The sequence below is a fragment of the Lytechinus pictus genome, chromosome 11, assembly GCF_037042905.1.
Source record: "Lytechinus pictus isolate F3 Inbred chromosome 11, Lp3.0, whole genome shotgun sequence".
Classification (NCBI taxonomy): domain Eukaryota; kingdom Metazoa; phylum Echinodermata; class Echinoidea; order Temnopleuroida; family Toxopneustidae; genus Lytechinus; species Lytechinus pictus.
Window position 1 is genome coordinate 28,852,051 of NC_087255.1, and position 144,179 is coordinate 28,996,229.

Below are 144,179 nucleotides of genomic sequence, written 5' to 3' on the forward strand. Positions count from 1 at the left end.
CAACATTTATCGTAATTTCAGTCATATTAACTTTTAGTAATATTAAGGCTTTTTTAAATGATTGTAAAGCTTTGTATCTATGGTACATTCCAAATTTCCAAATCAATTAATTTCCATTTTCTTGTAATTCATCTTGCAAACAGGTAGCATTTAAAGCCTGTAATTAGATTTGGTTAATCGAATGATTATTTTCAGACATAATGAAAGATAATGAATCACATGTGATCTAAATGAATTATAAAGGGGTTAATTGAAATGTGGACATTGAAAAATTGAGGTCCTTTTTTGAATATTTTTATCATTTTGGATACATTGTCCCAAGCAAGCTCTCCAAATGTAGGATACAATCTTTTAATACATAGTTTAGCTTCCTGATCTAATCATGTACAGAGCAACAAATAACAAAGTAATATAATGTTCCCATTTATTTTTTATAGATATACACAGTATGTTAAGTGCAAAAATAGGACAATTTGAATCAAAATATTTTGGTATCTTGTTTCATTTAATTTTTTATTTATTTATATAACAACAGTTCTTAAAGATTTATTTAAACTTAAGAACTTTAGATCAAGTATTATAGTATGCCTTTTCCAAATGGCTGATCATACAATTCACATAGGCTTGCTTAATCTTTAACACTTCACTGTAAAAAACCTAAAATAAGCCTGCACAGGGCATGTTCACACCAACCCAATTATGAGAATGTTAGTGAATAATAAGTACTTGTGATATTTATTGTAGTTATGAACAATAATAAGCAATAATATTAAAGCTAGTTTTGGTAAATCCACCCAAAAGTCTATTTCACTATTTCAATTAATTAGTAGATTAGATGAATGTAAACTGTTAAGTGTGAAGGATGTAAAATAAAAATGTGCTTTATTGGATAAATTTACTGATTTTACGTCAAAAAATTTTATTCGAGATTGGAGAAGTGACTGCAAACATTCTTGAAATTTTCATGACAAATATACTAAATTGGGAATATTTCTTATTGGCATATCACAAATATTTTCACATTGGCAAATGCCTATGCTTTTTCTGATTGGGTGGAATTCCTGAGCAGTAAATATTAGCAAATTTTAGCAATTTTTCCTCATTTGGTGGGTGTAAATGCATTCATTCTTGAAATGGTGTGAAGTGCCTTATACAGCATGAGCATGCTATTTCTAAATTTATCATGATTTAAGTTTGATCTGCTACTAATCCGACACCTATACTTCGTAATCATAATCCTCTTTAAGGTTGATTCTACACCTTTTCGACTGAATTCCAAAAGAAGATTTTATTTAAAGCGGATAGATATATTTTGGATTAACTGGTGAAGACAAACTGTATTTAAGGTGTTGAAAGTTTGTTTATTGCTAAATATATTGAGGGTTTTTTAATAGTCTGGGAATTAAAACCTTATATACCCCAACCCCAAGTAACCTCTCATAATAATGCATAGCTATGTGCCTTTAAAGCTACTGTATACATTTGGTAGTTACACAAATTTAGAAGGTTCAATATATTTTTCGGTTAGTTTTGCTAGTGAATTCTGACCTATTAACATATATTCTATGTCTCTGGGAAACTTTCCAATAAAACACAACATAATAACTACTTGGGGCACAAGGCCTAAAGGAAGATTTCTCCCTGGGCCCTAAAAACAATGAATAAAGAAGAAAAAATATGACCCTCAAATAAATATTAGAACAGAATTTCCCTTGTTAGATTAAACATAAATGAACTTCAGAATAAAACTAGCCCCCTGATGCATGGAAAATGTAATTTTGGACCCTGTTCACAAGAGGTCTGACTTCATAGACCATGTCAATCCCTTTAACCAACACCTGTATCAAACTGCAAACAGGAGCCAAAGAGATTCCTGATGGGGGCGGGGAACAGGCGGGCGGCAAGTCCTTTGATCAGGGCGCCGAAAGCCACTGGTATTGTCTTCCACCAAAATACCTCTTATATTCCCGAACAACTCATCACTGTTGCATTTTGGGATTTACCAACGGTGGCGCTGCTTATGATAACGATTGATTCGTTGACTGGTCCGGAGTGACAGGTCTCAGGTACAGCCGATTGTAGAGGTCATGGGAAAAGACACTATTACCTGCATCGCTAGTGTAGCGGCTTCCAATGCTGTTTTATGCTCTTGTCATTTTGAATCAATTGAGAACCTCTTCATTCGAAACAAAAGGGACAAAAAAATACACTATGTGGTTTGTGCTTCTATCCTTTCATCCAAACATGCAAAAACTTAATTAATTTACATTTTCATCCCTGAAGATGGATAGAGCTGCAGTTTGTTGTCTAAAATAAGGACAAGACACATTGATGTGTGATGAGAACAAAAAAAATTGGAAAAAAAAATTGGTACCAATTTGAACTTCTCTAGTTACTGCAAACAATCTAGTGTTAAATCTTACGACACTATGCAACGGTTAATTTGTTTGGTGTTACACTAACACCCTTGCAATAGTGTACAATTTTAAAGTGCTATAACCTGATTATGTATTTTATGATTAGTTACTACAAGTAGAAAATCATAAATGTCCTAGTTACAAGCTAGCAACTTTAAAGGATGGTCCATTTTTGTTGGAAAAAGATCAAAAACAAATTTTCATTCTAAAATGTCCATTCCCCCCCCCCCCCCCACTGCATCTTATGCCAAAAGTAATGATATACCAAGCATTTGTATAGCACTCTCCTCACTTTACTGAAATGTATACTTTTATTTGGACATATACACAATACAAAATGTCGTACAGAATACAAAAGTATATGAATATAATTTAGGAAGGTTTGGTCTTTAGACTTAACTGATGCAAGAAGTTCAGAAATTCCTCTTTTTAATTTTCTGAATTCCTTGTCCATTTATCTTTTGCTTGTAGTATGGAAATTGTTAACTTGCTGAGATCTGAACTTCACAGTGAGTGGTGCGCAACCCCTTTGCTTACAGTCATACTTTGATATAAAGTTCACAAGATTGTGGTGCTCGGTAGGGATGTTCCTATAAAACCTCTCCGATGACAAGATTTAGAGGGGTTATAAGAGGTCATGGCTGCGTGATGTCATACTCAAAGGGGGCCTTGGGCTTCAACATGGATACATTGTTATATCTAGATGATTTGATGATGATCAGTAGAATATCCTCTGATTCCAACGGATAAATCAAATCCAGGAGAATTGCAAAAGGCATCCATCAAGTCCGGACCACCGAACAAAGATTCCGATCTCGGATGATGAATTCATGTCTTATTCAGCGCAAAGTCGTAGATCATGCCATTTGCTTGCATTTAGCTGCCATCGATTTAAAGAGCATTTAAACAAGGTAGATTTATGGATCATTTCTATTATCCTTGCAAATAAAAACTCACAAAAGCTCCATTTTGATACTTTAAATCATTACCTCTAAAGGAGATGGCATTAAATGGATTTAATTGTGTTACCAAGATGAACATACAGTGGCTTTAAAGAGTGCCGACTTGAGACGGTTACTTTGAAAAAAGTAAACTAAACGATGAATAGCCTATGAGGGACGAGCCCTAAAGCTTCCAGCAACAAATGGAACTATGTCCCTCTTTTTTTGATTTTTTAAAAAGATTTATCGAGGCATCTTTTCAGAGTGGAACGATTGTCATTAGGCTTAACAGAATGAAAGAAGGCTAAAGTGAGATACATTTCTTCATCGTAATCCTCTTATGGTGATATCCCACTATCTGTGCGGAGATCTGTTTGTGAAATATATATAACTGTGATTAAATTGGCAACATCTTGCTACCAGGATTCGGAGGTCAACCAACGACAACAAACTCTATTTTTGTGTAAATGCAGAGGTGATACTCGGAGATAGGATTGAAAGCATCGGTCGATACAAGAGGGTGGTGGAGGAGAGGGTAATGGGGAGGGGTGCATGGAGGGGAAGGGAGATGGAACAGGGAGGGGGTGTGGAGGTGTTACAAGGGAGATTTCCCTAATCTAAAGACAAGCTTTATTCGATTGGGAGATGATCGGGGGGGGGGGGGGGTTGGTGGAAAAGAAAAATGTGGAATGGACCATCTGATGTATGCAAATGATTGTTGGATTATGAATATGAATTTTGATGAGGCCAAATCAAGTAGGCAAAATCTAGCCATCTTGAAGTAGCTAAAAATATGTAAGAGAGAAATTAAGGAATAGACCTTGGAAAGATATAAACCTTATTGCCGAATGTTTCAAAAGAACCTTTCACAGAAGAAACAATCTTTACCGATTGCATTATATTTTAGATGTGAAGAGGACGCTGATATGATGCGAACGGGGCGGGACCATTTGGGATGCCATTAGACTGCTTTGGGTGGGCTCAATTTAGCTGATGCACAACAAAAGTGACACAAATTGCCCAATAAAACCAGGTTAATCCACCCATGAAAGTGATATAGCCCATAATAAGCCAGCCAAGGACCAAGGCTCTTTTCATCACCTTGTACTTTTAGAAAGAAAATTATGAGTTCAAATCTAGAGAAAAATTACAATGGTATAGTTTAGAAAATAGTTAGGAATTTTTATGTTGTTGTAATCCCAATTGATATATTTGATATGGCATCATTTGATGTCCTATTTTTGTTTAGAAAACAGAAACTAATAAAATAATGAAATAGCCTACCATACAATACAGAGGTCTTGAAATAATTCCACAAAGAAATGATAGTACAAATAATTCAAGATATGAATTTGTAAAGGGCTTTTAACGATATGTATATTCTACTGTGCTACATGGGCTGTGAGTTTCTATACATGACTAGGCATTTATTTAATGCAGACCTTGTTAATTCCTAATTTAGATGAATTATGATTGTTTTGATTGGATAGTCATTGGTGAATGTCTTTGATAACTATTATTTGTTATTAATATGAAACAAGAACAATAAGGCCTACTCGTCAAAGGGCAGAGAGGTCTCCTAAAGTTTCTTGAAGCAAGCATTTAATTGCGTCACATTATTGTTCTTTGGTGTTTTTTTGTAAGTAATTAACCTTTGGTAATGAGGGACATATACACTCTATTTAACATTTATGTAAAATGATAATCCCAGAAGCATCGATTTCCTGTCGTAAGGAAACAACAACTTTGTAAATCATGTTCATTTAGTGCTAGTCCTATCAAACGTCCAGTCATTACTGCAGTATTTTGGTGCAATTTGTTCATTTGTGGTTTTAATGGGTTCACAGCGGTGGCTTGTTGGGTCCACAACAGCAGAGGCATGGTATACACCAGGCCCACCAAGTTTCTTGGAAGATGGAAGGTAGGGGTGCTTTACCCAATATCCTGGTTATTTACATCCATTTGGTCTAACACCAGTTGGTCTAACACCAGTTGGTCTATCACCAGTTGGTCTACATCTCAGATAGTCTAATACCAAATGTGCTAATTTGGTCTAATTGCTGTTTGGTTTATGCGCCACGTGGTCTAATACCCATTTTGTCTAATGAACAGTTGGTCTTATTTCCACAAAACAGTAGACCTAAATGGGGTAGATGACATTTAGATCACAATTTGGTTGTAGATGTCATTGGACATAATGCAATAGATTTGGTTGGTCTGAAGACGGTGTGGGATGAGGCCAAACAGAAAGTAGACAAAGTGGGTGTAGACCAAGTGGCTTTTCCTCAACATCCTTGGTAGAAAGATAGAACCAATGTTACAAAGTGGTCCTCTTCCCTGCACTGTATGCTCTCCCACTGCCACACACCATGTTAACTCATGAGTTTGAACTTGGCAAAGATGAAGAACTGTAGGGAGCCCCGTCGCGGCACCAATTATAATTCCAGGTGCAAGATTTTAGCCCCATCGATACCATGTTGTCTTGATGTGATAGTCAAGTCAAGTATCCCCATGATAGAGCATTGATTTCAACCATTAGGGTCATTGTGAATGTTCAAATACTCCAGTCTCCTTCATTGCACTTTAATTTGATACATGCTGGGGTGTTGCCAGTCACAGGAGTGGAAGGGATGGGGGTAAGGGTGAGAGGGGCGGGGCCTGGGATGGGATGGGATGGGGGGAGATTGTGGGCAGGATGGGTGTGGTGGTTGAAAGGAGGGGGCAAACATGGGCTAAGATGGAGAGAGGAGGGTGATGTATAGGTTTGGAATGGAATAGTTTGAAGGGAACATTTAAAAAGGAGCCAGAAAACCAAAGGTGTTCAGGGTTTGTTGTTGAGGTAGGGCATGACTGGAAATGAGACAAGTAGATTAGAAGACAAAGGCAATGGAAAGATGGTGTAAAGAGAGGAGAAGAAATAAAAAGATCTAGGGTGGGTGACAAGTCCTTTGGGTTAGATAAGCCACAGACAACTCATGCTCATCAATGATCAAGTGCTTTTTTGTGGCATGAGGTAAACACTGAGAACTTAAGTCCAATGAATCTTGTATTTATAATGTCTACCTTAAGTCCTTAACCAATCTTTTTTTTATCAGAGCTTATGTACTTCCATGAAGAAAACACTCTCTTGTTTATGCATCTTTTGCATTGATGAAATAGTTGTGATGAAATATTTATAACATATTCAACTACTTCAAGATGGATATATGCACACACTGAACATTGAAGGAATCCTGAACGCAAGATATTTCAAGAATCTGTTCTGCCAACCCGGATGAACCCGTCAGTCCGTCTTCCGTCATGTCATCTGTTGAAAATGGAATAAGGAATTGTTATTTTCATTCAATTTAGGGATAACCTTAGACAAGCAACGGACAAATCAATATTTTCACAAATGCTTGTTTCTTGGATTCTTCTCTGAAGATTACTTGATCTCGTTGATCTCCCTGATCTGCGCTCGTTTTGTGGTCTTTGGGAGATATCCATTTTGGGCTTGACACCCTTGAATGTGGAGTTATCATCACTTGAAATGATAACGAAATAAGATATAACAGCTGGTGTAAACATGAGGTATTATCTTCCCCTAGGCTAAGGTGAACTTGAAGGCCAGTTTACACACTGCAGAGATTACGGTTAGAACAGCGTTTGACCTGCCGCAAGTTGTTGAATTTCGGTGCAGATGACTCTAAACTTTGAACTTGTCTTGATTTTTTCTTTCAAATTTGAAAACATCCAAATATGCCTTTATATGAAAAAAAAATTCCTATAATAAATTGACATATCTGGTACTTTTTCTCCATTGCTATATTTATATTCGCATTGGCAAAATCATCTCCGAACCAACCAATCTGTTGCATTATGTCCAATGACATATTATACATGTAGGTTGGTTAGGAATCGGTGTGAGTATAGCATTCACTTGAGATATGCCAAACATGAAGAGTAAGACCTTGCCCTACCTGGCAGGATAAATGTGATTGTTTGCTATTTGCATTCTGAGTATGATATTTATGTACCATGCTTATCACATTATATGCTATTATTCATATCTTGTGCTACTTACATTTTGAGGTTTATACACAACTTGAATCGCATCATTGATAATAATTATTGCCACTTGGCAAAGACCTGTTCATTACCATATGTGCAACCATGGTAAAATTCTAACTACAATTAAGCCAATGATTGCAGCCATTAATAAGTAAATGGAATCATGCAATTGACTGTACAATTTAATGGCCATTATTATTTAATCCTTCTTTTAAATTTTATTTTCCAGGTCACTTTCTAGGCAATCATACAGTGTTTGACTTCTTACGGAAAGCAGGGGTTGAGGTCTTCAATGTACCAACAGATACACCACTTAATAGGTAGGCCATTTATTTCTTTGTCTTAAAATATTATCTATTTTGTTTGTGTTTTTCATGATACATGCACATAAGTTTCCCCCTCCATGTGACGTCACTCATTAGCGCTAATTCTGTGAGCTTGGTCGACCACAGTAAACTCAACACTATGCATTTGTCACTCTGTTTCTCTTTCAAAAGGTATTACAACCCTCAAGTTTTCAGGGATATCATTTATAGTTCTATTGATTTATTCTTATTCTTCCCCGCGATTGGGATCCTTCGTTCAATTAAATATTTCTTTAATTTTTCAATTCTCGTTCATGGACATGCTATCTTGTATTAGAGTGGTTGATCCAAAGCCTCAGTTCCAGCCGCACAGAAACGTTGTTAGCGCTAACAGCAGGCCATGCAGTCACATCTTTTGGATTGTGATGTCAAACGTTGATCCAAGATGTAAATAGCATGTTGTTGTAACATGGGGCACCGCTGCGACATTACCGGGTTGCAACTGAGGTCTCTGTTAGCGCATTGTTAGCGCCAACAACGTTTCTGTGCTGCCAGTACTCAATGGCCATTGATGGCACTGTGTGAAATTGTATGCTTGTCCCATCCCCTTCAGGTCACAAAATCAGAATTTCAAACACTCATAATTCTGTTATTCTTTGACAAAATTTTGTTACAATTGCATCATTTTCATCAAAATTTTCCTCTTTATTATTTTGTTCTTTAAACCCACTTTACATCAGGGTGAATTTCTTTCTCCTCAAAATATATATGGATGGTCATTGATAATGGTTAGCACACGCCGGTGCTGATACACAGCTGTATTCGAAAAAGAATCCTTTCCAGAGCTTCATTTGTGCGCTTTCCATGAGTATTTCTTTGTCCTTTCTCATTATTGTTGTTTATAAAATGTTATGGATTCCTATTCCTTTGCTAGTTTTCAAGATGTTTTTAACCAGAATACATTCTAAATTCAAACCGCTTTGAAATCTAGCTGCTGGAGTTGAATGATCTTTTTTCTTGTGTGAGATGGAACCTCTTAAAATAACCTTTTACAGTTAAAGCTGTATCATCTCCACAGCCCTTTATACCCCTTTCTTCTCCCCATTTACGCACACAATACAAGGGATTATCATAAATTCCAATCACCTTTTTAGCTTAATGGTAGTAGACAATGTTTAGGTCTCTATTTTGTTTCAGAAAAGAAAGAGGGGGGAAGGGCAGGGGTATTTAGAGCCATGTAGCTTCTTGGCTTCTTTGTCAGATGCTGGTGTCCCGATTTTGCGTTAGAGTGGTGCGACATCTTTATGGTTGCACTTAAAAGCTCTCATTGTGTCGTCGTTTAGTTGCGCCTGGTTAGGCCCATTCAGAAGCTATCCGTTCTACTCGCTCCGGTTGCATTCAGCCAATTGTCGGGGCTTTGTTTGTGGTGCCAAGCCCTGGCGCGCTCGGTGCTAGGCGCGGGGCTATCTCTAAGCCAATGTCTGGTGCTAGCAGCACTGCCACTCGGTTGAAAAATTTGGACCGGAAGCCTTACATCAATAAATGAATAAAAATGCAATAACTAAAACAAGGTTAGCTGCCAGGCAAAGGCGGGGGGGGGGGGGATGGGGGGAGTCAATGGATTGCAAAGAGAAATGTCATTTTTTAAGCAGAATTATTAATAAGATGGGAATATGAGTATATTTATATTTTTCCCACATCCAAACTATTTTTAAAATGTTCTTCTTAAAAACAGGTTCATACATTCAAATCAAGTATAATTATACATGATATTTTTTTAATATATCACTAATATTAAGGTATATCATACAGAATATGTTATTTATATATTCTAAATGTAACACACAATTAAAATAAGGAATTTTATAGATGAATTGCACAGAATTCACTATTCATATTTTACAGATCATTAATATATACATATATATATAATTAACAAGAGCATGGAAAGATGATGGGCGAAATGTTAAAGTACAATAGAGGATTATAATTTGCCAAAACTTTGCATGTTAGCCCATCTTTAAATGTATTAATGGTGTACTGATAGTTTGTCTGAAGATTTCCAAAAGTTTTCCCCACTTGAATTGAAACATGTAATCCTGTCTTTGCTATCATGCAGAATCATTCTCTTACAATATAAATAAATTTCTGTTTGTTGGAAATGTTGTTTATGCAAGACACGGTAGGACTTATTTAGTGAAGACTCAAAAGTTAACACCGGCTATATTCTAACTGATAATTTCACAAAAGATTTCAAATGGAATCATGAAAATCCAGTTTTACACATATCAACCCACGAACAACGGCAGGAAATCCTATTATATTCTCAAGAAAGCTTCTCAAGAAAGCTTTCTAAGAAAGTTTTCCCTTTAATTTGAAGAGAGGAATGTGGGAAATACTTAAGAGGATGAGGGGTTTGATATAGACCACAGAAAAACCAAGATACTTCCACCTTTTCCTCTGAATTTGTTTGTACAAAGAGAATAATGTGGTTACATATGCTCATGAATAAATCAAGAGGAATACAAATATTGGACTTCTGTTTCTTATGCATGCTTTTGTATGATTTTGAAAAAAAAAACAAGACGAGAAAATTCACTATTTGATTCTTAAATGTTTTTAATGTGTGTGTGTGTGTCTGGGTATGTGGAGTATCCATGTTGGAAGAAATATATTACAAGGTTGTGTAATTATTGATTGTAATTATCGTAACGTTAGTAATTCTAACAGTGTTCTTATACACTGCTCCGGATTTATCGCATATAACTATCAACTGTTGCAATAGGTATATAACTGTTAATTTTTTTTTACATCTTGCTGTTACATGTCTATTGTTGTATGGTTTAAACCTCGGTCACATTTGCTCTACGGCGGCCGTACGGCGAGTCGAAAACAGCCATTTTATTCATTTTTATTCAAACCACCTATATGTAGCTGGTACAAAAAATGTTGAAACGTCTGTTTTCAACTCGCCGTAGAACAAATGTGACCGAGGTATTATTTGGCTTTTTGTAAATCAATGGCAGTAAAAAAAAATGATCATAAAAAATGATCATGATTATATATACATGTAATGACGGTCCCTCCATGATAATAATCTTTTTATTCATTCCCTTTTCTTGATTTTCTTTCATTTTACTCCAGTTCTAAAAGCTCGCACAGTTCAGCGGACGGTGGGGAGGGTGAGGAAACAAGCGAGGGCAGCAGTCGCAAGCATAGAAAGCGGGACAGGAGACGGAAAAAGAAGAGGCAACGACTAGGAGAGCCAGAGATTGGTCATGTTATCTCTGTACCTGTTCCGGTTAGGGCGGAAAATAATAGACAGTTCAATGAACTTTGGATTCCTTTAGAAAGGATAAGGTAAATAATCACTTAAGCATTTCTTTAGTAATTCCCCATGGCAATAAAAAAAAAAAAAACTATTGTAACTATATATAATTGTCATAGATATGGTGGCTCAATGGTTAGTGTCTGCCTCATAAACTGTAATTGAAGTTGTTACCCTGGGAAATTAGATGGTAATCAATAAATTTTCAAAATCAGAAAAGAATAGAAACAGGAATATTTATATTTGGTTAAGTAGCAAAGTTAGACAATATTTAATTGCAGAATTTATTACTTCAAGTAATTATACTACATTTTTTACATGTTTTACATTTTTCTTTCTCCTTCTTTATCATCCAGTGAAGTCCCATCAAGTAGAAGTCCTCAAAAAGACAACAGTCACGTCACGGCGAGGCCAACGCAAATATACGCAGCCCACAACCTTCCCAGCGTCTCAGCGGGCAGTGGGGGCAGCAGACAGTCTGTCTCTTCTATTCTCTACCTCTCACTTGCATTACACATAGTATTGTATATTTTAAGTCGAGTAGATAGATAGTGTTAAACCATGGTGTTCATAGTGTATGGTGTTCTGCTTCAGAACCAATAGGTCATAAATCCTTGATTAGACTTAATGCCTTTTGCCCCTAATATGCAATGTTCACAACCGGGAGTATTACATGAAACACATAGTTAGTTTCACTGGCTTTTGTTAAAAGCTACCGAAATCCTTGCATTTGATTGGCAATTTGCTAGTGAAAATTACTATTTCATGAAACACTCCCCATATCATTTCATCTGCCAAGTGTCAAAAGGACATTCTGGAATACAGAACGTCCTTGTGCCACTAAAGAAATGATACGTGTATTGGTAACTTGGCTATTGTCAGGGGATAATAGATAGAGAGATATATATATTACTAAGGGATATATTAAGAATCATACATATATATATTTATATTTTTCGCTAAAGTACGGCTCTATGAGTTGTATTTGATTATGCTATGGTGCAAGAATGATGTGATTTTTTAACTTGTATGTTCATTTATGAAGCCTGGGGTCTGTTTCATGAAAAGTTAAATGTAGCAGGCATCCTCTAATCAATGTAGAGATATGTTATATACCATACACAACTTAAAAATTAACTCTTTGTGAAACTTTTCCCAGAAATAGCTTCTGGGGCTAAAACAAAAAAGAGTAGATTGCATTTTCACATTGTAAATTTGTTTTCTTAAAGTCTTGTTCAGACAAAGCTCAATAACGTTTACTGCTGTGTTTACACAGTGTATCATATAGCATGTTGTGCCGTTCCTGAATAAAACCTATTTTCTAAAGCTAATCATCATATACTCTCTAAATTGGCAATGTGATGAAAGTTAAAATGTTTAAAACTCAAATAGGTAACTTATCATTATAATTATGCCTTTTTTCATTCATTTTGATTGTTTTATCCATATTTATTATTTTTCAAACATATCAAAATGAATAGAAAAGTATTGATTAATGCCAATTTAAGGAGCAAAGAAAAGGTTATCCTGGACAGTATGAAAATTATATTCTCTCTCTAGCTCTCTTGGTTGATAAACATGCACTATACACGTTGTCATTACCATTTGTCCAAGTTGAGAAAACAAACCCATGAGACTTCATATTTTGTGCTATCTTTCTAACAAATTTGATGACTCCATTGATTTTTTGCATCCACACGGCAAAAAACACATCTTATGCTGTGGCCGCATTTGTTTCCTTGCAGCATATCCCATTCGCCATGGAAACGAAATGTTGCAAAGCATTATTGCTGAGCCCGTCTGTTCTTGTCTGAACAAGATTTTATTTGAGAACAAGAAGGGCATTAGTATGTACTATTACACAGTACTAATGCCCTCTTGGCTCTAAGCAGAATATTGTTCTTTAAACTGTGCCCAATGTATGTAAGAGTACTATTTATTGCAACACTGTAAATAAAACAGCACTGATGATTGCAACGATGCACAAGGCAGTATTGCTTATCATTTAGTTATTTAAAAAAAATGTTTATGCATGAAGGCAACTTTGACATGGGACTAAGATGAAATTAATTTAGAGGACAGTACAAGAAGAAACAACTTCACTTTGTGTTTATCATGTGCTAAATTCCACACATTGCCAACCTATTAAACTGTGCTAAATTCTACACTTAAACTCACAGACATTATTGTTATTCTTTCTGTTTTGATATTTTTTCGCCGATTGATAAGTCTAATTTGTTTTTGAGCTATGATGTATTTGGTATTTTCTCAGTTGTATATCCCATATGGAAAATTATCCATATTGTGCTGCACTCAACCCAGGGGATGTGAATGGGTACCTTACAAGATTGATATTTTCAATGCATTGAGTTGGGAGCAGCAGCTCGAGCTAAAGCCCGGGTAATAATAATAATAGCTAGCATGTGGTGCCAATCCTGGTATTTTACTGACTCAACGCCGGGGGGGGCCACTTACATTGACGAGTGGATACCATGCGCGACCAAAAAAACACGTAAAAAGGATGTCTTTTTCACGATAGGGCACGTTACGTACGTAACGTGATAAGGGTGTCAAAAACACAAAAATAATGAAAAAAGGGTATCTATTTCGCTAGGACAATTACGTGTTTAGGGTCGAATTTGCGGGGATGATAAAACAAAATTAAAATGTTTTAGAAAGGATGTCCTTTTTGCCCTAACACTTCGTGTTTAGAGTCCAATTTGCGCGAGGTGTAGAAGGTGGGGTCGTACTAAACAAAACAAGGTAAAGCCGACGACCGAAGGACCCGTAACAATAAAACATTCCTGTACTTGTTTAGGGGTTCATTTCAGGGAATATTTGCCAACAGTATCGTTTTGTTTCCAATACTTGTTAAGGGTAGGGTTTCACACGCCAATACTTGTTAAGGGGTGCATTTTCAGAATATGGAAATTACGTGTTTAGGGTGCTTTTCGAGACCCCATGGTCGCGCATGGTATCCATTCGTGAATGGAAGTGCCCCCCCCCCCCCCGGGACTCTACGATACAGATACAGATCCAGCTGTCCATTGTATCCTTGAATAGGCGTTATATGAATCCAGTCATTATTATCATTATTTATCATATCGACAATTCTCTGAGATTAGCTTTGAAAATAAAGACAATTCTTCTGTCATATTTTAATGTCACATGTTGAGTCTTCATGAAAATATTGTTTTTTTCTAGAGGATATTCGTTCTATTTTTTTGTGTCATGACGTTGACATCTCTGGACAGGTCTTATTCTTTCTTGGTTATATTTACACAATTTATCTTGTATACATTATGAAGTTAGTTTCTCTACTTAACACCACCATAAAAACTCTATAATCCTGGCCAAGTATCAATACCTCTTCTCAATTTTTGACATTCATTGTTTAGCGTTGTCAATCAATATCAGCATTAAAGCACATCATCTTTTTCTCTTTCTCATTTAACTGTTTGTGCATGCAGTGTATTCATGGAAGTATAATAGTATGCTATGTTTTGTCATCCATTTCTACAAATTAATGTAAATGCAGTGATGTCATTTAGACTCCCTTTATATTCATGGTGCTATGGTCGGAAAGGAATGTGTCTAAAATAAAACAAATAGTTGCCAAATGAACTCTTTAGTTGAACATTATTCAGGGACTTACTTTTTTTCTATCTGAAAATGAAATTATACTCTGTATGCTATGTATTTTTTTCTCTCCATTCATAAATTTCTGAGGATATATACTTATGCACCTCATACCAATATTACATGTTTTTCCACTATAGATTTTGTACCCTTGAAAATTAACAGGTAAATCATTATCACTTGATAGCTCTCATGCTTTAATAGGTGAAATATTATCCTTGACAAATAAATATCTCTGGATATTTTGATTGTTAAATGATATTCGGAATTTGACAGATATATACATTTTATATCTTAACAGATATGTTATTTCTGGAAAATTAAAGAGGACATATAACTAAATCCTATAAATTGACACCAAAATTTAGAATATGTAGACCTATTATTAGTACTTGTATTCAACAAATTCAAATATATCTTTGAAGTTTAACAGGTAAAGTTAATTTTTTTTAATCAAATTAATATATATTTTTGTTATTATACCTTGATACATTTAACAGAAAAGTTATTTAGTTTTGAATTTGTCAGATTAAACTATATCTCCTGAAATTTTTACAGATGAAAATGTTATCTCTTGAAATATAGCAGATAAAATGTAATTCTGTGAAATTTATTAAGCAAATGATATTTCTAAATCTACAAGGCAATTTTTTGTCTCTTGACACTTCGTAGATATATTGGATTATCATGGTAGTGTACTGACAATTTTCAGTGGTAAAATGACTGAAATGTAACAAGAGCTCCAGGTCTTAGGTAACCTGTTCATATTACTTCTTTGTGGGTTTAGAACAGACAACCACGGGTATCTTCCCCAAGGCGTTTATTACAAGAATATAAACAGGGTTTTCAGTGATTATGCAAGTATACATTATTCATCTCATAAGTTGCATAAGTTGGTCCTGTTATATTCTTCTTGAATCAACTTTATCTCAATACATATTCTGCCAAATATCTGACATTGTCAAAGAATTTGTTTTGCTATTAATCTTGAACTGAACAGATTTTTTTTTTCATTTTGGTATGAAAATCTTCCAAGGATCCATTTAAAACTTTCCATGATTTCGATTGGCTTAAATGCAAAGATACTTTGAGAGCACGGGGCTCAGACATAAACGTTCAAGTTGATTTATTATGTTGTCTTTGGATTTCAATAGTTGAGATATTTTTTTAAAGGTTAGTTTTCCCAGTATCCCCGTTGGTATGATTTAACTGTGAGTGCATATTCGCTATGCATAGAAATCTCTTGTGTTAAGGATATCTGAATGAAAAATAGCCATTTTCTTTTGCTTAGATTGTACTTTCTTTTGAGAGTTGCTCCTAAGTTTAGGCGTGACAATTACCGCAAATTTAGTTCAGAAATATCTCAACTTCAAAACAAAAGTGTAAGTGCCAATTGTATGAGATGTAGTTGATATGGACAGTATTATGAGACATGCATTACTTATATTTTTGTAAGAAATTATTTGTACATATACCCAAATGAAGATAGATTCTGTAAAAAAAAAAAGAAGAGAGAGAAAGGAGAGAAAATATCGGAATAAAAATATTGAAATATTTAATATATCTGACCCATCTTTGTGCTTCTTGTTTTTAACAGTGTAGCTATATGCTTTCAGTGGAAGGGTTGGATATAACTTGCAATAGTAATTAGTATGTTTGAGAGACAGATGTGTTGTGGCACAACGTTGTTTGCTTTTAAGGTGGTGGATTATGAAGTTCATGACATAATTGCCATGATATATTTGATAATGATCATGATGATGGTTTAGTGGTGGTGATGACTGTGATGATATCAATGTTGATAGTGATGGTGGAGATGATAATAATGGTTATAACAAATGAAAGTGATGATGATGATGATGATGGTGGTGGTAGTGGTGTTGGTGGTTAAGGTGATGATGATGATGGTGATGATGAAGATGATGGTGATGATGAAGATGATGACAGTGGTGATGATGGTGGTGATGATGATGGTGATGACGATGACAATGGTGATGATGATGATGGTGATGATGGTGATGATGATGGTGATGATGATGGTGATGATGGTGATGATGATGACAATGGTGATGATGATGGTGATGATGATGATGATGATGATGGTGATGATGATGGTGATGATGATGATGAAGATGATGGTGATGATGATGAAAATGATGGTGATGATGATGGTGATGATGATGATGGTGGTGTTGTTGGTGGTGCTGATGATAATGATCATTATCATGATCATGCTTGCTCATTAGCATTATTTTTGCATTCTTCATTTTTTCACTTCTTTCACTTGCAAGTTTCTGGGTAAAATGTTTCTAATATTCCCCCAAAACACAATAGTAATGATGATAATGATAATAGATAAATTATTTTTGAGTAAATAACATCAAATAGAATAAATAAATAAATCAAGAAATTAAAAAAAAGGTTGCACAAACATGATTGGTGCAGGGTAATTTTTCCCTGGAATTTTTTTTTTTTTGGTTTACCAATAAAAGTTGTAAAAACACTTTTAAGAGGTTGGGAAAAAATGTTGCATTAACTTTCTGGCTATTTCAACCAAGGCTCTCTAAAAATTGTAACTTTTTTTCAAAATCATTTATGGGAAGCATGTGTTTCAAGAAAGAGGTTACAACTTGAAACACATCCTTCTCAAATAATCCTCGGTGGACCTTATATTGAATGTAAGTTTGACGTTCCCTTAATAAAACATAATATATGGTAACTGGTGCATTCAAGTACAAATGAATAAAATGGCAGTTAAAAAGAAATAATCCCCATCGCATCTTCCTTCAGCTGCTCCAGTGACATTTCAGATGGGGTGGAGGTGTGTGTGTGTGTGTGTGAGGGGGGATGAAGGAGGCAAGGTATTGCAGTTTATGTCACACTCTTGTGCTATATGCTATAATGTACTAGTATATCTGATATCTTACATGATTATGACAAGGGGGGGGGGTATTTGTAGGGGTAGGGATTGTTCATGTTAAACTCTTGGACTATTCTGACATCTTATATGAATATAACAAAGATGGGAAACGAAAAGGGAGGAAAATGTATTTGGGGTATTTACCATGGCAAAAACTAAACAAATCGGAAAAATAATTTTTATAAAAAAAAGTATGATGAATTTCATTTTCTTTCCTACTACGATTTCAATATCATTCTTCTATTTACTCTTACAAAGAAGATACGATTATGACAGGTGAAATTTAGGAAAAGAGGTTTGACCATAAAATCGTATCCATCGATTGATTCTTTTGCGAAAATTATAATTTGACGTTGTTAGCTTAGTTTAGCGCCCTCTTACTTCCTTGACACACTCAACTTGTAAATGTACAGTAGATGCAGATGTTGAATATCAGAAAAAACACTATTGTAACTTAAATTTCTTTTTCACTCCCTACTCGAGACTGGCATTTATACACAAAATATAATGAATGAGCAAATTAAAGAGGGTTCAATCTTTCAATGGAGATACTTCTTTACTAGATTACCTGTTTCACACATGATACAATGTCTCATTTTTATCTGAAAAAAAAAAATCAAACTTTGAAAATGATAAATCCTCAGACTTATATGCTAACATTCTGAGGAATTTTAATCTCAACATCATTTATAGGAAATTTCAAATGCATTTTCACTTTGAAAGTGTCATGACAACAATGTATTTTTTAAATTCATAACCTAAACAAGACAATTGTGATCATTAATTTAGTTGAATTTTAGGTAGCATTTAATTAGTTTTACTCTGCTTTTATTCCAATCAAGTTAAATGAAATACTACTAAATTTTATATACAACAACAATAAGATCTATATTTATTGTCATGTATGTCCCGATTAAGCAGTTATGAGCAATAGCCTGGACTTTTCTTATCATTATGATGTGAACGTATAATATTCTGTTCCTTCTTTGCATGGAGATTGACAATAAAATGATACAAACAATAATCATTACAATGAATTATTTTTATATAAAAAGTATAGAGCATCTATCCAGCCGCTAACTAAAAATAAAAGGCTTCAATAAATAAATGGAAACATATGTAATTTTTGACGGTTTCTGTATGTTCTAACTGATATAGGACATGTTGAACAGATGTACAAGTAGTAAAAGACACATGTGTTGAAATATATTACAAAATGATAGCCTCCTGGGGAATTATGGGAAATATTTAATGGCATGTAAGACAATTTACAAAATAAGCAAAACCAAGAAAATGTCTCCTTGGATTTGGATTGTTCTGTTGAAATGTGTCAGGAATAAAATGTGAAAGAAAAAAGGCTGTGGATGGGTGTGGGAAGGGGTGCTGTTTGATAAAAAAGGTTTTGATTCAATGCTAGAAATTAATGAGAAAATGCTATTAGCAATGAAATCTGCTTGATTACTTTAGCTTGTGAAATAGCTGGTAACTTGATTTTAAATAAAAGAAAGAACCCCCCCCCAAAAAAGGAAGAATGTAGATAAATTGTAAATAATTTGGAAAAGAAAGAAAAAAGTAATATTAAGGAGAATACCTTAACTTCAATATAGAATTAGACTCGTCAGACCGGATTCCATTTCTCACAAGCTGTGTTTCTCGGGTGTCTTTGTTAATATTACTGCACATCTTATTCTTTCCTCCAGTTCATCATTCATCCCTCCTCTCATTATCCATTTACTCATTCATTCTTCATTCATCCATCCATCCATCCATTCATATATTCATCATTTGTTCCTTTATTCATTATAATTCATTTACATGTTACTTTTACTGTTTTACATCAATGGAGTCATGCAGATAAAATATGAAGAAAATGATTTTACTTTAATAAACTTACTTTCATAATCTGATATCATATAATTTAAGAATTAACATAATATGAACAATTATTTCATTATTTTTAACTCAAGTGCAGACATTGAATGAAGTGCTTTCCATAAAAAATAAAAATAAACTAAAATTTTGCTTTCCATTTAAATTGACAATACTCCAAAGGCCTTTCAGTTGCTGAGCAGTAGAGGGCATATTTCTAAAAACCCATAGAAGTCAATTTCCATCTCTATATTTTGCCAATAATTATGTAGTCCAGATGCTGGCCTTATTGAGATTTTTCCCCTCCACTTACCCACTGGAGGGGTAAATTTGAGGGTCACATGATCAGTGGGTAAGGGCAGTGTGGAGGAAAAGCGTGCAGTGGATGGAGTGCAGTGAGAATGGAGGGGAAAAAATCTCAAAGGGCCAGCATCTGGACTAGCCAATATGTAGTCGGGCTATGTCCCTAATAACCTCAGATATCATAAAATTTGGAGAAGAATTTTTTTGTGCACTTAGATCTGAAACTCACAAAGTAACATATGTGCCTCATGAATAATTTTTAATTTCCTTTAGAAAAGCGAACATCTATACTTCACAACCAAATTATTTATAATGATTTAGTAACTGTAAATGGTATAAACATCATTTTATGAGCCATATTTCAACCCAAATAGTACTGGGTATAAAGGGGTGCATTATGTCCCTATAAGAAAAGGACAAATTTTATTGTCAAATCTTAATTTTTAATATCAGTTTGAAGTATATGTATATTCAAATAGTGAAAATCTTAGCCAATAATGAAAATTTTATCTTAAGATACCAACAATAATTGTTTTCTCTACTCCCGTGGTTGTTTTAACTTTTGGTGAGAATGTATTCTCAAATCTCTGTAACCTATCTAACAAAATTCATTCCATCTTTTGTCAGTTTCAGAGATTTTGAGTCATTATAATGCTATTGATACATAGATGAATCCTGACTTGAATAGTTATCAAAGTACATGTATATTTTGTTTACAGCATTTATTGCACAATCTGAAAATTCACTTGTAACATTCACAATCATTGCACAAGTCCAAACAGTGCCACTAATATATCAATAAAATTATATCACTTTATACACATAAATATTTGTAATTCACATTATGGAATGCTGTAGACTAGATCTATCTGGATAACAATGCATGGAGAGCATTAGATTTGCAACCAAACTTACGTGACATGATTATTGGCTCTTAGTGTTGCAATAGGTGGTTTCAGACCGCCTCAAAGTTTTCAGTTCCAGGTATTCTCTGATCGGGAAATTTACCCCGATCAGAAAATACCAGGTATTTTGGTAATGTGAAAGCAAACTACGCGTAATTTCCCCGAAAGAAAATACCCGCTAAATAGTAGGTACTTGGCGAAATTACGAGAACTTTCTTGGGGATTTTTCCAAGGTCGCAGGTATTTTGGCGATGTGAAAGCAAATTACGGGAACTTTTAGCTCAGCGTGTCGTTGGGTGCGGCGCCGTGGGTGGCTGCTGGGCTAGTGATTTTGAATCTCGCGCCTTGCCTGCTTATCAGACCATACTGCGCATGCTCGTAACTTCAGGAACTTATCCCGAAGGGTATGTTTCAGGGCGGTGTGAATGCATGAATAATTAATGGGTATTTTTCAGCCTAAAAAAGTTCTCGTAATTTAACGGGGATTCTTGTGATCGAGGCGGTTTGAAACCACCTAATGAGCATGTGCAAGACGTCTATTTTCAATTCTTTCGCGTCGCCTCATTTCTGAACAACAGATTTCTGCAAATTCACAGTCCTCTAAAGATTCTTGAATCTACAATGCCTTCCCCTAATTTGCAGATGCTGGATGATTGTTACATCATAAAACTGGGAAGCGTACTGTGTGCATCTCAGAAAGTGCATCCGCACTTTTAACACAATGATTACAGACTGTTTCCCTCCAACATGAATTTACATTGCTGAAAAGATCACAGCCTCACACAATGTCCTTACAGTGTGTTAAAATAGTGGGTTATGTAAGGATGTGATTTACACTGTTAAAATGCTCAAATTTAACACTGTGAGGATAATTTCACACTGTGGAAGCCACAACAGTGTGAGTGATCACTGTGTGTTCACATGGTGGATAAAGATCATTTCATTCACATTGTTAAAATGCTCCAATCAATAGTCTAAGGGTCATAGTACCTTGGGTGATTTCAAGTTTGGTGTCCGGTGTTGGTTTTTGAGAGTGTGTAAAGGCTGCTGAACCGAGCTCCAGCACCGAGCTGGGTTCAGAGGAACGATACCTATCGTTATCGATAGCCTATGATGTCACGCTTCTGCGCTGCTCATCAGCTCAACTTAACACGAGAATTTCTTGACGACGAAAGTGAAAACGGGGAGAAATTACTGTAAAATCTTATCATACAGAATGCAAAGGCTAAAATCAATCACTTCAAGAATCCGAAAGAATAAACATTGTTGTCCATTAATTGTTTAGGGCTTTAATGATTTGCACTTATCGTAACTGTAAAAATTTAATTTCTTACAGGGATGTTTCATCCTGCTCGCTGCCTGTTCATGGGCTTCAAATCGCCAACACCAACACCAAACTTGAAATCACAATTTTCCCAATCCCTGCATGGAGTTTGGTGTTAGTCAAATGGGAAAATTACAAGCAGACCGTCAACACCAGCTGTGATGCTCGGTGCAACAGACAACATCTAACACCAGCGCTTAACACGAACTACCAGAAATACATCACATTTTCCAAGGTCAATCCCAACACCAGCATCATTAAAGTACGGTGTTGTGGCTGACACCAGATTTCAACACAGTAATTGAAGTCACCTATTGTCTTCAACACTGAACACACACATATACAGTGGTATGCTGTGTACTTTTTCCCCTATATGGCAGTGTTATTCAAAATTCCATCTGCACAAGACCAAAAGTGAGTTTGCAAACACAATGCAAGATAAAAGGAGAACACCCATCCTCTCTGTCACACAAGTCTCTCTGTCACGGAAGTAGCGTCACAAATCTAAGTCTACCTTATAGCACACATTAATATGTATTATCAATGATAAGGCACATTACTAGATCATTATATATCAATCAGCTATTTGGCACTAATAATAATAATATATGGAAAGTTACATAAAAAAGAATAAATAATAAAGAATAAATGTGATTAGATACATATTTCAGAAGGTAACATGTTGTTTCATTAATATTTGAAGTACGAAAACAATGGAATATTATTAATCTGATCAAGAAAAAATACAAGTTGTTTTTTTAATGGTAAAATCCAGAAAGGGAAACAGTCAAGGTTTTATTATTTCCTTTATAACTGGTGGTGTTTTTTCACAATTTGATGCTAAATTCAGTCATTCTTAATTTACTAGAAAATTACAGAAAGTCACATGTTACTATTTTCGGAACAGTATGGAACTTAGGTAAAGAAGATATTATTTTTAAAAGATCTATTGGTTATCACAGTTCTTAATATCTAAATTTCTGAATTTATTATTACAATTTTTTTTTAAGTTAGTACTCCTTTGAATTTCATTTTTTTTAAATTAAGTACTCTTACTGTAATTATAGAACCAAAGTAAAGAAGATATTACTTTACAATGATTTTATCAGTTTTTAATGAGAAAATACAATTAGGGGAGCATTTCATGAAAAAACAAATAGTGATTTTCACTGAAAACTGTTATAAGCTACTGAAATCCTTGCATCTGATTGGCTCAGAGGGAATCAGTCAGTGAAAAATCACTTTTTATGAAACACTCCCCATCATGCTCATGCTCCATACTCATGCAGCACAGGATCTGATCTGAGGAATGTACTTACTCTGAACATAGATGGCAGTATATCAAATTATTGTCAATGCTCACTGGGTACCAACTTCATTTGTGATACTTCTCCTGTTAATATGGTTAAAAAGCTAGCAGAGGCATACTTCCCTTCAAAGATTTTTCATGTTTGTAAACATAGCATAAGCTAACTATGAGATTAAATTGACTGATAAAAAATGAACTTTAATTCCATATACTTCAATTTTGATTCACTTAGGCAAGCATTAAAAAAACATTTTCTCTTGTCTATTTCCCAAAAAGTTGGGAATTTCCGCCCTTTGTTTTAACTCGGGTAGTTGCTTTAATAGTGATGTGATTAAAATATACATATTCAAATGCTAAGATCTAAGAGGCGAAAGGAGGCAAATTATACCCATGGCAACCGAGTCATTGGGTTCCAGTAGGCGAGGGGTTAACCTGTTAAAAGCTGAATTGTGGAATACCCAAAGGCTTTGAACAGGGACTACCCAGTTCCAGTTGGAATTAGGTAATTGGTTCACAAGAACCTTAAGTAAACTTAATGGCCCGTATTCTGCAGTCAGGTTTAACTTAGACCATGGTCTAACTCTGTGCTAAAATTATGGGAAGCCAAACGTGTCAAAATTTCTATTAAGCTGTATGTTTCTTATGTTTACTGTGCTCTTTTCTGATTCATCTGATTCATATTTATACTTCCTAGACAATTATTAATGGTTTTGAGAGCCAAATGATCTAAAATTTGGTAACTTTACTGTTGGCGATTTATGTAACAATTGGCCATCCATACATAAACCACAACTTTAAACCTGAGTTTAAGTTAAACCCAACTTCAGAATACGGGCCAATGAGTTAACTTGTTGACTTCTGAATTCTGTAATTCCCTTGCCTTTGTAGGCTACAGAGACCACTCCCTTCCAGTAGGCAATGGGTACAACCTTTTGAATCTTGAATTCTGTATTTCCCATAGGCGTTGTACAGTCACTACCCGGTTCCCGTAGGCAGTGGGTTAAGATAGATCTACCTCCCTGTCATTGCTAGCACAGATCCATCTATTCATGATCCATTTCTCCCCCTTCATGACCGGACAACCCCCGTGCCAGGTGAAGTTATCGACGTCCCCGAACCAGCCCGTCTCCTCGTTCAGGAAGTGGTTGTACCAAATGACGGCCTTGCCTCTCTCCGGTCTGACGTGAAGCTTTGATTCCTTGCAGTGGTTGTTCAGGTTTATGTTGCCACTGTTGCGAAGTTTCTTAGATTTTGAATGGATAGAATAGTAGTGGTAATGATGATTAAAGGTAAAAGACAGTAGGCAGACAATTATTTCACGGGAGAGTGTATCAAATCACGGTTAAATTGTCAAAATTTTACCATACATGTACATCTATATCTAGTACATCGATGTAAACTTATCTTTGTATAATCATGAAATCTTACCTCAAAATCGATAATTCTGATGATCACTAACACGGAAAAGGATATGTGGGACAGTGTATTAATATTGCTTCGAAAAATACCCGACATTTAAAGGAATTCCAGGCTTATTTTGCTAATTTCTCAGCAATTGCGCATTTTCTTCCAGAGCTATTTGGCACATATTTTTTTATTTATACATACAAACACTTTGGTGGTAATATCCCTTCCCTTAAGACATACCTTTTTCCTCAATAATTAATTTCCCTTTTTATCTTGAATATTGTAGTTGTTAAATTATTATTCATACATTGTACGCGCTATGGTACTTTTTGTTTTTAGCGCCTCTAAATATCCATTTTTATTATTATTATTATTAATATCATTGGATTCTGCTCGAACTCATTTTGAGATCGTCACCACAACTGGTATTTATCTTTAAATCCTGATATTTGATGGATATGTGCTAAGTTCCATCTGTTCATTCTAACTCACATGTTTGATCAAACACAGTATCCATTGGGAATTTACCATTGCAAAGCATAGGCGTTGAAACAACACTATTCAGTGTCGTGCGAGAATCCCACCATGCATTTTACACCAATGTTAAATATATGGTTTATTTCAACAACCACATGATATTGACATTGTTTGGTGTTATATTTAAACTATGGTTTAAACTCCAAGATCACACCAAGCATTTTACACCAGTGTTTAATAGGGCATATTGTGTTATTTCAACAACCATGTTATACTGACATTGTTTGGTGTTGTACATGTATATTTAAAGGGGTATATCTTAACACCTTAGGACGTGGTCCTCTATCTGGTGTTGGTATTAACAAAATAGTTTTTATGGTGAGTTTTAACAAGAGTTAAATTCTAAGAGGGGATCAGGGGACCCTAATTGTTTTGTCCAGATAGTTGATCTTTCAATAAATTGCCAAGAAGCATTGAAGGCTGACCTTGAGGCAACATTTAGCCAGTCCTGTTCTTGGCCTTTATTTGCTCAAAGAGCTAAGTCTTGAGATGATGCCTTTCAACTAACAGTCTCATCACCTACTAGAACACAGAGCGTTTACTCCATTCTTTACAAATTGACAAGAGCTAGTAACTTACATGATCATCATAAGTGTCGTTGTTGGCCACAACAAACGCTGTTTCACCTCCTTCTTCAACATCATTCAAGTAAACCATGATAGTCATGTATCTAACAAGTGAAATGGAGATGAAAAACAATAAAAGTCAAACATATCCAAGGTGGTACATTACGTCAAACCCCCGTTTGGAGAAAGACCGCAGTTCAGATTGCAAACTGCGGTGTTATACCCCATTTTCCATTTGGATCTCCCGAAAATCATTTCCAAGCCCTTATCAACCGTGCTTGGCCAGGTAATCCAGGGGTAATCCCCGCTGTCTCAATTTCACCTCCACAGGCCAGTATATGAGCGTTGAGCAAAGGACGAAAAGATAAACAACAGCTGTGCTATTACGTAAGACTTCTCTGCCTGTAGTAGGACCTTCGGAATGAAATTATTGTATTCGATATTTAATCACGTTTTCAAAGGCATATTGTATTCAGTAATCCAATGTTAGTCCATTTTTAATTTCGAACGAAGAAAATCGACCTCGAAATAAGGAAAGTAAGCGAATAAAAATGACGGCATGCTTTGCAGGGACCGTGCTCAGCGCTGCGCATGTATCCCATCATGTGTGGCCCCCTGCTGTGACTGTACATGCCGGGCTGTTGTGTTATCTTCGGACCGACGTCAAGAAACAGGTGTTTTGATACTTAAATTGCTTGCTTGGGGCAGTTAGGGTTTGTCGTACTTGGAGAAGAGAATTGATGAGAAGGGAAACTGGGGTATAGTGTTCTCAAATGGAAGTTTTTCGTCATGTATTTTCATAGCACAATCCCTTCAGTTAACAATTCTATGGAGTTTTATTTGCCATCCCCTCCACCGAAAACTATCAATTTTAATTCTACAATGAAAAGTTGCTAAAATATTAATTTTAATAAGAAAGGAGAAGGAAAGACAGAGTCAATTTTGATGAATCCTACATCTCAGTATAAAAATCCAAGTACTACAGGAGTAATCAAGGTCTATAGCTGGCGCTGTTCAAAATAGCTGTGACATCCGGTCCAATCTAATAGTCAATTGATATAGTGCTTTTTCCTTTCGGTTAGAAAGTGCGGCACACACACTACTTCATGTTTGAGTCACTGAAACAATAATTCAACACTTCAGAATGATCAGCTTAGTCCATGCAATTCATTGTCCTTGTAGCAAAATAGATTTAATGGCTTTCGTCAACTGTTCAGCAGAAGCCGGCCATCTTCCCAATAGTAGGTAGGGGATTCCATAGCTTTGTAGCAACCTCTGGGAAGAACATTTCACCTGTATGTCTCTCGGGATGGTTCTGAATATAAATTTACTTTAATCACTTTTTATAGACTGTAGGACTACCATTCACTTTCCAAATAATCCTAAGCCTTCCAAGGGGGAGAAATCAAAATCAAGATTTCTTCTGACTTACCTACAGATGCGGCATTTCTTGGTACTGACCAGATGGCAGCATGGAAGCCCTTGGGTGTCTCCGGCCGAGTCCAAGTGAGCATTGTAGTGACCGTGGGGGCCATACTTGACAACCTGAAAGAAGCTGTATTTGTTGATGAGCTGCTCTGGAAGCCTAGTCAATCGCAGTAACCTAGAAACATGAAAATAGGAATGGTTAGCTTATCTGCTTCTTGAAAAAAAATGATTGATTTATTTCAGTCAAAGTTTACGGTTGATATTCTAGCACAGCGCTTCTCAACCGGTGAAGCTCTTTCAGGCGGGCCGCGAAAAGCTCCATAGGGGGAAAAAATTATAGTATATTGCACAGACCTGTCAGAACATGTTATGTCCTATCAGTCTACGTGGGTCAAACGAAACTAAAGCACACTATAAGGTATCTACATGTTGCAAAGCATGCACATGTACACTATGTTGGTTTCGATCTAACTTTGATGTGAACTTCATGTGCATGCATATTGTGTATTTGATGTAGTTATTGTCGCCCATTTACCGGACGTTTGCAAATTGTTTCGAAAGTAATTCGGAGCTTTGTGTTCAAATTTCACGAAACACTTTTTCATCAAAATGCATGTTTTCTTAAAATTTTGGTAGGTGGGCCTTGAGAAAAATCTGAGAGTCAAAGTGGTCCTCAAGTAAACAAAGGTTGAGAAGCGCTGTTCTAGCGCAATGACCTCAGTGAACTAGAGAAAAGGAAATTATTTGAAGTAAATGATAGATGTTCTGGTGGTAGTAGTATGAATATTAGCAGTCTTGACATAATTAGAAGTAATCATCTTTGAATTAGTAGATGTAGGCCTAGAAGTCATACAGAATGGTAGCAGTAGTAGTCAACAGAGTGGAAGTTGTAAGAGGAGGAAGAATAGATATGAAATTATTAATTCATTTTTGAAAATTATTATTATCATAATTACTATTATTACTATTATTATTATTATTATGATCATTATTATTATTATTATCATCATTATTATCATTATTATTATCATTATTATTTTTTCTATTATTATCATTATCATTAATAGTAGAAGTAGTAGTAGTAGTAGTAGTAGTAGTAGTATTAGTAGTAGTAGTAGTAGTAGTAGCAGCAGCAGTAGTAGTTGTAGTAGTAGTAGTAGTAGTAGTAGTAGTAGTAGCAGCAGCAACAGTAGTATTAGTAGTAGTGGTAGTAGTAGTAGTGGTAGTAGTAGTATTAGTAGTAGTAGTAGCAGTAGTAGTAGTAGTAGTAGTAGTAGTAGTAGTAGTAGTAGTAGTAGTAGCAGTGGTAGTATTAGTAGTGATAATGATAGAAGCTGTAACAGTATATTTAGTTTGTAATAGCAGCATTATTTGTATTCATAGTAGTAGTATCAATCAGGAATAGCAGCAACATGAATTCTGTTACGTAAAAATAACATTCTTATCTACTGAAGATGTGTACACATTATGCTTCAAGACTGTACCTCTATAATGAAATCATCAGGAAAGGTTTATCCATGATTTATTGTTTCCATATAGGGGAAAGGGAGAGGAGAAAGGAGAAGAGAACTAAGAGGAAAAAGAGGCGCGGGGAAAATAGAGACAGTACATTAGGAGAAGATGGTAGAAAGAGGAAAAATGGAAGATACAGAGGCAGGGGAAAAATTGAGACAGTACATTAGGAGAAGATGGTAGAAAGAGGAAAAAGTGGAATATACAGAGGCAGGGGGGGAAAATAGAGACAGTACATTAGGAGAAGATGGGGAGAAGCAACAGGGAGAGAGGGAGAAAGAGAGAGGAAAAGAGTGAATATAAGCAAGAGAAAAGAAAGAGACAGAGAGAGACAGATGAGGGGAAGGGTAGAGGAATGGGGGTAGGTAAGGTGGGAGGGAGAGGAAGTGATAGAACAAGCGGGATTAAAGGAAGAGAGAGAGAGGGAGAGAAACAGAGAGATAATAAACAGAGAGGGCGAGAGAGAGAAAGACGGAGAATGACAGAATGCTACCCAAACTGCTCCCCCAATCCCACATTAAATAAAGAACAACATGGTCTCATGACGCTCAAACTAGTCCCTATACAGTGCGTCCCAGAAAAAACGAAACCGAGATTAAGCGATGATTTATCATAACTTAATCAAAAATACAATAGACAAATGACCTACCAATGTAAAGCTTAGAATCTCCTCTTTCATCTGATATTACTTAGAGTATTCCTCATTCACGCATGAGTGAGCAAAAACAATTTGAACAAAGGATACCAAAAAGTTACTCATTTGGCGGGGGGTATCCGAATTTCAAAAAGAAAATCACATGCCTGAAAAGTTCAATATCTGCTCTTTTATTTGATACCTTAATCACAAAACATGGTCAAGAAGTAAAAAAGTTATGTTACCTCGAAACAATGCTTGTATTTCCATAATTTCATTAAATAAACGTGTTTTCACCGGTTTCCCACAGAAGCTATCGCATGGTTAACAAAAGACTATATGCATGGCTGATCGTCAACAAAACGGAGTGTCAAGTGAGTTTGAACGCTTGCCTGTAGAACCTCTTCATTTTATGAAATTATTGAAATTCAAGCCTTATTTCAAATAACCAGAACTTTGTTATTTCTAGACCATTTTCTGTAATTGAGGTATCAAATTAAAGAGCAGATATTGAACTTTTTGACAATGTGGTTTTCTTTTTGAAACCCAGATACAGCCCGCCAAATGACTTTTTGGTATCCCCTCTTCAAATTGTTGTTGCTCACTCATGCGTGAATTAGAAATAATCTAAGTAACTCCAGATGAAAGGGGAGATTCTAATCTTTACAATGGTAGGTCATTTGTCTATTGTATTTGTGATTAAGTTATGATAAATCATCGCTTAATCTCGGTTTCGTTTTTTCTTGGACGCACTGTACAGCTTTCAACAAAATTGATGAGTCACTCAGGTAAAAGTCCACTCAATCATACAACTGGTTTCATCTTCATATTCTCAAAATTAACATTGGCTTAGTGCTAGAAGGGCATTAACTGTGCATCACAATGTAAACTATGTGAGTTAATGCCTTTTGGGCTTTCAGACAGAGCAGATAGCGACTGTAGGTTATCAATTTAAGGCACAGGATCAGCAGCACTGCCATGAGAAATGCTACAGCTATTACACATATTTTTTTCTTGGTTGGGTTTTTGCTCAAAATTGTAGGCACTTTATTGACACCAGTGTTGAATTTAAGGTGCTCGTTCAATACCAAATTGTATTATGTTTGTTGTACCTATAATAATAATAAAACAGTTCTTGTATAGCACATATCACATTATGATATAAAGTCCCTATGTGCTTCCAAAGCAATTGATTACCCTGGCTTTAGCCTCGCAGCCTTTTACAGCATGGAGGCATTTCAAGGAATAAATTCCTGCGGGGTACCCATTTACCTCACCTGGGTTGAAGTGCATCACAATGCGGATCAATTTATTGCTGAAAGAAATCATGCCATGGCTAAGATTCGAACCCCCGGCCTTCTTTTTAAAAGTCAGAAGACTAATCCACTGAGTCACATTGCTCCAACAGTATTTGGTATGTTTGCTACATTAAAACTCTACACTGTATTTCTAACACCCGGGGAAGCAGCCCTCTCACAACAATGACTGGTGTTATTATTTGTGTTGTGTTCTTTTTAACACCATAATTTCTATAGTGTATATCGGATTATTTCTACCTTCTTAGTTATTTACACCAGTGATGAATGTATGGTTTCTTAGTTCAAAACCCATTAGTGTTATCATGTTTGGCGTTATATTCAAACTAAATCGTGCATTCAAAGCACCAACTGGTATTGTGATGTTTTTAAAGGTCAAGTCTACGGTGCCCCAGAAAAATGTTGATTTGAATAGAAAGAGAAAAAAAGCAATTACACTGAAAATTTCAGCAAAATCTGATGTAAAACAAGAAAGTTATGACACAAAACAGTTATATGCACAACTCAATTACATGCAAATGAGAGAGTCGATGATGCCCCTCACTCACTATTTCTTTTATTTTTTTAATTGTTGAATAATACAACATTCAAATTTTACCAATTTGACAAAAAGAACCAACATGTCTGAACCATAAAATGTTAAAACATTGGTAACTCCACATGTTAAGGTAGGAACGAATAATTGTTTCACAGGAAAATGATGAGAAAATTAGAATATTTAATATTTTTTAATAACTAAATACAAAAGAAAAAAGTGAGTGGGTGATGTCATCAGTCCCCTCCTTTGCATATCGACCAGAGAGTGCATACAACTGTTACTTTAAAATGTCATAACCTTCTTAATTTACATCCGATTTTGATTAATTTTCTTTTTAGTCATATGCTTGTTGGATTTTCCTCTTTTTTTCAATTCAACCTTTTGTTGGGGTGGACTTGTCCTTTAACACCATAATGTTTTAAGTGTATTGGACTATTTCCTACCTTCTTTGGAACTCAGCGACCAGGTCATCCTTGGTCCTCTCTGGATAGATCCAGGTCTGTTCACTGTACCTGGACTTCTTGATGGGGTTCTTACTGACAAAGGTCTTGATGTACGCAGCCAGCTGATGTACATTAAGACCGGATGATTCCGACCGACTGATGAAATCTGATAGTGAGAAGGATTTGATACAATGGTTTATGATACAGTCACACCAACGAAGGAGACTCCAAACTGACCATTGGTATGTTAGTGGAAATAAAATCAAAAAATTCTAGCTTGGGTATTCAAATGGCGATAAAGGTAAATTATTGAATATGTAATACCCTCCAAGGAAATTGCATCAATATTCTATTACTTAATTTATTGCAAATTAAATACAATATCATTATGGCCCCTCGGAGGAAAGGAAATAGCTAAAAGGAGGAGGAAATGAAGAATAAAATACTGACTTATAAATGTAAAAGGAGTGGGGTAGGAACGGAAGAGGGGAGAAGATGGGAGAGAGCAGAGGTCATTAAAGAGAAACGAAGAGAGAAAGAGAGAGAGAGAGAAAGATATGGCAAAGTGAAGTAGAAACAAGGAGATGGTTGGAAAAACTTGAATATATTGGTAATTTGTCACATATTTGAAATGATGATTGTATATTGCAGATGAATTTTAAAGAAGTAGTATAGTACTCCTACATTTTCATTGTTTCAATACTTTGTTATTCAATGTCATGCCCCATTTCATCATAACATTTTCTACCTACATTCCTAGTACAGTATGTATCTATCAAACCATCATACTTATCTTATGTAATTCCTGATCTATAATTTTTTTTATAGCTAAACATGAAATATGGGCTGTAATAATTTCATAATGCTCCTAAAATTCCAAATAAATATTCAATTTGTACATCAACCAGTTATCAATATAGTATACACCTCATTTCTAATATTTTTGAGACAGTATATAGAAGTCTAAAACTGTAAAGTACAGACGTTGACTTTGCTGACTTGTCGCTTTCTTTATTTTCATAATCGCAAAACATTTCTGAATATAATCATATCCATTATTTCTTACTATTTTGAGACACCATATAGAAGACTAAAACCGTAAAGTACAGGCATTGACTTTGTTGCTTCCCTTTTTCATTATTGATACATAAGTCGACAGGTGGATTTTTCACTGGTGGATTTTAGAACCAGACTTTATTACAGCAGTATTATCTTTGTATTCTGCCGTCAATAAAGGTCAAGGAAACAGAAGAACAGGATTCAAACAGCTCATCAACAATCATAACATTTTTGTTATGATCTTTAAAAAAAATTCACTAGATATCAAAGAATAAAAATATGTTGCTGATTTTAGATTTTTTTATATTGGAAGAGAAAAAATGAATAGACCATCTAATCAATGCTTTGTGACAATGATAAATTCTTAGATTTACTCAAAATCAATTAAGTTTGTCTTATCTCTTAATAAGCTTGGGTAAAGGTTCACTAAAGTGAATTACATCACTATTAGTTTACATTCCGTATTACATTCATCTTATAAATGTCTTATGATTGTTATATCCCTTCTCATTGACTGGTTCAGTATGAAAATATTTTTTTCTGTCAATTACACTTAGTGCCCAGCCTCTCTTGGTAAAGTGTACACTTACCCAGCTTACAAATTTATTGATTGCAAATCAACAAATTAGTGATTCTATTGCTTTTAGCAAACATTAGTTCTTAAGGTGCAATATACCCACCCATTTTCAATAAGATATATTTTCCCTGTATTGTTATTTATTGTGTTGTATTTATCTTCACTCTCTTTTCTTATTATTCTTGATCTTGTTATAACTATGGAAAAGACGCTATATAAATCATATGTATTATTATTATTTCATACTCTCTATTGCCTTATTGGAATTGAAAAAATTGAATTGAATTTAGTTGAATTCAACTGAAGTGAATTCAATTCAATTCAATATAGCAAGCCTTTCACAACCTCTTCCATACAAGACTCTCCATTGTTAAAATTCACAACCAGAACTAAATCTTCAATATTACCTGCAAGGATTTGCAGTTATATGATCCTAACAGCATAAATGCAATCAATTTTGATATGAGCATAGTTATTTGATTAATCTGGCTAGACTTTAATCATCTGAAAATGAAATTTCAGTTACTTCAGTCTGCCTTGTCTGTTCATTAGGTTGATGTAACATGATAACCTTCTGTTTGAACATATTAGTAAAGCCTGTTTATACAGAGCAGTGATTTATAATAAATTTCACATTCTGTTCAAATCATTTAGCAATAATATCATAGCAAAAAGCCAACTCTAAAGAAAATTTGGTTCCCAATATTGTATGACAAAAACATATGGCAAGAAGTATATGAAAACTTGGGTTGAATAGTCATACATTACTACTGATTTTGTGCATATGCCAGATACATGGCTCAATCAACAACATAATATATAAATCTAGGTTCAATATGGCACATTTGCAGCTCTTATAACATGTATAAACTTCAAAGTGCAAAATATAATGTCTATATGATATTATTGTGTCCATAATCCAAGATCTAAAATAGAGGGTGCAAACGGTGTGCTGAATATCTGATGATCCTGCTTAAAAAAAAACACTCTCAAATGATGCAATAATCAAGAAAAGTTCCTTTTCACTTAAAAGAGGGTTACTTACTTCTACAATAAGGGGGAGATACAGTGCATAATTTTGAAAAAAAAAAGAGGGAGGGAGGCACATATTCCCTGTCCTGTCCCCCTTCTTTGTCAAACAGGTGTTAATCTGATAACCAGAATCACTGCAATGAAAGACAATCCACAGGCTTGCATATGTATATTACTATAATGTTAAAGAGAAAAATGAAGGTTTAATATTTGTGAAGTCTGAAAATGATGATACCAAAGTTCTGGAACTTCAAGCCTTCATACATTATGGAATGGTGGGGGGGGGGGGGGGGCGCTGAGATGATAGTGAAGAGGTTGACCATGCAAAATCATCACAATCATTTTTTATATATTTGTACACGTTTAGTGAAAAGGTGAGGGTGGGTCGTAGCCCCTGTTAATATCATGTTGATGTAGGTATGAATACAAAGCAAATCAGTTTATGAGAACTTAGTTATTCTATTATAAGAATTAAGTGTATATAAGGAAGGCATATAAAAGAAGATATGTCACAAACTTCAAAGGTGGTAGCAAAATATACAAAAATTAACTTATTTGGTAAAAATAGGTGATTTCCTCTAATATAATACACCAAATACACAATTTTTTTCCCGTTTAAACTTAGAGAAAATATGATTTTTTTTAATGGTCACTACTGCCTAGTAACAAGCAATCAGATTCATGCAGTTGTTATGTTAGGAAAACACACACAGTTTTAAAAGGCAAACACTGTGAATATTTCATGTAATTGACAACACAGGCATCGCAGCAATTCATTCCCCTCTAAGAGGCATATCGAAAGCTTTGCTTTACTAATTTCATGCTTCAAGGTACATTTTAATTGCTTTATATGCTACAAAAAGATTTATCTCTTCATCGAAGGCTGAATATATTGTATTCCAACACTATGAAATGATTGTTGTAATAATGATGACATATCAGTGAACACATCAACTACCCAGCACTAAGTGCACACTCCTCCATGCTATACAAGAGCTTCAGATATGGTTATGATTAATTGAACTTGTGCTTTGAGCTTTGCTTTTGAAAACATTCACACATGGACATTTTCCGATCAATAACAATATCTGGGTATTTCTTCTTGTTCATTTCTGACTACTTCTCCAGGGTAGAATGGGTTGGAAATTTAATGATTTAATCCTTTTTCTGTATCATTCTGATATCCAATGACCAACATTTTAAGACTGTGCTCAAAGGGTCAATTTTAAAGAAAAATAAACCTTTTTTTAAATCAAAATGCAATAAAAAATAAATCAGCGGATGGAAAAAGAAAAATAATGGTCAAAGCACTTTCTGCTTTAATTGGATAAATTAGATGACATTCAATGTAATTCACATTTAAGCTTTTCCTCTGATCAGAAGTGTGCATTTTGTACTTGCAATTAATTGCTTTAGTTGTGTTCAAATGCAACCCGTGCAATCGATTGCAAGCCTTACAGCATTTTGCGATTAATTGTAAACTTTACAGCCAAGATGATAATGCTGCATTATAATAGAGCACTTAGAGGTGTCCAGGCTGGAGATATTTCTATCCCAATAGATAGAGGAAATTCACAAAGCAAAATGATGAAAAATTTGATCAAAATCGGATAACAAATAACGAAGTTATTGAATTTTAAAGATTTGCATTATTCCGGTGAAACAGTTCTGTATCATTCTGATATCCAATGACCAACATTTTAAGATTGTGCTCAAAGGGTCCATTTTAAAGAAAAATAAACCTTTTTTTCAATCAAAATGCAATCAAAAATAAATCAGCGGATGGAAAAAGAAAAATAATGGTCAAAGCACTTCCTGCATTAATTGAATAAATTAGATGACATTCAATGTAATTCACATTTAAGCTTTTCCTCTGATCAGAAGTGCGCATTTTGTACTTGCAATTAATTGCTTTAGTTGTGTTCAAACGCAACCCGTGCAATTGATTGCAAGCCTTACAGCATTTTGCGATTAATTGTAAACTTTACAGCCAAGATCATAATGCTGCGTTATTATAGAGCACTTAGAGGTGTCCAGGCTGTAGATATTTCTATCCCAATAGATAGAGTAAAATTCACTAAGCAAAATGATGAAAATTTGATCAAAATCGGATAACAAATAACGAAGTTATTGAATTTTTAAGATTTGCATTATTCCGGTGGAACAGTTATAGGCATGTCTTTATGAATTAGGTGGGCTGATGATGTCATATCCCCACTTGTTATTTTGTATTTTATTATATGAAATAAGATTTATTCAAAATTTTTCTACCAAGAACTAAAACAATTGGATTAACAACTGATTAAGTGCATTAGCTATTTATTGCCGCAACTTATTTCATCATAATGGAACACATCATTTACACATGTATGTATGAAAAAATGAAGCATTTATGATTTCATGTAATAACATAAGAAAAAGGAAAGTGGGGATGTGACATCATCAGCCCAACTAATGAATATTCATGACGATGTGCATATAACCGATTTCACAAAATATTGAGAAACTTTAAAATGCAATAACTTTGTTATTTGTTATCCGATTTTGATGAAATTTTTTGATCTGTGAATTTTACTTTATTTATCTAGATATATATTTTTTCAGCCCGGACCATCCCACACTATACAAGTGATAAGAATAACTTTATTATTGACTTGCTATTAATCGCAAGGTTCATGTGAAAATGCCCCCTTTAGTCACCCTCTCCAAAGTCAAGCACGACCTGCCATGACCTGGTGAATGGTTGATGAATTTTCCTTGAGATGGAGGTAGGTTTCCATCTTAATAATGCAATGGGTGTGTCACAAAGGGGCTTCCCCCTTGGGCTCCACAGATTACCCCAACCAGAACATGCCAGCCAGCCAACCAACAACCAAGGCCAGTTCGCACTCAAACAAATTAGAGCATGCATGCTGAACTGAAGGTCTTTGAGACTTTCACATAGAATTGAAATATTGTATTAAGAATCATGGTTGGGTGATATTATTGTGAAAAGGGTTGTCGTCTGAAGGTTTATCTTCTTGAAGCAGCAGCTACCCTTAGAGAAATTTGCAATCTGTGTGCGAATGACCCCCCCCCCAAAAAAAAAAAAAAATCAAATTTGATATAAAAGATATATAGGGATAGTTTTATAGCTTTGCTAAAACTCTAAAAATGATATCAGCAACTTTCATAATGACTCACTCTTGACAGGCTACAAACAGAGAAATGACCTTTACAAGTACTGTTATTTGGAAATGTTCTTTAATTATTTTCTCATGAAGAGGCAGATCAAGGATTTTGAAATAGAGGGGACACAAAAAATGGATAAAGGGGCACATATGATGATTTCCTTCTATTTACCTATTTTAGAGGGGATGCCCCTTGACCCACTGCGCCTGCCTGGATATGCAAGTGTCATGTTCTCATCACTTAAGTGGGGGGGAAGGTGCAAAACCTATTGGTTTAACTATCATTATATTTGTTATGGTTTTATTTATTATGGTTTGGTAAATTAAGTTTATATCATTGTTTTGTGAGTGTGAATGGACTTTGAGAAAACTATATCACCCTCAATACATCTCCTATGTACACCAAGGGAACCTCATTGCAACTTAGGCATTCACATGGGTCATTTTAATAAAATAAACTAGATCTCCTGGCTACTTGGAATAATTCTTGTCATGCTCACTGTATTGGGTAACTGCCTCATTACATACAACAACAATATATCAATGTGATTAATCTCTGAGGTCCAAAGTTGAATTTGAATTCACCATGAATACAAGATTGGTAAAGTCTTATGAATGGGCAGTCATATAGATCTGAAGTTGTTCATCAAGAACGCATGAATAATAACCTCCAAAAGAATAATAGTTCCTTAAGAAGTTGTTTAGAGTCTTGGATTTTACATATTTTCTCCTGAAATGAATATCTTGCATTAATAATTTACCAATATTGGTTAATTCATTGTTCAATATGCAAGCCAAGTACAACCGATCTGTTAAACATACTAAAACTAGTAGGGGAAGTGCTGCTGTAGTTTGCTCTTGTGTTAAATATTGTTATTGTATTGTATCAACAATTATTTTGCAAAATGTATTGCCCATTGTTTCTGTATTGATCATTGACATTGAATTTTCCTGGAAATGGAATAAAATACAAAAGAATTACAAAAGTTACTTGGGAACAAATAGAAGCAGTATCTTACTGTAATTACTCTCCTTTCAGTTTTTTTTTAAACAAGAGATGGGCAGAGTAATTTATTGTGATCATGAATTAATAGGCCGTTTCTAATAACAACCCATTCATTGGGAAATTATCTTTACAAAGTGGAAACGTGCTGTGAATTTACTAACAGATACAGACTGTGCACTCCAAAATATCACACCAGTCCAACACCTGTTCTAGCGCTCACTTGATTAATCAATTTTTCTTCCTTTCACTGGGCAGGTTGAAATACAGTACATCAAGCGTACTTGATTACAATTCCAAATAACATTGTACTCCCCAGTTCCAAGCAAAGTGTGAGCGCTATCACTTTCCTCTATAATTCGTTTGGAAAATTAAAGGTAATATTATTCAGTGAAGGAAGACATTATTAACTATTGGATATTTTGCCGATATCACTGTAAACTCGAGTATATACTTGGCAATTTTTCATGTGTGTGCCAAGTAATTATATTGGATTAAGGGTGCGTTTATCGGCCACTTTTTTACCCTAGAATCATGATTTGAATCATGATTCAAATCATGATTCTGCAGAATCACGATTGCGTTTAGTCGAAATTGAATATAATCATGATTAGAATCACAAACATGAAACACGAAAAAAGGGGCGTTTGGAAAGACGTTTCTGCAGAATCACGTACGAAAATGTTCGAATAAACGATATCGTGATTACAATCATGATTATATGACCTCACTGTTGTGTCGGGCTACTTTCGGTTTGACTCTTGCCAAGCTCAAGGCGCTCTATATGTTCATTGTATGTACATGACTATGTACTATGAATTCATTTCTTGTCATGTTCAAGTTCTGTGTTGGTCATCGCATCGTCCACTACTTTTCATTTTTTGGTCATGTCTTCAACTTCAAGTTCTAGTAAATGAATTAACTGGACAGACAATGATCTCAGTTGTTGTTGAGTATACAGTATCAATATCAAATTGGATCTACGCTGAAATTCACTTCCGAACACCATTTTGGATAAACTAACAAGATGAATAGAAGCATATGGACCCTTTATGATAGAAGTAAACAAAATGAGGTATAGACTGAATTCTGATGGAAGCAAAAGAATTTTCGAGAGCCGAAACACGTGCGAAAAACTTCCTCTGTCAAACTGCGCACTAGTGATGCGCACTGGATTGGCCCGAATCTGAGGAGAAACAGCATTGGAATGAAGGTCGTCTAAACGCTGATTCTGTGATATTGTGATTCATGTTTGTGTTTTGAATCATGATTCAAATCATGATTCAAATCATGATTCTGGCTTGAGGTCGCATAAACGCAGCCTTATATTTATAAGATCACTATCTCAATATCTCTAAAAATTCCCAATGTGCAAACATAAAACAATAGCTTTTCTTTGCCAAGGGTAGCACTTTAGTTATTTAGTTGATCCTCTAGTAGGCCCTGCATATCATTTATTTTTACGCTTCTCCATTCCTTTATACATGACAGAAGGTCCCATTTTAAAGTCTTTGGTATGATTTGAATCAGGGGCAGATCCAGGATTTTCCAAAAGGGGGAGGGGCACATTTTTCGGAGGAAAAAATTTGACAAGCAAAAAAAAGGTCTACACTTTCAAAAGTAGGGGCACACCTCTGTTTTAATGGCATTTTTACATTACAAATTTTGCTTCTCAAAGGGGGGGGGGGCAAGAGTCAGCTGTGCCCCCTGGATCCACCAGTGATTTGAATCTGTGGCCTCCTGTACAATGAGGCAGTTGCACAGCCACCTAGCCTGTCTGTCTGTATCAAGATACTCAGATTTCCATTGCTTTAAACATGGGATTGTCTAAATGTAATCTACATCTTTAAAGGAGGCATATATCGTGGAGAAATTCTATAAAAATTCAAGCACGATCCCATTGCATAAACATCCAAAATGAGAAAGAATGAGAAAAGCAATAGAAGGGGCTGAATGGTAAGGTCTAGCAAATGGAGCATGGATGTAAATGACACCCCAAATATAGGTAAGATGTAGTCATTCTTTTTCCAATCAGGCTGAAAATCCGCTAGAGACATGGGACAGCGCGGTCTCAGTAAACAGTTGTATATGACAGTCACATAATACTAAATTTCATGAGACTAAAGTTAGCAATAATACCTTAATATATATGAGCATAAGCAAACAATGCATTAATAAATTCAAATCAAGATCAGACTTCAGTCATAATTACTAAATATAACAGACCTCCCTTATTATCATTAATTCAATATTTCATTGCTCCTTATTATTTAAATAATGATATCATGTGATATTATCATTATTGAAAAACCATGATGATCTTAATTGACAACCCATAGTTACAAGTAAAAAACATCATTCTTTTAATGGATTCAAAATAAAGAACAGGAGAGATCTGTTTACTTTTTTTTCTTGTCAAATATTTGATGGCTGGTATTTCTGATTTCTCTCCCTCTAAATCCACCTACCTACCTTTCTATCTCCTCTCATTCATTCATCCTTCTCTCTCTCTTTCTATCTTATCCCTTTATCTATCTATCTGTCTATCTATTGTGATCAACACTTGATTCCTTGTGGGATGGAGGATGTGAGGGGGGTGGCTACAACCCCCAAAGTTAAAAAAAAATATGGCACTTGTGTCAAATTGTTGTTCTGCTTTTCAAATATTACAATCATTATTAAATTACCTCAGGGAAGGGTCTTCAAACTTGCCCAATCCAATCACACAAAACATAATTAGTTTCAATACAATACTTTATCCATATTATTTATTTTGTAATTATCTATGTTACTGTTTGAATATATATTTTTTATCATTATTACCTTGTAATACATCGCAATTCGGCCTTAGCCGCGATGATGTCTTGATTTTTAATAAACCATTTATCTATCTATCTACCAAAAAAAAGAAGAATACTTTTCTATAAATTGCCATACAGAAAATATTTGGTTACAGATTCAGCTAGAGTTATATTCTTACAGTGTGTTGATGTCAATCGTACTCTCACTGCTGAAGGGAAACCATCAAATGGATTGATTAATTACTGAACAGGCATGCAGGGTAATTTAGCTTGTTCAGAGGAGCATCCAATGGACAGCTTTTGATTAACTAAGGAATTGTACACATCCTACTGGGTATCACATTTGATTATCCTTCAATCAACAAAAAGTTCATTTGCTGATATGGCAAGCTACATGTAGCTAAAGGCTAGGGGGCAGGGTGGTCAAAGAGCTAGTTGAAGATGTGGGGAAGGGGAAAGGGGAAGGGGAAAGGGGAAGGGGGAGTGGATCAAGGGGAGGGTAAGGAGGAGAAGGAGAGGGGGAAGGTGAGGTTATAGGCAAAATGTGCCCCCATAACCAACAGATTGTTTGAAATTTTTGGTTATCACATTGAGGGGCTGGGGGTAGATTACATAAAATTAAAGGAACAATGTCAGTTTTTTGCAAAAAAGGGGGCACTTTCCCATGACCCATATGGATCCAAACACACACGCTCCAGCGAACCAAACCAGAATCATTAATATCTGATGAATGAAGAAGCTCCTCTTAATTGGGCATTAATTTCAGGAGAACGCTCCCAGCAAATATAAAACTTGTACCCCAGTCAGCAACTGAATCCTCGCACCATACAGAAGGGAGATTAATTGATCTGCAAATAATACCTACCTTGCTACATATATACTCAAGGCCATATTGACATGATATATATATATATATAGTATTAATCATGGAGCAGAATATGTTTTTTAGCAGGGGCAGAAAAAATATTTCGAAGATGGGGGGGGGGGCTGAGCCAGTGGTGGTGGGGGGGGGATGGTCACATTGCAAAAATCAAAAGATGTTCCTTCAACCTTTTCATACAGGTTTACTGAAAAAAGTGGGGGGGGGGTGGCCATGGGGGTGAAGCATCCAGAGCCATCACAGTTCGTTTCATGGCCCAAGTTTGGATTAAGCTGAGAGCTTCATCAAGGTGGCCTGACATAGCAACATGGATTGTTCAGCATCGTATTCAATATATTTAAGGTTTTCAATAATGTCCCATTAACTCCTCACAAAGCCCATAAGAAAATATATAGTTAAAATGAATGAATGGATGATTGATTGAATGAATGAATGAATGAATGAATGAATGAATAAATGAATGAATGGGATTGATGGATAAACAGATGAATGAATCATTCAATTAATGAATAAATAGAGAGATAGAAAAAAATATATAAATAAATGAATAATTAAATAAATGAATATAAATAAATAAATGAATTAATGAATGACCGGATGAAAGAATGGATTGACCAATGGTTTGATGAATGAATAAATGAAACAATAATATTTATTTTTGTGGAAGTAAACCAGTCTATTCAACAAAGACATAGAGAGAATTCTTACCATCTTGATTCAAATCTAACTTGAGATGCGAGTACCTGAGTTGGGGGAAAGCAATGTTTCAAAATGGATAATTTGATTTAAGGCTTGACAATATAGTTCACCCCAGAAAAAAAAATCATACTGGATTACGATTATTATAGATAAATTATCCATCCTCAGGCTTAAAACCATCTTCCATAAGTATGACCAATTCTTTCTGTTCGATAACATAGCACAATCTCTCCTTTTTTATATTCTTCTTTCTTATTTCTACTTTTTCTCTCTGTTTTTTTTTTTACTGTTGTTCACCTTTTGATATATCATAGAGTGGGGCAGCTGGCCCATGCATCCCTGCCCCACCCCCCTGGGATGCCATCATTCTTGATTTGAAATCTAATCTTTCACACATGTGTGTTGTTATACACTCTATCATGTTACACTATAATGAGTTAGCATTTTTTCTTTTAATGAATGATCTTTACTTTTACCAAATCTAATTTGAACTTTGTATTTACAAATATTGTAAATTGCAGAAAGATAATTAAACACAATCTTACATTTCTCTAATGTCCTCATCATTAAAGTAGATATCATATCCATCCTCTATAGTTCTCCTCATCTAAATGTAAAATAAAAATAAAAGAATCATTGTCAATTAAATTTGCCACAGCTCTTCTTATTTCAAAACTTTTGAAAAAACGCAAATAAAATTATTCTTATTGTCATTCTTTATGCATCAATTGTAAGCAATGTGATCAAAGGCAACACAGAAGAGTTGTAAATTATCTTCATCTGCATTTGATAAAAAAATAATTCATTTTCATCAGAAACGCAAACAATTTTGCAGACTACAAAGCATTTATTTTGTTGACCATGTCTGATATATCAGGGGCCCGTTTCATAAAGGACTTGCAACTGTTGTAACTTTGCCATTATGGCAACTACCATGGTAACAGGGCTCAGCAGCCAATCAGAATCAAGGTTACCATGGTAGTTGCCATAATGGCAAAGATAAAACAGTTGCAAGTCCTTTATGAAACGGGCCCCAGGCCTGATATTAAGGTAACTTTGTTATTATGGTTTGCTGCTGGGCCCTATATTACCAGTTACTGCCATGGAAACCGTAAATACTTGTATGAAATGGGCCATATAGCACAAAAGTTATACTGTTATTGTAACTTTGCTATCCAATGGTAATTTAGAACTATAAACTCTTTGATTTTCCATGGCTGTTGAGCATTGATACCATTGGATGACGGAATTACCATTATAACAAAAATTACACCCACGAGGTTCGTTTGAAACAATTGGACTGTTTCAAAGTATGTGGGTAATAGAATGCCTTAGAAGCAAAATGAAGTGTATTATATGTTTTGTAAGGTAGTAATGTGGATCTTTGTTATTTTATAAGCCATCTGCATCTCCAAACCATGAACGGTAAATAAACTCGTCGTTAATACCAGTCATTACATTTGCCTGTTAGCTATGACTGGTTACATGTACATGATAGATTTCAGCCATTCATTTTAATAGGATCCATACAACCATTTTATAATAACTTTTACACACTTCATCCCAGATATGTACCTTTCCCATCACGTGTATGTCAAAGCAAATATCGAATATAACATCATAATCATTATCAATTACTAGTACTTTTCAACCATTTTTTAAAGCATTTGGCATGAGAAACACAGAAAGAGGGACAAACCGGGTTAAACTTTCTTGACTTTGATTGATAACATTCACGCTTGCACCCCACGCTTATGCAATATTGACTTCCATAATGCCGGAGTGTGAACTCTCTGGGGTGCCATCGTTTAAATACTGCGTGGCAATCACAGCTCACGCCCATGAATAATTCCCCATTGCTGCCTCTGTCTATGTAGCAGACTTAGGAAGATGGCTACAACATCAACTGTCACGGCGGAATGAGCATGGCTGAGATTGTGCCTCCAGAAAAACCTAGCCACTTAGTGTGGTGGGTTAATGGTCGTTTTGTCAATCCTATTATTTATTGACATCTATTTCTGGAGGGCACGTACTGTCACCTACACCATGGTAGGCTGTGTTCCTACTAACAAATTTACTCTTCTAGAATGCTGTAGCTTTAAAAACAAAAACAAATCTATATGTTGGACTTGTGGCCTGAACGCAAACTTATGAACATCAGATAAAAAAATATCAAATGATATAAAAATGATGACAATGATCAGGATGATGATGATGGTGATGACAATGATGATGATGGTGACAATGGTGATGGTGATGAATAATTAAAAAAGTAATAACAACAACAATAATAACAATAATGATAAATAGACGATACTAATAAAGATATGAAATATAACATTATATTACATAAAAGTTGCCAATATTAGATCTACATTTTGTTTTATCTGTAGGGGTGTTATGGCTCAGAGGGTAAGTCTCCAGACTTTGAACCACAAGGTTCAGGGTTCAGATCCCACTGCAGCACTCGTGTCCTTTGGCAAGGCATTTATCTACATTTTCCACTCTCACCCAGGTGTAATAAATGGGTACCCAGCAGGAAGGAATTCCTTAAATGCTTGAGCATCTGATAAGGATAGCCGTGCTAAAGCCAGGGAAATAGTATGCAGCGCATAGAAACATTTGTATTGAGCGTTATATAAATGTTGCATATTATTATTATTATTATTCAAAAGATTTTTGTATTACTACAGAAGAGGGGAGATTTTGGTAAATGTGGGATTTTTTTTTTCGGGGGGGGGGGGGGGGCCTACATTCCCCAAGACTAAACCATTTTCAATGTTTATTTGGGTGGGATATACCTATTATGGTTTTAGAAAATAATTTTTTTATTCACATTGGCAATGAAAAGGGGATAAATATCTAGAATAGGCAGCACAATCACAAATTATACTCACCTTACAAGGATTTTTTTTGTCCCGTGAAAAGTCATAAAATGAATGAGAAAAGAACATTAGGAACACTTTCACAGGGACTGTGGAATGGTTTTGAAAGTGGGGGGCGGGGGCTGAGCCAAAAGAGGGGGGGGGGTGCATGACCATGCCAAAAATCTCAATCAGATGGTCATTTTTACATTTGTATATGGTGTTGGAAAAAAGTGGGGGGCTGTGTGGACCCACACAGCCCCCCCCCATTTCCGCAGCCCCTGTTCCATATATCTGACTTGGCGACCCCCTTCTCCGGTTAGAAAGTGATATACTGCATGATACCGTGGAAATATTTACAAAACAAAATAAAAATATGGTATACAATACCTCTTGTAGACTCAGTCTTTGGTCTCCGTTGGTATCTAGGAGGCGGAGAGTGTTGTCCGCGGTGATTTGATGGGTGGAGCTTACTTCTAATCCCTGCTCCATTGCTAGCTCTATGATGTGCTGGCATTCTTCCTCAGAAAAGAAGTCTGGAATTTCTGTCATTACACAAGGAACAGGAATGATCATGGTTATCAGATATCAGAATATTCAAATTCATTGTGCCTTGAAATTTTATTTTTTGAGTATCATATCTATTACCATATGCATCACCCACATAATTTTATTTTCTCAATATCACACCATCTTCACCATCGTCATCATCATCAATATTCTGTTTCTGTTCTGTTTCTGTTTGTGGTAACTCCCGTAGAAACTCGGCAGGACAGCATTTTGCTGGTAAACGCCAAGCTGGTATATAACCAATTACCTTGGAAACATTTTACGTCTAGATTAATCAGTCATAGTGGCTGACGTAATAGACGACAGATATCACTCTTGGGCCTTTTTATCAAAGTGGAGACAATGGCAGAGTTGGGATTCGAACTCACAACCTTGCGATTATGAGTCCAATGCTCTAACCACTGGACCACACGACCCGATTTTTATTAGTATCATTATTACAATATTATCAATATTTTTATTAGTATCATTATTACAATATTATCAATTTTGTTGTTTTTGTTGTTATTACTAGTATCCTTATTAACTTCTTTAAAATAAAAAAAATATATGGAATTGACTCTGGGCAGAATGAGACAGTGGACTCAGTTACAAAGTACCTCACATGGTAACTTTGCAATTAATGGCAATTTACCATGGCTACCACGTCAAACATCCAAGGCAAGAGTTTCCATAAGCAGAAATTCTTATCCAATGGGACCATATAAAATCACGTCATATTTATGCTTTTGCTAAACATTTGCAATTTAACTAATTTCTGAAAGTAAGTTTTCCAAACATTTATTTTCCTGTTAGTGGATGTGTTATTTAAAAAATAATCCCTTTCTTTCTAAATTCTTACCAAAGATCAATGGTTTCATGTTGATAGTATGTAGATAATGAGATCTACTGGGAGTCAGGTTGACTTCCTGAACATGACCAACCTATAGAGATAGAAGACAAAATATCACTTTTCAAACAAATATTTTTAAACATTCATGGAATTAAAAACATAATATCAATGACCACATTAGCACTTATTGAAAATATCGTCACATGCTGATGATGTGACCGGTAGTAACGATGGGGAAGATAATAATCATAAGAATAATAATAACTAATAATAGATGTAGTGATGAACAAATAAATGAATGAATTACTAAATAGATATATATATAATAATACTAACAATCATCACAATCATAGTCATAATCACAATAAATAATGATAATAATAGTAATAATACTAATCATAATATTAATAATAATAATAATAATAATGGTAATAATAATCATAATATTAATATTAATAATTCTACTACTACTACAATAAAATAAATAATAATAGCAATAATAATAACATATAAGCATAAGCATAAGAATGATAATTAATATTTATAAATTCTGATGTCACTCTGACATTGCAACTATAACACTTCCAGATTATTACTAAACAAACAAAAAAGTACTTGTAGTAGTGTATATTACTAGGCCTCAAATAGTAGGCTACTACTAGCACTAGCAGGCTATCACAAACTTACTTAGTTAAATCAATTAACAAATTTCTAATCTTACAGAAACCCCCGAACCTGTATCAAACAAAATGATGATGATCACTGCCACAAATGGTGCTTAATGTTGTATTTTGTTTGCCTATCAATCATTGGCAAACAACGGGGAAAAGGCAATAGGATTCATATGCTGTATACAATACACCGTGGTGTCATTTCAGTGAAAATAACCAGCCTCCTATCGGAGGGCTGTATCATTTACCTGCACACCGTCAAGCCTCGTCAACTTGACTGCAACTGGTGCTGTTGGCTGAACTTCCTCCTCTTTTTCCAGCGTATCGGACCGACCAGATATTCCATTTCTTCCCTCCGATTCTTGGCAATCACCATCTTGGTTAGATCCATAGAAATGTTCAGCATGTTCTTTTAATCCAGGTATCTCATCGTTCGCCACTGTAAAGTGAAATTTGAGGAGGATAGTAATAATTAGTACCACAGAGCAGACGACATCTCTTGAGCAACCTGCGCCTCCCATGGTGATCGCATGTACTACGACTAGTCGGTGAATCGACCAGCGGGCGCAGGTGCACTGCTGTATACAGAGATGTGCAGTGGGATCTTGTTTGGGGGCGTTGCCCCTGAAATGCTGGCAGACCACTAGCGTACCTAAGGGGGGCAGACTGGCCCCCTGACGAGTCACAACTCATGCAGGGGACGTACCCCTGCCCCCCTGACGAGTCACAACTGATCCAGGGGACGTACCCCCCCCCCCTTTTGAGAAGCAAAATTAATAATTTGTAATGTAAATATGCAAAGAAAACCGACGTGTGCCCCCTCTTTTGAACTTGAAGACCTTTTTTTTTTGCTTGTCAATTTTTTTTTCTGGTACGAAATGTCCTTTATTTGTGTGGTTGAAGACCTTTTACGAAATGTCCCTTATTTGCGGTTGAAGACCTTTTTTTTTTTTTGCTTGTCAAATTTTTTCGCGGAGAAATATCCTCCAAAAAATTTGCCCCCCTTTTGGAAAATCCTGGGTACCCCGCTGTGGCAGACTCCCAAACCAGCATGACAAGGGAGGGGAAAAGAAGTGTATTCCAGTAGACACGGGTCCCAATTAAAAGGGGTTTTCATAGTTCAGGGTCATTTCTCAGGGTGAAAAAAATCTCGTTAATAAAGTGTATTATTATGATATAGATAAAGTTCTTTAGTATTTTATATAGGTTATGCAGGATCAGGGGCGGATCCAGGATTTTCCAAAGGGGGGGGGGCACATCCTTCAAAAGGGGGGCAAACTTCTGTTTTAACGGCATTTTACATTACAAATTTTAATTGTGCCTCTGGAAGGGGGGATGAGGGCCGGCTTTGCCCCCTCCCCCTGGACCAGTCAGTGTGCAGGTTATACACCGACATGTTTACTAGCTCCTTGCAATGTCCTGTATTTATTCCCCATTGGGGCCTACCACATAAAATAATTAACATCATTATTTTAATACGTATCCTGGAGATGTGACTGTTGCGATTTATGCTGCTGGCATCTCGGCAAAATGAAGTTTAGCAATGGCGTATTGAGCAATAAGAATTGAGGGGTGCAATATGACATTTCAGAAAAACTGTCTAAATTGCGAACGAACACAAATTTGATTTACTTTTCCCATATCTATTCCACCCTCCTCGGTCATGGAACTTTAGGGGTTCAGTCTTCAGTCTTGCCGCACCCCCCCCCCCCCCCCCCGTGCAGTCAAAGCAAATAGGCTTGTTGATAAGGTGGCCTATGGGTGTTTTGATAATGAATTGTTCTAATGATCATTAGAGAAGAGCGCCATCTTTCTTCACTGTTAAGTCAACTTGCTGAAACTGACCATAAGTTTATACGTGTACTTTCTTATTTGTTTCCATCTTCTATCGGAGGTAAATGTTTCTTTTCAAAAGAACTTCAAGCGAAGCTGGCATCAATATCGTACCGGGGTTTACCTGAATCGATCTGTACACCCCCAAAAAAAAAATCGGGGAAGGGGTTACCATCATCTTTACTTTTTTGGGATAGTATTTCTTTACCTCTTAGTGGCAAAAGCATTGTGAAAAATGTTATTCTATTACATTCGCTCATGTGACAATTGTCCTATACTGTAAAGATGCACTCATTAAACCAAACATATGAAAACTTGAGCTTCGAAGTTTATATTAACCCTAGCCCCGATCCTCACACTGTTCTGAACCAAAAAACAATTTCACATCCATAACCCTCACCTAAGAGAAATTAGCGGAGGAGCAATTGTCGTAGAATATGTCCTGTTACCAACAAACGAGGCAAGCAATTTGGTCTCCTGAACTTTATCAGTGGTAAAGGACGCACACCACGGGTAGGTTCCGGTCATATCGGGGAGTTCCCCTGACCCGTGCCTAAAATTTGTTTGTTTTGTTTGCTTTATTTTTATTTCTGCGTTCACAATACATTATGAAAAATATTTACATTGTTTACGATATACAAAATAATCCATTATGTATAGAATATAAACATAATACATAATTGAAGTCATATATTGAAATAAATAAATCTTTGAGAACTTTCTATCAAATGAACTGGGACTATCACTGCTTCATATTAGTCCAGTTAAGTAGTATCATTATTTGATCCTTTTGGTATTTTATGATGACTTTATTTGTTGCCCAAGAAATCATTACTGTTGCTGCAGCTGCAGCTACGTTTGAGAGTATTCTTGGTTTCAGACCCTCTACCGAGAAAAAGAGCTAAAAACATATCATCATATTCTCAGAAAATCAAGGATATTTGATGAACTCTTATAATGACAAAGGTATGAATTGACAGAATTGTGTCATTATTAAGACTTTTTTTAGTGATTTTATCAATTCTCATTTTAAATAGATTAGCCTATGGAGGAATGTGTATTGGTATGTTGTCAAGTGGTTGTGTACCCAGTCTATATAGGAATAGAGGGAGAGTTCTTTGAATTTGTCTTAAACATGTTAACAAGCTCAAATCTTTTGAACATGTAATGCTAATTAGCTACTTCTTAGGTATTTATCAAAATTTCTTGCTGCGTATAAGCATATAATTACACTTGCTACCTACGTGCAGTTCAATTGGATTCAATTAAGAGGTGTGTCTGTCTATATCTAAGTTTACCCCCCCTCCTTCCCCCCTCTCTCCAACCCCTTCTTCCTATTATCAAACCCTATTTCTCCTCTTCTTATGACTCAATCCCCCCCTCTCTTGCTGAAATAAATGAGTTGATTCCTACTGGATTTGATTGTTGGATGTTCTATGTCAGTAGTATTTGCATGGTGAAGGGGTGATTTGATGCCACTTTTACCACAGAAGGGGGTCAGGAATGAATTGTAAAACTTGGTGCTATGTAGGTAATATCTCTAGATTAGATTGACATTGAAATTTTAAAATTATTGTGAAAACGCTATATCTGAATAAAGCCCCCAAGTCATATACTGCCATCTATCGACATCGTCTAACTATCATCTGCACAATCATATTTATTTTTAGTCGGGTTCAAAAGGATTTTGCATCCATCTAAAATCATCTCCGTCTAATACTTCCGTCAGACGGCTGCAAAATAATTTTGAACCTGAACAAAAGAAATTAGATATAGGGTTCGATTATAATTTCGATAGTAATAATCCCATAATTTTAAGCATGCAGTTAACGAGTTACGTTAGTTTGTCGATTGGTCTACAATCATGTCGTCCACTGCTGACTGTTGTCTAGTCTCATCCCAGATGGTCCAATCCCATTTCGTCGACAAGTATTTCGTCTAATAATATTTGGGATTTTAATTACCATTTAGTACTTACTATTAATTTACTTGGTCTAACACCACTCAGTCTATAGGACGATGGCTGGATAGACGGGAACAAATTTCCATTCGACTATGTTAAAAATAAAAAAAATATATATATAAAGGAAGAAGTGGTAATAAGACCAACTGGGCATTGTCATTGGACTAGATGAGAATTAGACTTAGTGGGTATTCTAAAGACCAAGTGTAGTGTAGACCAAATGTCGAGACCAAATGTCAATTAGACCACATTTATAGGAGACCAAAAGAGTTTAGCCGATGTTAGGCTATCTGAGAAGGAGACAAACTCCTTGTAAACCAAGTAGACCATTGGGATGTCGTCAGACTCGCTGGAGGCTTAATTATGATCATGTAGCAATAGAGTCTACACACGTTGTCGGTAATTATCGATCTTTTATCAAAGAAAAGATCGTGAACTTTACAAAGAAATCTAATTCCAAGGAGCGAGGTTTTGACAAAGAGCGTACCATGGTCGGTTGCACCATTGAACGCGTCATGCTCTGAAAAAGACTAAACTCATTAAATGAGAGCACTGCCGAAATAAACTAAATTAACTAAAACAGTGATACTAGGAGAAACAATGTAAGCTGGAAGAGCTGCCATTTCTTTTGAATTCAAAGCTGCATGTGAATACCTTTTTGAAGTCGTGTATTTGCCATGTTTCCATATACTGACGTCTATTTCTATGGTTTCCCACAATGAACATGATTTCAAATCTGAAATCGATCAATGAACGGCGTAAATAATGGGCTTGTATTTGCTGTCAAATGATGTAAACACAGACTTCAATTTTTATCACTTTTTCCTTTGAACCCAAGTAACCATCACATGAGGATGGATAAACATCCTTTATGCCCATTGATTTCGTAGAACCACAAACGAAAACTCTTACGTAAGCCCTTTGCACCTATGTCATCTGGCATCAAAGAATATGAAGTTAATATCGATTTTCCTAAGTAAAGTGATAAGTCGACTAAAAGAACCAGCGGTTATGGATACCACCTCAGGATGAATAAAATAGGTTCAGATCAAAAGGTTCGATGATGCCTTTCAAAACACAAACCTGTTCGGTTTAACGCAGTTCGATGAGTAGACGACCATACGAAATTGTGACGTCACGAGCGCGCGCTATTGTTAGTGGATTATTTTCCTTCCAATTTCGCTGAACAAAAAAGTGATGCACAATCATTTGAAGTGGAGACCCCGGCTGCAGACCGGTAGGAGAAAACATCGCGCTTTATACGTGCATCTATTAAATAAAATACAGTATATTTATGTTAGAATCGTGATGTATATAACTGCTTGTGATCAATTTATCATTGGTTATTCTGGAAAAAAAAAGGTAACAGAAATATCTGCCGCACTTCATACAGTTTACTCAGATCGTGGTTTGATGACTAAACAAATTTGCATAGATCGATGTCGTGGGTAATTTAACAACTTGGAAACGAGATAAGTGCCCAGTTCACCTGAACTCTGGAACCATTACCATGTCCGATTCTCGAGAGCATGTTTACTAACTCCTGACCTAAGGATTCTTTCTCCGGACTTGAAGCCCTTGTTTTTATCTGGCTGAAATTCTATTTCTTTGCTTTTCTGTTTATTGCATTGACGTAACATGTACTGCATTTAAATCCATGAGTATTGTATTTCTAGCAAAGGAGAGGTCACAAACGCCTCGCAACACTTCACACTTTTATGACCAGCCATACTAATACCAATTGACAACCAGTTAGGACATCGTCGCGTCTTCGATAAGCCTCTTAAGCATTGTCACTCTTTGGTTGGTTTCTGGTCGACCCCTAAAGGCTTCTTTCGTTTGGAATCGTTGCCTGGCAGTTTTGGGAATGAGTTGATAGTCTAAATGGAGGAAAACAACGGATCACTTTCACCAAGCGTTTGTCAAGTTGATTGGAAATCTTAGAGTTTGGGGTTTTAAAAGAAGAATCTGCAGATCTCATCGGCAGCGTGCACCCTGCCGACATGGGGGTGACGGTGAGTAAAAATGAAGAAACACGGACAAGTAAACCACTCCAGGATTTTAAGAAAGTGTCAACAAGGGTGGGAAAGATCGGGGTCCTAGCCCGACAAGCCCGGCTCAAGTCGGAAACGAAAAATGGAGACTCCATCCCAAAGGATTCCTCGGTGTCGAGTGGACACCAAGTGGATTCCTTTCTCAAGCCCAGGGAAGAACTGACTCCATATCGAAGACCGTCCGTCGCGCAGTTCTACGACGGGGACGACACGGGACATACGCTTGTATATAAGGACACCAGCGATGCTTGGGCGGCGCTCAGGGCGGGGACGGTCGTGGACAATATTGAGGAGATACCGGAAACTGAAATAAGCGTGGTTGAAAGTACGCTCGGAGGGTACAAAACTGTGGAGAAAACCAGAGGAGCTATGGGGAGTCACCATTTTACGAGCGATGGGGAATTCGACAGCGGGACTGATTCGACGTATCTAGGGAGTGTAAGAGAACAGTCGTTATCATCGACCAAGGACGATGATTTCACCATCCCTTTCTCAGACGGTATCGAACCGAAAGGTTGGAAAGAAAAGGTATACTATAAACTCTTACATGGTCTTACAAAGTAGTTGATATGAACAACTGATTCAGGTGATGTATTATTGCCTGGCAGATGTGTAAAAGCAATCGTTTTCGTCATTTTTTGTAATCTATATAATTATTATTAAGAAAAAAATGATCGAGTACTTGATCTGCATTAGGAAAAAGAAATATTCACCTTTGTGCATCCGTAAAACAACATCAGAAAAACACCAACATCAACACTATTTTTTTTCATAGGATTTACATTAAATCTGTATCTTACATTATTTTACAATGAAATACTGTTTGCTGATCATTATGAGTCCTCAAGACTTAACTTTTCTTTGTTTTTTTTTGTAGAAAACAGTAGCTAGCGATTTTGTGCTATGATGATTTGATGTAAAAGCAACAAAACAGAATAACTGCTTCTATCTAGTTCTCTTTCTGAACACTTCCATTTGTGGCTGTAACCACTCTCCAAAATATATGAAAGCAGTGATTAAAGATCAATTCATTCCAATTCCGCTTACTTTCACAAAATATACTATTCAATATCATTGGTAATGTGCAAAATATGAGCCGATGATGTCACTTACTCACTCACTCACTATCCTTTTTTTTTTGTAACTAAATGTAAAAATATGTCAAATTGTGTAAAACTGTATGGTTTTCATGAACAGTTAATGTTATAAATCATCATCATTCTGAATCTGAATCCTGAATAACATCTTTATCATGTTTATCACTAAAGCTATATAAAGAGAACCCCCAAATATTTGATATTGAATACAAAATGCAAAAGAAATAGTGAAGGTATGATATCATCGTTTTCATCGTTCGCATATATACCGGTCGGGATGTTCATAATTTTTTTGTTTTGTTTACATCCCTATTTTGCTAATGTTAACAGTTAGGTTTGTTTTGCTCTATTTATTCAAATAGACTTGTTGAAGGGGTGGACTGGACCTGAATTTATGCTGCAAAATACGTCACATTATATTTGTCAAATTTGAATTGTTTGCTGGTACAGAAGTTTTCCCTCTTTTGTTTGGGTCACAGTTCGTCAACACTTTCCAAAGTCGAATTTCTTCTCCTCCCGTTGTCTTTTTTTTTCAAATCAAATTCGTTTTTAAGTAGGGATTTGCAAAAATATATTTATCTATTCTTCTTCTTTTTCTTATTGATATTATCATTATTCAATTTCTATTTTATTTTATTTTAATTCTATTTTGTTTAATTTGTTTATTTATTCTATTTATTTATTTTTTTTTTTGGGGGGGGGGGGGGGAAGGGGTGCTAGTTAATTTAAAATGACGTCATTTTTTCCTCATAAGAGGGGTAGAATGAATCGACCCAGAACTCGCCTTTCATTCTTTCTCCCTCTTTTCCGCTTATCCTCCCTTTTTTCACTACGTGGAGGGCAGTCACCCCTGTCCCTTTATTTGACTCTGCCCCCGTTTATATATAGACATCGTCGAGTTTAAAGGTGATAAAATTATCCCAAGTAAATTAGCATAATAAATTTTAAGCGTGTTCATCAACTAATAATTTCCCCCGCATTACCTTAATTCATCTATGCGGTTATTGTCCTACTTTATCATCTCATATATATCTCGATTGTCTAGAGTTAATGCATTTATTAGTATTACCACGCACAGTAAGTGGATAGCATGTAAGTTGTATATTATTGAGTTGTGGAGTGCGTGGCACTTCGCCAGTCGCTCGCCATTAAACAAATTACAATTATTGTTCGTGGTCGGTAGAATAGATGGGAACAAGTGCATAATCTCGCAAATAATTGACTTGAATTTCAGCCAAACCATGATAATGGCATGATCTTTTTTATTCCTCAATACCAGTGGGGAATTTCTGTGTATCATACAATTCGACGGTGAGATGAAAATAATCACTCTAGACTCGCTTAGCGGTAGATGAATCCAATATCAGAGCGCTGTAACTCACGGCAGCCACAGAATGATGGTTTCCAAAGAACAACAAAAGCATTATTAATTGATTATGCAATGAGCCAGGTTCGTTTCTATGCCAGAGTATTAATGATCTTCAAATCTTAATTCGTATACATATTAATTTTCAACAGAAGAAAAGCAAACATGATACGAAAATGTTTACATCTTAATTGTATTCGATAGTATAACCATGTAGATAGTATAGTACACTGTTAAAAAAAAAACCTGGTTTGACAGAAAAAAAAAAGATTTTGCAGAAAGCAATAACAGAATCATTCTGTAAATTCATAAAACAGGATTTTTTTCTGCAATTTAAGAGAACAGGTCTGTTTAAAAAGGGGAAAACGGTGTTTTATTTAAGGAAATTTGTAAGGTTCCAAACACCAAATACCAATTTCCTGTAATTTTACATGATATAATGTAAGATTACGCAATCTGGTAAGATTACAGGTGTTCTCGAGACTCTACTGCAGGAACTTCTTTTATTTTAAGGATAGATTTTTTAACAGTGTAGGCCCTATAGCATAGTAGTATAGTATTTATTTTTTTTCTGTATAAAAACAACAAAAATATACAAAACAGATGGATAACCCATATTCAGTTTTGTCAACATGACAATACTGGGCATATAATGTACAATAAAAAGGAAACACATACGAAAATGAAGCAAACCTATTCATTAAATAAAACAAAATAACAAAAATTATATATAATACACAATAATCCACATATCTCCATGGTAACTGAAACATTGTTATGAACCTCTGGAGCCCACCCCCAAGTTACAAATTACCATAAACCAGCATCTCGGCCGAAAGAGACCCTTTCTAACCCATTATATATCCTGAATATGTTATCAACATATTTTGGGGGCCCTAATTTTATCCATGCTACACGAAAATTTCAGAGGCTTAGTCCCACATGGTCCCCCTTTCCTAGGCAAGTGTCCAGGGGTCAAGGGGGGGGGGGTAAAATTGGAACTTTACACAGAAAAAAAGATATACCAAAAAGAGCCAAACCTGATAGCTTCTTTCTTTTCTTTTTGCTTTTCAATTTTTTCTGGAGATCAAAGACCCTGCATTTGGGAGTGATGATCACTCCCCTTTGTTTTTGTTTTCTGGACGGAAATCACAAATAATCCTGGATCCGCGTTGACAGAGAAGGAGAGTTAGAGAGAAAAGGAGGAGGGGTGGTGGGGGAGGAGAGGCTGATATCTATGTTAAAGTTGATTTTTGTTTAAGCACTTATTTTGTAACAAAAATCAACTTCTGATATTTGTTTATTTTCAAAGATAGTTTGCAACCGGGTAATTTTTTTTCTATTTTTAGAAATGACCGGCAATAACTCCATCACACAATAAAAAAGAAAAAGAAAAAAATCCGATACAATCGATATTAATCGACACCTACGATACCGACACAAAGCAGCTTCGCTGCCAGATGAACAATCGTCTGGAAGTAACTCATGCTATATTTAGAAATGTTTCATGATGCCATCTCGAAATGTAGCCACTTGAAGATGTTTAAGGTGAGATAGTGCAAACATGGATCCATGAGAGCTTTGAGTTGGGCGGCAAAGAGACATCGGGGCTGGGCGAAGAATGGGACAAAGAAAATCATAAGTGACAGCGTTTGTTTGCTAATTTGTCGATATAAACATTCAACATAACGATTTAACATTTCTTTTAATACTTACATAATACGTTCGATGTCTGTGTACATGATGTAGAAAAGATGAGGCGAATGGAGATGCGTATGTATGGGACGTGTTTACAAACTGATGTTGTTTTTTTTGGGGGGGTGGGTCCGGGGGCGGTAGCGGGATTTGAGAACCCAAATGATGATGCAAAATTTAATGATAATATCTCTGATGATTAATTTGCTTCAAAATTAGTTGAATATCCGACAGTTTTAACCTTTTAACATGCCACAACTCCCACAGAATTTTTTACTTACTAATGATAGTAATGATGATGATGACAATAATAATAATGATAATTATAATGATAATAATAATAATAATAACGGTATTTTTACCCAGGGTAGCCACTTCTTCAGTTCCGACAATTGTTCTCCCAGCGGGCCCTGCTATTATATTATTACCCTGGCTTTATATCGGCTACCTATATGGGCGCTCAAGCATTAGAAGAATTTCTACCGGGTACCCATTCACCTCACCTTGGTTGAGTGCAGCACAATGTGGGTAAATTTCTTGCTTAAAGAAAACACGCCATGGCTAGGAATCGAACCCACGTCCCTCAGATTGAAAGACAAGAGTCTTAACCATTAGATCACGACTTATTGATCCTTTGGGGATCCTTGGAATTTAGAACGTAGGGTAAAGCTTTGAGCAAGTTGGCCTCTCAGATTCTTCTTCTTCTTTTAATTTTTCATTCCAAAAGATATTCCATTCCAAAAGAAATATTCAAATAGTCACGAATGGATATGTCTGTAACAAGATGGTATTGGCATAGTGTAACTTTTAGGATTTTAGGTAAATTTGTAGAATTTTTTTACATTTGTAGCTTGTTTATAAGTCAATAGATCTGTAATAAACTAACGCAATTCTTCCTCTTCTTCTTTTTCCTTCTTCTTCTTCTTCTCCTCCTCCTCCTCCCCCTCTTCCTCCTCCTCCTTATCATCATCATCATCATCATCACCATCATCATCATCATCATCATTATCAGCATTATGATTGGTGTTATTATCATCATCATTATTTAATAGGCAGGTATGGATTGTATGATGAACATGCTTTTGGATTGCTTACAATAACCACGATAACAGAGAATAAAAAAAACCAAATGGTATTAGGTACCAAACATTTTTCTTCAGTTTAACGCAATATAATGAATATAAACCCAATCCCATGTATCAGCTTCTGGATCGAATTTTCAAAAAGTAGGCACATGTGATTTTACACTGTAAAAATGAAGTGCTAATTTAGCCCTTACAGTGCTCGTATAGTGACTGTAGAAAAATCAGCACTCGTAGTGCAGTCACTATATACAAGCACTGCTAAATTAGCAATTCATTTTTTTTACAGTGTAGGACAATCTTTCATCTCATGGCAATTGATTCAATCTTTTAAAATGAATATGCTTTATAATTTACCAAATCTAATTGTTTTATAGGCTTAAAAGAACCCACGGCATTGTAATTTTTTCGCATTTGCCGTCTGGCGTCATTCCCGTCGTGTAACGCCACCAGTATCACGCGTCAGTAACAGACGTGTCTATTTGAATTACATAATATGAGTAAATAACATATTTCATTCAGGACACCTCATAAGAAAGCTTACAAAGGCCCGCTGAGCCCAAAGGCAGATTAACGGCTACAAACAACCGGATAAACAAATAGAGAATTTGAGTCAAGGAAACCGTACAAACATTTGGAGACTGACTGACGATGATGAACGCGTACTCCCTCGGATGGTGCCCCCAAATTACTAGTGCTTCCATAAACATGAATCTTGACTAGTTATATAAAAAAGATTTAATTCTTCCGATTTTTCGTATATTTTGTCTCACCTGCAAAGCAGAGCGAGACTACAGTGCGTATAAAAAAAGTTTACACTTAGAAAAAAATCCTGTAAAATCATGCATTATTTTGTAATATCTTGAAGATTTTTCCACATTTTAACATTGGTACAGATCCATTTAAGCAAATGACGATATAACTGTCGAAAAAATATTACCGCTTGAGTGAGCACCACTAACTTTTGAAAAGTTAGTGAAAAATGATTTGAATAAAAGTAGACCTTAATCATGAAGAACACGTGGAATTTAGCTAGTAAAATTGATTTGAAGATATCTTGTACCTTTTTTAACTTGTTTTCTTCGAAGAGTGCATTGCACCCCACCCCACTCCCCCATACACCGAGGCCATCGTGACAATATTTGCTTTACACCGAGCTGTAATTTACATGAAATGGCTTAGGCTTGATTTTCATTTTGTTAATCATTGTCAAGCTTGGGAAAAGTGTGGAGAAACAAGTATTAAATGAAAAATGAAATGTAAACCCACTTAAATGATAGAAAACTTAGTGAAAAAATGCTGGAGATGTCTGATATAAACTTTTGTTCAGATTCAGTTGTCCTCAGATCAAGCTGGCACAAAAGGGTAAAGGTTGTGCTTACTAAGTGTTGAAATTTCAATTTGGGTGGCAAAATTGTTACAAAATGCTTGAATGTATCCGTTTTATTTCAATTGACTAAAAGTGCAAGGGATATGTATAGGAAATGTTTCGCAGGGTAAGTTTGATTTCGCCCTTTCCCCTTGCCACAGCGTGAAAACGAGCATTTCTGCGAGCTTTGCAAAAATGGACAATGCTCACTCAAGTGTAACAATCTGTCAAAACGTTTACTTTCATGTGATGAGACCCAAACCCAAGATTATATGTGAAAAAAATTACCCACATGTTGTATATTTTTTAATTCCCAGGGCGTTTTCAAAGTGTAAACTTTTTTTTTATACGCACTGTATAGGCTTTCCGGCGGCGAGGGCGGCGGCGGCGTCGTCAACACTGAAATCTTAAAGGACAAGTCCACTCCAACAAAAAGTCGATTTGAACGAAAAGAGAAAAATCCAACACGCATAACACTGGAAATTTCATCAAAATCGGATGAAAAATGAGAAAATTATGACATTCTAAATTTTCGCTTAATTTCACAAAACCATTAAATGCACATCCTAATCGGTGTGCAAATGAGGAGACTGATGACGTCACCCACTCACTATTTCTTTTGTATTTTATTATCTGAAATATGAAATATTCAAATTTTCTCCTCATTGTCAAGTGAAACAATGATTAATTCCTCCCTGAACATGTGGAATTAGCATTGTTTGATAATAAATGGTTCAGTGAAGTTGGTCCTTGTTGTCAAATCTGTAAAAAATGAAATATTGTATAATTCAGACAATAAAAAAAAAAGAAATAGTGAGTGAGGGACATCGACTGTCTCATTTGCATGTCACTGAGTTGTGCGTAATCACTGTTATATGAAAAATAAGCGAAACTCTATGTCATAACTTTCTTATTTTACATCCGATTTTGATGAAATATTCAGCGGTATGCTAGTATGATATTTCTCGTTTTATTAAAATCAACATTTTCTGGGGTGGACTTGATTTTTAACCAAGGTTAAGTATTTAAAATGTCATCATAAAATGGAAAGTGTATGGACCTAATTCATGAAACAGTGTGTTTCAGGTCACATGACCAAGGTCAATGTTATTTAGGGTCAATGGACTTAGACCATATTAGGGGAATCAATATTGAAATCTTAAACAAGGTTAAGTTTTTGAAATGTCGTCATAACTTAGAGAGTATATAGTTCATAAAACTTAGACAACTTAGACATATATGAGTAATGGTGTATCACTGAAAATCCTGCCCGACTTTCAGGTCACATGACCAAGGTGAATGAATGGTCAATTAGGGTCAACGAACTTTGACCATGTTGGTGTTATTTGTAGAATTGTCATCATAACATTGACATTTATGAATCTAATTCATGAAACTTGAACATAAGAGCAATGAAGTATCCCTGAACATCCTGTGCGAGCTTCAGGTCACTTGACCAAGGTCACAGGTCTTTTAGGGTCAACGAACTTTGGTTATGTTGGGGGTATTTGTGGAATTGTCATCTAAATTTAAAAAGTTTGTGAATTCAGTTCATTAAAGTTGGACATATTAACAGCAACCATGTATTCCTGAATATCCTGTGCGCGTTTCATGTCACATGCATGACCAAATTCAAAGGTCATTTAAGGACGTTCCACAGTTAAAGTGAAATCCATGTCATTTTCACCAAACTTTGCACATAGATACTTTAGAACCTGAATATTCGAAATATGCAAAAATTAACATAGGTCCATGTGCTTGATTTTTTGCTATAGAGCTTCAAAGTTCACCTAAATGGATGTTCTTAAGAATTGCGCATTCAAAAGAATTTGGCATTTTAGACCTCGCAATATCACTACAATGAGTTTAAACCTATAATACTCAGTCAAGATACATGAAAAAGTCATCAAATTTTGCAAGAGAGTTAATCATTGTATTGTTAGAATGGAGAATCTATTTATAGTGCTATTTGTTTGCAATTTTAAGTCTAACAGCACTGTCAGTTCTTAAAAATGGCGTAAGAGATAACAAAAACCAAATCTCAAAAATGTGAAATTACAATAACAAACTACAAAAGTACAAAAAATGTTGCACTTTATTCAAAATCCATGTCATATTCACCAAAATTTGCAAAGTTGTAGAGGAAGGTATACATAAGAGGTGCAAACATTAAAAAATAGGGGTTCATGTGCTTGTTTTCAAACTATCAGTATTTTTATTAGAGCAAATGTGCTTTCTAAAACACCAAAAATGCGCCAAATGCTTTGTATCTATGTGAAGACAAAAAACAAAGCCACTCTACCATTTATTCAAACTCGGGGTCATATTCGTGATTCTTGGCAGCATTACAAAGTAAAGTATTTCAAAATTGTAGACATATTTTTAAAAATGGTCCATGGAATAATTCCATTTTTTAGCTTCATAAAATAACGCATCGGATCTGTAGTTAGCATGCAGATGATGAGAAAAATCAGCTCATAACCACAGCTAATTAATCGCCTGTTCATCCATTGTGACGTCAGCGCGCAGAGTGTAAAATATGCGCAGATCATAATGCGCACAAACATAACTGTGGAACGTCCTTAAGGTCAATGAAATTTGGTCGTGTTGGGGGTATTTATTGAATTGGCATCATAACTTTGATAGTTTACAGATCTAGTTCATGAAACACATAGACGGAAGGGTAAACACGTATGAATGATTGTTTTTGCACCCGTCTTAGGTCACATGATCATGGTCAAAGGTCCTTGTGGTCAATGGGCATATTATCTTTTGTGAATAATTATTCAATACCTGTTTCCAAAGTCAGCACTGCTGCTATATTTAAAAGCGTAGTACAGGCAAGACTACCAGAAGCGTTCCAATTGTATCAGGTATAAATCGATTTATTATTTTTATTATGTCTGTTTTGACAATTATAAGGAGTAGGATGATCAAATTTAATTTATAATGATGATGATGATAAATATAACGATGATAAGAATAATGATAATAATGATAATAGTAGTACTACTATTATTAATAATAACAATAATATCATTATTAATATTAATGATGATGATAATAATAATAATAATAATAACTACTACTACTACTACTACTACTACTACTACTACTACTACTACTACTACTACTACTACTACTACTAATGTACTACTACTAATGTACTACTACTACTACAACAACAACATCATCAACAACAAAAACTACTACTACTACTATTACTATTACTTCTATTACTATACTACTTCTACTATTACTACTACTACTACTACTACTACTACTACTACTACTACTACTACTTCTACTAATACTACTACTACTACTACTATTACTACTTCTACTACTACTACTACTACTACTACTACTACTTCTACTGTACTACTACTCCAACTACTACTTCTACTACGAATAGGCAAGTAGTAATAATGATGATAAAAATAACATGAGTTTGATTTATAAAAATTATTGGGTTCGAAAGAAATTGATGCGTATATAACACAACAAAGCAAGAAGCACTAGTAATCGAAAAGTAATTTTCTGCATGTATGACGGATTGATTGAATAATAATATTCCTGTGTTGTAGTACTACTGAGTGTAATTTCGTATCCAGCATTCGATTGATCATATAACGTTCCCAATTTTCATTTATATAATTGACTTCATCCCTATCAGCCTCATATGATTATCAGTGGTGTAATGGGCAAAAAAAAATTAGGGGGCCAGACGTGGTATGTTGGACCACAGTTCTAAAAAAAAATGCGAGTGAGCGAAACGAGCGAGAAAAATATGATTTTGTGATAGATTTGACATAGTATTCTGAAAATATTTTCATATTCCACCCTTTAACCTTTCATTTTCCCTCATTTTATCGTTTTTTTTCTTAGTCGTGGGAATTTTTTTTGGATCCATGGACCCACAACCCCTATCTGTGAAACAGTCATATAACAGTCGTTTGTGTTTGAAGCACACTATCAAATTAAAAAGATTCTGTATTTTTATGTTTATGATTTTTTTACGCGAATGTTAGTTATACATATTATTGTTGAACTGCTTTTATGGGGAGATATCTCTATACAGACTCATCTTTTTGGGGGGTTTATGGCACCCTTTTCCTTTACTGTTTAACGTTAAACACGTATGCAATTTTTCTCTTAAAAATGTATGTTGTATAATATGTTGAATTGTTACACTCTTAAAAATGTTGGGCAACATACTGTCCACACAACAGTTGGTTAAAACTTTATCCAATTCTGGAAAGTTTTAAACCATTAATGTGTTTTGGGTAAAAACTACACAGTATTGGTTGAAAACTACCAAGAGTTGGATACAGTTTTTAACCAATTGTTGTGTGGACAGTATGTTACCCAACATTTTAAGAGTGTGCAAAGTAACCTACAATGTAACAATATGATTTTTAGATGAAATAAGGTAATTTGAGCTCAACTGAATTTCAGTAAATAATAAATAGTGATTTCAAGGCCAAGTATTTTTCCTCTGCATCCAATCAGATGCAAGTACAGTCTAACAAGATGTCTGTGAAAATAACTGAATATTATTTCATAAAATCATAATCATTAATGCTTCCCAGGAGTAGATGGCACTATATATGCATGTATAGATGAAAGATAATCTTCGAATCAGAGTCCTTAGAGATGTTTACATCTAGAAACAATGTCTTCATTAATACTAATTCCATTCGTTAAACCCCTCGGTTACATCATAGTATAGACAATTGTCATAATAAAATTGTGACATTTATCAGGATGTCATATTTAATTGCTGATGACCAGTGCGACCGACAGAAACAAGTAGCAATTAGATACACAGGTCTATTAAAATAATCGCCATACATTGCCTCTGCACTGTGTATCTAAACCCTCCGAGAAAATGATACATGCACGCGTGGAACTTTGGCTTCCTGTTGCTTGGTAACGGGAGACAACAAACTCCGAATGGGGCAATGGCTGGATTAGCATAAAATGATGGCGCGCGAGGAGATGTTGTCTGCTTCGAGACTAAACCTAGGAGCAAAGGTCGATGATCCTATCAAAATTGTGAAAATGGAGAATTTGATATTTTTATATATAAATAGATAGGTGGGTTCTAATACAGGAAGAAATGATGCTGTTAGCAAGCAGTTTGTTGACGTATAAGGATTTTATGACAATGTCTTTGAGTGGGTCTTTGAATCTAGAATGGTTGTCATATCCGTAAAATCTATGGTAATTATATTACAAACGAAATAAATAAAGAAATATGCATCCCGATTGAAAAATAATAATAATAATTATAAACAAAACAACCAACCCCCCCCCCCCCAAGAAAAAACAACGAAACGATTCAGAATACCATTCACACTTTGATTCAGATTTTTGAAACACTTTTTTGCTTCTCCACTTTAATGACCAGTGTTGCCGTGGAAAAACTATAGGCCCATGTTATTACCATTGAAATTACAAAAGCTATTCAACTAATGATTTTGTACATTGCGAAGGACCATATTATTAGAAGACCTTCTTTTTTTGTAAGTGGTACCGTGAGAGATGGGAACTGGGACGGTAAGGGGGGGGGGCTATATTTGTTCATCTTTACTTGCGCCTCAGACCCAGGAAGTCGCATTACGGGGGGTATTCAATTTTCGATTAAATTTCATGTTCATTTAATAGATGTTACATGAAATAATAGTGTTACTATCCTTGTCACCCAACAACAACAGCAACATAGATGCAAATACATGTATCCAAACATAACCATTTTCAGAATTCGATGTAAAATGTCTCTTTACATGTTTTAAATTGGTTTGGTGTAGGTTATTTGTTACACGTATTTTTGTAGCTTCTATTAGACCACATCGAATACTGGAAGAGGTCAATGCATTCTCGTAGTAATCTCTAGGGATGTATACGACTGAGTGTGTTTAATTAAGTGATAGCAATTAGCATGGACGATACCAAGAGACACGGAGATAAAAGGTATAGTCTATATAAGTGGATGTACAGTATATTGGAGACATGAAGATATAGTGAATGGTTAGAGGAGGGGTGGGGTATACAATGAAATAAATGAATATTAGAAGAGAATACTGCTAGTAAAAATGTTACAGTGTATACGAATGAAGGAAAGAAAGAGAGAAAGGGATATTACAAGAGAAAGAATGAAATTTGCAGAGCGCAACAAAAAAAAGAACAAAGAGAAGGGGGGGGGGGGGGGTAACTCTCTGAGAAGGAGAAGAAGGGGAGAGAGAAAGAGGGGGTAAGGGTATGTAGCATTATAAAGTAACTTAGCTATATTGAAGAAAGTAGCTCCGTATATAAGAAAATAAAACTGGAAAAATACACAAATTATTAATGACATTAGCAAATCTAGACTATAAAAAGACAACACCCCCAACAAAAAAAAGGTCTGGATGCGGGGATGAGGAAAAGCGGTACAAGGGAAAATAATGAACGATCGATGATCGAAATTAGAAAAGAAAAATGTAGCTAGATTGAAGAAACGACAGAAAACATTATAAATGTAGATAGAGAAATACATTTATATTACTCGAAAGATCACACAGAAAATATGTAGAGAGCAAAGGAAGAGAAAAGGGGAGAAAAGGAGAGAAAAGAAGGGGAAGAGAGGGAGGGGGGTGGGTGGTCTGAAAATAGTTGCATCGTTTTTATCGCTATAAACGTTTAAAGGTTAACATGGTTAACTGTTTTGTGAACTTAAACGAAGCTTAGAAAATGACACAATTTTTATCTAAAGTCCGATTTTGATGAAATTTTCAGCGTTACGCTTTAAAAAAAATTATTCAAAACATATTTTTTGTTTGGGGTGGTCTTGTCCTTTAACGATCGATTGATTGGCATCACGAGTCGGATAAAAACTGGCTATTTCATTACGGTAATGGATGTCATTACCAGAGCGTTTATGAAAATGAACTGAAAAACAGGGGTATAGTTTGCTACCCAGCAACGGTGCCGCGTGTTCAATGAAGATTATTTTGATGTTGATGATTGCATGGTCGATTTTAATTATTAGCAATTTAAGCCAGAAAAATAGAGAATCCCCTCGTCCAATATTGACAAGCACAACAACAACAACAAACGTGACGCTTATCACTTACATCCGCAATATCGACTACAGTATATTACACTACTCAACAATAGTTCATTATGTTCATGAATGCCATGTAATTGTATCTTTTTATCTAGTATGGACAATCGAATCGTTAAACTTAAACTAAGAAGGGCAATTTTAGCCAAATTCATCTAGAAATTCTAATAGAAATGGACATGTACTTTCATTTTACTGTCTATATACGGATATCTTTAAAAAAAATTCTTTCTATTTTGTGACAAGATCAATTTATTTTAATTGACGATAAATGAGTAAGTTTTTAATGAATCATCATTATCTAGTCCCTCTTTTGTCTCCTCCGTTTTACTGTAATACAATTTCTGCTCATAAATTCTACATCATTTGATTATGTGTATGATTTAATAAAACACATAATAAATTTTGAATCGTCTGTTTATTGACCGTCTGTTTTATCAGTTCTTTAGTCACGTTAGCTTGTATCAATATCTGATTTATACAAGCATCGATATAGCCTAACTTATCCACTGGGTTAAATGAAAATTATTAGAATTCTTAATATTTTAAATTACAAAGCAACATATTAATCTTTAATTTCATATGGATTATTTGAAGTTGCAAAGCGTTTATTGAAATTCATCAATGTTTAAAGTCTAAAAATCAGCGATCGTATCTTCTCACAGGCGTAAGACATCGATTTAAAATTATTTTATTGTTTGTTATTTAGTTGTTATATGATTTTTCGATTCCAACGTTACACACTTAGGAAGCACTTGGAACTCTCGCTTGAATCGCTTATTGATTCGACGCGAACACGAGCTGATGTCAAGTTTATAATCAATCAAGCTTTAGTGATGCAAGAACTCGTAGCCCTGGTTTGTGTGGTGGAGGGGTGGAGTATTGTGTGTGTTTGGGGGTGGGGGTCGTCGTTGACACCGGTTTGTGGCAAAGGTACCTTGGACTCATCACACCAGCATCATCATTAGCATCACTACCACCACCACCAACAACACCATCACCACAACCACCATCACCAACACCATCCCACCACCACAACCACCACATCATCATTTATCATTCATCATCATCATCATCATCATCATCATCGTTATCATCATCATCGTCATCATCATCATTGTTATCATCATCATCATCATCATCACCACCGTCATCTACATCATCATCATCATCATCTGTTCATCATCATCACCACCGTCATCATCATTGTTATCATCATCATCATCATCATCATCATCATCATCGTCATCATCATCATTGTAATCATCATCATCATCATCATCATCATCACCGTCATCATCATTGTTATCATCATCATAATCATCATCATCACTATTTTCCTCTAGGATCGTTTACAAAAAATACAGCAACATTGCCATTATCAATATAATTTGCCTTGAATATTCCTTACTATTTCTCGAAAATCTATGACGTATCAGTTTTCAGTAATAATGAAAATAGACTGCTACTGCACCCTCACGTGCTATTCAACTCTCACGTGTTATTCAATAAAATGCCTCTCTTTATATTTTCATTTTCATAACTGTTTATGATCAATTTAGTGCAGGGAAATTAAACAATTTGCTCAGTCAGCATGTCTTAACGCTCAGTCAAGTGAACTTCATTTAGCGTCTTTGCGGGAGGTGGTTTTTGTATGAAATAATAAATGACGTGAATACAAATGTAAGAAATATTATTGCACGCTCAGCTGTAAACATATATACGCTAACTTTATATCAGAAAACACGTGGGTTTATATTCCACTCTCCTGCGTGCTTGTGCATGGCATATATAGCGTGTAAAGTGAGATGACATTTAATATATACTGTATATGTTTCATCGCATTTGATTTATATAGCCGTCACAAACCTAGATTATCACTCTGAATAGAAGACTTATCTCATGTTGTCTTATTCTACCGTATGATTTTTTTTCTTTTTGTATGATCAGATCAATGTACTATTCAAATAAAAATAATCATATCTGGTGCGTACGTCAAAATGGGAAATGATTAAAAAGTCTACAGTTATGAAATTGCAATTTGCTTTCAAATTGTTGTTGAATTATGAATTTTTGTTATTGATATTGATATCGCAAGTTTTGTATCTATTAATGGTCGTGGAAAGTGAGCCAAACCAAGTATCATATCAAAACAAATCAAACCAAATCAGGTCGAATCAAGTCAAATTGAGTCGAGTCAAATCGAATTGAATTGAATCGAATCGAATCGAATCAAATCACATCGCCTAACTTGCAAATCTCTGTTTATTATTATCATTTTTTTTTAGATTGAATCTCAGGAAAAATGCACCCTTTGTGAAACCAACTCTGGACATGAGGTATTCCCCTGCCGTATCTGTACTCTCGTCTTCCACGAACATTGTATGAGGAGAAAAGGACAACTCCACGACAGCGAGGCCGTCAAAGCGCTACGTCAGGCAAATACCAACATCGGCTGGTCATGTAACGAATGCGTGAGTATACTTGTAACTGAGACAGCACTGAGCGTTGCGGGCGCGCTCCTGTTCTATACAGGGACACTAATTCTGCTGCATACTGGAGGTGCCGTGGCCGAGTGGTCTATAAGGCGCCTGGCTATACATGGAAAGTCCGGGGTTCGATCCCCGGCCGTGGCACCTATGTCCGTGAGCAATGCATTTAATCTACAATGCTCTTTTATCCTGATTTCAAATAAATGGAAATGCTATATGCATTATTGGTAACTAGGTGTGCACTTGTTTTAAAAAAAATACTACAACTTGTTGGGTTCGAGCGCTGGAACACGTCTTTATGATAGTGACATGAATAGAACGGGGGGGGGGGGGGGGGCATTTCATCATATAGTTGACAGATCTGACAATTTTTCTTGCTTTTTGATTGGCTGAGAAGCACGGTTTTCTCCAATGTCTAGCTGTAACTGTCGGATAAAACAAACTTTGTTGGATGAAACACCTGACATGTTCTTTCATGAAATGAAAATCTAATTATTTGGTGATGATTTGGACACAATTTTTCTTTCCTTTTCTCTTAATTTTTTTTGGTGGCGGAACTTTCTTGGGGAAGGGAAGAGGGGGGGGGGGGGGTCTCGTACTCCAAGCCCTCATCTATAATCCAGCGTTGATGGTATTGGTCAGGGGTCCACAGGTGAAGTGATTTTAGCGACTCTCAAGACAATGAAATGTTTGTAACCTGAGTAGTAGCAACGGCAGTTCTAGTGGTCAATGTTTGCTCGTTTAACAAGTTCGAATCGAAACATGATTGATCGGAAATGGACTTGAGCAATTAAGAAAACAAACTCTAGAAACAATGGTAGGTCCACAGTCACCCCAATGAAATTGTGGCATTAGACTGAAAAATCGGAACCACGAAGGTAGCTCAAAGATGAATTTAGGAAAGTGAATATTAACCAACAAATCGACCTTCAGTTTCAGTGTTAACTATTATTAAACAATAAAATGTCAATCCGTGTGATTTTTACTATTTTTTTGTTTTGTTTTGTTTTCAGGAGAATCTAGGTCAGCTTCTTAGCGATGATGAGATGTTTGAGCTCATGGAAATCTTCGAAAGATGTGATGTCGATTCAGGTAAAATTGAAAAAAAGAAGAAAAAAAGAAATCCATTTCTTTAAGGCCCGGTCACTCTGCCGTTTAACATTACCGTCTAAGGAACTAAATCCATTTCTTATAAGGACTAAGGAATTTATTATTTCTTTTCTATTTTGGGATGGAAACCTTTATTTTTTCCTTATAAGATGCATCTCTGTTAAAACCATCTTATTGTATTTTTAAGATAATAATTGTCAAGGAATTTCTTAAGATATTATTTGGCCGGCAGGCTCCCAAAGACAACGAAAATTATTAGGTTCTCTTGAATATTTTAAAATGCTCTTGGCTTGCTCACTTCGCTCGGTCGAGAATTTTCTGAAATAATGCCGTGTTAAAAAACTCAGCCCCCTCAAGTTTGAAGTCTTACAGCGGTTCATTGTCGTCCGGAATTGTCCTATATGAAAAGCTGATGGAATTTTGAAAAGACAAAAAAAATCGTTGAAATGAATATTGAAACGATCTTGGTTTATCCCATTCATTCCACCCCATAATAGATGCAACGATTTCGCTCGAAGAATTCATCGAGTACCGGCGACTGGTGATCAAAGACCACGAGAACCGTGATCTCACCAAGGACGAGGTCGAGAATGAAACACGGAACTTCAAGTCGATGGACACCGATAAAACCGACACGCTATCCTGGTGGGAGTTCCTCAATCATGAAGCTATCAGAAGACTAGCAACCAGGTCAAAGGTCGGTTTTATGTTACTATAATAATACTGTCAAATATCATCATCATCATCATCATCATCATCACCATCATCATCATCATCATCATCATCATCATCATCATCATCATCATCGTCATCATCATCATCATCATCATCGTCATCATCATCGTCGTCGTCGTCGTCATCATCATCATCATCACCACCTCCATCATCATCATCATCATCACCACCACTATCACAACCACCACCACCATCATCATTATCATCATCATCATCATCATTATCATTACCATCATCGCCATCATCATTATCATCATACATCAGCATACACAAACATGTATATGATGACTGTTCCAACATTGTTTCTTCGCACAGATTTTCTTTCTTTTGATGATTGAAATAAACAACGGGTAAAAATAAATTTCATGTTAAGGATAATAATAGCCCTAATTTATATCAGAATAGCAACATATACGATCATGTAGATGCAGTGATTTGTGAACCAAAAGCAAGTAAATTATAATGAACGTGTTTTTTTCTGTTTCTGCATGGCATAGTGAGAAAATGAGGAATGTAGCCTAATATAAGAATTCTCCACTTACACGGTTAATGGAATGAAGCCCAGTCTTTACTGTTTTTCCTTTTTTAAAATTAATATTGAAAGGAAAATATCTTTGTCTACGCTAGCCATGGCCTTGATTCGCCATAATAAACCATTGTATTTGAGAAGGCTAGCAAACATGGGTATGTTTTGAGCTGAGTATTTGCGGGAACACGTCTGAGTTATTGATTAGCATCGAGTCAAGTGGACCTACTGATAGAATGTTTTGTTGAGAGGGAGAGTAAGAGAGAACGAGAGGGAGAAGAGGGGGTGGTGGATTTTTCACCCCCCCCCCGAATGGGGTACTCGCCTTATACGATGGTGTATACTGCCACTGCGCAACTGCTCGAGATTGGTTTGGTTTTATTTAATCTGATTTATTATATTCCACATACACAAGGGTATGATTACAATACTTACAATTACGAAATTAGAAAAAAAAGGGTTATGGGTTTGTAACGACTCAAACGTGTTAGTTGGCCCTATTTGTCATAGGATGTTAACACCGTGGTGACAATCTAGGAACACATTTTCAAGTTCATATAATTTCAGATCATCAAAGCGTGGGCATAAAGGTCAAAATTACGATTTGAAACGGGTACAGATTTAGTGGACTCGTCGGTACACTTCCTCCACTGGAAATATCTTCCCCTGGATGAATGAATAATAATAATACTCAATATTTATAACGCGCTTCTCCCACATGGCCCAAAGCGCTCACAATTTCAGTTAACTTATATATACAAAAAAAAAAATCAGAATGACATATTAAATGAAGGCAGTTGCCTAGAACAAAAGAGTTTTAAGGGACTTCTTAAAGGACTCGATTGTTGGGATTGTCTTATTGTGAGAGGGAGTTTGTTCCATTCCATTGAGGATGCAACGGTGAATGTTCTATCTCCGGTCTGTTTTCTTTTAGTTGGATATGTTAATTTAAGTGGGTCTTCAGAGGATCTAATTCTTCTACCTGGGATATAAATTTCTAAACAATCAGACAAGTATTTTGGGGCTAGGTTATAGAGTGATTCGTATACAAAAAGAATCTGAATTCAAATGTTTTTTTTTAAATAATTGTATCTTACAGAAGAAGTTGGTGCAAGTACTGAAGCCGAGGGAGATTCAAACATTGCGTACAAACTTCCTAGTATTCGATACAGATGGTGATGGCTGTGTGACCGAGTACGAAGCCAGACGAGCATTTAAAAATTGGTTCTCTAAATTCATCGAGGATCCCTACGAAATGTCTCCAGATGCACAGTAAGAGTTTTTCTTTCTACAATCAGTATTGTAACTTTTTTTAAGTTTCTTTATTTTTACCATCCATTCATTGTTTTCATTTATTTATTTATACAGTTTGATTATCTCCATATTTCAACTATATGCCGCGACGTCAATGTTGTTTTAAACGTTCTATGGCATTATTGAGTAGATAATAATAGAACCAAAATAAAATAAAACAAGGAAAGTAAAAAAAGAAATACAAAAACGGTAATAAGAAAACAAAATATTCGAATCCTAAAAGTTATCCTTTCTCCCTTTCTCAGTCAGTTTTGACACCATACTCTCATAATTTTTTTTATATTTGTATGTTTTATTATATGATTAAATCATAATCAAAGTAAAATTACAATATCTACAACTTATTAAAACAGATCAGAGTATACTCTCATAAGTTATTAGCGCACTATCAATCATATTGCTTTGACTTCTCTGTTATATTCAATCACATTGCAGACGTCGTCTGGGAAGTCAGACCTCATTACGTATGTCATCAGAGCTAGCGTCACATGTAAACACGAACACGGGTATGCTGATGGGGGCTGACAGTGACCGTTCAGGGTAAGATACAGATACGGAAGTCGACTTATTTTACTTCGCAAGTCGACATGTCGACATAAGGCATATTTGCAAGTCGACATAAGGCATCTTTCCAAGTCGTATATCGCTTATTTTTGTTAGAAGTCGACCTGGGCGAAATATACTTAGTTGTCGCCACGTCGATTAACAAAGTTTGATCAATCGACTTGACAAAATTAAATCGACATATCGAAATTAGGCATGCCTATTTTCACAAATCATGATGACGGTATTTTCTAGAAGTCTACTTGGTTAATTATATGAATATGTTATCATTTCCACTTCCAAATTTTGTTAAGTCGAAAGAGCAGTAACCTTCCTTTCCTGATATATTCGTGTAATTTAACGGTTTATATCTGCTTGCCATTCTGACGAGGTGAAAAATCCTGGATTGTATCAATTGAGGTTGTTATCAACGATTGACAAGACATAGTTATCAATATTCATGAAAACTACATGGATTTGAATTATTGCGTGAGGAGCACTGTTTCTGTGGTAGGCCTATATGTCATTGAATTGCAAGTTATTTTCGATAGCAATTTTTATTCGACCTGTAAAATAGATTTCATGAAAGAATAGTACTCTCATCATTCCGAAGGTTTGTTATTTCGAAAAACGAACTACTTAATTATACCAAGATGACAAAGGGTTTGTTAATCCGAACATCGGTGTCATTAATCCAAAGTTTTTTTTAAACTTAAAAGAAAATAGAGTTCATTATCTGATGTTTTGATAACGTTCGTTAGTATACCTTGCTTAATTTTCAGACTAACGAACCTTCGAATACCGAACCTCATTTCGATTTCGGATTAACGAGCATTCGGAATTATCGAGCCTTCATAATAATAATTTTTCCAGATAACGAGCTCTAGCCGAAAATTACCTTTACAATTCCATTTACATTTACGAGTGTATACATTTCATTACATTTAAAATGACATTTCCTTTCCTAATTTCTTTCAATTCAGTTCCGTATCGTGGGAGGAGTATGTCATGGAACAAGCGCTCTACACACTGGCTGTACGACCCAATATCGGACCGGTCAAAATATCCAGGCGGCCAACATTCTGCTCATATTGAAGATCCTTTTATAATATCTTTGAACTGTTCAAAATTGAATTTCAACAATGTTTAAAGACGATGTCATCGGATCTAGATGTAATTTGTTGTACTGCGACTATTTCAATTAAACGGATAGAGATGTGCGCAAAGTTTTTGGTAAAATGTTAGTTTGGTCTACACGTGCGTTGCGTTCTCTCCGTCTGGTATAATCCCACATGGTCTAATTATACTTCGTCTACTAAACTTTTGATCTAATTGCCATTTAGTCCATGTACCATTTTGTATACTAGTAATTGCATGGCTATATCAATTTTTTCGACTATACACTTGGTCTAGCACCACTTATTCTATTTGGTGAGATGAAAATGTTTATGAAGCAATTTTTCATCTTACAAATAAAAAAAAAAAGTAGTGAAGTGGAAATAAAATCAAGCGGGCGTTAGAATAAATGACATTTAGACTATAGACCAATTCATTTCCGAAAGAGAAACTATACTTTCTTATTATCCTCCACTTTCTCGCCTATCCGTTTCACTTTTACCTCTATCCATTTTCTGTTCGTCCTTTCCGCGGTAGTGTTTCCGCGATTGTTATAGACCAACTTTTTGGGGCAGACCAAACGGCAATTAGACTAAATTGATAGCAGACTTAAATGGATTTAGCCCATGTGGTTTAGACCAACTTGCTTGAAGACCAAGTGTATAGAAACACAGATTCCCACAAGAAAAGATCGTCAGCATGGTGGTTGAAAAAACTGTTTGTTTTTAATGAAAATTGCCTTTAAGTTAAAAGCAGTTAAAGACTATGCAAGACAGTATGATGAGAATGCTCAATGGGAAAACTCAGAAAGAAATAATAGTGTTAACATAATGAAGGACATTCTCATAAAGATTGCATTGAATAAAACATTTACGTTTCTTTTTAAGTTTTTCTTCTTTGTTTTGTGTAGACTGTTTTTATGTATGAAATATTGGCTACGATTTGACTTGTAAAATTATTGAAAAGTCAAGTAAATTGTACACTCTAATCGTTATCTAAATCATTGGAACAGTTCATTGGGTTTGTTATATGTTTTTAATTTTTCATTTTTCCATCCACATCAACGGACTTGCATTGTTTGTTGGTGTTCACGACAAACGTGTATTTACTAATAAGATATAATTTAAAAAAAAATGTAATTCCATGCATGTGAGCCATTCTTGGCGGAACCTAATTGAATAAATACAGCCATGATAGCACAAAATTACTAGTATATCAAATATTCTGGCTGAAGATTAATTTGATAAACGTTCGATAATGTGAGTTACTGTGAATTATGATTCCAAGCTCATAGTATTGGCTGGTCGTATAAAACTTTTTAATGTAAACACACACCCTCACACACCCACACAAACAATTATGATCCAAAATATCAGATTTTATATTATACATCATTCACACAATAATGTTTTAATGTGAAAAAAACTTTCATTTTATCTGACAATAAATTTTGAAAATTGATCTAGATTTACTAATTTCATAGGCGTAACAGGAACAGAAAATAAAGATCTTTTTGTCGATTGTTTCCTTATTGCATTCATAAGCCATACTTTTGCTGTATGTTTTATTTGTTTTGTTTCTTTTGTTTGTATTTCTTTCTGCAAAGTGTTCAGTATTAATTATATTATGGAATGTGCGCGTTGTTTGTTTGTGGTTAAATGAATAGTGCATGCAGTGATTGTATGCACCTTAAAATGATACTATGCAACTTACTCGTCAATACCACGTCTAATGTGTGCCTTATAAAGAAGGACCAATTTAGCTTTATATTTCTTTGCTATACGAAAGATGCTCTCCTGATTTTAGTTCGAGTTCGCAGTCTGCCTTACACTATTAAAGATACATTTTGTTAAGTAAATTATAGGTGCACGATAGCCACGAGTAGCATACAGTACAAATGTTCCACAATACAGCTAATATGGTTCATATTTTTATCATGGAAAAGAAAATGCGCTTGTAGATTTGTTCTTCATCTGTTCCTTATTAATTTGTTCGAGCTCACTAGTCTATTTCATCTCAATCAACGAGCGTAGAGGGCGTTAACAAATTGCAGCAACACTGCAAAGTGTTCACGCTCTCTGCGATCGTTGATCTCAATTATTATTGACGATAATCATGTATGGTTTAATTTAAATTAAGTTGTAAATTAACAAATAAGAAATAATACACTATGCTGTATATATTTGTATATAATGTAAAAATGGCTCTCTTATTAAATTTTCATACGGTGTCGATATGAGATGCATATAAAAAGATAACAACTCAGTTTCAGTTTTTAGTTTTTTAATTGTGTGTGGCTGTAGGCTGAATAGGCAATCGAGCGCACTGCATGCAGAAACGGTGCTTTACCACAACACAATAACATACACCGAACATTATACACCAGTGTTAGATCCATTATTCTGAATAAAAAAAGATATTTCACAGAGAGAGAGAGAGAGAGATAAGGGGAGACATAGAGGAGGAGTAATGTTCAATGTTTTAACACCTCAGATTGAGGACCTCAGTCTATTATGATTGGGATACAGCTCATACTAACACCCCAGTTTTACAAGGTAAGTTAATCATTTAGAGTATGACATCAACCAAACATAAATCTTAATTTAATGTTCCCCATATCAAAGACCATAAAAAATATTATCTGATCTCCTGACCAAAATAATTGTGTTTGCTGGTTTTTTTAAAAAACTTTTGGATACTGTATGAAGACCACTATACACATTATATTTATCATAATTATTTTGTGCAAATCACTCATGACACACAAAAAATATGAAGATAGGCATATAATGATTGGCTAAAAATGCCTATAGTGCCTTTATAGTGTGAAAAAGTTAAGAACTTGAAAGATGGTTTCACTTTTTTTTTGGGGGGGGGGGGAGGGGGGGGGGGGGCGTCAGTCACTTTCGTGGTATAGTTCAGTGGGGTCAGTTGGTCAAATTTTTGGTTACCCTCCATGCCCTTTGTTAGAGGGCATCAGTGATGGCTGATAGCGGCTGATTTACTTTGCCACTTAGGTTGAATTAGTAATCATGTATTTGGTCGTGCACTTACTGATGATTAAAAAAAAGTTACAATCACGTGTTTCAATTAACCAAACATCGCCAAAACTGGACCAGTCCATTATCAATTTGTAAGACAACAAACTGCAAGAATAGAGTTTCGTTAATCATTCTCTCATCGCCAATGATTTTTCAGGTAAAAAGGAAAAAAAAGTAAAGAGAGAGCCAAAGAGAAAGAATGTAGGCCTAGCTTTATAGCTAGGCCGCAGTGGCCGCGGAAAGGTTTTGGAAGTGGGGGAAGGGGGGGGGGGTCTGAACATGCGAAAAAAATTACATTCAGACGATCATTTTTACGTTTTTGTAAGCCTACACGGTTTTCGATAAAAGTAAGGGGCTGAAGCTCCCAGCCCCCACCCACCGATTCTGCGGCCCCTGGGCCGTGTAAACCCTTAAAATTCAATTGAGAAAAAACAGTATGCTGTCAACTTAAGGTTTTCTCTTTCTCTCCTCAACATCTGGTGGGTATTTCATAAAGCTGCTCGTAAACTTATAATTACGCACACCTTTACGAACGACTGGAACATGTTCTTACGTCCTAAATGAATGACGTAGGGATACATTATTAGTTATTTATTTATTGGTATAAATGCACATGAAAATGGACCAGCAACACATGCTAAAAGGGTCAATTTACCAAAATTCATGAAGTACAATATAACAAAGCAAATGAACAAAAACGTAATTACAGTATTCTACATGTAAATAAAAACTTATTGTTATTTAGCACAAGAAGGGGTCACCAGTCGTGCGTAAAGTCATTCGTAACTTACGAACAACTTTATGAAATTACCCACCAGATATTGCCCTATCTCCGCACTGCCTGTTTCATTTCTTGAAAATGAATTCTCGTTCCAATTATTCTTTTTGACAATGTCAGTCATGTATCACACGGCGTTCCGCAAGGGTCCTGCCTCGGCCCCTTGCTTTTCATTTTGTATATCAATGACCTAAATTGTTCCTCGATTGTTAATTTCATACTCTTTGCTGATGATACCAGTATTACTCTTTCAAAAAATATTATTCCTCTCATTTATACCATAAATATTGAACTTCATAAAGTCGTTGTCTGGCTTCAAGGCCACTGAACCTTGAAAAAAACTAAATTTGTATTACTAGTATTTAAAACACAAACTAAAAAAAAAATGTTACTGACATTCCTTCAGTTATTATGGATGGCAAGATTATTTCCCAGGTATCAAATATCAATTTTTTAGGTATCAAGATAAATGAATTTCTATCCTGGAAACCTCATATTGATGATTTATGCACTCGTTTATCAAAAAGTACTGGTGTTCTCCGCAAACTGAAGTTTATTTTACCCAGACATGTATTAATTTCACTTTATAATAATGTACTTTGGTTTTACTCCACCTCACTTATTGCTGTATGCTATAGGGGAATGGATTTAAAACACATTTACATAGATTATTTCTTATTCAAAAAAGGTAAAAGACAAGTCCACCCCAACAAAAAGTTGATTTGAAAAAAAAAGAAAAATCCAACAAGCAAAACACTAAAAATTTTATCAAATTCGGATGTAAAATAAGAAAGTTATGACATTTCAAAGTTTCGCTTAATTTCACAAAACAGTTATGTGCACATCCTGGTCGGTATGCAAATTGGCAGACTGATGACGTCACCCACTCACTATTTCTTTTGTATTTTATTATATGAAATATGAAATATTCTTATTTTCTCCTCCTTGTCAAGTGAAACAACGTTTTATTTCTCCCTGAACATGTAGAATTACCATTATTTTTACAGTTTATGGTTAAGTTAAGTTGGTCCTTATTGTCAAATCTGTAAAAATTGAAATATTGTATAATTCAAACAATAAAAAACAAAAGAAATAGTGAGTGATGGACATCATCGACTCTCTCATGTGCATATTATTTGTGCATTTAACTGTTTTGTGAAATAATTATAAGCGAAACTTAAAAATGTCATAACTTTCTTATTTTACATCCGATTTCGATGAAATTTGCAGCGTTATGTTTGTTTGATTTTTCTTTATCGATTCAAATCAACAATTTTCTGGGGTGGACTTGACCTTTAATAAGAACAGTTTGTAATGCACATTTCAATAGTCACACAAAGAAGTTATTTCTTAATTGTAAAATATTGATTATTTGTGACTTGGCTCTTTTGTATACTTATATGTACAATTACCATTCAAATCTCCTGCCAAATATTTTTAACAATCTCTTCAACACAAATGCCTCTTACCATTCATAATTTACGCGTCATTCAGCAGATCTTCACCAATATCTTCAAAAAACTAAAATTACCCAATATTCTCTACGTTGTAGAGGAATCAAGCTGTGGAATGATTTAAATAATGATATTGAACAAAGTAAAACTCTAAATAAATTAAAAAAACTTCTGAAAGTTGAATTTTTCTCCCAGTAGACCTGCCAATAGCACACTGTAGGTCATTATGATTTATAATTATTACTTCTTATTTGTTTGTTTGTTTATTTCCCCTATATTAGCCCATTGTTTCTTTTTCTCCTCTTTTTTAAAATTGTATTTCAATGTTATTTGTAGTTCACTCTTATATGTCTTTTATCTATTTGTATTTAATTGTATACATCATGGTGGTGCCCCACCCAAAAGTTTTTTAAATGAAAACTTCCAGGGGCTCCCAATCCCATGTTTTTATCTAATTTGTATATACTTGTATTTCTATGATTGATTGATTGAAATAAATTTTGAATTGAATTGAATTAAATTGAAAGGTCTGTAATATTTTATAGGTTATATAAATTTGTCGCGATCAGTTTTAGAGATCAGATGCAGTGTTTCCACAGCTCAATTCTGAAAAGTAAATCCCACTTTCCCCAAATTTCCATGGCATTACCTGGAATCATCAATTTTTTTAATTTTTTTTAATTTTTTTAAAACATCGGCCAGTGATCGCCGTGAAAAATTTCGCCGTAAAAAAAAAGCCCAGTAGGCCAAATTTTAATCATGTAGAAGTGATCTATGCACCACCGGATCATGTTTTGAAACCAATGTAGGCCTAAACAGACAAAGGTAATCTTCGTGGACCCTGGCCTATACACAATTACATAATTATACATTTCAATTGCCAGATTTCAGGGATTTTCCTGGAAGTCTGAAACGTTTTCCTTTTCAACAAATCTGGAAATGATTAGATTTCCCAGAATTAAGAAATTTCATTGAAAGTGGAAATACTGCTATCAATAGAAATCGTCTAGCAATTCCGGATATACTAGATAGCAATAACGTCTGATTATTATTAATAATAATATTAATGTAGATGGTAGAATATAGTGATGATGTAGATGGTGCCATATAGCGCAAGCATCAGCTAGTATAATTAGTTAATTGATTGCTCGACAAGCAAACATCATCACAAAACTGAAATCATGCAAGGTATGTAAATTATGAGAGTACACATTCTCATAATTATGAAACATGAAAGAATCTACAATATGAAAGCGCATATAATAATCAAAAGATAAAAAAATGAAAGAAATAGAATAAAGTTAAAATTAGTTAGAAATAAGTTTGATATAATTTACAAAGGTCAATGAGCACCATTTTGAAAGTTGAGTTGGAAAATTTGAACATTTTGCTATCATTTGAAGGGTTTGAGCAAATGAGGCTGCAAACTATTTGTTTCTTTGAGAAAATAATGAAGATCGCATAAGAAGATGATGGAATTATTTCATCATCAACTAATTCTTTATGTGGCAAAGTTCGCATCATTGCCATTGTCTATACCAATAAATCCATTTTTGATTGTTTGGAATTTATTGTCCCCACATTTTTAATTTGGCAAGTAGAAGTATAATACTACCATTTTTTAATGGTAAAGTTCGTTAGATGGATCTAATATTTATAATTAACAAAAATCTATTGTTTTGAGGCTCCACCAATTTTGCAAAGCAATATTATTATTTTTTATTTTTATTCATTTACTTTTAACAAGTGCACACCTAGTTACCAATAGTGCATATAGCATTTCCATTTATTTGAAAGCAGGATAAAAGAGCATTGTAGATTAAATGCCTTGCTCACGGGCATAGGACAAGGTGCCGCGGCCGGGGATCGAACCCCGGACTTTCCATGGAATAGCCATTCGGCCACGGTACCTCCATTGTATCTGAAAGAAAAAGTGATTGTCGCCCTCTCCTGTCAATTGCTGCTGCTATCATGTATCATCATTTGGTCGCGTCGCCAATAATTTTTTTAACAACAAAATCATCGCTGCTGCTCGGATTGTGAGCTGTGGCCTACATTTAATATCGTTAAGTGTTAATAGCTGATTAGCGTTTTATATATGCGTTTTCATCGCGTGGAACTCATATTGGTTATACAGGCGAATCTGCTGGCGATGTCTGAGTCGTTAACTGTAGGTAAGTTTTAGAAAAAGTAGTATTTTTTCCTCTAGCGAGCACTGGGGAGACAGCGAAAGGAAACGGTGATGTCTCTGCTCCTGCCCGGGATCTGGCGGGTGACTGAGAGTAGGCTGGCCGCTGGAGCTGGCCGCGCCGCCACGAAAGTTGTGATCACTTAACCTGACGACGTTACTCGTTAGATCTACCTGCATTCATTGATTGGAGCGTTCGTGTGTAATTAGCAGAATGGTTAGTTTCAAGAACATACCGTACATGTAGAACTAGAAGTGTAGAAAATATATTATAGATCTCTAATTAAAAAAAAAAGAGTCTAAATTATTGTAAATGTCAAAATGCCTTTCGCGAATGATAATTTGTCCTGACTAACTGACTGAACTCTCAATCTCATGACTGACTTAACTGTTTCGAGGAATTTTTAAACATTTTTTAAAACTCTCCTCGTAATTGGTGAGTGGAGCCAATGTAGTTCATCAGCGGAACAATATGTAGAGACTGAAGCTTTTGGTGTAGACTAATTCAGCTCTGGACAAACTAGCATTAGGACTAAAAAGTTAGACCGATAAATAGGCCTATTTCTGTCAGGGATATGCTCCGCTGAGACTTCGTCTGGCTTCGCGGCATCCCCTCCATCAATAGACCGATGACGGCCATTGCCATTGGGCTCATAATGGTGGAGCAAACAACCACTACTTACAACTATAGCGTCTATGGAGAAAGGGTCCACTTTTGCACCCTCCTCGATTACTCCTAATGTTTGCCTTTTGACGGGGTAAAAGGGAAGAAATAATAACGATAAATTATTATTAAATAATTTCAGCTTACCACCTTTCCAAAAAATATGCTGGAAAATAACGAATTTTGATGACAAACAGATCAGGATCAGCCAGGTTCTTCGATCGCCATCAGCACAGCTTTGCGTACGAACGTGCCAGCCAATCCGCTGGCGCGTCCTTACGCTCAGCTGTAGCTGATGGCGATCAAAGATGGAGCTGTGGTGCTTTGATACATTGCTTTCTTAAACATGAAGTTTGGATTGATGTTATTGATCTGTGATACTATAAGATAGGTTTCAATACGATCACCCCTCCGGCTGTGTTCCATTGTAGTAAGCTTTAAGGTAAGGGTTAAGGTTGTAAGGTTTAAGAACCCTAACTTGGTGGCCCTGTTGGGCTACCAAAGTTTTGATAAATTGCAATGTTTTCTAATGTTCAAGAGCCACCAAAAATATGAAATTAATGATTTTGGTGAACACTGGGCCACCAAGAAAAAGAGTATAATACTATAGTGTGGAGCCTTGGCTATGGTATGACATTTGGGAACAATTTCTTGTGGAGAAATTTGTTCGAAGTCAGTGCATTTAATAGTGCCTTACTTTGTTATAGAATTTGTTCTGCCACTCGACTCTGGGTTCTGCATGGCGGTACAAAAACTTGCTATTGCAGACTTGTATCAATCGAATGGGTACCCGGCAGGATTAATTCCTTGAATGCATTATGAGTGATGAAAGGCAGCTCCAGCTAAAGGCGGGGTAATAATAATAACATCGCGCCTCAGAATATAATATTTATAGATAGATAGTGCTATATAAATGCCCAATATTATTATCATGATCAAGGCATATTTATAGGAAATACAAGGGCAAGGGGTGAACTGGCCCTTATCACAGCACAAAACACCCCCTATGCTTCACCAAATGCCATGATTTGGGACATCCATCTGTTTGAGAATCACCCCAAGATTTAAACAAAATCATTATAAATGATATTTGCATTTATAACTCCTGCATAATTCACAATTGCTTGTGCACCAAAAAGTAGTCCTTCAAATTAAAGAACAGGAAAAACAAATTTACTTCCCAAATTTGATTTGCATTTCTTGTTGAGAGAGCAAAGATTCTAACTCTGTTCTGTACAGTCCTACAAGTTAAAAAAAATTGCTGCACAAAAAAATATTTGGGTTTGTACTGTAGTCACAAAAATATGGAGCAAATTGTGATGAGATACTAGTACCATGAATATCATTCCCTGGAGAAATGGCCTTAAAAATTTAGCAATCGGCCTTAATATCCCCCATTAGAAAAATTGACCTAAGTACATTGTAGTTTAAAGAAGCATTTATAGCAGTTTGAACTTGAAAATTGTCAAGGGTAATGTGTCATATAAACTGTTCATGTAAGTTATGTATGACCTTATGCTCGACTGGTGTCATTCTTAAATGTACCCCAATATTTTTTCCCCTTTTTTTAAACTGTGAGCCTTCCAAGAGTAAATATCCTCTCACTTTCCTGATTAAGCCTTACTTAAATTTTGAAATATTATGTAAAGATATTTCATGCAGAAGCTTGTTTAATAACAACAAGGACTTTAATCTACATAGATTTTTACTTTAGCTGGCAGGAATCGGCCAGTTTAAGAGTTTGATTTGGCACCCAAGAACAGGTCACATGTCATGCATAAAGCTTTTCATAAAGCCATGTGTATCTTAATACTTGATCATGAAACAACTCCCAGGTGTTGCCATTGGGTATTTCAGGGCTCCACACTAACCCTTTTTTTCTACTGGTCCAACCTATTCATGTCGGACCAGTAGATACCCAGTTTTTCCATTTTTTACTGGTCCGAACCTAAAATCTACTGGTCCCCAAAATAAAGAAAACATTAAAAAAAGGCGTGAGTTTATTTTGCTGTCCTTTCTTGTTACCCCCCCCCCCCCAAAAAAAAAAAATGAAGGAATGAAAGACAAAAAGAAAGCAAGACAAAAAGAAACAAAGGAAGAAATAATATAAGAAAGGAAGGAAGAACAAATAAAAGGTAAAGAAAGGATAGATGTGAAGGAAGGAAAAAAGAAAGAAAGAAAGAAAGAAAGAACAAAAGAAAAAAAAGGAAAGAAAGAAAAAACAAAAGACAGAAAGTAATGAAAAAAGGAAAGAAGCAATAAAATAAGAAAGAAAGGGTATAAGGAAAGATGGAAAGAAGGAAAAAAGATAGAAAGAAAGAAAGAAAGAAAGAAAGGAAGAAAATGGTAAAGAAAGGATAAATGTGGAGGAAGGAAAAAAAGAAAGAACTGAAGAAATAAAGGAATGAAGGAAAGAAAGAAAGAAGGAAAGAAATGAAGCAAGCAATATAGAAAGAAAGAACAAAAGACAGAAAGAAGGAAAGAAGCAATAAAAAGAGAAAGAAAGGGTAAAAGGAGAGATGGAAAGAAGGAAAAAAGAAAGAAAGTATTGAAAGGAGGAAGAAATAAAGAAAGGTAAAATGATAGATAGAAGGAAAAAAGAATGAAGGAAAGAAGGAAGGAAGCAAGCAAGCAATAGAAAAAAGAAAGAAAATGTAAAATAGATGAAAGTAAGAAAAAAAAGAAAGACCGAAAGACAAAGAAAGGAAGGAATGAGGGAAAAAAAGAACGAAAGAAGAAAGGAAAGGAAGCAAGCAGTAAAAAAAAAAAAAAAGGTAAAAGGATAGATGGAATGAAGGGAAAAAAAGAAAGAACAGAAAGGAAGGAATGAATGAAAGAAAGAGAGAAAGGGCTGAAAGAAGGAAGAAATAAAAAACAAGAAATGGTAAAGAAAGGATGGATGGAATGAAGAAAGAAACAAAGAATGAAGGAAAGAAAGGGTAAAAAGAAGGAAAGGAAGAAAGAAAGAAGAGATAAATATAGGATGGATGTACTCAAGAATTAAAGAAAGAAAGAAATCAAAAAAGAAAGAGAAAAAGAAATAGAGAAAAATGTTAAAAGGACAGAAAGAACGAAAGAACGAAAGACAAAGAATAATTAAAAAAGAAAGACAGTAACAAAAAAAATTAAAGAAGAGAGGGAAGAAACAAAGAAAGATTGAAAAGAAAGAAGGAAAGAAAGATAGAAAGAAAACAGAGGAAGAAAGCTAAAACTATCATAAATAAATTATCAGTTTCTTTTTGGCTCAATTAAGATATAGCTACGAAAGAAACCAAGTGTATCAACACACACAAATGCATATGTGGGGCTATCATGTATTCAGACGATATCACTCGAAACCCGATCTCTTTGAACTAAAACAGAAGTGAAAATTTCTCCTTTTACTGCTTACAAATGACAGTTTTTTAGGAAATATGGACATTATAAGAGCTTTTCATTAGTGTGAAATGTGAATTTTGACCGTTCTGTGAGAGATTTCTGCCAGAGGTTTGCCAAGCTTCGCCAAGCTTCGTTCGTGCAGCCATTAGAAAATTCACCATGTGGGCTGTGTGGCTGGCTAGCCATATGTACACTGTATGTTACCCTAGTAAAAATTGCATGCGATTCATTCTGTGTGTATTCTGTGTGTGAATGACCAAATTTAACGGGAGGAAAATGGTTTGCAATTTGAGTCATGGAATATTTTGTATGTTCATGTTGGACTAGTGAATTTGACCATTTCTGGAAAAGTTACTGGCCCAACAATGGTTTTTATTACTGTTTATGTCAGACCCATAAATCTTGCTATTTTTGGAAAAATTACCGGCCCGACAATGATATTTTCTTACTGGTCTTGTCGGACCAGTAAATCTTGCTATTTCTGAAAATCTACCGGCCCGACAGTGATTTTTACCGGTCTGGGACCGTCGGACCGGCGCTAGTGTCGAGCCCTGGGTATTTAGTAGTGATATATCCCTTTAAGAAATTATATCATTTTAAACACATGCTATGGAACAACAGGTTCATGAACACATGAACAAGTTTTTCTTGTCTAATCAGTCTAGTCACTCCCACTTCCCTGGTCTAATGGTGTGTTGCAATGGCAAACAAAAATTAAATGTACATTCAGTAGCAAACCAAGCTTCCCCAAATCAAGTGCAAATAATTGGAAGGTTCGTGAAGTTGAGTTGCAAAATTTGCAAGCATATCAACCACTCGTTTGTAATTAAATCAAAGGGTATGCCACTTTTGACTTACACTTGAATTTGAACTGAAACTTCTTGCATATAAATAACCATTGTGTGTGTGTATTATGGAAAATAATGATCTATTTTTTTTTAAGGCATACATGTACTATTGTGTATTATCTGTTTATGAACTTGAATGTGAGTGTAATGTTGCATTGAGACTGTATTGAGAGGAAATAATCTGAGGAGAAAGGAAGTAAAAAGAAGTTGTGACCTTGCCACCCATGTGATGAAGATCCTGGCCTAGCGCCAGCTGACTGATATCTTATCCAGATATCTCTACTGCAGGGTATCCAAAGTGGGTGTGACACCAAGAAAACATGTATTGAATATAATGATCAGTGAGATAAAAGAGAGATAATATTCTGTGAATAATGTCCTGCAGTCCATTCAGTATACGTGCAGTGAATGAACATTTGTATTATAGGTAAGTTCACCCTAAAGAAAAGTTTGTTGTAAAAATAACAGAAAAAAAACATTTAAAGATATTGGTGAAGGTTTGAGGAAAGTCCATCAAAGATTAAGAAAGTTAAATTACAATTTAAAGTATTGGATTTGAGATGTCAGGAACAAGCAGCTGCCCTATACATGTACATGTATGTGAAAATGCATAAATTTTAATTTTTTTAATGATTTGTGATGACTCATTTTTGTTTTCATTAATAGGTACAGGTGTGAAATGATTTGTCTGTTATACTGAAGGTACAGTAAAAAACATTATTAATTCTCTGAAAAAAATGACATTTTATTGATTTTTTACCATATGATACGTAGGAAACATGCTCGCATATGACTTCACAAATTAAATGATTAAAATTCTAATAACTTTTTTCATTCTTTGATGGATTTTTCTCAAACCTTCGGCAATAATTTCTATTATTTTTTTTGCTATTTTTGCAATAACATTATTGTCAGGGTGAACTTCCCCTTTAAGGCCTGCATGATGATATCTGTACAGACTTTAATAAGGGAATGAAAGAGTAAGAAAAAGTGCATGAGCGGTGGGGGGGGGGGGGGAGGGGGGAGGGGGAGGGGGTGGGGGTTAGATGGGAATTTGATGAGTAGGTGTGTGTAGGGAACTGGAGATTTGAAGGTGGGGGCGGGGGGTGTTCTGAAACTATGAAAAATTACCCATTTTAAGGGCCGTTACTAATTTTACAGTAATTGGAAAGAAAGCGGACATTATTGGCCCTACTCACAAGCATTGCTTCTGAAGGGGTCCTGAAACAAATTTGTCTATGCTGTAATCTACTTGATATGTGTTTATGTACTTATTATAACCAAGGTTTGGTTTTAATAATCTAACTTGAACTTATTTTGGAGCACCATGTACTGAGCAAAATGTTTACATTCAGAATAATGAATGTTAAAATCTGGGAACCATACTAAAATCTTTTATAGGATTCTTTCCATCCACAAACAATTTTAGGGACTTTCAACACACATGTGTACGGCTACTGTGTTAAAGCGGAAGCGAATAATTTTGTCAAATGTAAACGCGCAGTTTGGCATGAAGTAGGCTGACACACTGACGTCATTAAATCATGATTCCAATCACCCTTTCCTTACATTTGATCAACCCATTTCTAACATGATTCTGCAGAAATTTTAAAATGCCTCCTTTTCTGCATTTCTTTTTAAAATCTACTTATTGATTAAACACGACCCTAGTTCTACAAAAATGTATTAAAATCATGACTTTTATGGTAAAAGAGTGGTGATTAAGTGCACCCCATGAAACATTGCTGTTTTCAAAACTACACAAATATTTTAAATGGCCCAGGGAAATAGGGAATACATGTAGTATTACAAATAATTATAATTTAGGCTCTCAGTCATACATATATATATGTACATGTGTACACACTCATTTGCATACAGTATAATAGGCCTACACAAAGCAATTACCCACAGTGAGTTAATGACTCAATAAGCACTGCTTATTGATGCGTTATCGTTTTTATTTTGTGGGATACTGGGATTAAAGACAGTCTTGTAGCTTGAACCTTAATATCAATATAGCAACATTTTGGTTATTTTTTCCTTTATTTCTCTGTCCAGATTCTCTCTACTGGATAGAGCCCCTGTAACTGGACTGTAGGGGGATTTATTGATCCATCATGACAACAGACGTGTGTCTGGTGACCTTGGATGCAATGCCATCAACCACCACCAACTCGTCCAACTGCAGCGCACCCTGCATCCAGGGGGATGACGAGGGAGGGGAAAGCATAGAGGACGCCCCCGCACCCCTTGTTAACCACACCCTACCCCATCACCCCGGTAAAGTTCACCGGAGGCTATCCGCCCAACCACAAGATATGAGGATGAGAAGTCGTACATCCTCCGGAGACTCCACAAGCTCTGTCTATGGTTCAAGGACGTCTCCTCTGATGAATGTAGTCTTCCTGGATGATTATATCAAGGAGGAGCTCGGACGTGGCTTTTTTGCAACTGTTTATAAGGTATGTAGAGGTTATGTTTTTTTTGTTTGCTGGGACTGGACAACAAATCCTCCCCAAGAAATGGTTAGTCTGCAGGCACAGACCCTGATTGAAACTTTGATCAGCAAGTGTGTCTCCATGCAAAGACTAGCACATGTATTTATACAGAACTTGCTGAGTGTGAGGGCCTTCAGTACACAAGGCATCAGTAGGCTGCACATTCAGACCCTTGACTCGAGTGAAGGGTTTGCACAGCAGACTAGGAAACGGTAGGCCTATATGTAGGCTTACAATAAAGCTAAAAACTATACTTTGAACTGGGGGTTGGGAAGTACACGTATGAGGTAAAACTATAATCCTGAATCAATTTGGGCTGTTAAATACAGTAGTAGTAGTAGTAGTACATAATCCAAAGTCTTAAATCTGGTTTGTCACCATGAAAGGGGGTGGCCTGATTCATCTCACACTCACAGCAATTGCCCTTTATTCCCTTCCTCAACTTTACTTGATTCAGTGCATCCTCCATCCTCTACCTCCCTGTTGCCCCCCTCCCCCTCCCCTTAAGATGGTGTAAGAGGGACACACACGCACCATCCTCACACTGCACCTAGCACACTGTATATAGTGCAGAGATGCCAACCGTTACGGATTCGCCATATTTGTTCCGATTTTATTCCTCCAATTACGGTGTTACGGCAACAATAAAAAGGTTACGGAAAAAACAACTACAATACATGTGTATTGTGTATTGTTTTGCTGTGCATGTGTATATGCGTGTATTGTGTATTGTGCATGTATATGCGTGTATTGTGTATACATGTATCGTGCATGCAGCGTGTGTGTGGCCAACGGTAAACCAACGGGAGTTTCTCTACTGAGATTTCTATTGCAAGCGCCTCCGCGCGCTGCTGCTGAATACACAGCGAAGTGCGGAGTGCAAGCCGCGGTTCATGCATGCACAATGTCAATGGCGATTGGGTGGTTGAGCGTATAAACGATGCTACTTCGCGGGATGTTCCTGAGAAACTCCCATTTGTTCCTGACAAATATGGTAAATATTCCTGACAACCATCCCTTTAGGTTGGCATCTCTGTATAGTGCACCAAGAATACCACCACAGGATCACCATATCACCTGAAGCACTGGCAGCACCTGACACAGCACAACCCTCTCCAGGACAGCGTGTACGCTATTGGGAGAGTACTTCTTCAAGGTTCTACCAAACCCTCCAACTTTCCTCTACTCGCCTCTTTCATGTCTATTTTGGCCATCCTCTCCTCGAGCCGTCCACCTTGAACTCAAAAGCCCTTCTTAAAACATGCCCATCATCCCTCCTCAGCACATGCCCATTCCAACGTACCCCATGATTTGCCTTTCGCTTTGGAATCGGTACACTGCTTCTTCGAACCCCATCATCTGCATCAAGGCCTCCGGATTTGATACAGTAATGCCCAGGAATGTAATATGTTCATGTACAGTACAAGTGGATACTAAGTATTCTATGGAGGCTTACAAATTACAATTCATTTATACATTCAACATCATAAATATTCAAGGTCATATAAAGTTCAGTTACAGATGATGAGTTCTAAAAGATTGCTATCGGCGTATTCAGACCGACTCGCAGACTTTGAGAATATCAGGTATTCTGTGATTGGTATTAAAGTTTTCCCTGATCTATACCCTGATCAGAAAATAACAAGTATGCAACATGAAAGCAAAATAGTTGTAATATTCTCATAATATTTTAAAATCCTGATAAATTTTGCAAGGATTCTTTTAAAGGTTGTGAGTATTTTGGCAGTGTGAAAGAAAATACGAGAACTCTCCCAACCCATAGAGTACATGAACGCCTATATGTTGGGGGCGGGCACCGTGGGGCTGTTGAGCCTCGTGTGCTATTCCAACCAGCATGCTTATTACATGTAGTTCAAGTTCTAACTTATCCTGAGAGTATTTGGTTTTGGGTGGGTACTTTTTATAATTTTGGGTATTTTGAGCCCTGAACAAGTTCTCATTAATGGTATTCTGGAAATTGACTTGGTCTGAGTGTGCCTATCAAGGCTTGTCAACTTGTTTACACCTTCACACAGTATATGATGGTTATCTTAATTCTTAAGTGTGATCGTTTATCAGCTTAGATTTCATGATTTCACAAAGTTGGATGGTCTGTACATCTACATGTATTTATATATGAAAACAGGATGTACTGAAAATTAACCTCAATCTCAAGACTCCTCTGTTCCTCATGAAATCATTTGCTGTGCAACATATACTGTACATTTATAGTATTACTTGCTATATATTCATACTACTGTACTATTTTAGTTTTACCTAGTAGTTTGTTTGGGGTTACAGTGCTGAATGAAACATGCTTTGTGTACACAGGAGCTAATCTGTAGACATTATTTTACATTTACACACAAGGTCATACAAACATAGACTTTAACCTCATAACTGTAACTGTTGTGAAAGAAGAGCAAAGTTTTGCACAAGTATGTGTTGAAGCCCTCGTAATAATGCTATTTATGATGTCAACATAACTATTGAAATGTTGGACGTAAAATATATCCACTGAAACATGAATCTTTTATAGCATCCACACCATTAAATCATTTTAGGATGCCAATGTTAAACTTTGTAATGAACTTGAATAGTGTAGGCTTTACACCTGTTCATCTGGGATTCGCCGAAACTTAAGATGCACTTTTAATTATATTATTTCATGTTGTAATACTGTGTACAACAATACTGAGAAGCAGTGCTTGGGGCCTCTGTATGTAGTCCAATAAATAAATCTGTCGATCCAGCATATGACAATAATGACATTTGAATACACTCGAGTTTGCAAATTAAATGTCAGAGGTTAGCACTGAAGGGGGCAAGATACAAGGACCCCTGTAATTTTCTCAGTGCTCCATCTCATGTTACATGTACATAGTTGCAGGCCTCATGTACATGTACATGTAGGTATATTTTAACTTTGTAAAGTTTATGAAAACTCATCATTTATTTCTTCCAATTTTGAAAACAGTCCCTTGCGTAAGATGAGGGATGCATGGGGGTGGGGGGGGGGGGGGGATCGATGGTACTCAGATTCGGCTCCAATGGGGTGCACTCCTGAAGCCAATAATCTAACCCTGAAGGAGGTACTTATTAATTCTAGGATTCTTTAATTTATGAACTACATTGTAGGCCCTTTCGTGTTTTGAAAATGATCAAAAACATGTACATGTATATTATGGCAGGCTGCATGTTGTACTACAGTTAGACAGTTTTAAAATTTAGAACTTGTACTCCCTACACCCTATTTAGGATGTAATGTACAGAGACAGTGGTTTTTCATTTACTGGGAAATGGGCAATTCCAAGCAAAAGTGGACATTTTCCAAAAATTTATATTGGCTCTATTTCAAATCTTGATCAAATTTTTCTATTAAAACTCATATGGGATTTCATAAATACAAAAGTGGAACATAATTAGCCACAATTTTTTTTTTTGCATAAATCTCCTTATAGGAGAATCCAAACCATACAAAACATTATATACATGGGACCACATATATTGTTTTTTACTTAATTTCAATTTAACAGAAAACTATTGCTTGTTTTGTAAAAATTTCTTTTGGATAATCTGAAGGTCATCATTTTACATCATATCAAAAGAAAATTTCAAAATATAAGTTCATTTTACGTTGCCTGTGTGTGAATATTTCAGATGTCACTCCGTAAACCAGGTATGGGTTTATGTTTTAAGTTATAATTAATGAAAAAATACACCAATTTTTTTTAATGTAATGCAGCATATTAAAGCTAGAACAACATATAATCCAATCATTAACTCAACATTGTGATACCCATTTAAAGTTCACAGAGTTTGAATGAATATTCATATCTCATTAATTCAGCGGATCAAAATAACAAATGTTATTATTTTGAAAAGTGCATTTCAGCAACTACTGTCAGGTACCATTTCTTTGCAAATAACTATTTAAATGTGGGTGATAAACTGATATCTTTGTTTGAATGCTAAAAACTTGTTTCTGAATGTCACTCCCTAACCGTGGAACTGCCCAAATCTAAATAGAAAATCTGTTTTGGTTCTTTACAGACAAGTTAAAGTGCATTTTGGAAAAAGACCATTGTTTGAAATGGAAAACCACTATCTTACACATTGTGGCTGTACTCCTACCCTACATAAATCACCATGTATATACAAAAATGCAGTGGCACACTCTTGTTGAGGCTTGAGGGGCTAACTCTCCCCTCTCCAAATCTACTTGAATGGGCCTACATGTGCAGTACAAGTCTAAAACACCGTTCTCATGCTTTCTCAAACTAGTTTACTGGAAATCGGTTCAGGAAACCAGTTTGTAAGATTGCTTTGCTAGCGTTCTAGCTGAAAGTGGTTTTCAAAACCACTTCACGTAAAGTGTCCTTGTTGCTATGGGAATGCTCTCAGTGGGGGTGACATGTTTCGCGCGAAATTCGAAACCACAGCGTAGACATTCTACATGTACACACAGTGTGTGGACTAGTGCACTCATTATTTGCGAAGAACGGTTGTGTCCTCACGTACGCTAAAACCAGTTTAAAAAGGCAAAGCGATCTTGAAAACTACATCGCGAGTTGGTTTTCTGAATTGGTTTGGAAGATCGCTTCCAAGACCGCTTCGATCATTCTCTTTACACGTTAAACTAGTTTCCAAAACTATTTTCCAGTTAACTAGTTTTAGGGCGGTAATGAAAACAAGTTCTATAAAAATGATCAATAAATTCATGTGCTGCAATGTAGGCTACATGTGTTTGTAAACATTGAAAAAGGAAAGTCAGCTAAAGGCAAAATGTTTCAAGTGTGTCCTTGACTTTTTAGACTGGGTAAAGTCAACACAGATTATCATATCAATTCAATAAGTAGACCCCTGAGGGGTGAAGTAATCATTTGACATTTCAATAATACCCCTTTCATAAACCCAATAAAACCTATCCTCCAATTAGCCGCCTAAGAGTAATGCGGATAATTCAATAAAAATTGCGTTCACAAACTCCGAAAATTATCCGCATTATTTTTACGAGCGCCCGTCCTGAAAAAGGCGGATAATCGTCATGACAACTGGACACGCCCCCTCCGATGCGGTTGTGTTGGAAAAGGGTGACCTTGTGACCGCACCATGGCAATTATCCGCATTATTTGGAAATACGTTCATAAACTCAAAATCTTGTCCCGATGCCGCTATTATGCGGATAATAGCAGCATCAGAATAATGCGGATAACTCTTGTCCTCCTCTGATTTTACAACCAAATTATGCTGCTATTAGCCGCATAATTGGGTTTTATTGGGTTTATGAAAGGGGTATAAGAGGTGTATCATCATTCAGCCTCCAAAGATACATGTATATCAAATTTATGATTTAAACTTGTCAAGAATCTAAAATATATATCAATTCTGTTTTATTTCTTTGATCTATTTTTACTTTCAGTTGTTTTTTTTCGTCTGTAGTTTTCCTTTTGAGATTACCTTTTTTTGTTTTTCTTCATTGTTTATTTTTTTTCTTTTATTTATTTATTATTTTTTTACAAGATCAGGGCCTGTAGTGGGGGACTTGCATGATTCAAATACTGTACTATAAAAAAGAAAAAAAATAAATCAATGTCCTGAATCAGCACTTTGAATGGCTAAAATGAGATTCTTATTATTTTTGGACTTGCTTGTTATTGCAAAGGCTTATTTGTGACTTTTTTCGGCACCAGATTGGGATATTTCTTTAAAGTGTTCGGTTAACCCTATTCTAATTAAAAATTATACAGTTTTGTTTTGCATACATACATGCATGTACATGTAGTATTATTCATTGCTATGCCAAATGGTTATTTGAGAGGCATTTTTGAATGGTGAATACAATGGTCATACACCTGTATTTCTTGAACTGCATCGTAGACCATGAATCAAGTTTCACAATATGGTTGGTGAAGACTAGAGTTCGATTAGGAAATCCCTGGGGAATGTACATATCTGACTTAAATATATGTTCCTTTTTTTCTTTATACCCTGTACAGATCCAGCACAGAGAAACGGGTCAGTTGATGGCTGCCAAGATCAACACAAACGATAACAACTGGGATAATGTTCATCATGAAATACAACTCATTAGTCGCATGGTACATCCAAACATAAACAGGTAAGGGTTCCATTTCGTGAGGATTTAGCACTTTATGAACGTGATAATGTCAAAGTATTGCAATGTTAACAAAATGTCCCTAATAATATTTCAATAATTGACCTCAGTGGCGCAGTCACATTTCCCCTACGGCGGCCGTATGGCGAGTCGAAAACAATTTTTGTACCAGCTACATGTACATATATGTGGTTTGAATAAAAATGAATAAAATGGCTGTTTTTGACTTGCCGTGCGGCCGCCATAGGGGAAATGTGACTGCAGCATAATGTACACTTCAAAAATTAAGGGCCAAGGCAACATTTCGATGTTAGAGTACAAATGGGACATTTTAAAAGGACACCAAAAATCTCCAAGACTAATGGGAGGAGTGTTGAAGCAGGTCAATAGGGCATCTATTACCATGGCCTTGGTTGGTATTGGACTAACCTAGCCTTTATCATAAGTAAATTGTGATACATGGGGATGTTTCACAAAAAGGTAATGATATACAGTCGCACTAAAATGTCCATTTGCGTGCCGAATAATAGGAATCGCCGCATTGGTCAAATCATGCTAAAAAAGGATGTGCTACTGCGCATAAGTCATTAATATAAAGTAATCATGTGTGTGTCAGGCTTTGTCAGCACTATAAACCTTTTTAAAGTCATACTGAACTCTTTGTGACACACCCCCCTGTTTGCAACAATATTGATAAACAACAAGTACTACCATTTGGGTTTGTTATGAAATGAATGAACTTTGTTTTTTAAATAGTATGTTGTGGGTTTGAAATCCAGCTATGGTATGTTTTCCTACAGCAAGAAATTTACCCTCATTGTGCTGCACTCAACCCAGGTGAGGTGAATGGGTAATCAGCAGGATTGATTCCTTGAATGCATTGAATGCTTGAAACAGTGTTGACCTAACAATGCAAATTTAAAGTATTTAATGTGGTCTTCTGTAAATTGGTGGGTCAGACCCCACCTTTTGTCCAATAACTGTGTATAAAAACATACAAATGACCATTTGATTGTGATTTTTCGCATGGTTAGCCCCCTTTCAAAACTGCTCCACGGACCCTGTGATATTACATTTGCTGTTTAATAGGCATTTTGAAAACACACACATGTACATGTAATACAATACATTGTGGTATAATCAATGGAATATATGGAAGAAAGGTGGTAAATATATGAAGAAATATAATGAATAGATCAAGAAATGGAATACATACATGTATGACAAAGAGAATTTTCCATAAGGATTTGCAGAACAGTACAAGTACTGTCTTTCCTATTCTTCATTCTGATAACTGAAACTCTGTAATTAATCCTTTGTGACAAAACATTTCAAACATCATCAATCAAAATTATGGAAGAGTTCCAAACTTTGCTTTTCTTTATGATGAATCATGTCATACTTCACTTTTGAAACATTTGACCTTTCATTTGTTGTCAAGACTCAAACATTATGTGCAGTAATTCTTTTCATTTACACATTCCTTAAAGCATTTTTTTTTCAAACATCACACAATGTACACAATGGTGTTTGTTCAGGAATTAAATGAACATAATTTTGACTACGGTATAAAGGTTCCTTATATATGACTATTCTTCATCCCATACTACCTTGTATCTTTTTTTTATGTTGGCCTTGTACACTGATTTTTTGCATACTTTTTAAGTACATGTACAGAGAAAGAGATGAAAGACAAAATGTAGATTGGTGTGGAGAAGATGAAACAAGGAAAAATGGAAGGGAAATTGGGAGGACAAAGCATATTGCAAAAAAAAAAAAAACTCTCCATGTTAATAGACTTTCATAGCAACATAAAGAACACTCTCTTGAACATGAAGATGTAACAGGATATTATCTGACTATTCACTTGATGAAGTTGGTGGTAATTTTTTTAAGGATTATGTTAGATTTCATTTTGTGATCATCATTACTGGGTACCTCGGAGAGGACCTTAAGCCGTTGGTCCCCTGGTTGCTTGCTCACAGGCATTCGTGCTTTCTTAGCAGTCAGGTAAAAAACCTTGGTAAACCTCGGAAACTGCAACTTGAATGTACAGCTGTATAGACATGTACATGTATTACATGTATTGTACACAAATTTTTGTGCCCTGATGGTAAAGGGTCTCAGTTGTGTTGTATACAAAATAAAACACACTTTTGATCTATATACTGTCTCATGATAATGGTTCACTTTAACTTAAAAGACTAAAGCCACAATAGGATTCATCAGCTCTGCTGATATTGGTGGACCAATAAAGGCCTTTATTTGGAGAGCAAGACAATTTTTGTTTCAAGCATATTTCCGTACTATACTTTCCAAGGGTTCAAAAATATCCAAGCCAATGAGAGGGTCGTTATTGCTTTCATACACACTAAAAACTGAAAATACATTAAAAAAAAAAATATTTGGAGAATCTATCCCAATCCGACCATGGATCCAAGGAGGATCCATGATCCAACCCAATCAGAAGATACCAGGTGTATTTTGCCAATATGAAAGCAAGGTAGGAAAGTTTTATACCTGGTAATTGTTGATACTTTTTAAATTATGAGGACTTTCACAGGGATTTATCAAAGGTCAAAATATTCTTGTAGTGTGCAAAGCAAATTATGAGAACTTTCCAATCCCAGCGAGTAAGTAACGCGCCTGCGCTGTGGTGCACATGGGTTGCCACTAGTTGTACATACAGTGTATGCAAGCTGACAACTTTGAAAGTGTGTGCTTTTTCGGCCTCCCAGACCATGCAGACAATATTGTGCATACTCTTCACTTCGGAACCTCACCCAAAAGGGTCTCGAACTTCAGGGGGTACAATCATTTTGTAAATCTTTTAGTGGTATTAGAGGCTTGAAAAAGTTCAATTAAAATTATCTTTAAAAAAAAGTTCTATTACAATTTACAGGTAATTTGGTGATGGAGTGCATCTGAAAGCACCTGATGATACCAATCCCTAGGCGCTGTTACTGTACTATATTTTGGTAATTGCTCAATTTGGTAATTTACAAAAATAGGCCGTAATAGGCCCCAGGGCACTCATGGCCATTGTGACACTGCATTAATGTACATTAAACCTTGAAAGCCCAACATTGTGTGAAGTTGGTTTTGATAAATAAGAAAGATTTTTGATAATCAGGGTCTTAGCTTTTTTTTTAATGTTAAGTATTAAAAGAGGAATGTTTAATGGTGTGTAAAATTCCATTGTTATACACACTGTAGCTGGGAATCATTAGTACCATGAAGGTAGAGAGTGTAACTGTCGCCTTTAATCAAACCTGTCACACAGCGTAACTTCAATATAGTATGAACCTGGGAAATTATGAAGTATTGAGTCTAGGTTCTCAAATACCATTCACACCCCAAACAATGTTTTGATTGTAATTGTTCACACCTTTCTGTATGTGAACGGACAAGTGTTATTATGATGGAGTGATCTGAAAGGTAAACATGCTCTCTCTGATCTTCAGAACCCACAGCCAATCAGATGCTAGGGTTTCAGTAGCCTTTAACAGTTGTCAGTGAAAGTGACAGATAGCTTCATGAAACTGTCCCCTAATAAATCTGTTGATATCTTTTTCAGAAGGATAAGATGTAGTTGTTTTGTGTTTGCCCATGAACTTGAAATTCATAACTAGGTCTGTAAAGCCTTGTTCAGATACTTATGGTTTATAGACAAGCTCAGCGACATTTTTCACAGCAGTGTAGGAAGTGCATGAGGGACCGATTTGCAAATTTGCCCTTCCTACAGCTAAAATTGCTCCTAAAATTTCCCCATGAATTGAATGCTTTGGGGTGGCCTGTTTTTTTAGTTTTGCTAGTAGTAGTAGTTAAATACAAACATGTTTATTTTCAGAAAATGTATACTCTACATGTACTAAATATATGGCAAAATAATGGTATTTGCATATACCACATAAGTTATTTATTATTCAATGCACACAAAAAGTATCCCTTGAAATGTTAAAAATAAAAATAAAAATCAATGAATCAATTTTTTTACTATTAATGTTATAAGCTACTGGAAATCCTTTCATCTGATTGGCTGAGAGCAAGTATCATCAGGGTTACCACAGTCATGGAAAATCCTTGAAAAATTTGTTGTCATGGAAAGTCAGGGAATTTGGAAAACTTGTGAAAAGTCATGGAATTGCATTTACTTATGGCTATGGCAGCTTTCCAGTCTTTCGTGTCTCGCAACTCTCATACACTGCGATCATACTCTGCTATTATAATTGGTGTTCATGATTTCCATTTTCCCCAGATTTGTGCTTCCCAAATTCTACCTAACTCCCGGGAAGTCATGGAAAGCAGCATTTTAGTCATGGAAAAGTCATTGAATTCTGTTTTCAAATATCTTTGGGAACCCTGATCATGAAATACTCTCCTGAAATCTATGGTAGATGTGAGGATAGTTTGATGAGATTGCGATTGATAGAATTCAGGGTAAAGATTGAAGTACAAAAGGATCTTGTATAGAATGCACTTTGCCTATTTCCATATTCTCAACTGTCCCTGCTGGAGAGAACACAGTGTACCACAGTGTGTTCCCATTGTGGAACAAAGTGTGGAAACATCTTCACACTGATAAATTTGAGCATTTTGAACAGCATGAATTTCATTTTCAAGTAGTCTGCCATGTGAAAATACTGTGAACACTCACACTGTGGAGGTGATCACAGTGTGAAATTTTGTTACACAATCAAATTTGAGCATTACTAGCAGTGTGAATCTCATAATCACACAGTTCACTTTGTGAACACACTGATAGCACTCACACTGTAGATGTGATCAGTGTAAATTATCTCCACACTATTTAATTTGAACATTTTAACACTGTAAATCACATTTTGTGAATTACACGTACCACATTATAGAGTTGTCCACAGTGTGAAATTATCTCCACACTATTTAATTTGAGCATTTTAACACTGTAAATCACATTTTGTGAATTACACCTACCCCATTATAGAGTTGTCCACAGTGTAAAATTATCTCCACACTATTTAATTTGAGCATTTTAACACTGTAAATCACATTTTGTGAATTACATGTACCACATTATAGAGTTGTCCACAGTGTAAAATCATCTCCACACTATTTAATTTGAGCATTTTAAAACTGTAAATCACATTTTGTGAATTACATGTACCACATTATAGAGTTGTCCACGGTGTAAAATTATCTCCACACTGTTAAATTTGACCATTACTATAGTGTGAATCACAATCTAACCCCATCCACTATGTGAACTTACTGTGAAGTGTGCACACACTGCGCCACTATGCTCTTTCTATTCCCCAGGGGTGGTTAACCATTGAGATCAACACAGAAGATGATCCACAGCATACATACATGTACATGTACATGTATTGCACCATATTTTGCTTAATAACATTCATTAGATAACTTGCATTCTTTGCCATATCGCGCATGGAATCCTGCTTGATAGAGGACTGCATCTTTTTATCGACTAGGCCTATCTATCTTTCCGTCCATCTCTTTCTCCCTCCGTCATGATTAGCATACCATGCATGCCTGGTGGCTACCACATACACGATGCCACGCATTTCCGATCCACAGAAATTAATACCAAGCTGGTATATACATTGCTTCACCTGCTGTGCCGGCAGGAATGAAGATACTTGATGAGAGAATGCTTCTCCCAAGTGGAATACCAACTTTCCCAATGCAAATTTCCATGGTTTTAGAGTGGCATATTTTCATACATTTTGTATTAAAGGGGCAAGTGTCCTCAGAGCCCCTTGGATCGATGAGTGTCTCAGCAGTGTTATGATGATGGGATGTAAGTTTCCTTTTAAGTAGGTCCTACATGTACATTCCTGATGCTTGTTAGCATCGTGAAAATAGGTGGACATGTAGATAATATCCTACATGTAGATAGTTAATTTCTGTTTCGTGATCGGTTCAAATACCAGCATCATGTGACCAAACATATTATATGATGTGATTAATGTTGAAAACAAAATGCCAGAGAAGAAAACCTTTGTCTTCATTGTTAACTTTTTAAAATGGGATAGGTGAATATATGTCAATCATATGCATGTGTAAATTGTTTGTGGAAAAGGAATAAAACCCTGGATTTATGGCAAAATGAAAAAAAAAATGGATGCCATACATTTAACACATTTATGCTGTGCTTTCGTCTGTGAGTGATTTTACGCTTAACCAAAACAAAAAGAACGATCAGCGCAATTATGACATCACATGTTCAATGGCGCATACTCATCACTCAGCAGGATATCCAGCTGTTCATCAATCCATTCATGTCCGACTCGATTGGGTAACGTCAACGTCTTCACTCATTCATCAAGAAAGCCTTTGCTAATCATGCATACAGACAACTACCTGCGTAATAGCCCCGCCGTGTCAATGCCATTACTATCATACTACTTGTATGCTATTTTTGCAAAGGAAAGCAATAACAACTGACATTTAACAAGACAACGCAATTTCAATACAACAATCTACAAAGAACGATTTACACATCACTGTTAGGGTTGATGGTCCAAATCAATTAATTACTTCCTAATATAATAATTGCCAATTGGGTACTAAGTGGGTATTCAATTACAAAATGGACAAACAATACACACTTTGTGGTTCAGTTGTCGAATATGCCAATATCATTGATACATTATAGTTGGTGCTTGTATTACTAATGTGGTAAGGTTTTCTATCAGATTGTGTTGAATTGAAATAAAGATCGATTGAAATTTTTTAACTTTTGAGAGAAATAAATAGGAAATTCAAATGTAGCCCTGCTATGTTGATTTGTAAAACTACATAAAAAACATAATAGTCTAATGATTAATCAGGCATGCAAATATATATTTTTTATTGAAGGCATTAAAGTTTATTTTTTCAATTTTCTATTGATGTTAAAAGTTTTTTAGTGTTGCTAAAAGTGCAGAAAATGAAGCAAATGTTGAAGAAAGCATAAGTGAATTAAGGCTGTACATCATGTTGGATTATTGCTTGTTTTTTTTAAATATTTTTGTTATATTCCTTTTAGATTTTTCATCTTTCAGAAAGACTTGGCATTTTTAAAAAGCCTTGAAAGATGAAATACATACCCGCTATGTCAATAGATTTATTATCATTTATATGATATAGCATCTACAGATACATTTATATGAGTTTGGCATTTCTGATTAATAAACAAAATAATATCCCACCTTATTTTCCTTCAAGCATGGTTACATGTACATGTAGTTTTTGCTGATGTGTGCTACATATACACTTCGCCCAGAGGATTAAACAACCCAAGATCATGATTTAAATTGCCCAACCCTCCCTGGGATTATGTTGCTGGGTTTATACACTCCCCGCGAGGTAGAATTCAGATTTAATTAGATTAGCAAACGTTGTACAGTTCACACTGATATAAATGTAAAACATAATACACTGCAAGTAGATTAAAGGTTCAGCTGGGTGTAAGTGGCATTATAGGCATATTGAATATTCTTAGATAATGTTGATAAAGTTCTTACACTCCCTGCAAGGTCGAGTTCATATTTAAGTTTAGCAAAGGAAAACGTTCTGTTCACATTGTTAAAACATTACTTGAAAAAAAAACACAATGGGTCAGTTGAGTGCATTATATAAACTCATCAGTACTGTCTTGAAATGAAAGGATTAAAACTTATTTACAAGTACATGTAGCATTCGCTGTAGACGCTAAATATACGCTATTTGAATCTTGAGTACAATTCAATAAACAGTTTGCTCTACAAGCAGCGACAAAGTCCTTGTTTTTAAATTGATTCTTGAATTGAGTTCTTTGCATCTGCCCTTTCGAAGTTGAAGTTTATTGCTTTTTACGCTAGATGACTCTTATTCAAGTGTAGTGCAGTATATACTGTAGGCCTACAAGAAGAGAAGGAAATGAAAAAAAAAGTGGAGAGAGAAAGGGCGTTACAAGAGATACACTCTTGGTTTCAATCATACATTTTTCACAGAAAGTGTATTTTTATCTGTCATATTTCCTCTGCTACATAAGTGATATTTTTTTTCAAATAAAATCTCTTATACGTAAGAACACATTTTCAAATCAACCAATTGTAGATGGGCTAAGTATGCTATAAAAACACATTTTACATGAACCCCAATAAGGTGTAGTCAGACCACCTGGATGGCTAGAATACCTGTTAATTGTTACCGGCGTGTTGGCTCAGTTGGTAAAGCATCCGTCTCACAACCAGTTGGTTGGGAGTTCAAACCCAGGCCGCGTCAGACAAAAAGACGCTAAAAGACGGGAGTTGCTGCTACCATGGACCTACTACAAATGTGGACTTCCAATGTTTAAAGGGATAAAGCCTCGTTGATCTGGCGCTGCACAGCGGCTGCCGGGCCCATGATCAATTGGGCAAAACAAATTTTGGATTATTTCATTTTTTATATTTATTTCGAACAATAAAATATAGATATTTTCATTTGTTTTCGTTTAAAAGATCTTTTTCAGGCTAAAAAATACCTGATATTCTTATTTTCTGCATTCATACTGACCAGTAGCAGACCATTTCAGGGGAAGTTCTTGAAGTTATGAGCATACTCAGTATGGTCTGATTAGCAGGAAAGGCACGTGATTCAAAATCGCCAGCTCAGTAGCCCTACGGTGCTTGCGCCCAACTGCGACACTGGGATGAGAGAGTTCTCCTAATTTGCTTTCACACTGCCAAAATACCTGCAAAAAAAATTAGACAAGTGCTGATCGGCATATCAGCATGCTCATAATTGATTGCGCATTTAGCCATTCACTTGGGTCTCGCCAACTCGTTTGTTGTTGTTTCTTGGGTTTTAAGGCGCGTACCATCCAGATAGGAATATTTACGCCAACTCTCTTTGTTGACTGTTAGCCTCGTCTCAGCCACCACTTGATGAGGAGTATAGCTGAGTCATGAGGCCTTGTCAAAAGGCTACTTTGCAACCTAATTGGAGTATACTCATTGTAATATTTGTCACATAAGGCAACATAATTGGAAAATACATCATTTGTCCTTTTGAGTTTTTCTATAAATTCATCAATGATAAAAATAATATGAAAATCTTGAAAGTGCTTTTATCCACTCTGCTGAGTGATCAAGGCGCTAGTTGTCAATTTTCTTTACAGGCCTACTGCTGTACGTCTGTCTTAAGCGATATATGTGGCCTTCGTTATAAGATGATGAAAAATGATTGATTATTATATTAATGAGGATATGACCTTACTCGCTTCCTGTCATCATCACATCGAAGGGAGAAATAAAAGGTGGAAAAGAGCGTTTGATCATGATTGGATTATGAAGTGAGGCGTGAGCCAGGCCTAAGTGCTTTCTTTCACATTTGAATTATGATAAATTAATACACTTTGATATGATTGAATTTTCCCTGAAAAAATGGTAAGTATTTCGGAAGTGTAGGCCTATCTGTGTTTTTTTTCCATTTACTTTAGGTTTAGTAGGGAAAGAGCAAAGAAAGAATAAAAAAGTGAAAATTTGTTTGAATCGTAGGAAAAGAAATACAGTATTTGTTTACTCTCAGTGCTAGATGTATATGAAATACATGGAGCCAAAATGAAAATTATGAGTGAGATATCATGCAAATATTACGATATAGTGCAGACAGAGTACGTACTTTGAAACTTTTTGAACAAGTTTGAAGAATACTCTATTACTAGAGTATACACTTCAATTATTTCAAGTTCAGTGGTCACTGTTGGTATTGCTGTTGGAATTGCTGTTGGTATTGGCGTAAGAAGCGTAATTCAAATTGCTGTCCCTAGCCGTAACACCTCAAGTAAGTTTACAAAATGATCAAAATAACATTGAAAATAACAACCTGTGAGCTTTGTCCCGGGCAAGAACCATCATCATTTTAAGGTTGATGCTGTGCTGATATTAAAGTTGACCCAATACCAACAGGAATAGGCGAACACCAAGCTTGAAATTATACCAATTGTCTCAGGATTGTTAGAGGTTCTGTTGCTTCTCTTGTCTTCCATTTTAACCCTGTAAAAGAAAAATATCACAGTGCGGAAAGACCATTTTGTCAACCGGTCATTCATCTGTAGATAACGAAAGAACCTGGCAAATCACATTGTGACGCGCATGCTCTCTGCCTATTGCATCGTGCAGTGCTCAAAGAAGAAGTAATAAATGTAAACAGATCTCTAAGCGATGAAAAATTGCTCTGATCTCCAACTTTCATCAAAATTCTATCACCAGTATAATGCTAGTGAGGCTTTTGTCCCCTGTGTACTGTATGCCAATGTATTAAAGGACCCTCGTGTGCACTTTACTACTGCCTCGCTCCAGATACCATATTGATCTGTATGATTGTAAATTGCATCAACAACAGAATTTGGAACTGTCATCTTATGAAATTGTGAGTGTGATATACGGAAGCTTTAAAGTGGCAGTTAATACTTGATGAGATATCATATCTTGCCATGTGGACCTGATAACAATACTATGCTCGACATGTGGAGATGTGTTATCTTGCAGAGATGTCTTATAGAAAGTTAAATGTTATCATTGCATGATATGTTATTCTCATCAAGTTGACTTATGTTATAATGACTAAATACGTCACCATTATCTAACACTTTTATACATTTATGAGGCAAGATAACATATCTCGCCATGTAGACATACAATTTTTATAATTTGACATGGCCAGATAATACAGAGTATTCTACTGCTGCTGCTGCTGCTGCTGCTGCTGCTGCTGCTACTGTTGACCACTGCTGCTGCTGCTACTACTACTTCTACTACTACTACTACTACTACTACTTCTTTTATTTCTACTACTATTACTTCTACTACTACTACTACTACTTCTACTGCTGCTACTACATGTACTACTTCTACTCCTATGCTCCATGTTCTTCTACTACTCCCTCCTTTTTTGTCTATAATATATCTTTGAACATCCTTTTGATAAAGTATATTTCTTTGTTATTTTTCAGGTTCATGGGGCTCTGCATTCATGAGGGCACTTTGCATCCACTGCTAGAGGTAAGAAAGCATAATACATCTATATGGTAGAGATGAGATAAAGAACTGAAGTGAAATACATTAAGGGAATACACAGAGATAGATAAAGAAGGGGTGCAAGGTGAAGGAAGAGAGGGAAGGAGGGATGTTGGAGAGAGAGAGAAAGAGATGGAGGTGAGGAACAAGTGAAGTGTTAAGGAGTGTGAGTCAGGAGGCAGTTTGACCATGGTGGAGTGAACAGCATCTTCCGCTAATAAGAGAATATTTTCTTTAGCTGTGATCTAGATGTAGTTCCTCATCTCGAAAACCCCTGAAGATCTAAGAAAGAGAAATAAATATGTAGAGGTTAGAGAAAGAGATAGAGACGAGTATATTTTATAAAGGTAGAGAGAGAATGAGAGAGAGAGATGGAGATGGAGGAACAAGAGATGATGCGTTGAGGCTTGTGAGTCAGGAGGCAGTTTGCCCATGGTCGAGTGAACATCTTCCGTGCTAGGAGAATATTAGGTTGTTATCTTCGGAATTGAGAGAAAGAGAGAGAGATGGAGAATGGAGAAAGAGGCACATCTCAGTCAGGAGGCAGTTTGATCATGGTAGAGTGAACAGCATCTTCCGCTAAGAGAATGTTTTCTTTGGTTGTGATCTAGAATGATGTTCTTGAAAGAGACCCTGAGGAGTGTGATTGTGAGGGATTTGACACGCTCGTATTATGCTGATCGTTTCTGATCGTATTGTCAGAAATTTGAATGATGATACCGGTAATAAAATTGCTCACATTTTTCAGATATGATATTCCTGGGATGGTATGCAGGGTGTCGTAAAAAAATTACTATAAAGTATTTTAATTGGCCAATTCACGCTGTATCAAAATACTTAGCTCTTTATTTTGACAAGCCAAACTCTTTCCTGAGGAACATTGCAAAGCCACTTAGTTGCTGGCAAATAATGTGCAATTGCATTGCCGGTTAATGTTGAGAATTGAGATACAGGGTTTTAAACAGCCCTGAGACTAGTTTTCTATACCAGCATGGATCTAGAAGGGTCATGATACCAGGTGGGTGTTTCATAAAGCTGTTCGTATTAAAGTTAAGAGCGAATTTAAGAATGACTGGTGATCATTTCTTGTGGTAAATAGTATTCACCATTGAATGTTCATTGCCGATGGTTTAACGCATAAGAAAGGATCACCAGTCGTTCTTAAAGTCACTCTTAACTTACGTACAGCTTTATGATACGGCCCCCAGGTACTTTTTGCAGATGATTTTTACTTTACTCTATATTTTTTATATAACACATTTGATGGACATTGTGTATGATGATGTCATTATTTCACACAAAGTAATCTTAATGATTTTACTTGCTTCCAAAACATGAAGCAATTGTTGGAAGATGCTGTTATACATGTAAATGGTCCTGATACCCCCTTTTCGTGCATGATTACGACGCTGTATTTTTGTCTAGATTGTCTGTACTCTTGAAGGCATACACAGTATGAATTTTCATGAGGAAGCTTGCATACCAATCAGTCGATCGCCTCTCCGCTTGGCTTGGCCAAGTTGGCCTAGATAGAACCGACCTCCTATGTGATATCCGGTAATGAAGTGGTGTTATGCTGAAATGCTGAGTAGCCAGGTCTTCATCAGCCTGACTCGAAATTAGCCTTCCTTGAGAAAATGTTAAGATTTAAGAAAACATATCTCCATTTGTGTGAGTGGCTGTATTCCTGCTTGAAGCATGGAATGTTGCCATAGGCCTTGGAACTTCTATGCTTCATGTTTAGGATTTATAACATTCTTTGTTCTGGTGTCATGAATGAAGTTTCCTGAGCCAAACATTTAGTAATGTTTTGTCTGTGGATTTGCTGGATGACTCACCTAAAGCCTGTTAATTTTTGCATAGTAAAAAAAATTACTGGGGTTGTAGCCTGGAGATCATTTCATCAACATTTCAAGCTGTCAGATCTGAAAACTTTCTTTGGATTTTGATTGGAGATCATTTCATCAAAATTTCAAATTGTCGGATCTGAAAACTTTCCTTGGATTTTGATTGGACAAGTTTGATTGACATGTGAATATTACTGTGGTAACTGTTTGATAAAACATCTATCTAACAAGTCCTTTCATAAAATGCTCCCCTGAGATGATATCCACAACACAACCTAATAGCATGTTATAGTGCATGCACATGAATATATCTTCATGACAAATAATCTTGAGCATGATATCACTTGTATACATGTACATGTAGATTACCAGATCAAAAATAATTTGAAGAACCCAGTAATACATGTATGAAAACTTGGGCTGATGACTACAGGCATAGTAGTGCATGGTAGCTTGTAATTGGATCCACCTTCTTTAGGTGTTAGTTAAAATATGAATTATGAATAAAGATGAAGCGGTATGATGATGATGTTAATGAGGTTATACTGGACAGTATCACTTGTGCAAGCTGCCCCATCCTAGTCTACAGACACAGACTCTGATTTAAACTTTATCAATTTCATGGTTTGGGAGAAGTCTGGGTCTAGCAAGTTCCTACAGTTGTGAGTGGTTGTAGTGTCATCTCTTCAGTCTCCTCCTATTCAGACTGGACACCTGTGTAATAGTGTGAATAAGATCTTATGGTTTACATAGAATCTTTTGTGCACAATCCTCATTTTTCCCATGTAAAGTCTGAAATTTTCAGACTGCCTTTTAACCATCTAGGTCTTGAGAGAAGCCGAGCACAAGTTCTAAATTGCTTTGAGAAGATATGAAAAGTACCCAATCCCCATTCACATCTTGTTTTAACATGTTTAATATATTGCAAGTAGTGTTTCATTTTGTGTAGTTTTGTTTTAAGTTTTCACCGATTGTACAGGTATTTGTTTTGTTATTTGTACAGCGCTTTGTAACTTTTGAAAAAGCGCTTTAATAAGAAGTAATTATTATTATTATTATTATCATTCTGAAATTTCAGACCACTGTACTATGTAGTGTATGTCGTCACAATCTGTAGGCTTGCCTGCAAGCTCTGTGAACAGCTATCTCTTTGTGTACTAGACACATCTCACCCGACTACTTGTCTTGTCTGCACCTACTCATTGGAAATTGTACAATATTTTGTACAGGGGTCTTTCACACCATCTCATATCGTTTGTCATTCTTTCTAGTCGTATGAATGTATCTGTATCTACACCACTGTAGTAGTAGACTGCATCAGAGGTCCTTGTGTGAGGGTGTGTGTGTGTGTTGTGGGGGAGGGGCGGGGGAAGCAACCACCCTCCTGGCTATTATGTTTGTCATTTCAGAATTATCAATGCAAGTGCGTTGATCACTTTACAAGGGGGGAAATTTGATTTTTTTTAAAATTTAGTATATAACTTCATCATAGTGTACATGTATGACATTCCCAGTGGCAATTGTGTTTGGCAGTGATGGAGACAGTCCTGTATTAGTCTTTTATTTTTTTTTTCAAATGAAATATTAATATTCATTACCGATTTCTTAAATAAGTGTATTGCGCTGTATATAGTACTTGATCACAATAAAATATACATCAATGTCGCCAATATAGTACATGAAAATGCTGTAAACACAATCAGATTTCAGTATAATGTTTTCCCAGAGGCCCTTGCTTGAGATGACACTGACATACTGTTTGATGGCTTTAATATACACATTTTTTAAATTACAATTTGGGATCAGTCTGACATTAAAAAAAGATATAACTTCATCCTCTTTAATACCATATGGTCAGGTGCCTTTACTGTATAATATTTGTGTACAGTATGTGTGATAAACATTTTTGCATTTTATTTTCCTTCCCTTTCAACTGCTGTGTTTCAACCAGCAGATATTCTGATCTGGCCTGAAAATATCCCCCCCCCATTATTTGGGAAGAAAATAAAGCATAATTTCCTTTAAAGGGCAATCCAACCCAAATAAAAAAATGTTTTTATAAGGAAAAGAAAATTCAGACAAGTTGATAGGTGAAAGTTTGAATAATATTGGACAAACAACAAGAAAGTTATGAATTTTTAAAAGTTGTAAATATTGGTAATCATTATACCCATGGAGACTTCAAATTGGCTGCATATGGGATTTCATAGTGATGTAAGGCAAGGACTACTCTTCCATGTACTCCATTACATATAATGGCTAAAATGTCATTTCCCCCCCCCCCCGAAAGTTTTATTTCAAATTATATTTTTCTTTCATGAGGACATAAATCAATATACTACCTAGGTTATATTTAGATTACTGCCCCAGGGAATAGGTACTTATCAGAAAACCACAAATCCCTGATAATAAAGTACATGGCCTATGGGAAAGTTGTCCTTGCCCCTTGTCATAATTTATTTATTTATTTATTTATTTATTTATTTAGTTTTATTTATTTTATACTGCAGGGTTAGGCCTGTTCAGTTCTTAAAACTGCTTTACAAAGGCGCCCTGCAGTTTAAAATACATGTCAAGATAACTATGAACAACAACAACAAACAACATCAAAAATACAAAATACAAAATATCTAACATCAGAAACAATTAACACCAAAATATAGAGTGGGAAGTGACAATTTAAACATACATAGCATTGTAAATCAATGGAATATCATTTCGCTCTTTATCAATTCGTATGAAAGGCTTTGCATAATTTTTTAAAAACTAACAAGGAGGTACAAACTTGTAAATTTGAAGGAAGTGCATTAAATAATTTGGGTCCGACATATGCGAAAGATTTTCTTTTATGTTCAATTCTAGCTTTGGGAAGCTGAAGGGGGCATCGTAAAGAATACCGTGTCCTGTATTTCACGGGCCGTTTACATACTAAAGGTTTTAAATAATTTGGAACTAAATCATTCATTATTTTATATACAAGAACACAATACTGATATTTTATACGCTGATCTACTGATTGCCACTTCAGTGACTGCAACAAAGAAATTTGTGATGTATTATAATCTTTTTTCAAAAGCATTCTGGCATATTTATTTTGAAGTTTTTGTATCTTATCTAAATGTATTTTTGCACTGCTTCCCCAAGATGTAATACAGTAATCAATGTAAGGTAAAATCATAGAAAAGTACAGCTTCTTCATAATATCAAAGGACAGTAAGTGCTTAATCCGCCTTACACAACCTATTGCCCGAGATATTTTACAAACGATATTAGTAATATGTTCGCACCAAGTCAAGCCCGGATCGAGCATGACACCTAAGTATTTAATCTTTTTTACATTTTCTAATTGTATGTTCCTGAATTTCACTGACAAATGAGCACCCCTCAACTTTTTCTTTTGACCAAATACCATGGCTTTTGTTTTTTGCGGGTGTAAATGCATATTATTTAAGTCTAGCCATTTACTTATTGAATCAAAATCATCTTGCAAATACTTTTGTACCTCCTTAATTGATTCACCGTGATTAAAAATGGCGGTATCATCAGCATAAAGAGACATTTTAGAATGTACATGCAATTTCAAATTACACATGTCATTAATAAAAATACAAAATATCAATGGACCCAGTATAGATCCTTGTGGGACACCTGATTTTATCTTCAAAAATTCACTGCGACAACTGTTAATCATTACAAATTGCCTTCTGTCTGTTAAATACGATTCCATCCAGTTGTATTCATTGCCAGTAATACCATAGTACTTAAGTTTTGCAAGTATAAAATTGTGAGGAATAACATCAAAAGCTTTGCGTAAGTCCAAGAAAATACCACCAGTAACATGTTTTCGGTCCATTTTATCATACAAAAAGTCTGTAATCTCAGTTAGACAAGTGGCAGTAGAATAAGACGGTCTGAAGCCAGACTGACAATTTGCAAGTAGATCATTCACATTTAAGTACTTATACAATTGATCATGTATTGCTCTCTCTAGTATTTTGGACAGGACTGGAAGCACAGAAATTGGTCTATAATTGTCAATATCAAATGATCCTCCCTTATGTACAGGAGTAATTCTTGCTGTTTTAAAATCTTCTGGAATAACACTAGTTTGTAAAGTTGCATTAAATAAATGGGTTAAAGGGCCATCTATACTCTCTGCTGCCAGCTTAAGAAACTTAGGGTGAATGCCATCTACTCCGACCGCTTTCGAACAATCAATATGTAATAGTTCTTTCAAAACATACTCCTTTTTTATTGCATAAAATTTAAATTCACAATCTGGAATAAACAGAGTTTGTAAATTGTTTAATAAATCTTTCGAGAAATTACCCGAAGCGGCTTGCAACCTTGAGCCGACTTCATTAAAGGCTTTGTTTAGAACGTGAGCTATTTCATTGTTAGGTATTTGATCATTATCAATTGTTAATTTAACATCATGACTCGTGGTTTTATTTTTCTTAGGTATAAGCTTCGATAAAATGTTCCAGTTCTTTTTTATGTCATTTTCGCAGTCCTTAAATTTGTCCTGATAATACTTCTTTTTCAAATTTTTAATCAAGTTATTAGCTCTGTTACGGGAAAACTGAAATTTATTCCACCAATAAATTAATTTTGTTTTTCTAAATTGCTTTCGATAATAATCCCTTTCGCGTGCTAACACCAAAAAATCATCATTTATCCAAGGTACCCCTCTTTGTTTTTGCCGCACTGATATCACGGGGGCATGCCTGTCACAAATGTCCAGGAGTGTGTTTTTAAAATAGTGCCACAATTTTTCAACGTCAGTCCCACAGGAATAAAACTCATGCCAATCAACTTTCCTTACATCATCTTTAAATTTCTCACTGTCAAAGTACTTGAATGAACGACATTTAGTTATTTTCGGAGAAAGGGATTGATGTTTCCCTTTAATTGCAGTAAAAATCACAGAGTGATCACTAAGTCCAGCTGACTGCACTCCTGACTTAACAATATTGTCAACAAGTGCATCAGAAATACATACCAAATCGATTACTGACTGGCTATGTGGTGAAATTCTAGTGGGTTCAGATATAACCTGTGTCATTTGCATTGTAGTAAGGAGACTGGAAACTTTTCTAGAAAGATTATTTATGGTTTGCATATTACAGTTAAAATCACCAAGAAGGATGACGTTGTTTGTAACTGTATACAATTTCTCAAGATTACTTTCAAGACTGTCAAAAAAATCTAAATGATTATCCGGTTTTCTATACAATATACCAATAAATAATGAGCTACTATTGCTACGTTGCAACTCCAACCAAATTATTTCTAAGGCAACAGATTCAAGATCCAATCTCCTTATATACGATAAATTTTCTGATATAAAACATCCCACTCCACCTCCATGAGTACATCTATCCTTCCTCTCAAACTTATAACCTTTAACAGAAATCAAGCTATCAGAATGTTCTTTTGTTAACCATGTTTCTGACACTCCTAGTAGATCATAAGGGTTATTATTCAGCCAACATTGTAAATCAGCAACTTTATTAACAATGCTTCTGACATTAAGATGAGCTAATTTTATACCTTTGATATCTTTTAGAGCAAAATCATTAGTTTCGGTTGACCTATCATCATGTGCGTCGACAGAAATATTATTACAGTTATACACGACTTCAGTAGATAGATCAGGATCATTCCAAAAAGGTAATACACTTTGGAGAATACATTTCAGGCACTGCCAATTTTCAAACAGTTCATCTGAATCATAGGTCTCTCTTGAGACCCCGCCACAAACTATATGCACCCACTGTGAACATACAGTGCATAACAAAGCCTTTTGATTTATTTTAACAGATTTATTACAAATTGAACATGGGTATTTAATCATTAAATCTTATGTTGAAATTAGGTTGAGATTTTACTTCCTCCACTCTAAGCAATTTATATACATTAATCATTTTAATTATCAAATATATATACATGAAAAACCCGAATATGTGCAAAATAGCAACAGCAACAATAACAATAAAATGTAAATTGTCACACTTCAAAACAAGTGAAAAGTATTACGTGTAAGTAATGAATGTAATTTTATACAAATATTCAATAAAATAAGAACCAAGTTCTAGTGATTAACGTTATTAAAAACAAATCGTATATTTAATAGTGCAATTTAAAGCAAATAGTAAACAGGAATTCGCCTGTGTGCTCAAGCAGACCAAGTATTACAGTTCAGTGAATTTGATTGATATTGTTGTCTCATTCCTTCAATTGATCAAGTTTTCCGAGGTCCTTTACACTTGAAAGAGCAACTCTTTTCCCACTCTTATTCATCGCTGTTACTCTTCCGTCTTGAGTCCAGACTTTGTGGACTTGCGGGAGGTTTCCCTTCTTTACTTGCCAGAACAGCTGAGATCGCTTCCGTGTTAGATTTTCATTGATGTAAATTGAAAGGCCTTTCAGCTTAGCCCTAGATGCGTATACAGCCTCTTTTGCCCTGTAGTTGGAAAATTTGATGATGACATTCCGGGGCTTACGACTACGAGGATCCTTCTGCTTGTTCTCAAGCGCAGCATGGCTGGAAAGGCGGTGAGAACGATCGATGTCCTCTTGTTTCACTGTAACACCCATATTCCTCTGGCACACCTCTATGATCTTGGCATCAGTATCTTCGTTTGCAGATTCAGCAATACCACTGAAAATCAGGCAATTGCGGCGTGAATACTGCTCCGCCTCATCAGCTGCAGCTTCTAGCGACTCGACTCTGTTGTTTAGACGACCGACTTCCTCCAGAAGATTTGCATTCTCGAATAAGATGGACTCAACATGATCGGAAACTGCTGATTCAATTTCCTTCACAAGAACAGATTTTATGGAGCTGACTAGGTTTTTTACGAACGATTCTTCTAGAAGAATAACTTGCAGAGCTTTTTTGATAGCCACCTCCAACCCTTCTTCGACGCCTGGTACCTCACACGCAGCAGACCCTTCTTCGCCTCCGTCATCACTAAATCGAGAGTTTGTTGACCTCGTCGGGGATCGGGAACGCGCACTAGATCTTTGCTCATGATGCTTGCGCGTTGGCGAGGCTTGCATAGCTCCGACATGCTTGGCATCATGGTTTCGCCCCGGGCCGCTCGGGCCTTTTGTAGCAGCAACCTCGTTGTACCCCTTCGCAGTTGATTTGCTTTTCATTGTGAGTTTCTCGATCAGGAGACGTTAATTTGAAACAATAAAATCAGTATAATGAAATAGTCATACCTTGCTCCAAAGGGTCCAGCGTAGTCAGCAGTATTAGTAGACTGATGTGGATTATTCCATAAAGTATGGTCCAAAGTGCAAAAGGTTACATTTTGCCAAAATATTGAGCACAACAGTCTAAATTCCTGGAGGAACTACGAAGCGCGTCCTTTCGCGCCCGCGTCCATTACATTACCCATTACATTACCCAGTTGCCAATTTGAAATCTACATAGTATTAATGATCTCAATTTTAAAGCAGCTATAACTTTCTTATTGCTTGTCCGATTTCTTTCAAACTTTCACCATTCTGTTTAATTTATTTTTCTCCTTCCCAACACAATATTTTATGGCCAAGGCTGGATTCCCCTTTAACTGTCTCTCCTATCATTTTGAAATCTGATCATCATTCTGGTTTTTTTTAATCAGAAGTTTGGGGATTGATCAACATGGAAGCAGCTGTTTTGATGTTTCATGACAATTGACAATGACTGAGGAAAGAACAAGAATGATTATACCATTTTGTTCCTTTAGGGTTTGTTTTTAATCTTTATGTATCATGTTGAGTGTAAAATTTGTACAAGATTGTATGTCTGCTCAACATTCATTTGCTATGGAGTAAAATTTTGCCATTATGCAATAATATTACCAGTTTTCGCATTGTGTCACAAGAGGCGAAAATCAATGAAAAATGAAAAAAAAATGATATTCTGATCATCCAATTTAACTAGCCTCTTGATCTTATCAATCATTATTAAACTCAGACAATTTTACAGTCTTTATCAGTCTCACTTGATTCTTCAGATATTGTGCTATAATGTAATGAAAATATTTGAATTTATTATTCCCTCTCCAAAATAGCCACAAAACAAAGCCAAACTTGTTTAAATATTTTTTTTGTCTTATCGCATCATGAAAATGGTGACGATTTCATGAAAAGAGGAATTTTAACCATACATTATTCATAGGACCTTTCAAAACCTTCTTTGTATATGGGAATCCCCTTCCTTTAAAAAAAATAACAAGTGTTGCATTAGTCAATCATCACTATATCACCTCACAAAAGATCAAGTATCAAGTCTCAACTTTTAAGGCCTTGAAGGGCAAGAATGTATTAAAAAATGTCTGAGTTGGCTATGATGTCATTGATCAAAGAAACTGGGGAATTCCCATGTAAAGTTTGTGTAATAAATGTGGAAAAAATGACACTGTAGACACTGTTCTCACTACCGTCCTAAAACTAGTTTACTAGAAACTAGTCAAGTGGAAACTAGTTTAACATGTAATGAGAATGGTCGAAGCGGTCTTGTATTAAAGCGATCTTCCAAACCACTTCAGAAAACTGCCTCGCGATGTACATGTAGTTTTAAAGTTTTTTTTACGTGGAGTGGTTTTGAAAACCACTGTCAGGTGATCAAAATGGAAACGCTAGCAAAGCGATCTTCCATCCAGTAAACCAGTTTTAGAAAGTATGATGAGAACGGTGTTGTAGTCTTCTCCCTTCACAAAATGTTTGTATAATATAGAGGTTTTATGGTTCATTATGCCTTTATGATATGAGTTACCTACAGGGCAAGGCCCCCTTTCATTCATGAAATAAATATCCATGTACCATACATGTATCATAAATACAAGAAATAACATTCTCTATGTACATGTATCTGTACCTTAGTTATGTTAAAAAAAAACTGTTCAGGGCCGGATCTTGTTCTCAATGTCTCATGCCCATCTTGCAATATTGTACATGTAGTATGCATGTATAATACAGTGAAACTGTTAAACAAAGATCAACTATTCGCTAACAAGAAAAAAAACAGCCTTTATGAGGAGTTGGTCATTACGGACAAGTTTCAGGCCTTTAAGTTCCAATAGCTAATTCTGTTATAAAAGGGAACTGAATTCTGTGTTCTAGACATGTGCTTCTTCTCGACAGGTCATTGACTAAGCAGTGTTTACTACAACCAGCACAACAGGTTCCTTCCAATGGATGTAATTTTATGGATATAAACAATAATTTGTGTGGAACAGAGTATAATACCCCTTTCATAAACCCAATAAAACATATCCTCCAATTAGCCGCCTAAGAGTAATGCGGCTAATTCAATAAAAATTGCGTTCACAAACTCCATAAATTATTTTTACGAGCGCCCGTCCTGAAAAAGGCGGATAATCGTCATGACAACTGGACACGCCCCCTCCAATGCGGTTGTGTTGGAAAAGGGTGACCTTGTGACTGCACCATGGCAATTATCCGCATTATTTGGAAATACGTTCATAAACTCAAAATCTTGTCCCGATGCCGCTATTATGCGGATAATAGCAGCATCAGAATAATGCGGATAACTCTTGTCCTCCTCTGATTTTACGACCAAATTATGCTGCTATTAGCCGCATAATTGTGTTTTATTGGGTTTATGAAAGGGGTATTAGAAATTGAATACAGTATTTGAACTTTGAGTTGAGTCAACAGCAGTCAAGGTAACGATTTTGCCCTACATGTAATGATATACATTTTAAATTGCCTTACAAAAATAAAACCTAGATGACAACAAATGATGTATATACAAATTTTGACAAGTGATGTGCATATTACAGGTTGAGGTAATAATGGGGAAAAATCAAAACAATCACAAGAAATTGAAAATAGATTTTGTCTGTGTCCTTGGCGTTGGTGTGAAATTGGACATGCATCATTAGGGAGGGAAGTTGTATGTCGTGATTTACCTGTTTCCTCTCATCTCTATCTCTCTCTCTTTCTCTGTCAGCTTGTCTCTTTCTTTACCCGTCTCTTTCTTCCTTCTGTAAACTTTTTTTTCCAGACTTTTCCCATCTTTCTATGTAGAGATTCCAGTTGAAACCTACTCGGAATGTTGTTTCTTTTGGTACAGCATCAAATACATGAATGAATGGATGGATAGATCATGTATCATGGATATGTAAACAAAAAGCTGGATGGATGCAGAGATGCTAACCCTCCAATATAATAACTCTCTTCCTACTATCTCTGCCTAAATTCTCCCTAGAAATCATGTAAAAAGTGCAAATAACATTTTCCTGTTATATTTTTGATAAAATAGTGGGAACTGTTTTATTTCTTAAACATGTCCACAACTTTAAAATAGGCTGAGATTGCAATAGAGAGCAGCAACCCAGAGCTTCCAGGGTCCCAAGGCGGGCTGACCCCCACCCCCCCCCCCCCCCGACAGCGCTCGGCATTGTGCTACAGTAACATGCACATAATTTGATGTCAGTTTCAAATCCTCCCTGATGAAAAAGTTCAAAAGTTTGCACCTCTGTCGATGGTGAATGAATGGATGAATGCATAAATGCATGGATGAATGAGTGATTAAACTGGAAATTCATGTAAAAATTGAAAAGAAAATTGCTCAATGTGCCATAACAAGCCACTGGAGCTTGCTGTTAAAATTCTTCTGAAGATTTTGACCTCAAACATATTTCCTTTACAAAAGTTATACTTTATTTTGTATCAACATTTTCTATTACGGAATAAAAGCCTATATATTTCAAAAATATGTCCTTTTTTATAATTAGTTCCCTCTATTCTGAATTTCCAGTAGATTATAATCCTCTCTATGACAATGTGCTATCATACAGTCCCATGCAATCTTATTTGCATTTACTATCACAGTCTTCTTGTGTTGGTATATAAACTTCCTGGAGTGAGTCTTATATGGTGTGTTCATACATCCTTAAATGAGTGTTTTGAAAACATAATTAGTTACCACAGATGGGTTATTCTCTCGGGTAGGGGCTATTGTTGTGACAGACCAGAACTGAAAAAATGTGTCTCATTAAAAACTGGAAAATACATGTCTATATGCCAAAAATAACTCCACCAACAAAAAATCGGTGTCCCATTAAGGATTACAAATCAAATATTAAATGTATTGCAATTTCAGAACTGAGGGTTGACTGCTAATGATGTAATGTCCATGTAATAATTTGAACTGTAATAAATCTATTCAAACATTAAAGGGAGGAGACCTTTCTCATATTGACACATCAAAACTAAGCCACATCTGAATCGCTCTCTATTGAGAAATGACAACTATTATGGACATTTTGTAATTAGTGCCCCAACCTGATGAAACGACCGAGATTTGAAAAGATTCACGTTTATTTTAGAAGTGAGATCAGTATTTGTGAATGTAAACACAATTTAGTATCAATGGACTCAACTATGTTGCGAACAATCTGTATTTCAAGACACATATTATGAAAGATGTGTGTGAACACACCCCAAGGATTTTACTTTTCATTCATTCCCATGTCAATTGACTATTCTACTTTGCATTTAATTCCTCATCTCAACAATATCTTGACACAATCTTTTCTCACTTTAGTGTCATAGGGGCATTAAACTACTCACTCAATCAAACTGTAGGCATCCTACTTGCCCTAAAGAGCTTCCGAATGCTGTAGATAACCTTGGTAATAATAAAAAAAAAATGATGAGATATTAAAAAAGGAAACAGTCTATCAAAGAAAACTCATACCTTTAAAGGAGTACTTGATATGAAATTAAAGTTAGGTTGTGAATCTATATTACGAAACATATACTTGAAGATGTGATATGATAACAAGTAGTTAAATACAAGCAGGGAGTGTCCCTGATACAAGTAATAAGAACAGTTGATATTAATTTTATTTAGTTGGACATCTAGCTGCCCACACAATACTTGTATTTTTCCCTTTTAGTAGTTGATAAGATTATAGTTTTATTTCCTCTTCTTCCTTTTTTGTATCTCAAATAAACCAATAGAGTATGATCTCTATGAAATGATGAAAAGCATGTCGTCTTGTGCGTTCACATTGAGCACTTTTAGAAATGTACGTCCACATAGTGGACTGGTACGAAATGACGTCATTTTTTGGCCTGCCATATGCCTCAGGTCTTCACACACGTCCACTATCAAAATCGAGAACCTTGCCACATCCATTTTGCGGTTCTCCTAAATCATAGACGACGTGCACGTGAGTGACGTCATTTTAACCGTTCAAGCCCAGCATGAAGATCAACCTTTCCCTTTTAAAAGACAGTTTTCAGTGACTTTTCACAAAATTAATGTAAGTTGTACGATGCATTATGTTTATCATATTTGAAATTGCTTTCTGATCTCGAAAATATACATCGAGATATATCCCAACTCGCATAAAAAGGAATCAAAGCAAGTGAAAGGGCACATGTGCACAAGTTGCACCTTCGCATCACCCGACCGGGTCACCAGGCGATGGTGCGCCAGACCTTCCGGGTCGGGCAGCGTGTCATGACCCGCTGGTTATCGCGCTGTTTCAAGTGGACGTACGTACACGTACAAGTCGAGTGAAATCTAAAGTATTCGCATCTGTAGTGAACGAGGGCAGACGACGACGTTGATTCGAACGATCAGAGGACTGCTACGTCGTTCACGTTCACTGCTCCTAAAAGCCCTTATTGGTGAGTTCATCTAGAGACCGTAGCATAAAAATCAACTGCATCAAAATACTTACATGTAGGCCTACAGTAAATGAAGAACTATCAGTCTTGTTCCTCTCTTCAAAATCAATTTCCATCACTCACATGTATGCAGCAGTCACATTTCCCCTATGGCGAGTCGAAATCATCTGTTTTATTCATTTTTATTCAAACCACTTACATGTAGCTGGTACAAAAAAATGTTAAAACAGCTGTTTTTGACTTGCCATATGGCTGTTGAAGGGGAAATGTGACTGCACCATTAGACTCTTAGATGTATGAAAATCCCCTCTGTCATTATTCTTCAGAAACAGATTTAAGAGTGCAATTTCAGGGCACCCATGAATATCATTTCCCAATATGGGTCAAGTAGAATAAAGATTTGGACTTGCTATAATGTATTTTAGTTGTAAATTTATTAGGCATATCAAACTGACTGATACGTGGAATGGAATAGTTTTCAATGAAAGGATGTAATTTGACCCTAATAGTCTTAATCTTATTATTTTCATCAGATCTTTTATTCAAGGCCCTTTTCACTGATGATTATGAATCACAATTGGCATTTTCCCCCATAATGATAAACTGTAATAACCATGAAATTGAATTCTAAATTCACAAGAGTATCTTTTAGATATATATTTATATCATTTTTATGAAATAGATTTGATATCATAAGAGGTCAGGTCAGGTGAATCCAATAACATCTGTGAGGTCAGTACATGTGAAGATATCCATGACTACAGGGGTGGCATCAAGGGGGGGGGGAGAAGATGACTTCAAATGTGATATCATTCAATTGAAGAACAGGATAATATAGAGTTCCTTGACCCAGACTTATCTTTTTAATACTTCTCTCTCCCTTCCCCTCTTTCCCCTCCCCTCCCCTTTTCTCATTTCTTGTTAAGTGCAGATGGGGGGGGGGGGGGGTGACCCCCTGTAGCACCATCCCTGCCCTGCATACCTAGAAAAATGATCTGGTCAAACTTTACAGTAAGAGGAAGAATGATATATCAAGTCATAATTTTGAAATGCAAAGTTCAAATCCATAGCTTAGTCTGCAGGCGCAGACCCTTGGCTTTCGCAATGGTGTCTAGTTTTCACTCTAGACATGGTATAATTGGTTAAAGTGTCAAATGTGAGTCTGTTCTTGCAGACTATCTAAAGGCTGTCTAATGTCTATCTTTCAGGGCTTCTTACTATATTTCAAAGCTTAATAAAAAGAAATTTTATTCTTTTGTACATATGAAAATTACTCCTTTCCTATGACCCTTCCTCTCTGATTACATATTTGCCTACATGTCTGTGATTTGCATTTTTAATTCAGAACTGTGCATAATATATAAGCCTACACTGATTTTGTATGATATTTATATTCATACTATCATATTTCTATCTATTGAATTTTTGTATTCATTTTTTATGTATTGGTGTTTATTGCTTTACTTAAAAATGATTTTATTCATATTTTTAACTCTCTATTCTATGTCCTCTTGTTCATGGAGTTTTGGAGGCAGAAGTCCAAACTTGTTCCTGTGTCTATTTTTATATTTTTGCACAAGATGTAGTTTTGATCTGCTTTGCACATCAATAAAATTCAACCTGTTTATAGAACTCTGCTAAATACCAGAGACATCATTGCTTTAGAATTCCAAAAATGAATTTTTAGGATGCCAGTGATGCTAGGTTTGGAAGTATTGGTTTCTTTTGAAGCTAGAAGCTGAAGGGCTCCCACTCACATAGTTCCATGTACTGAAATAGGCTTAAAGCCCGTTTCCAGTTGTACATACATTTCATGTACTGCAGAGTTATATTTCTCAAATTCATTAATATTTTTCATTTACAGCTACATACAACTCATTCAAATTACCAAAATAAAATAACAGTATTATAGAATTTAATAGAAAATTTGTCATATTTGTAAATTCAAAAGTTTGTCATATTTTTGTCATATTTGTCATATTTTAAAGATAAAAACGTTGTCATATTTTTATCCTGTATAGTGTATCTGTAGATTGTGGTAGCTTTACCCCGAATTTTGATTTATGATGCATAATCTTCTGATTTGGGGAAGGAGATCCAAAATTCTTTTCATGTGGTAGGTTGTGAAATCTAAAAGTCGGTATTGTATGAACAGTGAACAGTTCCCTTGCCATATGAAGTACATTTACATGTAGGAGGGGAAGATACAATAATAAATACTGCAGACAAAGTAAACGGCCAGAAAGACAGGATTTAGAATTCCGAAGCCTCCCAGAATTCAATCAAAGTCCAATAAATTTGCAAACAAGCCAGTATTGCATTGTAAATATTGCTTGGCTTGTAGAATCTAGTGGCTAGTGGGTCATCCTTGAATACTTCAATCGGTCCATCTCTTATCTGTCTATATGACAATGCGTTTTATGTTGATATTTAATAGACTATGAGTCACAGTAGCTCTGTAGATAAGGCAATAGGCATAATGCAGTCTTTAATCAAATGATATATCTTTGGCCCTGTGTGTCAAAGTTTAAGATTAGGATGGGTGGGTATTGAGATCTGTACATGATAACCTGACTAGAACTCTGGTCAAGGGTCAGCAAAGTAAATAATAATTGAGTAGCATCTATAGGTGGTTTCAAACTGCCATGATCACTAGAATCCCTTTCAAATTACAAGAACATTTTCAGGCTAAAAAATACCGCCCCGAAACATGCCCTTCGGGATAAGTTCCTGAAGTTATGAGCATGCGCAGTATGGTGTGATAAGCAAGCAAGGTGCATATATATGCAAAATCACTAGCTCAGCAGCCACCCAAGGCACCCGTGCCAAACTACACACTGGGCTAAAAGTTCCTGTAATTTACCTTCACACCGCCAAACTACCTGCGACCTTGGAAAAATCCCAGCGAAAGTTCTCGTAATTTTGACAAGTATACCTACTATTTACCGGGTATTTTCTTTCGAGGAGATTACGTGTAATTTGCTTTCACAATGCCAAAATTACCTGGTATTCTCTGATCGGTTAAATTTCCCAATCAGAAAGTACCTGGAACTGACAAACTTCGAGGTGGCCTGAAACCACCTATTCATTCCAATATTACAAAAGTGTAGTGGTCATAGTTGAATGTTTTGAAATTTGGCATTGTTAACAGCCGTTTAAATTCAAATTTGGCATCTAGGGCCCTCTCTAGGTACTGTTATTAGTTTTCTTTAAAAATAACCTTTGAGCTCTTATTTTACAAATTTAGTACTGTAATGTAATATTAGAAAGCCAAAGACAAAGACTATATTCTAAAATATATTCAAATCTATTGCCTGGGTGGAGAATGGCATATAAAGGCGAGGGCCATGAGATATTTTCATGTCTTGTGATTGATAGCACTATCCCCAGTGGTGATCAGGAGGCCTAATGTTTCATTAATTTCAAAGGTGATCAGTAACATGTCATTTAGCGTGGGAAATACATTAGGATGATGGGCGATCTTACATCACAACCCACATTGGCCTTAATATTTCCCAAATGAATTGTTATGGGGTGACATCATTTCTAGAGTTGCTCCGTGATCTGCCACAAACAAAATTCAAGGACATTTAGGAAATCAATTCTACATCGGAAGAATGATGATATTTGCATTTGCTGTACAGTTGCTGTAAAAATGTAGTCCTTCGAATGAAGGAAATAGCCCCAAAATTCAGCAGTCGCCCTAGTGTGAATAAATGAGCCCATTATAGAACATTAGAGATTATTTCCTACCAGAACTTTATCTGTATGCTCCTAATCAACATCGATTTTACCATATTTTTCAAAAAATTAATTGTAATTTTGTTGTCTGTCCCTCTAATTTGATCAAAAAAAATATTTCAGGGCAACAAGCAAAATGTCCCACATTTCAAACTGGCTCCTGTAAACTGCTAAAGGGCATTTGTAAATATTTCATTCAAATAATGTAAAATTTAATTGAAAAATAAACAGAAGTGTAGGAAGTATAGTCCTTAAACTGATATTTATTACCCCTCTAATCTTTGTTGTTCTGTTAAAATCAACCTGATACATGTATTGGAGTAGGCTTTCCTGTCCTCGAATATTTATAGAAACAAATTTGTGAAATTAAGAGTTGTTGTAGAAAGGAAATATTTGAGTTGATAAACAAGCTGATGAATCATAAATGACAGTGTTTCCTGATACCATATCTTGCGTATCCAGGTCAGGGTAGCTTAGGCCCTGTTCCCATCTACTTTCTTGAATTGGTTTCTGTAAGATCGATTCAGTTGTGTTCTCATTACCATTTCCTGAACTGGTTTCCAGAACCACTTCATGATAAAAGTAGTCTTGTTGCTATGGGAGCACTCTCATTGGGGTTACATGTTTTACATGAAATTTTGAAACCGCAGCAGAAGCTCAATCATTAGTATTCTACACACTTAGTAGCGCATGGCCAACATGCACACCCTATCATACTTCCGTTTGAAGTTCGTCTTCTGAAGACCGGTCATGTCCTCATCTAAACTAGTTTAAAAGAGTCAAAGCGGTCTTAATGAAATCCACATCACGTGGTGGATTTTCCAAAATGGTTTTGGAGACCACGTAAAATCGCTTTCAAGACCATTTCGAGTGTCCCTGTTATGTACATTTTCCGCTAAATTGATTTCTGCTTAAGAAAGTGTGTATAGATGAGAAAGGGGTCATGGATCCCTTACATTAATTTGCCCTCAAATTGTCCGCATCAGAATAGTGGAAACCGTCATCAACAATTGTGTTCATTATTATATCATCATGGTCACCGCTAGAGATGAAGTGTGCAAAATGTTATGATAGATATGATCAGTTGCGCACAGTGCAGACTGCAGTGCTAGCGCGCAGGGAAATGGGTGACCCTTGACTGCAGAGTTTGCACTGTTTGAGGATACCGTTTATTGTTTCCAAGATGAGGTGCACCTATACGTCATAGCAGCATTCAAATATTGCAGATTATTTTGGTCCTCACCCTTCAAGCTTTTAGAGAAATATTTTGCCTACAGTCCTTGCCCAAGAATTAATGAAAGGGCCTATATAGTCTAATAAGGTGCTTCTTCACCTAATTTGCTTGTATCATAGACAAATCTGAATATCATGACCATAAAAGGCAATTAAATTTAAAAGGAAATAAAATTTAAATGGACAAGAAACAGAATGTCTGATTTGAATTGATGCCTTTCATTTCCTTAAGTATAGGTACAGGACAGTTGGCGCCTTTCAGGAAATGAATTTTTTTTCCAGGAAATGATTTTGAAATATTGAATGTCATCTTGTAAACAAGGCCAGTGGAACACATCTAAACAGAACTACAACTAGGTAAATCCCTTGGAGTAATTCAATAACTGGGAGTGATATCATTTCTAAAAGCAGTTTCTTTTCTCAATTTTCATCCCAGCAATACACTCTAATTTTCAAGGAATTGAAATGAATTCAGAATGGCTGTGAATATGCCAATAACTGGTTTTCTTTTGAAACCTAAAAGAAATAATTTTTAAAATGATTTGAATTCAGATCTGTTGGCTTTGAATTTAAATAGGCAAAGTCAAAATACAATTGTAATTTTCAGCTTGTTTCTATTTAAAGCTACTCTAGATTTATTTTAAATCCTTATAGTGTCAATCATAGCTCACTGGTATATTAGCTAAACTGGTTGTAGCTTAAAGTCAGGAATAATTGAAGGAAGTGAACACCCCCCTATTCTACCAAAAACTGATATTTATTTTCTAACACATTTCAATTGTCTCCTGTCCTTTTCTGTGCAATAGAAACAAATGTTTTAAGAACCATTAACTCATCCATTGCCTTTTCAAACTTTTAAAAGGTATAATTGAATAATGAATGATATTTTTGAAGTCTTGCTAATCTAGGCCTTGAAGTGAAATCATCCTCTGTTACAATTGATATTGTCTATGACATTTCAAACCTAACTGTTGAAATTGATTTGTCCAGTGCTGATATAACAATGACATATATAATTGCTTTTAATTTATTTATTTATTCCTTCCTTCCTTCATTCATTCATTTATTCATTTATTTATTTATTTATTCATGCATGTTCACAATGTACAATGTAAAAGAATACACAGCTATATGAATATATATAAAACACAAGTAAATAATGAACATACAAAGGTGTTGCAACATAAGCTAAAAGCTTGATTGGTTGAAGCACCTTTAAACTGGTTTTGCATCCAAGAAAACAAAATAAAAATGTAAGATTAAGGAAGAGAGGGAAGAAAGAGAAGAATATAAAAGTGATAGACTGCCAAGATATAACAATTAAATTTCAAGTTGTTATTATCATTTCATAAGTTCATTTCAAACAAAAGAAATGGGAATACAATGAACTTTTTGAGGACGCAATATAAAATTTACACTTGCTCCTTAATATTTCTTACTCTGAAAAAAATCAAAACTAAACAGTCACAATTAACTTATCAAATGCCTTATTATAGCCTGAAATATTTTGCTTTCATAAATTTGTAATTGTATTATGCCTAAGAGTTGTTTTGTTCGTAAGATCTATTTCATATCTTCATTTTATGGAACACAAACTCAAGAACATCTCACTATGTCCCTTTTAATTCACACTATAAATCTATCCATCAATAATTCATCACACTTTGCAATCAAGCAGTCTTCCAAAAATAAATATGTTCAGAGATCTTTAAATTGTTAAGATGCATATGTGTCAAATGATCAATCACCTTCTCCCCAGAGCATCCCTTTCACTTTAGTCTGGCTTGGTTACTATTTCCATCCGTTCCTGAATTATCTTGTGACAATGTCAGGCATCCCTCCAGCAAGCTTTGTGTTGGCAAAACATATTTTCTTTGTTGGCAGTTTATAATTTAAATAATTTCAAGCATATTATGAAACCAGTTTACAGAAGTATGTTATATGCTGTTTCAGATATTATCATTTTTCAAAGTCAAGTTTATTCATTTCAATTGATCAACCAAATATTTTACAATTCCTAATTTGATGAAGAAAATTATCGACATGGTATGAGTGGGATCTGAAAGAAGCAGCTTAAATATTACAGTTAAAAGAGAGGTGTCTCAAGTCTTACAGGGCTGACCTAACTTGGATGGAAAAGGGTTCAAAGCTTTTGGCAGGTTCAAAGCTTTTGGTAGGTCCATATCTCAAGGTTAGTAGTTGCTAAGTTGTTAAGGGTGCTGATCTATACTAGAAAGACTTTTTGTGTTTGGTAGATTTTGGTTCGCCCAAATTATATTTCTTTCAGCCAAAATATTGAGCTAGATTTTAATTTGAATTTTTAGTCCTTGCTTCAAGCTGGGCAAGTCAGGTATCAATGATAAGACAAAGCTTGATCCATTATTATCTACCGAAATAGCAGTCATCATATTATAGGTATCGTCTGAGCAGGGAAGTAATGGTCAATGGTGAATGGTGTTGATTTTTTTACCTGATTGCTATTAAGAAAGCAGGAATGCTTGTAAGCAAGCTACCAGAGGACTGACGGCTTAAGGTCCTCTCCGAGAGACCTGGTAATGAGGATAAATGTCTTATCAAAGGGCACTAGCACACCAACTGGGAATCGAACCCGGGTCACCGGAATCCGAAACCCCCGCTCTACCGACTGAGCTATCGTGGGAGTAAGACTGGTGGGACTATGATATTCTTCATTACTCTTTGATCAAAGAGTTCCTTTTACTCTTTTTTTTTTACCTCCTTGGGTGTATATTATTCAAGAACTGTAGGAATATGAACCATATGACATTTAATTGATGTTGACATCCAACAGGAGCCTTCCTTGTTTGAATGTCAATGTGTTCATGACATGATGGGTGTTTTCAGAAGAAAGTTTGAGGCCAGTCTGTTGATAGATCAAGTTGAGGTTCGGAAAATGGGAGTGTGGAAAGAGAAAGAGTAGAGAGAGACCAAGTGAAAGGATGGGGGAAGGGGGAGGTTTGTTCAATAAAAATGTTTGATGTACACCCCTGCCTAAAAAAAAAACACTTAATTAAAAAAAATAATCATGAGGAATAAAACTGGTGTCTGCATCAGCATCAGCATCAGCAATATACGGAAGAGAAGGTAGTCCTGTAAGTCTTCCGGTCACTTCTTCTTAGTGATAACCTTTTTTCTTTTTTGCTTGTAAGATTTTCAAACAGCTCTGTCCATGCAGTACATATTATTTATGCTATTTGCGTATGCAGGTAAAAAAGTAGTTACATGTAGTAATGATTTACTTTTTTTTGGCTAGTATAAATGTTTTCAGTATCTCATTTTTTTTATTGTGCCTGTATGTTGATGTATCCTTTTTATCAAACTTGTATAATTTCAGTATGTCAATGGAGGAACGTTAACAGGTCTGCTCTGTGACAGCCAAGTCTATCTCTCATGGATCGCTAGGATAGGTTTAGCGTCGGACATTGCAGGAGCTATGGCCCACCTACACAAGAAAGCCATTATGCACAGGGATCTAACATCTTCAGTAAGTTGGACAGAGCAAGTTTTCTTTGTTTCTTAGAAAGACTTTATTCAAAATGAAACACAAAGGCATTCATTTTACAGAATTATGACGGATGAAACAAGTCCATAGCAGGTGTATGTGTGTACTATTATTTATGATAAAACAAACTTATGAATGATGTTTTTAATCAAGAACCTGCTCAAATACACAATAATGATAATAATTGGCATTTATATAGCGCTTTATCAATCTACGACTGCTCAAAGCGCTTCACAATCATTATTACCCGGTCACTGGATTCATAGCATTTTAAGCAGCCTGTTAGGTGCACACTTGCTAACCCAACCACAATGACGGTTGTTTCCTACCGGTACCCAATTAGCACCTAGGTGAGAGTGGCAAAGTGTGGATTGACGCCTTGCCAAAGGATGCTAGGCCATGGTGGGATTCGAACACACGACCCTCTGATTACAAGGCGAGAGTCAGAACCGCTACACCACAGCGCTTCCATTCTTAAAAGAATTGAAAGATAACTGATCTCCCTTATAACGTCTCAAGAATACATAATATTTTACACTGAGAATAAAACGATTTATAGAAAAAGTGTATATGTATTGGGCATCTGGGCAACCAAAGGAGATCAAGCTTACTATTACAATATTTTCAATATTTATAATGTTTTTTACCAATTAATGCCTCATAGAAGTTTTGTCTCAAATCTAAAGCCCTTCTATTTCATAAAAAAAAAATCCAGTTTTGAAGCAGAATATGACAATTATCAGAGCTACAAGGCAATTCTGTTAAAACTGAAAAGAGCTGCTGATTGGGGATTCCCAAGAATACAATGTCCCAATGGAGGACCATACGGGGGGAAATCCTTATTGTTTTCTTGCCAAAGTTTGCTGCAAAACAGTAACAATAAATCTTATTAAATTCTAAATTTAAGAGTGGTTTGAAGTTTATAACTTTGTTATAAAATACATGTAGTCTCAGTCTCACATACATTTATTATGTCTGAATTGATGCAAAAATATTGTTTATCTGAATCAGCAGACAAATCTTATGTCTGTTAATTTAAAGTTTATGTATTCCTGAATTCTGACACCTTCAGATTTTTCCAGGGTTGTAATCAGTCTTAATTTCAATGACTATCTTTCAGATCATTATTTAAATAATGGTAAATAATGGTAAATCATGTAGTTTCCAAACTCCATATAGTGTTTTGAAGATTAATTTTCCTACTCTGCCATATTATTAGCATGTGAACGAATTCGTATAAAACTACAAGTATTTTTTGTTAGGTTCAGAAATATGTTATTCAAAAGAAAAGGTTATTGTCATTTCCAATACAAATTACATACTGATGTGAATATTTTTCAAGTGAGGTGTAAAAAAAAGAAAAGTTTTAACAACTCCTCTTCCTGTTTTCGACAGGCAAAATCATCTGTGTGAAAAACATTTTCTCCAGTTATTTTTGGAATGTATTATATTTGGGAACTGGTTGCATCTCATTCTGCTCTGCTTGATTGCATGTAATAATGACATGGATTCTGCCATTGTCATGTGTGCAATATGTTTTCAGAAATTAATTGATTGATTATTAAGTCCATGAAAATGAAAGGATAATGTTTGTGCTCATGCAGTTATTCAGGAAAAGCTGTAATGTACATGTATGTGCAGTGATATACATGTAACAATTATGGGCTTTTAGGCTTCTCCCCAACCTCAAGACTGCCCCTCCCCCCAATTAAAAAAGGGGTTGAAAACGAATGCTGTGATTTGAAATCCACCATTACCTAATCTATTGCATATTGGTGACATTTCTCTGCAATATTCAGAAACTGTTAAAATACTTGGTGTTTATATTCAGTCAAACTTAAAATGGGATAAACAAATTTCAGATATTATAAAAAGGTGTAACAGAAAATTGTATATGTTCAGACTTGTCAAACAATATAAACTCCCTATGTCAGACCTTGTTCAAATTTACATTGGATATATTCGTCCAATTTTGGAGTATTGTGTACCGGTTTTCAATGGAGCACTAACTGCTAAACAGGTTAAGGACTTAGAAAAAATACAAAAAAGAGTTTGCAAAATAATTCTTGGCTCAGATTTTATAGATTATGAAAATGCATTAACAAAATGTGGATTAGAATGTCTTGAAAGAAGACGAAAAAGACTGTGTTTGGAGTTTGCTAAATCTCTTTTAAAAAACCCTTACTGTAATAACTGGCTACCAAAAAGGAAAAATGTCTCAATCTCATTAAGGAGTGTTCCAAACTTTGCTCAGTTAAAATGCAAAACAGCTCGCTTTAGAAAAAGTGCAATACCATATTTCATTGATTTACTAAATTCGAAATAAATTTTTACTTTCATACCCTTGAAATCAACTCAAATTTTTGCCATTGTTTTAGTCTCCATTTCAATCCAATTGATATTTGAATTTATAATTGTCTAATATTCATCACTTTTTAATATTGTATTTCTTTTTTTTTCGTTCTATTTTATTATTTTTAATGATTTTTTATGTACACTTGCTCTTTAAAATTTATTTATTATCTATGTACATTGTAAATTGTAATTGTTTGCTTTTATCCATGCTTTGTGAACGTTTTATTGTAAACATGTTAATTTCAGCCTTCTGGCTTTGTAACATGTATTGTTTTTATACAAAATAAACCATGATTGAATGAATTGAATTGAATTGAAATTTGAAAAGTCCATCACTCGTGTAAATATGTGAATTTTTTTAGCTTGTAAATCAAAATTAGACAAGACGTTTAAAATATTTTGTTTAGCACAGGCATTTTTCCTTTTAGCTCACTACTAAGTATATTTATGACATGAAAGCTTGTAAAAATGGCCATTGAAAAATCTCTGACTTTCTGTTTCATGAAATGCCCCCCTGATCGTTGGACTACATCAACATTGGGAAAACAAAATGGTATTTTTGGCAATGATTTTGCCAGGCTGGCGGGATAGAATCGACTGAAGTGCATCCTTCACTTATGAGTAGCTTGGCTTAGGTTCATACACCTCTTTTCATCTACCAGCAGAGTTACAATTTTTGAATAAATGTCTTTACACACAGATGTTTCCAAAGTACAGAAGAGAATTTTTGTTTATGTACATGATGTAGATTCGTCGACATTTGACACTGGGTATATTAAAAGATAGGAAAAATGAATCCTATTTTGAAAATAGGAACATTAAATTTATTTGGAAAATCTTTAAAACCCTTTCACTTTTCTACTTTTATTTGAAAAAATAGATATATTGGGGTGAACTTCCCCTTTAAGGAATGAGATTGAACGTATTGGCTATATACATGTACATGTATGGAATGCTTGAGTGTTCAGTACTGTTCACTTTCTGGGCGTACTACACATAGTTCTTGGACATACTATTTAATTTCTTGGATAATGAAACTGAGTATCTCTGTTACCTTGAATCATGGTCTTGGATATTTAGGTTGAAATATAATCCTCAGAAGACAAGGGGTTCAGTTTCCTGGTTTAAATCCTTCCTGTACAGTATTATCAGTAGGCCACCCATCCCCCCTTTTCAATGACCCGCTTTGGCATGGGGGCACTGGGGGCACCCCTTCTCAGGACTCCTGATGAAAAGTGAGCAATCCCTACATGAATGATATATTTAACATCCACATCATGGTAGCAATGCCCAATAACCTATCAATATCAAGGATTCTGTGGATGTCAAAGTTGCTTTAATACTAATACTAATATTAACTGTTATTAGGGCCCCGTAATCTACTGAGGTAGGGATATTTGAACAGACCATGTAATATACAAGGATATGCAACTATAGTCTTTCTTAGCTGAGATGTGAAATTGAAATTAATGTGATGTCACTATTAATGAATAGTGAAACTATATTCCTTCTCCTGTAAATTGCTTATCATCGCTGGGCAGTTAAAACCTCGTATCTCCCAAAGTTAATATTTTGAGAACAGCTTGGAACAAGCATGATTTCAGAGTTATAACATCAGCTGTAGCAACCTTCTGTAGCCAAGAAAATTTGTTGTATAGGAATTAGGAGACTGTTTTCAGACAATTTGTGACCTGACACCCCAAAACCAACACTAAAGCCCCAAATTTGATTTTTATTGAGCTTGAAAGAGTACATCTTAACCTTTAAGATGATATATAACTTTTCAAAATTGATCAACAATAATTCACTCAAGTACTTGATTGAATGTAAAAAAGGTTATGTGAGAGCTCTAAAGAATAAGGAGAAAAAAGATATTTGAAGTTCGGGTTCACTCAAGCATGAGATGTGCACAGTGTACAATCTAGGTGAAACTTCTGTACAGTCCAGAAAATATGGTGTCAAAGAAACTCTTGCATCCTGTCTTCTATATAAACTTCAAATTTTGACAGGATGAAGTAGTAGAATATCTCTTTCAGATGAGCTAATTTTCTCATTTTTAATTTTTAAGTACAAATTACTATTAGAACCTTCCCTTGCGACTTATAAATTGTTGTTTAGGGGTGGCTAGTTACATATGAGGTTGTTGCCATTCTCAAATATTGCATTTTTTAAGCTGCCCTCAAAATGTTCAATTTTTTAGTTGTGAGGTTTTAACAGTCCAGTGAATATATGCCAGTATATCTATCAAGACAGAAGTTTTATTTTCACTGTTGAAGGGTCAGTGATTCCACTTTTCCTTATTTCACTCTCAGTTGGGTTTGTACAGATATGAGTGGGTTAAACCACAGTAGGCCTAGTTTTTAAACATGCTTGTGAGATAATGATAAACAAATGTAGAAATGTATTAACATGTTCTTGTTTTTATCATACCACGAACATCTAGTTTCACTATCTCCCAAGTCCCAACCTTCATTAGTATGTCTTTTCTGTTCTTATGATTGATTATTAATCAATAAAAATAAATAAATGATGTGATGCATATACGGTATAAGCAAAAGCAGAAGTGATACACTTAGTATTTTTCTGTAAATCCAGCTATATATATTTATTTTTTTTACTCGATTTTCAAACAGTTTTTAACTCGCTTCTGGTTTCTGACTAATCAAACAGACTTAAAAGCTATTTAAAAAAATCCTTTCACTTTGCCAAATAATACTTTTGATAAATGTATCTTAATACTGTCTGTTTATTTTAACTCTGATACCTTCATTAAGTTTTCTGTAGATTTTGCTGTAATATGTTTTTAGGGTTTTTATAATCCACAATATGATGTCAAATATGAAAATACTCTATGAGCCATTGATTACAAAATTTTACATCACGTTAGGAAATTCTTCATGATTTTGTGGCATTTTCAATCATTGTATGTATACATATATGACAGGAAATCATTGTATTTTTATTGTTAGTAAATTAAAAAAAATAATACAGTTTGGAATATTCTGGCATAGCATTATTTGATAACTTTATACCTGAAAAGTCCATTAATAGTTTTGTGGGCTGTTTAAAAAAAAAAATAATGTATCATTTTTCTCTCATTTTTGTGCCTCAATCTCCGCAGAACATTCTCATCAAAAGAATTGGTTTGGATACTCTTGCATCCTGTCTTCTATATAAACTTCAAATTTTGACAGGATGAAGTAGTAGAATATCTCTTTCAGATGAGCTAATTTTCTCATTTTTAATTTTTAAGTACAAATTACTATTAGAACCTTCCCTTGCGACTTATAAATTGTTGTTTAGGGGTGGCTAGTTACATATGAGGTTGTTGCCATTCTCAAATATTGCATTTTTTAAGCTGCCCTCAAAATGTTCAATTTTTTAGTTGTGAGGTTTTAACAGTCCAGTGAATATATGCCAGTATATCTATCAAGACAGAAGTTTTATTTTCACTGTTGAAGGGTCAGTGATTCCACTTTTCCTTATTTCACTCTCAGTTGGGTTTGTACAGATATGAGTGGGTTAAACCACAGTAGGCCTAGTTTTTAAACATGCTTGTGAGATAATGATAAACAAATGTAGAAATGTATTAACATGTTCTTGTTTTTATCATACCACGAACATCTAGTTTCACTATCTCCCAAGTCCCAACCTTCATTAGTATGTCTTTTCTGTTCTTATGATTGATTATTAATCAATAAAAATAAATAAATGATGTGATGCATATACGGTATAAGCAAAAGCAGAAGTGATACACTTAGTATTTTTCTGTAAATCCAGCTATATATATTTATTTTTTTTACTCGATTTTCAAACAGTTTTTAACTCGCTTCTGGTTTCTGACTAATCAAACAGACTTAAAAGCTATTTAAAAAAATCCTTTCACTTTGCCAAATAATACTTTTGATAAATGTATCTTAATACTGTCTGTTTATTTTAACTCTGATACCTTCATTAAGTTTTCTGTAGATTTTGCTGTAATATGTTTTTAGGGTTTTTATAATCCACAATATGATGTCAAATATGAAAATACTCTATGAGCCATTGATTACAAAATTTTACATCACGTTAGGAAATTCTTCATGATTTTGTGGCATTTTCAATCATTGTATGTATACATATATGACAGGAAATCATTGTATTTTTATTGTTAGTAAATTAAAAAAAATAATACAGTTTGGAATATTCTGGCATAGCATTATTTGATAACTTTATACCTGAAAAGTCCATTAATAGTTTTGTGGGCTGTTTAAAAAAAAAAATAATGTATCATTTTTCTCTCATTTTTGTGCCTCAATCTCCGCAGAACATTCTCATCAAAAGAATTGGTTTGGATATCAAGGCCATCATCTGTGATCTAGGACTCTCTTGCAGGTTTCCAAGGTAACACAAATGTTAAAGAGACAATGAACGGTGCCATTATGAGTTGAGATTGGGAAAAGGGGTGTCAAGGTATTGAAGGCAAACAATTGAAAATGCATCTGATAGAGAACATTTTAAGGAATGTACTGGAGAGAATGATCCATTACTGGTAGATATCATGTTATCTACTTTCCTAATTCCACCTGGAGATGGCGCTATTCAACATGGTCACTGTCCTGTCCCTTTAGAAGGAAAGTCCATTCTTGATATTTCGCGAAAATCCACTCAATATGAAGGTTGTTATGGTTACAGTACAATGTTTAAAGAGGAATTCCTCAGTCCTTTTTAAGCCAATGTAATGAGGGAAATTTTAACCTTTTTTTAAATTTGTGGTCAATCACTTACAATGTACAAATTGGCATTCTTGAAAAGTGTTTGGTATTTCGCCAATGTGAAAGTAAAATACTTGTAATATCTCCAAAAAAGGTGAATTAGTAGGAACTTTACAAAATATGGAGAATTTTCTCAGGGATCTCTCCAAGCTCATGGTAATATTTACAGCATGTACTGTATGCAAATTAAGAGATTTTTTGTACGAGGCTAGAAAATGTGCATATTTTACTGCATAGCAAGAAGTGCTAACTATAAGAACTTTATCCGGTTTGGATGGGTGTGAATGCACAAAATAAATCATCAGATATTGTTATGGGTCAAATTTGTTTTCATTTAGGGGTATTTTTTTATCAGGCATGTGTGAATAACTCTTCTATGTTCTTTGATATCATAACAGAAATGTATTGTTTCTTTCGAGTCAGGTCTACTTCCATTCATTCTGGTCAACCCAAATACATGTATAACAAACATTAGAAAACCCAGCTCTCAATTCAAATCCTCTTAACAATGATAAAACAATCCAAGCAAGCAAAGCCACAATTCCACAATAATACTCATACATGTATCATTGACCCTAAAACCGTGTTAATCACATTGGCCTATTTTTTTTATTGGTTTTATGAGTTTGTCATCCTCAATCCCCTATCAGCTGATATGATTAGGTGAATGGAAGATTTGACTTCATTTAAACAAATTTTATATACATGTATTCAGATAACGTAATTATCGACTGTAACCAAATGACTCCTGTAGATGGTTATTGATGGGGAAGTTAACCAGAAGAAACACATATTGAAAATCTGTTAAAAGGATAACAGAGATAGTATTTTTTTTTGGTGACATCATATGCCAGCAATTCCCTAATTTGTCATGTGATGTAAATCCTGTAAGCTGCTATTGAGTCAACTTTGATGGCTAGTGGGGAAGTGAGATTTTAATTGTCAGATTTAATTTCCATTCATATACATGTACAAAAAAAAAGAAGAAAATTATGGTTAAAATGCCTAGAATTTAGATTTCAAGTTTATTCATTTCCAGTTCGCATACATAAAAAAAAATATAGAAAATCATGGTAAAATCCAAATGATGAAATACTAGTACATGTACATGTAGACTTAGAAAAGCAATGTTTAAGCAGGAAGGGGATTTCCTCTGCCCCCATGAAAACAGGGGGCGGGGGTTGTATTTCCATGGTTCCCCTGCATACAACAAGCATCGATCCAACAAGAGGAGAGAAAAAATATAAATTTGTCCCACCCCCAAGAAAATTTGACAACCTGAAGATTTCATCATATGTATTGCAATTATACACGTACAGTCTGTACGTGTATAATTGCAATACATATGATGAAATCTTCGGTACAGTATATTTAAAAGGACATAATTTTATGGACAGTTCTGCATACAGATTATTGCATCATAATTTGTCGCGCAGAGTGCCCCCAAAATCTTTGACATTTTTTCGCTTTTGCCCCCCATCCCTAACATAGATTGCTGCCCTGTCTCAGAGATGCCAACCCTCCCGATTTCATCGGGAGGCTCCCGAAAATTCATCCCAACTCCCGCCCTTACGATTACCATCCTTAACCTCCCGAAATTACGATTTTTTTTGCATTGATCAAATTGGATTGGAAGTACATGTATCGTCTGCTAACTTTAGCATGTAGTAACTCCATTACGTTTCGCTGCTACTAAATTCTGTGTGAAAGGCAGACAAATAAGGAGCAGCGAAAAGCTGGTGCATGTGATATGCCCAACGGGAATCCACTGTGCACCAGGCCGGTAGGCCCGGCTAGCTTCGCAAGGCGTGTGCGCTCGCGGCCGCTGGATTTGTCGAGTGGTGCGATGGAATATCGGTGTGTGATTTCGGCGTATTGATGGGTTGATATTGACACGAAATGGCGGAAAATCAACAAAAAAAGACAAAGAAATGGTCTCAGAAGTATAAGACTGAATACAGTCTCCAGTACCCGTGTATTCGGAAGTCGGAAAGAGGAATCTACCATGCATTTTGCACAATTTGCAGCGTGGACATTAAAGTTGAGCACGGAGGTCGTGATGATATTCGGAAGAACGTAGGGAGCAAACGGCATACGGACATTGCGAAGACGAGATCTTCGAGCTCCACTAGTACCCTGTTGACTTATTTCACCAAGCAAGGGACCAGCGAGGAGGAAGACGTTACCCGCGCTTTAATAATAATAAAGAGGATAATTCCTCATTATTATAGTTGAACAGGTACTTTTCTTCTATTGTCCCCTCATTTTTTTTACATGTAAAAATGCATATTTGATATTTTTATTTTTATGTCAAAAAAGTGGGAACAATGTTTTTTTTAAAACATGTGAAATGCTCCAAAATAAGGGTCAAATTGCACCAGAGAGCATCTAGAAACCCAGAGCTTCCAGGGCCCTAAGGCGGGCCCTCGACCCCGGCCGCAAGGGGCGAGCGCTCCGCGCTCGAGATGTGCGCTACGCGCACATAATTTGGTGTCGGTTGCAAATCCTCCCTAATTCTGATTTCCAAAAGTTGGCATCTCTGCTGTCTGCAACATGGAAATTGGAAGTAGATCACCTTAAATGGTCATAAAGATAATCATTTGAATTTTAAATGAAAGATGAATTCTGGAATTTTTCTCTATTTCTGCAATGTTATTTCTTTTAATATGCAGAAGCCTACCACCAGTCATAAATTATTAGTAAGGTTATAAACCACCATTATAAATTCAATGACTGATAATGAAGCAGCACAATACCACTTCCTCATTTGGGTCATTGTATTTCAGGACAATAATTAGAGGTCATTTATTTGAGGTCTTTGAAAGATCGGCCATAAATATTGATAGCTCAAGTGATAATTGATTGTGATCATTACTAGTTACAGAAGAAACCGCAGTACATGTAAATAGCCTCAACCTTTTACATGTTTATTTTATGTGTCATGTGACATTGAAATGTATCTGAGACTTTGAATGAAAAGCTTGACCCAATTGATACCCTTTAATCACTTTGTAGATGTTCATACTAAGCAAGACGTAGCATTCATCATTCATTCAATTAATTGAATTTAATCATGATTCAAGAGAGTACTATTTTGTTTTCAAAGCCATTGTCAAAAGAAAATTATATCTGCCTGCTCTTAAAACCTCTTTTACAATTTGGAATGTTTATGTTTCTTACTTGTTCACATAGGGAATTGTCAAGTTTGAAGTCTCCAGTTGGAACTCCATTCTGGATGGCTCCCGAGTGCTTGCACTACAAACCATATGATGAGAAGGTGAGAGATTTATCTGACATGGCAACAGACTATGTCAAGCTTTGCAAGGAAACAGGAACATTTCTAGGCTAGATATTGTATAAAGAATTGTGTTCACTCAAGTCCGTTTTGTATACCCCAGACTATTTGCAATACTTCAGATTGATCTTCAGGCTTTTGCCTGATTTCAGGCTTAATGTTGTACAACACTCACACGGAACAATATGTTTTGACTTCTCTCAGGCTCAGTGAGCAAACCTGACTAGAATCTGCATATGAAAAGATGAGAGGTCTGTCTGACATAGCAACAAATTATGTCAAACATTCCAAGGAATTCATTACCATGTTTCCATGATTCATGTTAAATATCAAGTGAAACCGGTATTCCAAAACCAAAGTGAGACAAGAAAACTGATCTATATGATCAGCTGGCCTTCATGGAAAGGTTTATTTAATACATGTTTCAAAGGGAAAATTATTCAAGGGAAAGCAATCGAAGGTCTGTAGAGGCTGGTAGTACGTTGATACAGGTATGACTGTACTAGTTCTATTGCTGGAGTTTGAATGAAGATATTTTTCATCCCTATTGCTCATGAATTTCTATTGTTATTACTCCCTCTATGTCTAGATTGATGTTTTCTCATTTGGTATTGTACTTTGTGAGATCATAGCGAGAGTGACGGCAGACCCCGAGGAACTTCCGAGGTTACAGGTATTATTATCTCCTATCCTTTTCTTCCTGACTTATGAATGTTTTAAAGTTCATTTCACTTTTATCCTATTCATGTATGCTAACACTGCAGTGTTATGTTAATATTACAGATGCATATTGGTTAGGGCTTTCCACAACCTCCATTCTTTTACACCTCAAAATACTCCGTTAGTGCAACGAGATTGCAGTATTTTGACCAAAGCTTATACATGTATGAATGCGGTGATGGGTGTTTTTCCAAGTGACATGTGTGGCTTTTCTCTTTTGGCACTCTACAGTGAGCTCGCTTTTTAGTTTAGATTTACATTTATGTAGATCTGAGGTGATATGGTGAATCTTAAAGAATTTCTCATGAAATTGTTTGCTGCAACTACTTCAATTGAGCTTTAATCCAAGGGGAGAGGGGAGGAGGGGGGGGGGGTTATTGTAAGTAAGGCTTTGGGTCATGCTTAAACGTCAACATGCATATATTATCTAACGCTTAACCTGATTGATTAGATTCATGTTAGTGCACGTCCCATGCACATGATCTGAGCAATACGATGATGTGTTACCGGTATATATGGCAGGCAACTGAAATTCATGTTCATTTCTACATGTAGGTCACTTCTAAAATCTTTGTGAAACACCCCAAGTTTTATTTGGTACATATTTATGTATCTCTGGCCAAGGTAAAAGGAAGATAAGATCATTAATATGGTATGCATCGGCCAATCAATCAAGCAATTGGATCCTGGAATGGTATTGGTTTCCTTTTAGTTCGGAAGTGGGTGTATGTGTAGCTTAAATTGGCGAATTCCAACACCAAAATATGAAAAGATTAGGAAGTAGACTTCCTGTCTATGCGGTTTGAAGCTTGGCTGCCCTAGGAATACTCAATCTTGAAAACAATTTTTTTTAATAACCTGATAAATCTGGTTATCTTTGCTGGTTAGTTTTGGGAAGACTAAATAATATTTAAGTTTAGGAGACAAAACTTGGCTCAGATTTTTATTGTTTGATATGAAATTGAAGTGAGGATATGGAAGGCATGATCGTGCAAGAAGTAGGTTGAATGATGATTCATTGTTCATATTGTCTTATGGGATTTTAGAAAGCTAGGGTTGTATTCATCTTTCATGAATCTTTTCTTTCTGCTCTATACCCAGGTGTAGACTGATGAATACAGATAGTTAAAAAGGGATACCGTACGTTAGGTGCTTAGAGCACTGTTATTGGGAATGTACATGTGGCTAAACCTGGAATGTTATTGGAGTGTTTTGGACAAGTTGGGCAGAAGGTAATTTGTTGCTGAGCCTTGTAACCATAGTCCTTGCCTTGTATGAAGCATGGAGCTTCTAGCTCCATGTATGGAGTATGAAAAGTATACAAAATGTTTGTTATTTTTCCAGTTTGAAATTTGCCTCCAAGGATTTAATCATGATTCTATCGATTCATACTGAGCCCACATTTTGTACCCATGGCAGTAAATATAAAGGGATGATTGGGGAAAATTAAAAAAAATTAAAAACCCAAACCTTCTTGGTGTTTCACCCTTTTACCTTATTTCTTTTCCTGTGACTGTCAGTCTGTATAATCTGTGATATTAAATGATACTCTTTCTCATTCTCCTCTCAAGTTGAAAGTGTGTCGACCATTTAGTTAGCCATCTGTTTAAAAGCTCCCCATGTATTGAAATCTGTGTCGTGTTACAGCAAAAGGAAGAGGAAGCAAAGAGTTACTACTTTATTGGTGAAATTTAAAAAGGAAAGGCCAAGGGAAAGACGTTTGATGTTTCTTGGCAGTGTATCTACATGTAAGCTCTATCTTTAGAATGTTGTTTATAGCCTTGCTTGGTGTAGGATCTGATTTCTTGGCTGTCATTTTTTTTTTGTCAACTTCAGCTTTTGAGGGAGATGTTGACTAGAGGAATAATGACATGGTTTCCTGGGCTGTGGGGCTTGGAAGGGTACATTGCACAATACATCAAGATTCAAGTGAATTCTTCCAAATTTTTATTTTTATCTTATGTCATGTTCTACATCCTGTTGAGTAACTGCCATCAACCAGCTTATTTTTATATCACCTTAAAGGGGGTTGGCGTTGCATATTGCAGTTGTGTTTCCATTTGTAAACTTAGGATTTGTCTTTCTTTTTTGTGATGTTGTTAAATGATACGTTTAAAATAAAATGAATTACAATCTATGGATCAATGACATTTGCTCTGGCGACAATTGCTCCGATGTAAAATCTACATGTTAAGCTAAACATAAAACCTAATCTCCAAAACTAAATCAACCCTAATCTTTATCTTTACATTATTGTGAATAAAAAATCCATTACAATCCTAACTCTAACTCTATGCCCTCTGAGATATTAAGACCATAGCAAATGTCGCAGGAGCAAATGTCGTGTCACCCAAAATACTGCCTGTGGAGTTGATTTACTCCCATATCAAGGCCTTAAGGGGACACCAAAGTGTTGATGAAGCTGGCCCTGATAACATGTAGGGAAAGTCCCTTCCACTGCTTCATGGTACGCTGTAGTCCTGCTATAAATAGCAGTGTCCCACAATGTGTTCATAGTGTGTTCTCAGTGTGGAACACAATGTGAAATCACCTTCACACTGCTAAAATTTGAGCATTTTCTACAGTGTTAATCATGCATTCGCTTCATCCGCTATGTGAACACGCTGAACACTCACACTGTCGAGATGTCCACTGTTTGATATTATCTTCATACTTTTAAATCAGCATTTAAACAGAGTTAATCTCGTCTTTACATAGTCCACCGTGTGAATATACTGTATGACTCAGCAGTTGTGGAGCAACAAGTACTGGGCTCCTTAACACAAAGGTTTGCGATGAATT

At 35.5% G+C, this 144,179-nt stretch overlaps 5 protein-coding genes and 1 long non-coding RNA gene across 7 annotated transcripts in view; 4 read left to right on the forward strand and 2 right to left on the reverse strand.

Moving 5' to 3' along the window:
• Positions 1-7,637: 7,637 nt before the first annotated feature.
• Positions 7,638-13,206, forward strand: LOC135155901 (uncharacterized). The gene is made up of 3 exons (XR_010295024.1): positions 7,638-7,728; positions 10,858-11,073; positions 11,398-13,206. It is a non-coding gene; the product is annotated as an uncharacterized LOC135155901 (long non-coding RNA).
• A 6,256-nt stretch (positions 13,207-19,462) lies between these two features.
• On the reverse strand, positions 19,463-32,773 carry LOC135156050 (transmembrane prolyl 4-hydroxylase-like). The gene is made up of 5 exons (XM_064107082.1): positions 32,758-32,773; positions 31,692-31,857; positions 27,253-27,423; positions 25,834-25,924; positions 19,463-24,553 (listed from the first exon to the last, which is right to left on the reverse strand). Exons 1-5 carry the CDS (start codon positions 32,771-32,773, stop codon positions 24,311-24,313), a joined length of 687 nt encoding a protein of 228 aa, XP_063963152.1. The 3' UTR covers positions 19,463-24,310.
• LOC129271643 (transmembrane prolyl 4-hydroxylase-like) lies at positions 32,679-48,437 on the reverse strand. Of its 2 annotated transcripts, none has more exons than XM_064106286.1 (7): positions 48,098-48,437; positions 47,188-47,269; positions 46,167-46,321; positions 43,458-43,519; positions 42,922-42,956; positions 36,798-37,414; positions 32,679-36,037 (listed from the first exon to the last, which is right to left on the reverse strand). In XM_064106286.1, exons 1-6 carry the CDS (start codon positions 48,368-48,370, stop codon positions 37,398-37,400), a joined length of 624 nt encoding a protein of 207 aa, XP_063962356.1. In that variant the 5' UTR covers positions 48,371-48,437; the 3' UTR covers positions 32,679-36,037; positions 36,798-37,397. The 2 variants fall into 2 exon arrangements, with proteins under 2 accessions (XP_063962356.1, XP_063962357.1); XM_064106287.1 differs by having other exon boundaries at positions 33,565-36,037; positions 36,812-37,414; positions 48,098-48,406.
• A 19,812-nt stretch (positions 48,438-68,249) lies between these two features.
• LOC129272082 (PHD finger protein 24-like) lies at positions 68,250-77,016 on the forward strand. The gene is made up of 7 exons (XM_064107083.1): positions 68,250-68,270; positions 69,702-69,887; positions 70,919-70,997; positions 71,513-71,712; positions 73,376-73,548; positions 74,026-74,130; positions 75,117-77,016. Exons 1-7 carry the CDS (start codon positions 68,250-68,252, stop codon positions 75,226-75,228), a joined length of 876 nt encoding a protein of 291 aa, XP_063963153.1. The 3' UTR covers positions 75,229-77,016.
• Positions 77,017-82,481: 5,465 nt separating this feature from the next.
• Positions 82,482-97,806, forward strand: LOC129271644 (dual specificity testis-specific protein kinase 2-like). Its single transcript, XM_054908942.2, has 3 exons — positions 82,482-82,696; positions 89,662-90,065; positions 96,101-97,806. The coding sequence occupies exons 2-3, from the start codon at positions 89,721-89,723 to the stop codon at positions 96,224-96,226; spliced, it is 471 nt and encodes a 156-aa protein (XP_054764917.2). The 5' UTR covers positions 82,482-82,696; positions 89,662-89,720; the 3' UTR covers positions 96,227-97,806.
• A 31,775-nt stretch (positions 97,807-129,581) lies between these two features.
• Positions 129,582-144,179, forward strand: part of LOC129272083 (dual specificity testis-specific protein kinase 2-like) — a 21,803-nt gene continuing 7,205 nt past the window's right edge. The window contains exons 1-5 of the mRNA XM_054909320.2: positions 129,582-129,635; positions 130,086-130,235; positions 136,915-136,991; positions 140,555-140,639; positions 141,247-141,330. Of these exons, the coding sequence (XP_054765295.1) occupies positions 129,582-129,635; positions 130,086-130,235; positions 136,915-136,991; positions 140,555-140,639; positions 141,247-141,330 (450 nt within the window). The remainder of the gene's footprint in view (positions 129,636-130,085; positions 130,236-136,914; positions 136,992-140,554; positions 140,640-141,246; positions 141,331-144,179) is intronic.

What these genes read in the sequence shown, in the direction of transcription:
- LOC135156050 (XM_064107082.1), bottom strand. An exon ending in AAGAAATGCCGCATCTGTAG is followed by an intron (nt 25,925 to 27,252) that starts GTAAGTCAGAAG and finishes TTCACTTGTTAG; the next exon opens with ATACATGACTATCATGGTTT. An exon ending in ACGACACTTATGATGATCAT is followed by an intron (nt 24,554 to 25,833) that starts GTAAGTTACTAG and finishes TCAAAATCTAAG; the next exon opens with AAACTTCGCAACAGTGGCAA.
- LOC129271643 (XM_064106286.1), bottom strand. Translation starts at nt 48,370, where the DNA reads ATGGGAGGCGCAGGTTGCTCAAGAGATGTCGTCTGCTCTGTGGTACTA. An exon ending in CATGAAACCATTGATCTTTG is followed by an intron (nt 46,322 to 47,187) that starts GTAAGAATTTAG and finishes GTGTAATGACAG; the next exon opens with AAATTCCAGACTTCTTTTCT. An exon ending in AAAGACTGAGTCTACAAGAG is followed by an intron (nt 43,520 to 46,166) that starts GTATTGTATACC and finishes TTTTACATTTAG; the next exon opens with ATGAGGAGAACTATAGAGGA.
- LOC129272082 (XM_064107083.1), top strand. Translation starts at nt 68,250, where the DNA reads ATGCAAGAACTCGTAGCCCTG. An exon ending in GAAATGTCTCCAGATGCACA is followed by an intron (nt 73,549 to 74,025) that starts GTAAGAGTTTTT and finishes ATCACATTGCAG; the next exon opens with ACGTCGTCTGGGAAGTCAGA. An exon ending in GCTGACAGTGACCGTTCAGG is followed by an intron (nt 74,131 to 75,116) that starts GTAAGATACAGA and finishes CTTTCAATTCAG; the next exon opens with TTCCGTATCGTGGGAGGAGT.
- LOC129271644 (XM_054908942.2), top strand. Translation starts at nt 89,721, where the DNA reads ATGACAACAGACGTGTGTCTGGTGACCTTGGATGCAATGCCATCAACC. An exon ending in TTTTTGCAACTGTTTATAAG is followed by an intron (nt 90,066 to 96,100) that starts GTATGTAGAGGT and finishes TACCCTGTACAG; the next exon opens with ATCCAGCACAGAGAAACGGG.